At 38.6% G+C, this 144,179-nt stretch overlaps 5 protein-coding genes across 6 annotated transcripts; 4 read left to right on the forward strand and 1 right to left on the reverse strand.

The window, feature by feature from the left end:
• Positions 1-5,814: 5,814 nt before the first annotated feature.
• LOC140230184 (adenosine receptor A2b-like) lies at positions 5,815-6,780 on the reverse strand. The gene has a single exon (XM_072310368.1). The coding sequence runs from the start codon at positions 6,778-6,780 to the stop codon at positions 5,815-5,817; it is 966 nt and encodes a 321-aa protein (XP_072166469.1).
• A 27,773-nt stretch (positions 6,781-34,553) lies between these two features.
• On the forward strand, positions 34,554-42,330 carry LOC140229917 (anaphase-promoting complex subunit 13-like). Of its 2 annotated transcripts, none has more exons than XM_072310115.1 (2): positions 34,554-34,849; positions 41,177-42,330. In XM_072310115.1, exons 1-2 carry the CDS (start codon positions 34,642-34,644, stop codon positions 41,425-41,427), a joined length of 459 nt encoding a protein of 152 aa, XP_072166216.1. In that variant the 5' UTR covers positions 34,554-34,641; the 3' UTR covers positions 41,428-42,330. The 2 variants fall into 2 exon arrangements, with proteins under 2 accessions (XP_072166216.1, XP_072166217.1); XM_072310116.1 differs by lacking the exon at positions 34,554-34,849 and adding an exon at positions 39,546-39,567 and having other exon boundaries at positions 41,177-42,328.
• A 7,858-nt stretch (positions 42,331-50,188) lies between these two features.
• LOC140230186 (histone H4 transcription factor-like) lies at positions 50,189-83,658 on the forward strand. The gene is made up of 11 exons (XM_072310369.1): positions 50,189-50,369; positions 52,331-52,554; positions 54,498-54,594; positions 69,845-69,997; positions 73,567-73,644; positions 76,980-77,100; positions 78,361-78,499; positions 81,042-81,166; positions 81,832-81,917; positions 81,984-82,108; positions 82,752-83,658. Exons 1-11 carry the CDS (start codon positions 50,189-50,191, stop codon positions 83,379-83,381), a joined length of 1,959 nt encoding a protein of 652 aa, XP_072166470.1. The 3' UTR covers positions 83,382-83,658.
• LOC140229918 (uncharacterized) lies at positions 55,931-63,891 on the forward strand. The gene is made up of 4 exons (XM_072310117.1): positions 55,931-56,308; positions 59,103-59,200; positions 60,807-60,882; positions 63,590-63,891. Exons 1-4 carry the CDS (start codon positions 56,169-56,171, stop codon positions 63,645-63,647), a joined length of 372 nt encoding a protein of 123 aa, XP_072166218.1. The 5' UTR covers positions 55,931-56,168; the 3' UTR covers positions 63,648-63,891.
• An 11,997-nt stretch (positions 83,659-95,655) lies between the features above and the next one.
• On the forward strand, positions 95,656-99,079 carry LOC140229919 (protein BTG1-like). The gene is made up of 2 exons (XM_072310119.1): positions 95,656-96,379; positions 97,962-99,079. The coding sequence occupies exons 1-2, from the start codon at positions 96,069-96,071 to the stop codon at positions 98,398-98,400; spliced, it is 750 nt and encodes a 249-aa protein (XP_072166220.1). The 5' UTR covers positions 95,656-96,068; the 3' UTR covers positions 98,401-99,079.
• The last annotated feature ends 45,100 nt before the right edge of the window (positions 99,080-144,179 follow it).

The following is a 144,179-nucleotide window of genomic DNA, read 5'->3' on the forward strand; positions in this document are numbered from 1 at the left end:
TTTTCTCTGTCAAGACAGAAAATCTTTACGGTTGCAATAAAATATTTATCAAGCAAAGTGTTATACATGTTTGTTTTTTTCGTCTCGATGTACACACACATTATTGTTTTAATATCGACTTAGTTGTTCAATCAGACATACCTTTTAAACAATATGTATTTAGTAGGCCCTATATTAGTTTAGGTAAAGTTTGTTCTTACACCTATATTCCAGTATTCATTTAATTGTTTTTACCGAGCATATAAGATATCATGATTATAAACGAACAAGTTTATACAACATGCTTACGAGATGACACAAACGCAAATGTTATGCGTTGACATTCCTCTTCGTCATGCATTGTGATTGCTGTACCCTTCAGTTACACAACTGAGTTGTTCGGTCACACATGCGTTTTAAACGATACATGTGTATTCATGATATTGACGCTATAATTTATAAAGTTTAGTCGTATACCTTTTTTTCCCCAGTATGTATTCATTTAATTGATCTGACCGATCATATAAGATGCATACAAATACGACCTATACATGGTATACCGTTGATGTACGTTTATGAAATGATACAAACAAAAAAACCTGTATAGAAGTACGATATAATGTATATGGTTATCCATCTTTATCATATACCATCGTGATTGCATTATGATTGCATTAGTTGCAATGATCTTTTTAGCCATGGAATGTCTGTGACTTTATCATAACACGCGTTCAGTTTGTATATTAATGAACAAAATGGTTTTTACACAACTATAATATACGGACAATTTTAATTACCGTCGATTGTTCTTGGACAGTTATGTTAATTCATAAGTAAAGTGACGAAGGGTGACTATAGTCCTTTAATTACATATAAATAATTTGTGTATCAAATAGAAAGCAAATTAGAGAAAGGACATTTTGAGTAAAAGTGACAGAAAGGTGTGATAATGTGAGTAAAGCTATCACCTGATCACTGTCTTTCTCATGATTGTTATCATTATCGGTAATAGGCTTTACCAGTGGCGGATCCAGAGGGGGGCGCAACAGGCGCACGCCCCCCCCCTTTATTTTTCATAAAAAACAAAAGAAATAAAAAGAAAAACAATGAAATGAAACCCGGAAGTGGCACCAGAAATATTAGTCACGCCCCCCCCCCCCCCCTTTACAGAATTCCTGGATCCGCCCCTGTTCACTGTAAGGTTATTACCCAGTAGTGAGCTGGGATTTTAGGTCCAGTGATTTAATGTGTTTGTGTGTATTTGGAAGTACGCCAGAATACACTGAGCAGATTAACCTTGATATTGCTTGACATCTGTTTATGAAATCAAATCATGTAAACGAGAAAAATTCTCTCCGCTAGATCTAGCTGATGAAAGCTCTTTCTGATTTTTGCTTATCAGTCGAGAATAAAAATATCCATGGTTGACCTAAAAGCAAATCAAGCAATCAATCTATCAATCAATAAGAAAATGTGGAACATCTTGAATATAAAAATTATGACAGCTTTAAAAGAATTCCTTGTTATGCAAGAAGTAAGGTATCGCTTAAAAGGCATTATTTTGCTCTTTCGGATGATGGACTACCTTTCTAGCTAGCGATCAAAATCTTCAAATACTACAATTATAAAAGTGCATTCAACATCCTGATTGAGTTTAAATAAAAAATAGTAGAGTAACATCAGACAAAGACTAAATTTAAAGTATCAGTAAAGTTGATCGACAACAAAGAAAGTTGTATGAATTTAAATTTGAAAAACATATTTTCATTCTAAAGTTGATATTGAGCGAACGCACATCAGCAACGCAAACTTGAACTGAGCTGAACTGTATGCTCGCATGAGGTGTGTGTATGGTATCTATGATCGCAAACTTGATACTCTTCGAACGAGGCTTGCGACAACCTGATTTGAACAATCCTTGTGTTTACGCATTCACCGTCAGCATCGCGTAAGGTCAGAATCGCACAGAAACCCTCTAAGAGCTTTATAGATATTTACATAGCGATAATTAAAATTGTCTACCTTGTTTTGTTTTTTTGTGGGGGATCATTATTTTCAAGGCGATGTGTTCTGAAGAGGAGGGGCAAACCTATTCACTTTGTACAGGAAAGAGAGAGAGAGAGGGAGAGAGAGGGAGAGGGGGAGGGAGAGAGACGCACCGAACCGTGCCGCGACGGAATTGGTTCATGACTGTGCAAATCCCGCTTTTCCGCGCTGGATACTCCATGATGTCGGAAAAGCAGCAGCAGTTGGTGCGCCTCACTAATCATAGATTTACAATTCAACAGCAATTCACTTTAGTAGATGAAAGCAAAACGCATAATAGGCTCGTTCAGTCAACAGAGAATCAGTCTAGAGCAGGTCAGGTTCGTTTTTCTCGGGTGCAAATTGTTTCTTCGTGAATTCATGTTCTTCTTGAATTCAATGAGTTTTCACATCACAGAACATGAACAGGGAGGTGATTATGGCACTGTATGAAGAACCCGTATCAATAGTCGGAACTCGTGGTAGAAGAGTATGATATCTGGTGTATTGCTTCTGCCACTTGTGTGATATCATTTTACTTCACTTTTAATCAATTTCTCATCAACTTTCTCTTCACTTTTTAACCTCATTATGTTTTAATGAGGCGTATTTATCCCCACATTTCCAGTGACCAATCTTATGTTAATTAAACCGTCGATTGTGATTAGAAAATCATGTGTTGTTATCCAATCTTTCTATACGATTATCAATATTTTCATTCGTTTTCCCCTTTCCCGTGGTAGCGGCAAGAAAATTATACATGAATACAATAGTGCATTATAATGGGAGAAAATACTTACAAAATAATACCTCGTAATGGACCGCAATGATCAAGTTTTTTTTTTCTCTCTCTCTCTTTTGTCTTTCAAAGGAAATACTATTCTATTGAAAATACATTGTTTGTTTTTTTCATCTCAATGTGGGCTATCGTGGATGTTGTTCTTACATCAACTAAGTTGTTCGATCAGACATGCGTTTAGAACGATTTAAGTGAACAGAATAAGGACACTGTCTTGTCAAAGTTTTTTTTTTCCATAATACAGTGATGCCGTTATAACGAACACGTACTGTAGTATAAACATCTCTTTACCATACGGTAAAAATGAAGGTCTCAAAACAATGTCATCTATGTATGCCTTACTGTTCGGCCTTTTTAATAGTGAAATTTCGACATAACGAAAGAGAACTACCGGACCTGAGAACTTCGTTATGAGATTCCCCTGCAAATTAACCGTTATTCCTTTTGTTTTGACACAGAAGGAAAATTATAAAAGAACAACAATCTGACATATTTGATATACCGTTCACCTGATTACGAGATGATACAAACTGACAAACTCAAACGTGCACACAAGTAGGATATACAATGCATATGACTAGGCCCATCTGTCTTTGTGTATGTCAAGCATTGTGATTACCAAAAGTGCTGTGATCCATAATATAACTGTGGAAGGCCAATGACTTTATCCTTTAAAAGCGCATTCATGATAATTCTCCTGAAAACCGAATGCTCTTAATACAAAGAATGTTTTATTTACTGATTTTTGTTAATGTAATATTGATTTACAATAAGGTTTTATACTATTGTAGGCGTAGTGGCATTTGAATAATTGTGTACGTGACATCTTGAGTGAAAGTGACAGCAAAATGCAGTCCCTGATAAGAAAAGATCATAACTGTTTTTATCACGATTCCTATCATTATCTAAACATCGCTAAAATGGGCCTGCTGTAACATTATTATTCTCAAACAAGGCACTTTCAGTGCATGTTTGTAATGTGTTTGTGTGTATTTGAATGTACTTTTTATGTATAAAATTATTTTGTTATACGGTAATATCCAATGTACCAAGAATTCACATCGTGTTAACAATGTAAAATAATCAATCAATCGATCAATCAATCAATCAATCAATCAATCAATCAATCAATTTATTAGTTAATCACTCAATCTTAAGTCAATTAAAAGAAACAAACCAAGCAAATTTACAGTAACACGTAATACCCTGATACAGTGGGCAGATCATTAAAATGATTATATCAGTCAATCGATCAATCAATCAATCAATCAATCAATCAATCAATCAATCAACTAATAAATAAATCAATAACATTAGCCAATCAATCAATCAATTAAATTTTCAATGAAAAGAGAAACTAACCTAGCAAATTTACAGCAATACAACAATCCACTGAGCAAATAATCAAAATGAGTGAATATAGATGAACTCGCGAGGATATACCCGTTGGAAAAGTGTTGAGAAAGTAACCGTGTTGTAGTGTTGAATATGGCAGAGCTATCGAGACCGTTGACTTGCGTGAAATCGCGTGATTTCAGTTTACGAGTAAAGGCCCTGTTACACCACCTTTCCGGCAGATCCGGGTAAGCTACGCGGGCTTGTTGCGAGTAAGGATAACACATTTCCAACATGGAGGAGAATTTTCTTCGGGCGGACAAGGATGTTGGCGAGTTCTGTACTTGCGTTTTACTGCTAGACGCGTGCTATCTACCTGCTACCTGCGTGTATTCCGTGTGACCTGCGTGAGAGCATGGAAACCAATCCATTTTCAGTTACGAGCGACATACGGAACCTGCGTTACAGCTGCCAAGAACCTTCGAGGGAGTTGCCTGCGAGGTAAGGGTCTCCTACAGGTGTTCTGCGTGTTCCTCTTCGGGCAAGCCCCTGCGATTCACCCGGAACGAGTTTTGAGCATGCTCAAGGCCTTGTCACACCGTGTCTGGAGAAGCCTTCCGGGATGACTCGCTGGGAAACATTTTAGCTACCCGGATCTCCCAGCGGTTGGTCCGCACGTGACAGTACCTTGCGCGTATCTCGCCCGTACTTGCCCGAAGATGCGCACGCGAGTCCGATTTACCGGCAGCCAAGTTTTGAGCTTGACCACAACTTTTTTTTTCCCGGGTGAGTCGCGGGGATTGTCTGCAGCGGTCCACGCTGAACGCCAGTTGGAGGCTCTCAGTGGCAGCACCTCGCAGGCAACTCCCACGCAAGGTACTTCGCAGCTGTAACGCAGGTACTTCGCAGTCCCCGTATGCGGCCAAGATAATGACCATCTGTTGGACTTCGCATTCCTTCAGAGGGACTCCTTCACCGAGTTGTCACCCTTCACTCGCCATCGATGCGCTTGACACGCGGGTCACACCGAAGTAGAACGTAAATAGCACGGGTCCAGCAGGTAAGACGCATGCGAAACCTGCCCAAATCCTTGTCTGCCTGCAAAAATTGTCCTGGGTGTTGGAAAAGCCCCAAACGCAACAAGCAACAGGGCCTAAACTTGGTTGGGGTTAAATGGGACTTGCGTGAGCAACTCCGGGAAATCACGGGTGAGGTACGTGCTACGTACTGTCGTGTGCGGGTCATCTGCGGGGACCTCCGGGAAGTAAAAATTGGTTTGCCCAGAAACGGCCTGAATACGACTGTATTGCGAGTTTAGCACGAGTTGTGGGGAGCTGCAAAGAGTAACCAAACTTTTTTTTTGTTGAAGCATACATGTTTAAACATTAAGGACATGCATGAGACTTCAAAAAGATTTATAACTATACACGCCGTTCTACGTTGAGTTATCGCGAGTTTTCCCGAGTTACATAAAGAGGGTTACGGGAGTTATCGCCTGTGCCTTTTTCAGGAAACTCACTTTAATTCGCATTTATGACTCGCCGCTACAAATTGGCTAAGTTATCTCTGCTTAGCTTGAATCCCTTTGTTTACGTGAGGTCTCCCTCCCTCAACAAGCCCCCCCCCCCCCCAAAAAAAAAAAAAAAAATCGCTGTTACACTTTTTTTCAAGCTGAATTAATGGAGATTATGATTATTCTGCTCCAGATCGACTTTTATTTTGTTTCCATCGAGCCACTTGAAAAAGACTGGGAACATCTTCCTAAACGCCTTCCGGAAGAAGGGATTTTTAGTGCTGTAGATGAAGGGGTTCGCTGCTGAACTGATGTTTTGGAGGAAAAAGCTGATGTCCCATGCGAGATAACTCACGTCAGAGAAATATTCGACTGCGAACAAAATCCATGATGGAAGTAAGCCGACGCAGAAGATGACTACGAGAAGTAGAATAGCGCGTATTGCTTTCACCTCTTGCTTGAACTTTGGTCCCGGAGGAGGGATGCCTATGGGGTGGTCATGAGCCGCCCTCTGGATTCGCCGCACCTGGGATTTGGCGATTATGAGGATGCGGAGGTTGCAACTGCAGATGACGACGAGGCATATCATGACAATGACACCGGTGATGATTTGGAGGACGGCGACAAATTTGCGGAATTGGTCCCCTCTGAACGGAAGGGCTAACATGAAACCGCGCATCAAATTAACCACCCACACAGCAACAATCACCATGACCACCCGTCTAGAGGTAACCATTGAGACGTATCGCAAGGGTCGACTTATGGCGACATATCTGTCTACATTCACCAGTACGATGACCACATAAGATACCCCGGAGAAGATGAGGGACCAAATTGTAAAATATTCTGCAGTTTCCCAAGTGCACGTAACGTGACTTCGAACAATTTTTAGAGGTATGGCAACTAGACCCGCCAAGAGATCCGCTAGGGCCAGACAAGCCAGGAGAAGGTGGCTTGGTTCCCTCAGCGTCGGTTCCCTCCGTACAGCGAGCATGACGAGAGCGTTGCCGATAACGATGACAATAGCGAGAGGTGCGAATGCGGCAATCATCAGAGGCCGATTGAGGGGAGTTTCTATAAAGACGAAATCTATCTGCTGTAGTAAGCTTGAGTTGTTAGAAAACTCCATTTTGTGTTGTCTTGTAGGTACCAGTAAACACAACGACTATTTGCTATCTATCACTCTGCCTCAAGTTCCTTTGGAGGAGGCGTACATAGTAGGGCCTATACTGGAAAAATATTCGCGCTGTTCAGGCCTCATACAATTGGTGTCTTTTTTTTAATCAGATTTTCCGGTTTCTGCTCTTGCCATCTGCTTGCATATTCATGATATTGCTAATCCAATCTTTTATTTTGTAACACTTAACAGCGAAGATATCATACCCGACATCATAAGAACAGTTATTGTTTGTGAAGGTGGCCTATAGTTCTACCTCGTGGTTCTCATGCAGCACATTATGACTTTTTAGCAGTGTACACCATCTGGCAAACAAGAAAGCGAACAGCATCTTTGCTTTCAAGAGTTGTCTTGTTGGATCCTAGACATCCAAGAATCACAAGAATCGTTGAAATAGGCTCATCCGATTACGAATATGATTCCTCTGAATAATACATCTGCGAGTCATTCCACTTACTCCACTGATAGAGCAAAAACAAACGGAAAAGGCAGTCAAACGAAAACTTATCACAGAGGTCCAAAGCCACGTATATCAAAGAATCTCTCGTACTGATTGGTTCTCGCAATTTAACAGTAAATATATCAGTTTGCTCGCGACGTCGGGATCAAAAGAGTATGCTGCCATTGCTTGCCATAATACAAAAGTGATCCAGTAGTTTGAAAGCCGTTTGGAAGAATTACTGGATCTCTCACACCAAGATTGTTTCCATGAAATTTATTCTGGCGAAGCCTCTGATGGTAAAACCTCTGCATGGCGAAACCAACTGATCAGTCGTCTTTGCACGATGACATAGTTGCACTCCGACAAGAATAATCGTCTAGCTAGTGAAATTAAAATCCTGGAGCTGGCGAGACCATGGAGCATATGTAATGAAAGGACTCTGTTCACTGAAGGGCATTCATAAGGTAACGAAAAGGGGTTGATTAGATTGCTCGAATAGAATAAACCAATCAGAATACCTCCTGACAGAACGCTGAATATTCATTTCCTTGAACTCGTCAAGCATTATAAAAACCACAGGCAGAGCATGTAAATAGATCTGTTCGGTTTGGGTGATTTTTACTTTACTTTGTAACCATTGTTGGACTATAAATGCACCCTCAACCTTGTCTGAAATAGACATTGAGATTTGCTTATCTTATTTCAATTTACATTTCAGACAAAATTTCGGCTCCAGTAGGGTCCTATAATTGATATGCCAACAATTGTTGATTAATTAATTCATTTGCTGAAATTTTTCTTCAAGTATACCAGTAGTAGTTGATAATGATAATGATAATAATTATGATACTACTAATAAAAATAATGATTATCATTATCATTGTTATCGTTATGATAGTGATAATAATATAATGGAGACATTAACGCGGTACCCATCCACTTATGGGTGCTCAAGGCGCTCGCAGTTAATGTTAAGAAAAACCACAATTTGTCAGTAGGCCTATGCATAGGCCTACAGCTGCGTCATGTTCGTCTTTAAGAAAAAAAAAGAAGGCAAGCACAATAAGTTTGCTGTTTTACAACGGTAACCTGACGTATACATACAGATAGAAATGACACGTAGTAACATGATACATGTGTATACACAAATACAAAACAACATAATAAACAAGAGACTTGCATACAAACATCGATGGTAAAACAGAATTGGAGAAGTTTAGAGTGACTATTAAATGCATGATGAAACAGAAACCCAGCGTCAGTGCTTTAAAAAAGTTCTAAAATGTGGGCTAGGTAAAGAAACAAGCAATGCAAAAATTTGAATCTGTGTAATTGATGTTATGTGTTGTCAAATACACAAAATGTGAACAATAGTTATAATAAGAATGTTTCCAGACTATAAACCGTCTACAGTTACGGTCTATTGAGAAAAAAAAAACACTGATATTTCCTTATACTTAATATATGACCTTTACAGGGTGGCCCAAAAAGAACGGAACACCTAAGATCTTTAATTACTGCAATATTGTTGCATATATGTCATTATTTTGCATACTATTGGAAAGGTCTTTTTTTCCAATATGACACCACGTTCTGTAATTTTGGTTAATGCGTTATTATTTAAGGACTATTTTTATAAACCCTTGCAATTTTCAAAATGTGATCATTTTGTCCTCTCAGAGATACCGAAATCAGCGATAATTCGGCTTGCCATAGAACCAGTAGCGTTCACAATGTGTGGAATGTGGACAACAGCTCTTTACTGTGAGTGGAAGAGCGAGTGGGCGGGGCGGACGGTATGATTGTCATTGGGCCGAATGCATAAACGCTAGCAATTGCTTGTGCTAGCCTTTTACTCGAATCCATATGCATAAAAACAAGCAATTCGATTTCGATTTCGATTTATTTTCATATTTCTCGATGAAAAATACATCAAATGTAACAAAATTAAATGAAGTACATGATATCAAGCTGGAGACATACATAAAATATTGCAAATATATAAAACATATAGTGGTCGATCTATGACGTTTTGAATCTGTGAATGGATGCTAAAGAAATATGAAGGAACCTACTTAAAAGCGAGCTTGTTGAGCGTAGGTCCCAGTTAAAATCGAGTTAAAGATTAAGATGGGGAGCACGGGTACAACAATGACCGAAACATAGAGAAAAAAAAAGTACATTTATACAGTTATATAGCAAATTCTTCTCTAATGCAGATTTGGGGTCGGATAAGCCACATGCTGTAGGCGGATGAACCATTGTCGTTCTGGCGATAATAACAATATGACTCAGTATATGATAACAATAATACGGTTAAAAAATATTAAAGATTTATACATTGCGTGTATTAAGGAGGGAACACATGCACCTGCAAATCCCCCCTCCCAAAAAAGAAGAAGACATTCAACAACCAGTTACAGTGCAGAAGGAATTAAAATACCAGCTGTTACCTCGCCCCAAATGTCTTAGAGAAGGAAGAAAATGCAATAGGTCATAGACACAGTGACAGAATTTGAGGGCACAAATAGCTGGTTTTAACATAACAACAACCCTGGAGTATGGTACAGCGGGATAGTCCTGTACAGCACAAAACAGATTTCAGTGAGCTGAATTAATGTAATTATTCAATAAGTAGTGTCTTAATTTGCATTTAAAGGATGACAGTAATAAACAACCTGTGAGTTCAGAGGGGAGATCGTTCCAGTATTTCGGTTCCGCATACATAATTGTTTTCATCGCGAAAATTGTTCGAGTACGTGGAAGGTGATAAGCGTCCCGTTGGCGGGTGGGATAATTGTGAACTGAGTAGTTTCTTTTGAACATGTGAAGAAAAACATCAGGAAGATCATTTGTGGAGTATTTATACATGAAAATACCTAGGTTGTAATCAAACAATTCAGGCAATTTCAAAATTTTATTCTTGTGAAAAAATTCATTTGCATGAGATAGATATCCAGCGTTATTGATAATTCTGATGGCGCGTTTTTGGAGGAGGAAAAGCGAATCAAGCAAAAATCTGGACGAATTACCCCATGCAAGAATTCCATAGTTGAGGTAAGGGGAAATCATTGTTGAGTATATAATTTGTAATATATGTATGGGAAAAAAATATTTCAGCTTATTCAAAATTCCTATGTTTCTGGACAAAATTTTACTTAAATAGTTAATATGGGTTTTCCAGGATAGATCACTATCAATGTAAAGTCCTAGAAACTTAATACTATCTACCTGGTTTAAATTGATACCATTGATCTTAACATAATCAGAAACATCTTAACATAATCAGAAACATCAGATCTTAACATAATCAATTGCTTGCGAGCAGAAGCTTTTGCTGGCAAGAACAAGCAATTGCTTGCTGCCCGCAATCATTTGCTTAGAGACCAAGCGTTTGCTTAAAAACGTATGCATAAAACATACCAGTACCTTTTGCTTGTTCTTGCTAGCAATTGCTTACGATTTTCCAAGCTCTGTAAAATGAACTTGAGCTTTTGCTTAACTTGGACGTTCCCTTTTAAAGGAGCATTTTCACATTCATACGAGAAAGATTACACTTGTGCAGGAGTGGTATAAATCTACAAGAAATTACTCCATAGCAGTGTTAGAAACTTTTTCATTTCAACAACGGGAATGTCCAGTGGTCAGCACGAAAAACAGTTATAATGTCTGACTTCGGTGGAGAGCAAGGAGACCTCTCTCCACGTGAGATCTGGTAGATCCGGGCTATCACTATAAGCAGTGATGGGAATCAGCCAGAACGTGTGTGTGTATAGATGTGTGTGTGCGTCTGTGTGCGCATTTTATGAGTGCCATTTCATAGCTCTATTGCTACAGGAAATGTTTCGCACACACACCCCTTTCAAATACAGTGTACATGCTGTCACACTCGCCTTTGTTCTTGTGTGCGCACAGGCGTGACGTTCCTTTTGTTGAAAACGCAGGCAATAGGCCGGTTTACTAATGCAGGCCCGTAGCCAGGGGGGTGCGTCGGGTGCGTACGCACCCCCCCCCCCCCCCCAAATTCTGAAAGGTCCACTTTTTCATAATAACGGTTTTTAGCAATTCTCAAGATAACAATCCAAATAAATATAAAGACACATTATATGCTACGTAAATGTGGAAGAGTACGTTTAACAATGTTAAAAATGATTGTACGAAACCCTTTTGTTGTATGAACCATCGGATCGCCCCCATGCACACAAACACAAATGTTATGTGTCAATTTGTGCGAGCTATTACATATTGAAAACTTTCGGTCATCTGCGAAGCCGCGCTTCCGCGCGAACGCTACAACACGTAAAACGGGTCAAAAATCGACGCATTTTTCCACAAAATCTGCTATAACTTTTAAACTGTTTAAGAAGCAAACTTGGGGCGCCCGGATTCTGGAAGTGGACACTTTAGGGATTATTTATGTGTATATATCTTTATTGTAACATTTGTAGCAGTGACGCAAATTAGATCAGAAAAGTACCTTATGAGTAGAATTGTCTATGGCGAACAGTCCAAATTTGACAAATTTGAGCATATTTTGCCGTCTTGCAATTCTTCCAGACGGGATATCTCGAGAACGGAAGATCGCATAAACTTGGGGCGCACGGTTTCAGAATGTAGAGGTTCTGCCCATTTTTGTGACATAAGAATCTTGTCCATTGGTTGAGCAGTCCTGACGCAAATTTGCAGTAAAGCTAGACTACCCATTCACAATTGCTGTCATAGGGAACGTGTACAATACATACAGAACTATCACGTGACGACACTACCAACGAAAATTTGAGCCGTTGACCTTCACTGTCCGCCGTTGTCAGCAGTGTGACAGTTCTATTGGTTCTCATTTTAAAGTGAGCCAAAACCTAAGAACGTTCTCACTTATAATTTCCAAAGAGTATTATGCAGGCACGCAAACTCATTTTTAGTTGTATTTCATTTAAATGTAATGGGTAAGAGGGTATGAGAGAGAATGGAAAGTGCTGAGCTATGAAGTAAAATGGTAAAGTAAAAAGTTTGTCAGATGATATTACAAAAGCCTGAATATTGCAAGAGCTCCGGAGTAAAAACAGTCAGTGAAAAACCCTATGTATGATAGCATTGTGAGAGCGTTAGACTGCATTGTGACGCGTCGTTATCTAATTTACATTCTTTATTGATATATTTTCATAAATATCTCAGGTAATGAGTCGGATTGGATTACAATTCTCACTTACAGCTTTGTACAAGTCTGAGTCAACAGTATCACACAGTACTTCAAGACGTATTATAGTACAAACGATTTCTTGAGCCTGCACCGTTTCAGGCTCTGTTCTGGAGACGGCGGTAGAAACTCATTCTTTTTTGTTGTTTATTTTATCATTATTTACTAATCTCTTTTCTAACTTACAGGTAGCGGATTTCTTTGCAGGCCAAATTCGGAAATGTAGTGTTGATTATTACTTATACATTTTCTCATGTTGTGACAGTTCTATTGGTTCTCATTTTAAAGTGAGCCAAAACCTAAGAACATTTTCACTTATAATTTCCAAAGAGTATTATGCAGGCACGCAAACTCATTTTAGTTGTATTTCATTTAAATGTAATGGGTAAGAGGGTATGAGAGAGAATGGAAAGTGCTGAGCTATGAAGTAAAATGGTAAAGTAAAAAGTTTGTCAGATAGTATTACAAAAGAAACTCATTCTTTTTTGTTTGTTTATTTTATCATCATTTACTTATCTCTCTTCTAACTTAAAGGCAGTGGATCTCTTTGCAGCCCAAATTCGAAAATGCCAAGAGACAGCTAGTAACCAAATATGCTACTATAATTTAATAAATAAGAAATAACCATTCCAGTATGTATCTTAGTGTGCACAGTAAGACAGATCAAATCAAATAGGAAAACATCTGAGCACTAAGCCTGAGGTCTGAATTTGCACTCAACTTCTTCCAATGGCTAACGGATGTTTAATTTTTGAATTTCACTGACCTCCAAATTTCACAAAGAAAACCTTCTTAGCATGATGGTTAATATGACATTTGACTGATATTGGAGATGTTTGCGAATCAGATCTACTACCTTTAATATTATTAAATCTAAAATGATTATTTGAAAGTTCGGAAATGCTGGAAATATCCTATCACAAGGAGGCAAAATATAAATGGTTCACATTTACAATTCATTTTGCTTTAAAAATTTTCTTATTTATTTTCGTTTTTGACAAACTCGCATACCAACGCCTGATAAACTGTATAGTAAAGTGAATGTTTCATCTTCCAAACAGCATCCAATGGGATGGAAAACTCCAACTGAAAGGTGGACACCGTGACCATACTCGCTAAAGAAAACGCGTAATAGGGGTCGTTTTTTCTCATGGATTAGATGGAAAGTGTGATGTACGAGCGTATATAATCAAAGGGTATCAAAAAGGCCGAAATTGGGAAAATGGTATATTGTTCAATCATGATGAAGTACTTCTTTAGGGTGCAGGAAACATTTAAGGAATACTTGTTTTTAAGGCCCGAAAAAATCATATGATCATTACTCGTTTAGGGGCCATTTTGAAAGTCCATGTATGAGCATGGTGTCCACCTTTTAATTGTCGCTACCCCTCCCGGGACAGTATCAAAGGACCGTTTTGTTAATTAACGCAATCCCCCCTTCCTTTAAAAATCTTAGCTTCAGGCCTGCTAACGCGGGTATACAATAGGAAAAATAAAAGTTAAAACAACACCAGGAAAATCACTATTCTCAATTTTGCGGCGCGCTACGCGCGCAGAGTCTCGAACACAATTAAACTTTGCAACTTCCTGGCAAAATGAGTTTTTACTATTTCCTAGATGAAATACCGTAACGCGATTGCATGCAACAGACAAAAATACAAATTTCCTCGAGACTTTAAAACGTCATTAAAACAGTCAAAATTCACAATTTGCGGCGCGCTTCGCGCGCAAATTCTTATACAACTTTTGTAGTTCGGACGTCCAAAGAATATATATATATATATATATATATATATATATATATATATATAATTGTGTGTGTGTGTGTGTGTGTGTGTGTGCGTCATCATTGGTATTGGTACCGAAGGTCCGTTTTTTTAGTGACCGCACCCCCCCCCCCCCCTTGAAAAATCCTGGCTACGGGCCTGCTAATGTATGCACAGATCTTTAATTTTGCACACGGCCGCAACCTCGGGCAAACGAAAGGATGCGAGCCTGCAACGTCGGCTGCTGCAGCCGTCCCCGACACGTCCCTTACGTGTATGCTGTGTACATGTGTGCGATGCATCAACTTCGACTTTACCTCCCGGCATTTCGTGTGGCTCTAAATCAATTCCCAACCTTGGATGAGGGAAGAGTCTGCTGTGATCAAACGCAATTTGGACTGTAGTTTCGATTTTATTGAATTTTGGCTTCGATTTTGTCTTCAGTAGTTCTGAAAATGGGTGGAAAACAACAGTATGACCGCATCACTTCAAACTTCAATGATTTTAAGCATTATGATTGATTGTGAAATCTAAACTAGACAACGAATCTCTCATAATCGATATGTTTTCAAGGATTTTTTTTTTTTTAAAGTTAGACTCAGACTGATTAGACTTCATGAAATAGAATGACGATTTTGACCTATTTTTCTATTAACAATAACAGTTAGGGGGCCTAGCCCTACACTGTTAGAAAAAAATCAACAAGGTTGTTTAAAATTTTAAACAACCACAAGTTAACCGGTGAATCGCTCAACTGTTGTTTAAAAATTAAACAACACGTAGTTGTTTAAACTTTTAACCCTTTGTTGTTTAAAAATTCTAAACAACTGTTGTTTAAAAGAAATTTAAACAACTGGGTTGTTTAAAAAAGTTGTTTAAAAATTTAAACAACTGTTGTTTAAAAGTCATTTTATACAACTGGGTTGTTTAAAAAAAAGTTGTTTAAAAGTCTAAACAACTGTTGTTTAAATGTAATTTTATACAACTCAGTTGTTTAAAAAAAGTTGTTTAAAACTCTAAACAACTGTTGTTTTAAAGTCATGTTATACAACCGGGTTGTTTAAAAGTAATTTTATACAACTGGGTTGTTTAAAGCCAATATTAAATATTCATGTTTAGAATTTAAACAGTTCTTAATCCCATATTACTGTACAACTCACTTGTATATAAGCACAATAACACAAATGTTTATTTTTTTGGCCAATTATATATTTCAGCACATTTTCACTGTCTATATCACTGACAGCGTATCATTAGAAAACCTTCAATCGGTCAATCTGTCCATCAATGTGCAAACTTATTACAAATAACAAATTGAGCCAATCAAGAATTGTCTCATCCATTTTCAGAATATATACAGAGTAACAATTCTTCTTATACAGTTAACCTTTGATAAGTCAAAGTTCTCGAGAACCGAGAAAAATGTGTCGACTTGCGCGGATTTAGTAAAAATATGCAGTTTGACTGCAGAGGAAAAATCACGAGCTTTTGTTATGCTTGAGTTAAGTGATTTCCCAGCTGAATTGACCTCGACTCATCTAAAGCTTAGTGTATTGTCAAATGTACATTTTGATTCCACTTACATACAAATGGGGCACTTAACGCCGTAAAAATCACATTTCACAATATTTCAACTAAACTGCAATGGCAAATTGAATTTGAAACATGCAATAATTAAAGAATTAATTATTATGCATAACATGGATGTGTTCAGCTTGAGATTATCTATATCTGTGCCACATTGAATATTTTGTTGCTTCATTTCTCATATTGTGTGGGTGCATGGTGACCATCAGTTGCCCTCAGATGGGTCCAAAAGGGCTAACTGAATGAACAGTACACAGCGCCTAATTTTTCAGAATGCTTTTACAGTCCAATGCACACCTTACAGACACATTATCCAGTTTTATAGTGATCATACAATTTGTACCTTGACAAGACAAGATAAATCTTGAATGAGTCATATTTCCTGGAATAATTTTCTGATTTTCTTAGAACCACTGACTTTGTTCTTGAAGTGTTTGTCACTATTAAATGCGCTTGGAAATCTCATAAGCGAAGCATAAGGGAATGGTCCTCTAAGGATTTGCTTTTCTGTCCCAATACTGTTGCCCCACTAAGAAAATATTACTGAAGGTATTGCACTACACAGCTTCTCTATTAACTAGGTCATTCCGTGCTTTTTAACAATGTTCAATTTGATGTAACAACATTTTGAATCATTTCAGTTGCAATGCTTTTGGGGAACATCTGCAATAGTAAGTCAGGGGTTATTAGATTATATTTCCTTGACAGTACAATGATGACTGTAAATATACTGCAGATGGAGAAACCATTCACATTAAGAAATAAGTTTATCTCTTGTGAAAATTCTACTCCATACCTATATTCAGCATATCTGAACAGACCAAATAACACATACAGTACATTGTAATTATAATTAAACTTACCCCTGTTTACTGGTGTAATTTGAGAAGTCATACCTGCTACCAACACATACAGTTTTTTTTTTTTTTTTTTTTGCTGTTGTTTCATAACTGGGATGTGCCAAGTACAGCACATCTGTCCAGCAAAGATCATCTCTGTCACTCCTGTGATAGAGATGGCAGTAATGAAGATTACTCTATATACAATGAAATAAATTCATAATGGAAATATACATTCTACGAAACAGTTCATCTTGAATTTTATGAAGGCCACATTCAGTACAGAGTGTCACCTCCATTATGCTCAACAGATATGAGGTTTTAATTTCACAATTGCTATATTTCTGAAAATTGACTGTCATGCTTCAGTATAAACCTATGAAGATCTTGCCCAATACATGTATTTCATTAGGTCACCACTATGCAAAATACCCTTTTTCATTCATTTCTAGCCCATCTTTATCACAAGTTTTCAAGGGCCAACATTACCCACTAATAGAACAATCTTCTCATAACCTTTGATCTTTCCATGTGACATGTATCCATTACTTATTGAGTTATAAACAAATAAAACATAGATACCAAACCTTTGCTTTGACGAATGACCTAAAAGTCAACTTTGACAATTAAACTTCTGATGACCATGAAAATCTCATTCTACGCATCTAATCTTCCTGATTTGAAGAGTTCAGGTATGTCCTGATCTCTCTCACAGAATTGGATGTCACTTTACCAGGCATTTTGTACACAACTGTCTCCAAGAACCGCCAGGCAGCAAAACATTGAGCCTGGTGCTCTACATCTAGGACATAATGCACTTTGAATGCACAGTCCACAGCCTTTGTCAAAGTTGGAAACAAGAATCCCTGTCTCTCTACAATAGGGAGTTTTCGCAAGCACAACGCGGCCGGGAGTTAAGCGTGTCGTGTGCGAAATTTGCTTCTGCACATGATCAAATCCGAGGAACGTCCCGTCTGGAGGAAAACGAGTACGGTACTTGGCCAAAATAGCGTTCGGTCCCGATGCCGGGCAGGAGTGAGCCAGCCAGTCAGCCAACCAATCAGCGATCTTGCCCCACGCCTCCGTCCTGTACAGGAAAGCGAAACTGCATAGATATGGGGACGGGAGTCAGAGTACGGGGACTGTCACAAGTGATCGCTTCCTCGTATTCTCGGTCTTCGCGTCGTGTAGCGAAAACTTCCTAATGACAAAGGTTTGCAGTGGCTTCTTCCAGGATCCTCCCATCAGCAAGATGAAGGGTTGTGGTCTCTGCTTCCTGTCAATTTGTCCAATGTAGAAAGCCAGGTCTGTGCCCTCCTGTAAAATGAAATGGAAGTGGAAAAGAAACATGCATATACATCTCGATAAAATCTTGAAATAATCTACGCAGAAGTGTTGGGTTGAGGCATTGGTATAATGAAGTCCATCAGAACAGATATATTTCCCACACCTCCCCAATGTTCAAGGTAGAGTTCATAATAAAGTGCCTGGCCAAATTCTGAAACATTTCATTTGCAAACATATACCCTAAATTGGGTATTGTATGTAGTATATAACATCCATGTATTACATTTTCTATTCTTGCAAGGGCTAACCATGACCTGGCTGAATGAATTTTCAACTGTGTGGCCTATGGGAACTTCTGAAAGGCAATTAATTTTATTGCTGGCAAGCCCAGGCAAAAAGTATTATCAAACAAAAACTACTTCTAAATTGCATTTCATTATTTTGGGTAAGTTACTCTTTCCAATACTAGTAGTATAACAATTTTGTCCACTTACATTGTAAATGAACATTAAGGAGTATGCGAGGTTTTTTTTTCTTTTTGGTATGGGGGGGGGGGGGTGGAGACACCCTGTATATCATTGGATGTATATGAGCGGTATGTGATATATTTCCAGCATCTTGCTGAATATAATGATACCATATGTCAAGTGCAATATTTGTTGATGAATGGAATATTCCTTATTGGCGACATTTGGGACCAATTTTGCATTTCATGCGAATTTTTTCCCCTTTTTATCAAAATGAAAAGGACATATTGATATTGGACAAGTGTGTGAATGAGCAGTCAGGCACAAAATAAAGTAAATATGTATGTTGACTATGTAATATAAGATTTTTCTTTATTAAAGAAAAAATTATTGTGATTCACAGCATACATTAGCAAAATATTAAATTTGCATAAATATGTAGAATCCATGGACTAAACTAACAAATGAAACAGCATAAACTGGGAATTTCTGTAACTATGGACCACAGCTTGATGATTTTTATATTTTGTATTGCAATGTCAAAGTCCACCTAAGAGGGCAACACATCACTTGTATTAGAAGATTAGCCTCTGAACAGTCAGGTACTTACAGGTTGAAAGTCGTAGAATAACTCCAATGACTCCTGAAAGGAGCACTTGCCCCACACCCTCACAGTCCAGCCTCGGCAAACTAGCGACAGCATGCTGAATGCAAGCATCTCTTTTTCCTCTGTGGAGCAAAATGTATGACACAGGGGGAGTATTTTGAATGATAAGTACAAATATACCCTTTAAAAATATTAACACAATCAAGGCTGATAAAGAGAAATGCTGACAAGTATCAGCTCATATTAAGATGCTAGCTTATGTACTTATATTGTACTTGATAGCAACCAGGATTACTAACTGTGGGGGGGGGGGGGGCTGTTTTTAAGCTGTTTGGAGGGTATTGTAGAAAATGCTACACATTTTGAATGAGGGACTGATTCTGGCAACGGTATTTACTACCAAGACGGGCAAGTAATTGTGGATGAGTAGAGCCAAACTTGTAATGCCAAGCATTAGAATTATAATGCTGTAATAATCATCATGCTATTCTACAAAGCAGCAATCAGAGTTTAATAACATGAACTTGGATGAAATAAAGTTGAATGGTGTTGACAGCCAGTGCCTTAATAAGAATGATCTTGCACTACTGTTAAGTGCTTAACAAAGACTATTGCAATATGAATGACATTTGGGCTTTTGCAGGAGGTTCATGTCATATTCTGGCATTGCATAAAGCAAGATCAGTTAATATGCATGTATCTTAATTAGATTAGCAAGAGCAAGGGATGTTCAAGGTCCAGTGATTTTTATTCCAAGTAGTAGGAAAAAGAATGCAAAAACTTTAATAGTTCATAAAAGACTGCTCTGTTAATGTTATCCTATAATGACAAAAGCTTGATTATCATGTGAGTTGATCAGGCAGTGGAGAAGAAAAGGGGAATGGTAGATGACGGAGGCAAGGACAAACCGTCCAGAAGTTTCAGTGTACATGAACTGTGTGGCCGTGGGGTGCTATAATGTGAGAGAGGGGCAGGAGACAGCCTCTCCCAAATAATTGTCCAAGCTGTAGTTACAGTCATTAAAGCTGCACTACCGCATGTGATACAAGGAGCGAAAGAAGCTTGTAATGAGCACAATTAAAGATGTTCTGAATCCACATGTCATATCTTGAGGATTCAGTTCCAGCAGGACGAGGTCCAACATGAGCTAAGGAGGGACAATCTCTGCCTGACTGGCCTGCCAGAGGGGGCTGAGGAGACAGAGGAAGAGCTTACTGAGGGCGAGTCAAATGTTACCAAGGAAGTTGGCTTAGACATTTGGAAAGAGGACATCTCATCTTCATGATCTTGTCATCATCTTGAGGAAAAGGCAAGAAGGAAAGAGCAGGCAGATCAAAGTCCACTTTATTGCAAACAAAAGGAACAAACTGTATTCTGGGCATTCTAGTCTGAAAGGAAAAGAGAACATGAAAAGTGTGTACATCAATGAAGATCTAAAGGCATGCAATGTGTCACTCGCAATTATTATCGCGATTATTATCTATTACCCTAATTAGCATATTCAGCAAAATAGTACAATGTTTAATATGTAGTTAAATTAAATGCAGGAAGTGTAAAAGAAAAAAAAAATCAAGGTTTTTAAATGAAGAGGAATTCATTATTACATCGGTTTTCACATACAATGTATTTGCAAATGGCTGAAGTGTCTTAAATATCGTAATTTGGATAATTGTTTGCATATTTCCGATAGTCCATTTTATGATACCAGATACCGTTTTATGTGACCTTGAGATGTTGTTAGATATGTATATGTTGTCATGAATATGCATTTGTACAAAGTGAGTGTGGCCTGTTCGGCCCACGTATGAAAAAAGATAGATCGAGACTGGGACGATGCCGCTTGAGGCGAGGGAAGAATAAAGTTTTTGTTTCTTTAAGTCTGATATCATTGGTGGCGGTGATTTGTTTTGTTGTCAGAATGTGTGACATGTTGTGCCACCAGTATTTCCCTCCCTTCGGGAATAATATGTATATATTTTCATCATACAACAATGAAAAACTATATTTTGTTTTATAGGGGGATGTCCTTGCCCTCCCATCCTAGCCATCGCCCATAAAAGCTGGCGTCACAAATGGATTCCTTTTCATAGAAAACCTTTGAAAATGTGTAATTTTTTTCAAGTTTTCTTTATTATAAAGCGTAAACAGCATATTCTATTGTCAACCTAATTAAATCTTTATGCTATTAAGCTACTAAACTGTAATTGCCTGATGTTGCCAAAGTGGCAACGAAGTAATTTATCCTTAAATACAAATCTCAAAACCTCAAAAAGTCATATCTTATGAGTATTCGGATTCCTGGATTAAGATTAGCAACATACTCATTGCATATTCTAATTAGCTAACATCATGCTAATTAGCCTAATCAAAGATAACTACCCAAGGTTGAGAGAGTGGCAATCAAGTTTAACTAGTTTACTGCATTGTTAGTTCCCATCTAACAAATCCAAAAACCTCAATCTACAAAGACCTTGTACATACCAACTTTTCCAGGTTATATACAGTACATGGCATATGACACCATTTGCTGGACTATTGTACACTGTACATACATAATATGCTAATTATGTTATTATGCTAATTATGATATCTAAGACAGTTACATAGTTTGGAAGTACAAACCAGTGTTACAGATGAATTCCTGGTCTTAAAAAAAAACCATTGAAAATCGTATTATACGTGTGTTTTCGGGCTTTCTGCAGTGAAATTAAGAACATATGACATATTGCTCTAATTAGCTGAATATGCTAATAAGACCTATCTTAAGAATGAATCAACAACAACACCAACAAAACCTGGGCTTAACAGCATTTTCAGGTCATATCAATGGCGTTACCATATACTTCACTATATTATGCATATGTAAATACGCTCATTATGCTAATTATGGTATTCAAGGCACTTACATTATTTGAAATTGAAAATTAATGTTATGAATGGGTTCCTCGATATAGAAAACCCTCACAAAGTTTTATTTCCCATGTTTTCTGGTTCTCTGTATCAAAATTAGTAAAATATTACATATTTTATATATGGTAATCACGTAATTATGCTAATTAGGCTAATAAAACAAGTTGCCCGAGGTTGCCCAGGTGGCAACCAAGATAAATTTACTCCAATACCCTTCTAGAACACGAATCAACAAGAAAACCTTGTACTTAAAAACTTTTCCAGGTCTAAAAAGTTTCTACTCGACTACGTTGTCCACATTCCACACATTGGGCCGAATGCATAAACGCAAGCAATTGCTTGTTCTAGCCTTTTACTCGAATCCGTATGCATAAAAACAAGCAATTGCTTGCGAGCAGAAGCTTTTGCTAGCAAGCACAAGCAATTGCTTGCTGGCCGCAAGCAATTGCTTAGAGACCAAGCATTTGCTTAAAAACGTATGCATAAAACATACCTTTTGCTAGTTCTTGCTAGCAATTGCTTACGATTTTCCAAGCTCTGTAAAATGAGCTTGAGCTTTTGCTTAACCGGAACGTGCCCTTTTAAGTATCCTTTTCATATTTATGAAAGAAAGACCACACTTGTGAAGGAGTGGTATAAATCTACAAGAAATTACTCATAAGTAGTGTAAGAAACTTTTTCATTTCAACAACAGAAATTTCAAGTGGTTAGCACGCAAAATGTGATGAAAAACAGGTAGGATGTCTGACTTCGGTGCACTAAGCTGCAGTGATGGGAATCAGCCAGTAATACGTGTGTGTGTATAGATGTGTGTGTATGTGTCTGTGTGTGCATTTCATAGCTCTTCTGCTATGCCAGGAAATGTTTCCACACAGACATGCCCTTTCAAATGCATGCTGCCACACTCGCCTTTGTTAAAGCGTTATATTTCTACAACATGACGTAAATTACGTACAACCATGGAATATAACAGCATTTCGATCTTGACCGGGGTGGCGTAATAGAGAACCAATAGACCAATCGTAATTCCACTTTGTGCATGAGCAGGAAAAGGTCATTTGTACCAGCAAGCATTTTGGTTTTTAAATTCATTAAGATAAGCATCTGTGATGCGATGATTATTCATGTGATCCTTATCTAAATGGCGCTTGCCACCGCATCCACCTGATAGCAAAAATGGTATTTCGCAATAAGGAAATAGGCTGTTGCTGCTTTCAATACAAAACAAAGAGATGGATGCCTGCTATTGTCAGCAGATGGGGTACTCTGGTATGACTTGATCTAAACGCAAGTTCATTCCTTTTTTTTTTTTTTTTTTTTGAACATGAATTCCATAAATTGTTACGTCGGGCAAGCATTATATGCATTATACCGCTTTGAAAACGAGTGAAGTGCGTAAACAACTGAGAAAAAAGAAAGGTCATTTGTACCAATGCGTACATGAGCTAATTACGAGCTGGCTTGCATACACAGAGCTACCACGTAGAGACGCTTTGCACACACTATCGTGACCAGTCGACCACGCACCACAGTTTAACCATGTAACAGCGTGCTAGCTAGCGGTAACCGCGGTATGAGCACATCGCAAACAGTCATGACACACGCCAAGGTTACACAAGCGCGAATTACGAAATTGAAACAGATGGCAGCTTTGATGATAAGCTGCGCTTCGCAGTCGCTTGAGAGAGAAAGAATTGGAGGACGTCCTGGAAGAGAGCCTACCACGTTAGACAGTCGTGACAGGAAAGCCAAAGGAATTAATTCCTGTTACATTACCATGCAGTGCCTGAACCGAGTAAGTTTATGTCTATGTAACTGCGACAGCCGTTCGCATCAAGATCGAGGAGTTGTACAAAACGGTGCCGTTTCGGCGCTATATTTCCTCAATTTTTCAACAAAAACTACTAGGAATACTTACATGGGTCGATTAAACCGAAATGATAAATTTCGATGACTGTTTGATGTACCGGTATTTCATTGCTTATGATGCAGAAAATACAGTGCACTCCCGTTACAACGAACACGGTTATAACGAAATTTCGTTATAAGGAAGTAGATCTTCTGGTCCCAAAATTGTCACCATTAAAGTCTATGGTACAAAATTCGCTTAAAACGAACACGGCTATAGCGAAATTTCCGTTATAACGAAGTCTTTTCTGAGCCCCACAGACAAAGAAAAACAAAAGAAATGTGCTCCGTTATAACGAAATGCGCATTGCTTTCGAAAATACGTAGTGGAACAAGCATTTATAACGTCCCTGCATGGGTGTTCGCTCCTTGTGTCACGCACAGTTTCTGAGGGGAACTTGTTATTGTGATACTGTCACAGTTATCCCATCACATTTCACATATAGCTTTTCAGTGTATGATGAGTATTCAGCAAACATATACAGACATCTATACGTGGTTCCCTGTTTTCGTAATATATTTTTTTGTTCGGTTATAACGAAATTTCGTTATAACGATAGAAAACTGCTGGTCCCGAGCATTTCGTTATAACGGGAGTGCACTGTACTGTCTTATAAGGCGAATATCTCCAGCTCACCGATGCTCACTATTTAAAAACTCACAATCACTTGCGCATGCGCACAGCATGCATGCAGTGCATATTCATTTCACCTTAAGGGGGTTTCACACCGAGCTTTACGTAGAGTTACGTATAGTTGCGTAGCGTTGCGTAGTGACTACGCAACACTACGCATCTGTATGCTGTAAGTACGCAACTCTACGAAAGAGTACGCCGAGGGACGGAAAATACGTACGCGAGATGTACGCAAAAAATTAAACATGTTTAATTTTTTCGCGTACCCTCCGCGTAGAGCACTGATACGCAGGTTTTACGCAAGTATACGCAACACTACGCAACTGTGCGCCATTCATACGCAACAGTACGCCATCAAACCGTGTTCACACGAAGGAACTTTTTCGGCCTGCGTATGACATGGCGTAGTGTTGCGTACTGTTACGTACTGTTACGTAGACATTTGCGGAGACTTGCGTAGACCTGGCGTACATTTACGTAGTGTTGCTTACAATTGCGTAGACTATTATTATTGGTGAAGATTTGGCAGTCCAAAGTGATCCATGTTTGAAAACTGTATGATATCATTCACCCCACTGGACTCTGAATCGCTGGTGAATGTCATCATGTGCTCTTCTACTCTTCATTATATCTTTTGTGGGCCTAATAACTGCAAAAGGCCGAAAAGGCCGAATACATTAAAAAAAAAAGAAGAAGAGCAAATTGCTGTGGCTGGTGCAAAAATTCTTCTCCTGCTCATTTTACATGCCTCTACTGATCAAGATGCAGGCGATTTGCCAGAACTGTGTGAACTAATCTGGCAATGAAGCTCCAGTGGGAATTAAGTTCCCTAAATCACCGAGGTAGAGGAAACAAAAATGTGCTCTCAGCCTTGTTAGTTTTAACTGACCAAGAAAGGGTACACGTTGTAATGGAGTTGGTTCAATTGCACCCAATGCTCTGTGATAAGGCTCGTGAAGACTATAACAAGAAGGCTAAGAAGCTGCTGTATCAGCCATAAAAGAGAAGAATTAGATTGGGGTGGAAGGTAGGCTACAGTTTACTATGTTTTTAGTGATCAACCAGGATAGCGCACGAAGACATGAGTGCAAACGCAACGAGTATGTGGCACGCTAGTGAAGAATTCTGGAGAAGCATAAGGGAAATCGGTATAAAGACATGTTGTCTCCTATTGTTATTGATGGGTTGGATGCCCATAAGGTAGAAGAACCTACTGCCATTTCAGGTGCCATTTAGTCACACTGATCTAAATGATGGGTATCTCATCTTCCCATCTATGGCACCATGAGGTATAGTTCATTTGCTCATTTTCTGCTCTGCTTGTGTTGCCACGCTACAGTTGTTCCATGTCTGGCAGGTGGGCATTGCACGCGTTTCCATGAAACTTGAAGTTACTTCATAAGCTGCTGGTCATCTTTATCAAATGAAGGTTAGAGCAAGTTTGAAATAGGTTCTAAAGAACTCATGAAATTGATATCTTATTATGTAATTCTCGGTGCATTTCGTGTCAAGAGTTCATTGAACGCATGGGCTCCATTCCCGTGAAATTGATAAATGAACAAACATCGGCAGCATGCAGTTTTTTCATCAGTTGTTAATACTGCCCCTTGGTCTCCGCTGGATCCGAGATTTGACCTATACACTTCTATATTGTTAATTTTCTGATTCTTGCAACGTCTCATTTTCTTCTCTTTTCTAATTTTTGCTAAATATTCGTTTTTATGCGAATATTGTTTCTAGGACAGCTGAATGATGGAGAACTGACGATATCAGCAAAGATTTTAACCTCCTCACCATAATTATGTTTGAACAGCAGGTAATTAGTGGAATAAGAAACAGAGAGCAATGCTGAAATAGCTCTGCAGCTTCAATAATTTGTGCATACGAACGCGGTACGCAACTTCACGCAACTGTAAGCAACTCTACGCGGCCTGTACGCCCGACCTACGTTTATGTACGCAACTCTACGCCCGCTACACGCTGATTAAGCTACGCTGATACGCGCTTCCTACGCAACCGTACGTAACCCTACGCTTGGACTACGCCGATCCTGCGCGGATCATCACAACTATTTTTCATGAGTACGCAGCCGATTTCGGCGTAGTCGCTACGCAACTCTACGCAACTCTACGTAAAGCTTGGTGTGAAACCCCCTTTATATGCACCGCGCGATGGTGCATTATTCATATCCTTGAGCGTCCGTAACGTTGACGTCTTTGTTCACGCATGCGTAGATGCGCACTTATGGCAATGGCAGCAAGTCTCTCCACTACTGACGAGGGCAGGCCGCTTATTACTCCTAAAAAATGTGGAAAAAAGTTTGCAGTTTCCAGATATATGGGTGAAAAGAACCAAGTCGAAAAGATAATGTATATTTCATTTTTTATTGTCACTGTGATTTATGATTGAAATTTAGCCGTTCTTCAATTTGTGAAGTCGCCGTGAATGTGGCAATGGAGTTATTCGTGATTTTTGCTCCCACTCAGTAGCGAGGTAGCCGTCAGGACCGCGCCTTGCGGCGCGGTCTCCGGGGCTAATGTCTACGCTGCTTGTACTAGCGCAGGACCTGGACCAGGGCCAGGTCCGTAGTCTACAACTCTTGTACCAGTGACCGCAGACAGAAGAGGTTAGGCCCTACATTGTCAGAAAGTTCAAATTCTCATACATCACCACAAACAAATGTTATCTCAACAAACTTGTTTTAGAGCAAAAGCGGCAGTTGTAGACTCTACTAGATCTATCATAAACAGTCTAGAGTCTATATAGTCTTCTACAATTTTTACAACTGTCATTACAAAATCTAGCTATAACCGTAGTTACCGCTACGAAACTAGGCCCTAGGCCCTACGTGCGATTGAATAGCGATCTGTTATAGGAATGTGCAGGCGATGATGATATCGCACTTTTTGCAGCTGCGGTCGTGCTCCTTAACGGAAGAACGAATTACCGGTAGGTAAGCCATCGTGTTTAGTAGATTATCTACATAATCATGGCTCGATTGATATACAAATGATGCACAGGATAGAGTGCGTTAGTGAAAGCGTATAGCGCACTCTCATTGTGAAACATGCACGAGGCGAAACCGAGTGCATGTTGCACTACATTGTAAATACCCGAGAGTGAGCTATACGCCTCCACTAACGCCACGAAATAATCCTGTGCATCATTTGTTTTATAAAATGGGTCGAAAATTCGAAAACTAACTGCATTTTTCAGCGTTTTTCACGTACCTTTGTGGGTCAAGACGTCAGAAAAACATTTACGCACGTCGCACTCGGAAATCCCGCACATGATGGGGGGTTGGGTTTCCGGACACTTAAGTTCCCGCATGAAAACTTACTTATTTTACATAGAATATGCACCCTTTACCTTAAACTAGACTTGATATAGACTCCTCATATAGGCCTACTAGACAACATACTTTGAAAACGGCGTGAGAATTAACCTGCTAAATCGTTGGATTTGCCCTTCAAAGTGACTCCATGTACGCGTCCGGTCCCACAACGCTTGGTCTACTGTACTGGAAGAGTATACGTACGCCACACTATGTTATGCACATAAGGGAAGAAAGGCCGGCCGGCCGTCAGCCCGAACTAGAAGTTGTTTACAGGATTGACAGCGCGTATGCATGCAATTCAAAGGAGCCGCCGCGCGCACAGACGATCGGCAATAGGATTTAACACGCAGTGCAATGGGACTAGAATAACCAAAGCACACGTGACTCATTTCAGCGCTTCTTATTGGCTACATTCTTGAACCCATTTTATAAATACCACTAGCGCACTCATTGTCACGTGGTACGCGCGTTCATAAATTTGAGAAAGGAGAAGTCGTTTTGCTTTATACAGCAGTTTATTTCTTGTACTGTGGGTCATATAATAATATAACAGATATTGACTTTCTCCTTCGGTAGGAATATAACATTTAATTTCCATTGGGAAGTTATATTTTTGTCTCGGAATACTATATTTCTCCTCTGCGCTACGCGCTTCAGAAGAATATAATAATCCTCGACAAAAATGTAACTTCCCGCGAGGATCTCAAATGTTATATTCCACCACTGGTAAGTCAATATCTGTATAATATTTCAGGCTTTATTGTTCATAATTATGGTAGGATGTTTTGTGACACAACAGACCTACATATATGTATCAAATCTGATATCTTGAACATGTTTTGAATTCATTGCGCCCAAAGGTAAACAGGATCTTTAAGGAGTACGTCTGAGGAGTGTGACAATGAAAAGTGAAAAATTTTTAGGCCTAACTGTTGGATTTAGGCAGAAAAAGGAATTACGCAAGCGGATAAATCATAAACAATCTTCTCTTAATATTACACATTACCGGTATCCAGAGTCGAAGCCATCTCTGACTATGCATTTACCGCAAAGCACAGGGGTTTTTTGAAAACATTTCAAAAACGTCAATGGACGTTACAAAACGTTTTTATTATGTCTGCTACATCTTCGTCCTTTATAAACGTCCACAAAACGTTTTCATTAGGTCTGCTACATCATCTTCGTCTTAAATGAATGTTTAAAAAACGTTTGCATTTGGTCCGCAAATAAGATATAAGATTTGTGTGTAATCTAATTTTAGTAACCATGTCTTCATATACCTTACAAAATTTTGCTGGTATATAATAGAACGTAATACAGATTCATCAGTAGGGAATAGGATGCAATATAGGTATAGGTGATAGGACATTAGGGACAGATTAGGATAGGATTATATAGGATTAGGAATAGGGTACGTAATCCCAGATTGTGCCAGTATCTCATAACTATAATTTTGTTAAATACATAATAAAAATAAACATAAGACGTTCTTTAAAAAATTTCTGGTCGTTCTAGACGGATATGAAAGGTTCTCTAAACGTTCTTTTAAGACATTCTTAATTAAACGTTTTTTGAACGTTCTAGACGGGTTTTAAAGGTTTTCTGGACGTCCGCAGGACGTACACGGAACGTTTTGAATATCCTTACGTGTCTAACGTTCAAAGGTTTTCTGCAGGTCCGTAAAAACTCCGAAAGTTTTTTTAAATTATTTTTTAACGTTTAAAAACCATTTTAACAGTTTAACGTTTGTGAATTTTCTTTTTAAACACTGCACACAAAGTATTGCGGTGTACTCTTCCTCTCCATCTCTCTCCATCTCTCTCTCTCTCTCTCCTCTCACTCCCTGTCTCTTCCTCTTTCTCTTTCCTTCTCTATCCCCATCTCTCTTTCTTGCTTTCTCACCCCTCTCCCCTCACTTCTTTCTGTACCGCCTGTAACATTGTGAGACTCTTTGATAGAGAATACTTAGAATACCTGGAAGATTTACAGCAATGCAATATTTTTGTTATGTTGAGAATGATTAATACATAACTATTTTTTTGGTAATTCTGTAATATATGTATACATTTTTATTGGTAATGTTTTCTTTTCTCTCTTATCACTTACCCAGGCAGCCACGATTTTCTTTTAGCTTAGTAATATCTTATGAATATTACTTTACTTGGAAAACATACAACCTTTCAACAGGTTTTCGCACCCATTTTTTTTCTTTTTTCATTGGTAACTGTTGATAATCTAAATTTGTTTATTTGATGCTGTTTTTAATTCCCGGAGATATATTATGAGAGTGTATGAGGGTATAGTATGTTTATTAGGCATATTTTGTAATATCACACCACATCAGATTATCTTATGATACAGAATATATTTTTGTTGTACTCCCATTAATATTTGGAAACAATCATTGCATTGTGCACTTGACTGTTTGTAAACATTATGTGATCAAAATGCAGTTTAAGCGTGAAGAATGCACAGTTATAATCAGTGATGCCGTGTGGTGGGAGAATTTGTAGTCTCTGTATGTGTTTATGTGCTTGTGTGTGAGAGTCACTTATTGGATGTGATGAAGAGATGATTGTGTGCATGTTTTTGTGAATGTACCTGTGTAAGTGCGTGTGTGTTGGTGAGAGAGAAGGAGGGGGAAGATGTGAATAGAATGTGAGGAAAGGAAGTAACCGCATGGGTCCCTTTTATTCAGATTATGTTTATGTCGTCACGTACAGTGTGTTGAATGTAGTGAATGTAATATATTTAATAATTAATAATGTTGTAAATGATGTCAACTGTTATCTTTTCTAATAGTGATGAATGATTTGAAAATTGTAAATACTTTCTTTTTTTAATCAAATTTGTATTGTAGTAATATGTCTTTGTGAACAAATGTTGCAATTCAGCGTTTTGGCTGCGAGAACATTTTATCTAATAAACCATACCATACCATCTAATAAACCATACCACATTTTTATAACGTCCATTTGAAACGTTTTAAAAACGTCTAAAACCTTCCACAAAAGACGTTCTGAAAAATTCTTGACAAAACGTCCAAATAATGAACGTTGAACGTTTCAAAAACCGTCGGAAAACGTCCATGTGTTAGGTGGGTGGTCTGAGCTGATTTCACTGATTGGTTCCTGCATTACACACACGCGCATTATATGGACAGTATACGTACACACATTGTTATTTGGTACCAGGTCATTATAAACATATAGGGGGCCTACGTTGATTAAAAGTACTTGTGTCTCCACAGGTTTTACAATGTGTGACAAAATGTTTCAGCGATACAAGTACTACAACTTAAACGTAGCTTGATTTGTTTGCAGCCCTTGATAGAAAAAAAAATAGTAAGGAGGGATGGCTTTCGTATAATAGGGATAGGATAGAATAAAGGAGAAGGAAAAGGAGAGGTCTGTCTGCTTTCATCAAGGTTTACACAAAGTTAGATCACCTGGAACACTGACCATCGAAATTTGATTCTTTTTTAAGACTTTGATTTTTTTTCCTTAAACAGAGTGTCGTCAAATTAATGTTCCAAGCGAAGAACCATGGGGTGTATTAATAACAACCAAGAAGCAGCACTAATCCAGGCACACTTGTGCTGCATCCTTTGAATCTTTTGCATGTTGGATAATAGGAGAGCAAAGTAAAAATTGATCAAGACGGTGTTTTATTTTTGAGTGATCTGTTAATATGGCGAATTTAACGTTCGATTGCTCGAGATATCTTATACAACGTGTATATGATTGTTCTTCAGTGGTTGTGACTAACATTATGACACCAAGGGTATTTAACACTATCAGTACTTTCTAATATATCATTGTGCATTATCATTGATACGTTTTTTTACATTTTACGTTTTCGACCTAAACATTACCTTAGTGTACTCAGAATACAAAAACACACCATAACTTTTTAACCATGCATCTTTTAATCACATCAAAATGACTGGCGATTTCATTGGATTTATAGGTAGATAGCAGGCAAACAAAATGAATTGCAAAATCACGTCTGGCAAATCGCACGTAAAGCTTTTAAGTTCTCTCTCTCTCCCTCTCTCTCTCTCTCTCTCTCTTAATTTTCGTCATTTTTCTGTCTTTCAAGAGAAAATTATCATCATTACGGATGCAATAACATATTCATCGAGCAAAATGTATTTGTTTTTTATCTAGATATACACACAAATTACGTCAACGTCTAAATTGTTTTAATATCAACTAAGTTGTTCAATCAGACATGCCTTTTGAACAATGTGTATTCAGTAGGCCCTATATTAGTATAGGTAAAGTTTGTTCTTATACTTATATTCCAGTATTCACTTTTGACCGAGTTTTGACCGAGCATAATAAGATTTCATCATTACAAACGAACAAGTTTATACAACATGTTTACGAAATGATACAGACGCAAATGTTATGCATGGTTATTCATCTTTGTCGTGTATTGTTACTGTTATACTTGCAGTAACACAACTAAGTTGTTCAGTCAGATATGTGTTTAAAACAATACATGTGTATTTATGATATTGACGCTATATAAAGTTAATTCTTATACTTATTTTCGAGTATGTATTCATTTACTGGTAATTGCTCTGACCGAGCATATAAGATATAAAGAAACACGAACCTATACATAGTATACCGTTGATGTATGTTTATGAAATGATACAAACACAAACCTGTAAGTAAGTAGGATATAATGCATGGTTATAATCTTTATCATGCATTGTGATTTCATAAGCTGCAATGATCTTATTAGCCATGGAATGTCTATGACTTTATCATTAACAAGCTTTCAGTTTGTATATTAAAGGGAAGATAAACCCCAACAGCAATGTGGATTGAGTGAAAGCAGCAGCATTAGTAGAACACATCAGTGAAAGTTTGAGGGAAATCGGACAATCGATGCAAAAGTTATGCATTTTTTAAGTTTTGGTGTTGGAACCACTGGATGAGGAGACTACTAGAGGTTATGATGTATGAGTGGACAACAATACCAAGAAAATATAAAGAAAATACTACAAAAATCCATTTTTCATGAACATTACAAATTCCATCAAGTTGATATTTACATATGTTAAGGGTAGCAATTATTCCCCTGCTTTCTGAAGCGGTTGGTCCATTGCTTTTTCATAATTCTAGAAAAGTGAATTTTTGTTGAATTTCCTTTATATTTTCTTTGTATTGTTGTCCACTCATACGTCATATCCTCTAGTAGTCTCCTCATCCAGCGGTTCCAACACTAAAACTTTAAAAATTCATAACTTTTGCATCGATTGTCCGATTTTCCTCAAACTTTCACTGATGTGTTCTACTAATTTTGCTGCTTTCACTCAATCCACATTGCTCTGGGTTTGCCTTCCCTTTAATGAACAAAATTTTTTTACCTAACTGTCATATACAAACAATTTTAATTACCGTTGATTGGTTTTCTGCAGTTATGTTACTTCATAAGTAAAGTGACGAAGGCTGTAGGCGTATAATTACAAATGAATAATTTGTGTATCAAATGGAAAGCAAATTTCGGAAAGGACAACTTGAGTAAAAGCGACAGAAAGGTGTAATAATGTGAGAAAAGCTATCACTGCGTTTATCATGATTTTTATCATTATCGGTAAAAGGCTTATGACTGTAAGATTATTGTCCAGTTATGAACTGGGATTTTTAGTTCCAGTGTGTTTACTGTTTTTGTGTGTATTTGACTGCATTTTATGTATATAATCATGTTGTCTATACGTTAAAATATCTACGCCATGATACACTGAGCAGATAATCAAAATGATTAAAACCCCAATCAATTAATCAATTAATAAATCAGTCAATCAAAAGAGAAACAAACCAAGCCAATTTACAGCAGCACCATGACCCGCTCAACAGACAAGCAAAATGACATAATGCACTCATGAAGATAATAATATCCGAAACAAATACTAAATATTTATGTGACTTCAAACCCTTTGTGGCAGAGAGGTCCCCCCCCCCCCCACCCCATCTCTTAATGGTGCTGACACATCACAATGTTCTTCAAGCTCAGTCAACGTAGATTGTGATTATTCTCCTCTAGATCGACATTGACTTTCTTACCAGCGAGCCACTTGAAAAAGGAGGGGAACATCTTCCTAAACGCCTTCCGGAAGAAAGGATTTTTAGTGCTGTAGATCAAGGGGTTCGCTGCTGAACTGATGTTCAGGAAGAAAAAGCTGATGTCGTTTGTGAGTACGAAAGCAAGACGACTTACGTCAAAGAAATATTCGACGGTGAACCAAACGCATGTTGGAAATAAGCTGACGCAAAAGATGATCACCAGGAGTAGGATAGCGCGTATTGCTTTCACCTCTTGCTTGATCTTTGGTCCCGGAGGAGGGATGCCCATGGGCGGGCGAGGAGCCGCCATCTTGATGCGCCGCCATCTTGATGCGCCGCGCCTGGGATTTGGCGATGGAGAGAATCCGGAGGTTGCTGGCGATGACGACGAGGCTAAACACGACGATGAAAGCGCTTGTGAAGAGGCGGTGAACTTTTCTTGACGACCTCCTGTTCGGCTCTGCGGCGCAATACTCAACAACGGATTGGTCCTCGCTGGCGCCATAAGCAAACATGAAACCATACGTCAAACAACCCACCCACATCCAAACAATTACATTGACCACCCGTCTGGTTGTAACCATGGAGACGTATCGCAGAGGTCGAGTTATAGCGACATATCTATGTTCACCAGTACGATGACCCCAGAAGATACCCCGGTGAAGACGTAGGGCCACATTGTGAAATATACTACCGTTGCCTGAGTGCACGTAGCGTGACTTATTCGAACAAGTCTTCTGAAGACTTCTACAGGTATGGCAACCAGACCAGTCAGGAAATCTGCGATGGAAAGACAAGCTATGAGGAGGTTGCCTGGTTCCCTCAGCGTCGGTTCCCTCCGTATGGCGTTCATGACTAGAGCGTTACCGATCACAATGACGATGGCGAGAGGTGTGAAAGCGACAGTCATCAGTGACCGATGGAGGGGAGTTCCTATTAGGGTGGAATCTACGTGCTCATCAGGTAAGCTTGTGGCGTTAAATTCCATACTGTGTTATACTGCCAGTAAACAAAATTACTATTTGCAATCCACGACTCGATTTGTCTCAAGGGTCCTTTGGAGTATGCTGAAAAATATCTGCGCTATTTAGCCCTTATAGAATTTCTGGCTTTTTTTTTGTCTTATCAGATTTCCCGGTTTCTGCTTTTGCCATCCGCTTGCATTTTGCTAATCCAAACTTTTTTTTTTTTTTGTAACAGTTAAGAGTGAAGATGTGATACCAGACATCAAGAACAATCGTTTGGGAAGGTGATTGATAGTCCTATACCTCGTGATTCTTACGCAGCACATACATGTACATCAAGACTTTCTACCAGTGTAGGCCCTACACCCTCTCATGGCAAACAAGAAAGCGAGCAACACATACTCTCAATGGATGTCTTCTTAGGTCCTGGACATCCATCAGTCACAAGATATTGTTGATATTTCGTCTTATCCGATTACCAAAACGGTTCTGAAGAAATGTGGTTTTTTTTTTCAAATTAAGTCACCTAATATCCCGAGTGGAGCAAAACGGAACTGAAGATACTATGTTGCGAACGAAATCTTTCACTGAGATCCGAAGCCACGCGCACTGAAGAAAACCGCCTGCTCATTGATTCTCTGAATATATCAACAGTTTGTTCGCACAGTCGGGGTCAAGAGTATATGTATACCGTATTTTACCATTGTTTGCCGTGATTTTTTTTTCATGGAATAATCTGAGGAAGCCTCTGATGAAGCCAATTAATCAGTTTCTGGTTAACTGTTGTGGTTGTAGTTTAAAAGAAATCATTGTCTCCAAGCGAATGAAGTCAATATCTAACAGATGAAGGGATTCACGGTCAAGGTATCATATACAGTGGTAACGAAAAGAGATTTGATTAGATTGCTGGAATTTTGTGAACCAATCAGAAAGTGCCGCACACCTTTTTGACAAAACACTAAATAATAAATGCATCATTATTTCTTGAACACGTCCCGCATATTATGTCAAGTACAACTCAGAGCGTGACTGCATAGTGTTGTTTGGTTTTGGTGATTTTTTTTAATTATTAAAACGTGTATTTCAGACATGGCGGAAGGGGCTTCAGTATTATGCCGACAGAATGATTCATGCACTGGCACGCCACTTCTGAATGATTGCCTAACCCTCTGAATCATCTGTTCCAGTGGAGGATCCAAAAGGGGGGGGGGGAGGGATGGGCCCATGTCCCCTCTTAATTTAAAAAAAAACAAACAAAAGAGATAAAGAGAAAAACTGGGGGAGGGGGTTCTTGCGCCCCTTTAATTTTGTAAACCTAAGGCGCCTCCTCTTTGTGGACTCGTATCCTGGATCCGCCCCTGTATTCTTATTATTTGGAAATCCCCTCCATTATGGCCGATATAAGTCACAATGTTTAAAAATGTATGTATATAGGTCAAAGTTGTCAGTGATCATTTTGGTGTGAACAGGGAGGTCCTATTTATAGGCGAGCCATTTCTAGCATATTCAGTGTGTTTAATCAATGCAAATTATTACCGTTGCATTACATGACGGCGCCACAGTGGGGGGGGGGGGGGGGGGGGGCTTCAGACTTTGGTGCCACTTCCGGGTCTCATCAGCTGACAATTAAGCAAAAGAAAAATTAGCGCAAAAACAAAGCCCCCCCCCCCCCCCCCCATGCCCCCGTTTCGCCGGCCCCTGCATTAGTGAACAACATATAAGGCGAATTCGAGTAAGAAAAAATGACATACGTTGCAGCACAGAAAAAAAAAAAAAACATTCTTGCATCCGTGTATAATCATTATTATAAAAAAAAACAAACAAACAAAAACAGCGTCGGCTGTGTGTGCCGATAACATGCTTAGTTGAATATAAGAAGAAGAAAAAAAAAATCAGGTCCTGAATTTCGTTTGTATTCAGAGTGTGAGTTGAAAATACACCAATTCTGTTTTGTTAATCAACCTCTCTGAGCTCCCTGTTGTTCATGCATTTTTATTTTTTTTTAATAGCAATGTCATTGTTTTATTTTGTTAAAACTGAGTACATCTTTTCTGGTTCTCAAAAGTGCAAAAATGAGTAATATCAAGTTCATTGTTTCACGGTTGCAATAAAATAATTTGTTTATAATATCAATTATATATCAATATCAATTATCATATACCATGATAAATGCATGATTTCTGTTTATTCTGATAATGCATTTTGGTTTAACACAATATCTTCATCTCTCTTTCATAGTCTATCAATCTTTGTGTGTGTGGAATCTCATCATTTTACTGAATAAGCAACTATAGCAACAATGTTTTATGCCTACATTCATGAGTAGAGTTCCAAGTGAAGAAGAAATACAAAAACGAAAGCCCAGAAGAAGAGAATAAAAAAGTATAAAGAAGAAAAGAAGAAGAAAAGAGAAGAAGAGGAAGAACCAAGAATGAGAAAAAGAGAAAGAAGAAAAAGAAAAAGAAAGAAGGAGTAGAAAGTAGAAGTGATGATTCTTTGCAAAACATCAGTGCCGCGCTCATGAAACGACAGGTGACCATGCAAGACTGGACCCTTTGCAGAGAAGGGGTACACGGAAGGCGCCACTGCACCGACCGGCATCCTCTCTCCGGTCGTCGTCGTCGGTTGAAGCCAAAGCTGAAGAGCGTAGCTATTATCGTCGAGCGCAAGCCGGCCCTGTTAAACCCACAAATGTAAAAACGCCCACAAATGTAAAAACGCCCACAAATGTAAAAATACATCGCCCACAAATGTAGAAAATCGACCACAAATGTAAAAATTTAACATCGCCCACAAATGTAGAAAACGCCCACTAATGTAGAAATGATTTCAAACTTCGCCCACAAATGTAAAAACGACAAGTACTACAGTACGTTGATATAAATAGACTCACTTCTCTAGGATAGCAGTGCACTTCTTGTAAAATAATATGTACATGTACGGAGACAAGTGCGTGTGTGTATAGTAGTGGAGAGTTCGGCGGGGGAGATGTGTGTGCGTGTGTCTGTCTGTGTGTTACCAGGGAGGTGGGAGCCTCCCTGGTGTTACGGTGTGCTGCGTGTCACACCTTTCCGGCGGGCAGCTGCGCCTCCGGGCAAGTTACGCGGGCTTGTTGCGAGTACGAGCAGTACAATTTCTGCGGGTGGACATAAAAGATGTTAAAGAGTTCCGTACTTTCGTTTTACCTGCTAGACGCGTGCCACTTACCTGCTATTTGCATGCCGACCTGCCATGGAGTATCGTTGCATGTACTACTGTGATAACATGCTTGTCTTCGTGTGTGTGTGTGTGTGTGTGTGTGTGTGTATGTTGTTTTCCTGCAAGTTTCTGTTTCTGGGCAGCGGGTGAGGACTGACTTATCTGCAAAGGAATCCCTCTGAAGTAATTTGAAATGGCAGAAAGTCATACAGAATGTCTATATACTCTCAACTATAACCAGCAGAGAGGCAGTAACTGACCCTCAACATGCACGCAGATGACCAGCGACACTGGCAAATCAGACTTGCGTGCGCATCTCCGGGTTTAGTGCGGGCCAACACCACTGCAGGCAGGAGCTCCGGAGGAAAAAATAAAAAAATAAAAAACTCCCCGCAAGTCAACCCTCAGGCTTCCCCAGACACGATGTGACAAGGCCTTAGTTTTAGAGCTGCAGTCCCCGTATGTTGCTCGTGCTAAAAACGGATCGGCTTCGACAGGTCACAGTACACGGAATACATGCAATTAAGTAGCGCGCGTCTAGTAGCAGGTAAGACGCACAAAATAAGGGTCTAATGTTACACAAACGCCCACTTAGTAGAAATACATCAACCACAAATGTAAATTTTTTTTACATTTGTGCTTGATGTTTGAATTTTTTACTACATTAGTGGGCGTTTCTTACATTTGTGGGCGCTGTCGTTTTTACATTTGTGGTTGAAATTTTTTACATTTGTGGGCGGTGTTTTTTACATTTGTAGGCGATTTTTACATTTGTGGGCGATGTATTTTTACATTTGTGGGTGTTTTTACATTTGTGGGCATTTTTACATTTGTGGGTTCAACAAGGAGAGGGGGTGCCGATCGCAAGGTTCCCTTTTTAGCTGCGCGAAGAAAACGGAACGCACGCACTAAAATTGCGCTATTTTAAAACGGAGATTCATAATCAACGAGACGGTCACGACATTCAAAACTGCAGTATTTATGGCATATTTGAGGTAAGGATTAGGCGGATTTGTATTATATTTTTAGAATAAACAAGCTACAGATCCTTAGGGTGTCGATACGTGGTACCCCCAACCCTACCTCGTGTGTATACAGCGTCTTCCACGCCACGGGGCGGCGCGGCAACTACCCAGTACCAGTGTATATGTCATGATTGAAGGTACCACCTCTCGCCGCCCTAAGGATCTCTACTCTAGATCATCTAGCTCGTTCATTTGCAAAGTGTAAAACAAGTTCGTCTATATAGTATAGTCTAGTTTTGCCTCAAATATGGCTAAATACTAATAATATCATATGCCATACAGTTTCGAATCTCGTAACCGTCTTGTTCACTCCGAATCTCTATCGGTGATATAACGCCATTTTAGTGTGTGCAGTTTTCTTCATGCAGCTTAAAAGTGTACAGTGAGATCAGCACCCCCTCCCTCTGGGTAGTAGTTCAGCGCTGCCAGCATTGGAAACTAGTTGAGAGTGAGACTCCCATAAGCCAATGCCATAATTTAGGAGTCAAAATGAGTGAGATCAATAGAAATGCATGCAAATGAAATAAAGTGAGAAAGGACCAAAATGAGTGAGTCTCACTCTCAATGAGTGAGAGTTGGCAGCCCTGAGTAGTTACACATGAATTTCACGGTTATGTATCTTGTCGTTTTCGTAGCTGATGTGTAATTGAACCGCGTTTAACTTAAGTTTGTTACTCCAATGTTGTTGTTGTTTATGAATTTCTTTTTTGTTCTTGTTCATAGCTTGTATGGTGCTTAATCCCACGCATACAGCTGTACCTGTCCGTTCTATACGCTAACACAGCCATGATACGCAGGGTGGGTGCTATATGTGGTGCCCATTATACCATACCACGTCTACTGTATGGGTATGAAAGCACTGTGTGGTTAGTGCTAGGAAATTGCAATGCACTGTATACCAGCAAACACCAAGCTTTCTGGTCATGGCCAGAGCATTCAACGAAAAGAGTAAAAAGGAGAATTTTCGAGGAATTCAAAGTTTATTTGATGGCCAAAAGATTAGTTTTGAATTTTGAAATGGCTGAGTATGTATGTGACCGCGCACCACAAAACAAACAAAAAGTCGCACACACTGATTTTGTGTGGAGACTGAAAATAGGTGAAATGGGTCAACCTAACCCATCTTGTCTTCTTCTACATTATGTTTTATTAGCTATTTGGGAATATAAAATGGACAGGAAAGTGTGTTTTTGAGCAGTTTATCTTGAACTTTTTAGGTAGAATAGTGTGATTACGCCATAACATTGGTGTGTTTTTAGAGTCCCCTTTTCATCTCTTAAAAACCTTGAACACACTCTTCACTTTAAACTCAAATAACTTTTGAAAGGTTTATCTTGCACTTTTTTGGTCGAATACATGTAGTGTGATTAGGTGTGTTTTTAGAGTCCTCTTTTCATTTCTTAAAAACCTTGAACACACTCTTCACTTTAAACTCAAATAACTTTTGAAAGGATGATGTTACTGCTTTGGAAGTTGGCATCAATTATGAACAGAATGTGTTCATACGGCTCTCTCAATTTCAGTTTAATCTGATAATCGCTTCATTGTTGTTACTCTGGTGATTTACATCCTGTTTTTTTTTTTTGTCCGATTCGTTGCACAGCCAGCACGGCTTGGTACAGATTTAGCGCTCAAATAGACACTGCACTTCAGAGCCTCTTTTCTCAGTTCACACTTTTCCTGAGTGTGTGTTTTCTTTCCCATATTTAGATAAGTTAGGAGAGTCTGTTTGATTTGAGTTATATGTACATCATTGTAAAGCTTAAAGTCTGCTCTTTTAGAATATATGCTCTTAACTAAAATTTCATGTCTGGCGACTTTCTGTGCGTTTTGTGATGCAGGGTCACATATAATAGAACAAAGTAAAACCTAGTGGTCCTAATAAAAGGTTGGTCTCAGCTTTTCTTGGGACCTCTTTGTTTTTGGATTTCTCTTTTTTTTCATCTCCTTTGTCATTTTCAGGTGAAATTTGTTTTAACATAAAGAGGGCAGACAAACAGATGAGGGTGACTGCCTTTAATGGTGAGGACAGACTTAGTATGTATGTACAGTGTACTCTAAATTTCTGTCTTTTTTTTTATTTGCTGTAATACAACATGCAGAGATCCAGGAAGACTGCTCATTCGACATCATGGATTCAGAAGTGATGCGGGAAGGCCGTCTGCTCGACATCGTCGACGACCAGTGGCGGACGGACAAGCTGCCCAATGACGACATCGAAATCCCGCAGAACCACATGCCCAGCGAGGCGGAAGGGGCCAAGGAAGAGGGGGAGAAGGATATGGAAGACCGATGGACGGACCTGGCCCTGCACAACCTCAACACTTCGCAGAGTTCAAATCAAGGAAACTGAACCACTCGTGGCACAGTGTGCGGGTCTTTCATCGTGCATCAATTTCCAAGACCTCCCTCTGTGGGAATGATAATTCCTTGAGTTCTTCCGTGCTTGCTCATCATGGATATTCTACTTGAGACATGTAAAAATTTGCAGAAATTGGGGCTGAGACTGAGGGTTAAAAGGACCGATGGACGGACCTGGCCCTGCACAACCTCAACACCTTACAGAGTTCAAATCAAGGAAACTGAACCACACGTGGCGAGGTGTTGGTCTTTCATCGTGCCTCAATATCCATGACCTCCCTCCATGTGGACAATAATTCTGCCGTGCATTGCCTTTGTGGATATTTCACGTGATACATATACACGTATGTGCAGGATTTGGGGACAAGACTGAGGCTTAGAAGATTCAATGGATGGTCCTGTCACTGCACAATGTCATCACTTTGCAAAGATCAAAACTGATCCACATGTGGAGAGGTTTGCCAATCATTCAACGAGCATCAATTTCCATGACCTCCTTCCGTTTGGACAATGATTCCTGAACATCTGCCTTGCTTGAGCATTGCGGATAGTTCTGTTGATGTTTGCTGAATTTTGAGACAAGACATGGGATAATGGATGATGGCAAACGCGAGGCTGACCGCATTGTAAATGTTTTCCTCTTAGTTATCATGCTTTCCTGCAGTGCAAAATATGCAAGCTGTAACCTCAGCTGTTTTTCATGTTTTGTTGTATGACATTCTTTTTTTATATTATTTTCATGTGTATATCTGTCATAATCATGTTGTACACTAAACAGTAAAAACAAAAACAGAAATGAAGAGGTTCGTCTCTCATTTTTAATGAGTGTCTTTTTTCTGTGTAAGTTTGCTCTTGTCGAAACCATTGGTGCTGTCAAAGGTTATGTGCTCTCTGAATGGTTATACAGTGGGAAACTCTATAGGTAAAGAGTTCTCTAAACACATCCAGAAGTTGTATTTACCTGTGACAGTTTTGACAACGGGCTGTCATCTTTCACAAATGATGGCTAATCGGCAACTGATGATACGGCGCCAATCAGCAATCACCCAGGAGTGACATCTTAGTGATAGTGCCATCGTAAATGTTGGTATGCATTGCACCCCCATCCCAGTTCATGTTGTGGGGGCCGGGGTTCTTTTACTCCAAATGGCCTCCCTGATGCGTCTGTTCAGGTCCTGGCTCTCTCTCGCTACTAACTGCGACCCCTCCCAGTTGATGACGTGATTTTCCCTCCCAGCATGGTCAGTTATATGGCAGGCTTGTTGTATGTTGGGCTTTCGGATGCACTTTGTGCTCGTGTGTATGATTGTCCATCCAATTTTTGGATTTTGCATACCAACTGTCTGACATTTACGATGGCGCTATCTCTCGGATGTCACACCTGGGTGATTGCTGATTGGCGCCATATTATCAGTTACCAATCAGCCATTGTTTGAGAAAGATGACAGCCTGTCGTCGAAACTGTCACAGGTAAATACAACTTTTGGATGTGTTTAGAGAACTCTTTGCCTATATTTATCAACAATCCTTATGAACTTATTTCGCAATTTACAGTGGAAACTTGATATAAAGAGATCTAATATAACAAAATACCTGATATAACAAACTAATTTCTCCCGTCCCAGTGAACTTACTTCCTTTGTTTTGTATTGTTTATTGAATACTGATATAACAAAATTTCTGACATACAGAACAAAGTGTCTTGGTTCCAATGATCTCGTTATAGTGTATTTTCACTGTAACTAGTAAACAACAAGCAATGGAAAAGGGATTTAACAATGTACTGATACATGTACAGTGTATGTGTGTGTGTGTGCGTACGTGTGTATGTATGTGTGTGTGTGTGTGTGTGTGTGCGTGTGTGTGTGTTTATGTGTGAGTGTGTTACATGTGTCATAATGGGTGCATTCTAATCTTACCACACATATTGTACTTGTCAGTTGACATAGTTGCATAATTAAATCTGAACAGTTTCACTTAAGTCACATGATGAGGTGAATTCATTTTGCATTATAGAAGTAAGAAATAAGGATAAACACATAAAGATGTGTAACCAATCTTATACAACCCACCCTCCCCCTCGAAACAAAATAAGAAGAAATAAACAGAAATAAACAACATTCTTATCCTTTTTGGGTAGTCCTAAGAATTCTCTCATACACAAGGACCTAAGATATGTTGTTATAATAGATTTATCACTGTATATCCGGGTGCAAAAATAACAAGAGATACAAAGAGTTGGTACGTGTCAGCAAAATCATCTTTAAACTAAAGAGGGTTTTTTTTTTATGTATCTATATATATATGAAGGGTTTGTTTGCAAAAACTGATAAGTCCATTTTTGAAGATTTTGAAGTACGATCTCTGTCATAAAGTACAAAATAATACCTTTTAAATGATATATTGGTCACTACATATGAAGGTATATTTTTGAAGTTATGGTCAAAAGAAGCAAACATTTTCTTATTATTCTCTTTATTTTTCTTGACGTTTAATCGTAAATATCTCCATTTGGCAAATATGGACTTATCGGTTTTTGCAAACAAACTTCATATATATATATATATATATATATATATATATATATATATATATACACATCGTCGCTGGGATGACAAGACCTCGTATCTACAAAATGTCAAATGTTCAGGAGAGCCAAAAAACATGGCGGCCAAAGCAATGTAGCGAATGGGAAAGCCTTTCCTTTGACATGCCGTGGTGGCTTCATTTTTGGAGTAAGACAGTTGGGATTTGGACAGGACTGGACCATTAATCAAAAAAAGTCATTTTCACCGAAATTGCAGATACAAGGTCTTGTCACCCCAGCGACGATATATATATATATATATATATATATATATATATATATATATATATATATATATATATATACACTGTAGTACTGAGTACCTGATCTCTTCATAACAAAGTTCCACTGTTTGACAATGTGCTTGCTTAGCACGTTTCAGTAGTGAGAATTAATCATACAGCAAGACATTATGCCAGGATCTTTATACAGGTACATGTATATAAATACAAATAAAAACAATCTAGAATCATGTTGAAAAGCATGACATATGAACATCTACTTCTCTGTGAAGAATAACCTAGAAAAACAAACAGACCTAAAAACAAACAAAAATCACCATAATGCAAGGAGTTCTTGAAACCCACCATGGAACACAAAATCACTGCATATCCCCTATGGATCTACGACTTCTCTTCTTGCTATCTGCTCGTCCATTTCACCCGGCCATTTTCTCAACATTTTACCTAAAAACCCTGGCACTACACCCGCACTACAGGCTTACAGCACAAATTTTCCCCAAATATAATAGATTAATACTATTTTTTTTGCTTCATACATTCTACCTCATACGAGTACACAAAATCAAAATACGGTACAGAGTCAAATTGCCAGATAGAAGCAAAGGCATTGGTTACCACTGGGAGCAGTGATTTAAAAAAAAAAATATATATATATATATATATATATGTTTGAGTCATCACATTTGATGCAATTTCATGTGTAGGTCGGTTGTTTCACAAAACATCATACCATATGACATTTTTCAATTAAGTCTTAAATATAAGGAGCTATCACTTTTTCTCCATAACCATAACTCTAGACTGTTTAGTCTGGAAACAATTTTATTATCACTATTGTTCACATTTTGTCTGTTTATTAATACTTGACATTCAATATAATTATCAAACAGTTCATATTGGTTGTTTCTATGCCTAACTCACATTTCAGAACTATTTTGAAGCACTAAGGCTGGGTTTTTGTTTGCAAATGGTAAAGTATTCCTTTAAGGTTTGATTGTCCTGGGTCAAGTTGTTTTGTAGTCGAGTTGCCAAAGCTCTCCCCGACACGCGGTACGTGTAGTGTAGTGTTTAGCACGCAGACCTCGGTTCAGCACGCACTACACCGACTAAACTCGTCCCTCGATTTTGAGCGGTCTATTTGAGTGTACGGCTGTGTGCTCTGGCTGCGCTGTATGTACCAGCCATGTTCGAGTTCGTGTACACACTACCGGTATACACCATTCATGCGGGGATTCTGAGATGGGGTGCTGAACTGGGTAGAGGCTCGTTTCACAAAAGGTTCAAACGTAAGTACACGGTTTGTAAGATGTGTGAAAATCGGATATTTTTAACATCCGCCATGAACTGCAAACTCGGAGGGCAAGCAAAATACTAAGGACGAAAGTTATTAATGATTTCTAGGGCTATCAAATGTTAGAATCAGGACAGTAGGCCCTATTCAATGCAGCAATTCGCTCAGCTCATCAGTGCTGTCAAATCTGCGGGCCGGCAGGCGCGGCGGGAGTGTCATCGACATTACAGTAGTCAACCTAACCATGCTAACGTTAGGGTTATTTACCTACATCGTGGACTGTCAACGGGGCGGGGGTAGGCCCAAGAGAATATCATCTACGGGTATGGGATATGTGTAACCGTTAGGCTGAGTATAGTCCAGAGACTCCAACCCAAAGCACCTTCAGATCTGGAGATTCTCCCGCCTGAAACCCAACCCCTAGCAAACGGGAGACTCCAACTTGATGTGTAGGGTTCTACTTTGATGCTCTCTTGTGCTATCTAACTAGGGCTCAGGCTTATTTTTTCAACACACGATAGAAATAGGCAGTGTATACAACCACACGCGTGTGTCTTTACCATCCAGCCACACGAGTGTGGTTGTAGCCATGGCCCTGGTTGCTGGATACAGCCACACTCGCGTGTATAATGTACTGTACTATGTACATATCCACAAACGCGTAGCGGGAATGTGTGTGTGGCCGGCCACATCAACACGCGATCATGCACCACTGCAAAGCAATGAACATGAACCTGCCTCCTAGATTAATCCTTTTTAATATTATCACACCATCTAGACAAATTTACTTTTTTTTTTCATTTTTAACTTTATTCTCATTTTCTTGATTTGATGAGGTAAATTTAAAGTTATAATTGATCTTGATGCATCGTGTCGTTATTGAGACTTCGCCTTCGTGTCGTTCGTTCGGGTACTCGCAAATCGCGCATCCACGATCCAGCGTACACAGGCAGCCGGCGCGCGAGTCCGGGTCCCTCCTGGGGCAGGCGGCACAACTGCGCTGGCTAGGCTGCAGCTGCACTGAGCGATCGCTAGCACACCACCAGCAGTTTGGCGATGTCAATCCAAAGTCCCCCAATTTAGTGGCAGTTGTAACTTTGCTATTAATTCTAAACCCATCATATCAAGCAAACAAGATGAGAATGGAGCGAAAAATATATTTGTAAAATAACAATATTAAAAGGTATGAAAATGAGGTTACTTTCATCACTTTGTGAGCAAGCTGATTGTGTGGCGTTTACGTGTTTGACATGCACGCACGGCGATCATCTTCTCCGTACCGTGTGTGTACATTGTATCCCTATGTACATAAGGTACATTACACACAAGTGTGGCTGTATCCTGCGACTCGGGCCATGGCTACAACCACACTCGTGTGGCTGGATGGTAAAGACACACGCGTGTGGTTGTATACACTGCCATAGAAATAAGTAAGGAATCCTTTCCAACGGGAGACAAAGAGCCAGGGCAGGAGAAATTAAATCTCAAACGGGAGAACGGGAGATTTTGCAAAAATGGGTTTTCGGCGGGAGATCTCCCGTCGAAAACGGGAGAGTTGGAGTCTCTGATAGTCGAGTAGCTAGGCCTAAGTTGTTGTTGTTGGTGTTTTTTTTTTTTTTGTCAATAGATAGTATTATTAGTAATTACACAATTTGTCTTGAGTTTTACTCACATGTGGAGAAAATATCTAGGCCTAGAATCTAGTCCAAACTGGAAAGCGCCAGCTTCGAATGCGTGGGGTGTAACTTTACAAACTGTTATTTTCCCGCACTAGCCACTATTTATTAGGCACTAACGTTAGTTAAATTTACACTATACTAGTTCCAGCTAGTTGCTCAGCTATCTAATTTCTTCTGCCTCCGCCAAGGGACGAGGTTATGTTTTCTTCGGTGCGGCGTTGCCGTACTGTATTCTGTACGTTGGTTTGTTTGTTTGTTTAATGTTTATTATATTTAGTCTGTTTGTTTATCTGTGTGCAAAATAACTAAAAAAGTTGAGTACGGATTTGGATGAAACGTGCAGGAAGGGTTGAGAATGACACAGGGAACATATGATTACATTTTGGTAGTGATCCAGAAATCTTTATGCATTTTATGAAGGATTTTCGATATTTTGGCAGGTACAACAGTACATTTAGGGTCAATGAACTTGGGAGTTCAAGCTGTGCATTTTTGAGGTTTACATGCACACACTTGTAAAAAGTGCAGGTTCTGGTTTCTGCTAGAGTGAGGCATGCTGCGCCACGCAGCTGAGAGTATGTAACAAAGCCTTCTATATTGGGAAATTGGGTGATTTTTCAGCATGCATACCTACATACAGTAGTACATCAGAACAAATCATGGAAGAGCAAGATCATTGATGGAAAGTAGCTGCTTGGCGGAGGTCTGTGCTCTCAGCCCAGAGTGCTTTTCTAGTTACATACCATTGATACAGCACTGCCTAAAAGTGGCTACTACGTACGGTACTTCTCCGTTCTGGAACGGTTTGAAACCGATGCCGACACCGGTAGGCTACCGGTACCCTCTATTGCCAATACGTGTGAAGTGCACGTCTGTACAAGCGTATTAAATGCTTTTCCAACATGTAAATTTATCATTTTGTTTTTTTCAGTAATATTTGGATAGTAATTTATATTTAAATCCTCAGTGAAGAATAAAAAAACAATTGTGTATAATTTCATGCATGCATTTTTGTTCTTGATGCATAATGCTGTAAATAAAGGGGTGTTGGTGTCAATGTACAGTGCATATAGTAATTGAGCGTTGATGTGTTGGACACTTACCTACCACGGTACCTTGGCCCTTAACCAACGCAATCAACCAACCATATGTGACCCTGCGCCACAAAACCAACAAAAAGTCGCCAGACATGGATTTTTAGTTAAGAGCAGATTCTGAAAGAGCAGACTCTAAGCTTTAAAATGATGTATAACTCAATTCAAATGGAATTCCCTAACTAACTAAATACTGGAAAAAAAGCACACACTCTAGATTTCAAGAAATGAAAGGAGGCCTCTACGACATAGCTGATCATTCTACTCCCCCCCCCCCCCCCAAAAAAAAGGATTGTAGAAAAACTGTTCAAAACACACTTTCCCATCCATGTTGTGAGCCCAAATTTAAGAATAGTGTAGAAGAAGGAAAGCTCTTTCAGAAAATATGAAAAACTCAAAATTGATTCTGTTGACCCATTTCACCTTTTTTGATTTCTCATGTTAAATCAATTAGGGATGCAACTTTTTGTTCGTTTTGTGATGCACGGTCACATGGTAGGCTTATACAGTCAAACCTGTCTATAGCGGCCACCCAAGGGAGACGAAAAAAGTGGCTGTTATAGACAGGTGTCCGCTACAGACGGGTAATCCAACTTTGTGTGCGTTGCCTACATGTACGTACAGTGTATGTATCATCGTTTAATATCATACTTGCCAACTCTACTGCATTTGGCGGTAGACTACCGCTTCTGAAAGATTTTATTAGCATTCGAAAGCTAGCGCTGCTCACATAGGCATCCTGGATTCTACCGCTTTCTCAAATGAAAATGTTGGCAAGTATGTAATATACATCTATAAATACTTAACATGTACATGTATGTGTGTACGTAGGTGTATGCACACGTGTGTTTCATGCATTGAACAATGACTGTGTTTATGAAATTGTTGCACAATAGCATGTGTACAGTCCTGAAGAAAGCTTAACACTAGTGCATTATTGTGACTGAATAAGTGATGAATGCAGCGGTGGCGATCACTGAACATTGCCCAGGAATGACTGGCACGGCTACAAAGCAGAAAAACACGCTGAATTATCGGCTCGGCTACGGCTCCATCGGGTTTTTGGCCGCTTTAGACAGGTTAATCTACCAAAGGAAACAAAATTTGTGGCCACTGGCCGCATTAGACAGATGACTGCTATGCACAGGGTCTTTAACAGGGCTATTCTCTCGGGGGTATTTTTCAGTGGCCGCTATAGACAGGTCACCGCTAAGGCAGGTTTGACTGTATATAAACAAAATGAAAACATATTTGCAAGTTCTTGAATTCGGGTTGAACAATTGTCAACCCATTCAAAACGTGTAGAGAAAATAGTGAACACATTTTTGAGGGTTTTAGAATTCGCACTAGCCAAAATGTAAAATACACGAAAGTTCCTGCATTAACTGTACCAGTATAATGCCAGTAAATCACATCAATTACTTCTGAACACACAACACACTGCTGCTGAGACCTTTGCGGCGAAAGAATCAAATTTGGGTGTCATCGCACCACAATGCTGTAGGCCTAGTCTAATTCAGGTCATTCTGCTGCAGTTGCACAGACGAGCAAGTATCTACAATTGTAAAAACCTCCTGGTGCACCGTCCACTCAAGTAGGCCCTACAGTGTACATGACTGTTAGGTGCATGTCAAGTTTTATTCACCCGTAGAGGATGAGTCCCGAGTATACTCGGGCAGTTGTCTATGGGAAATGTGTATGGTAGCAAAATCAGTCCATCCTCAATGGGTTAACTAGATTCGTGGATTTTTTTTTTTTTTTTCCCCTGTGCTGTTAGTGTGAGCTTGACTCCTGGGGACCAAATTTGACAAATGACATTCATCAGTTCTTGGAACATTAAAAAAAAAAGGAGAGAAAAAAATGGCTCCCGTTCCGATGAAGGATCGCAAGAAGATGGAGCTGCAGTGTGAGTGGGGCAGCTGCCGGGAGAAGTTTGGATCCAGCCAAGCCTTCACAGACCACCTCATCAAGCATGCAGAGGAGTTCATCGCGGGGCGGCTGTCCATCGAGAACTGTCTGTCCGATACGGCGGATGATTCAGGTGAGGCGCAGCGGAGGTTTCCTTTTGAGAGGGTCTGTTAGCAAAATACCTCTGTCCTGTTGCATGTGATGTTCCCTATAATGTACAGGTTATGTACATAATAAATGATGTGTTTGTAATTTGTTTGTATGCCCATACATGTACCATAAAACATAAGTTTGGCAGGAAGCAGGCGTATATCGGTAAATGCACATGGTGCTAGGTGATGAAAATGGGTCCACCAGTTAAGATCATTATGTGCAATGTGAGGTACGGTATAATCAGTGTGGTGAGTTGTTCAGCAGTTTGCATTTAATGTTGCTTTAATGAAGATTTTAGGTGTGGTTGCAGATGTGAAGATGTAAGATGGGTAAGTTTGTAGTAGGCATTTCTCTTTTGTCTGTGCTTGTTTGTTTGATGGGAGTGGGTTGGGGGGTAGGGCAATATGATACAGTGAGTTTAGTAGGCTTAAGATATCTTTATGAATGGATCCGTGTGAATGCATGAGTGCCCTTTCTGACAACTTTGTCCATTGCTGTACTCCATGATGGCGAATTCAACCCCTCCTGAAATTGTCTAGAAGTCCAGATTCACAAAAAATTAGGCTCACTTAATAATATACATGTATGTTGTTTGAAGGTTTGCATGGTGAAGTTAATGAGGGAGAAAGATTTGCGGTGACACCATGTGTATGTAGTCCTTAACCGGATCGTTGTTTGGCAGAAGAGCCTAGAAAGAGGAGAAACGAAGAGGGAAGCGACATATGAGGGTTGTGAGGAGGGCAAAAAGTGAAGAGTGGGGGACAGTAATGGGCTAGAAGTTGAAGTTGCACTAGTGGAGACGGTAGAGAAAGGAACACAGAGAGTGGTAAGGAAGAATAGTGTGAGAATCAAGTAAGATGTTTGGACATCGTTAGAAGGGGAAAGATGAAATAGAAGGGAAGAGGAAGAGGAAGGAGTTGAATGTTGGAGAATCATGGAGATAGGGGAGAGCAGTGAAGATTCATGAAACCAAGAGGAGAACGAAATCGGCGAACAGTGTGGCTATGGAATGCGAATCAATGGAGAAAGGACGAATAATCCCTCGAAGGAGGGGTAAGTAGAGGAGAGATGAGAATATGTCGAGAGAAGGGAGAGAGAGAGAGAGGGGGGGGGGCAATGAAAAGAAAAAGAAAAGAACAAATTGAAATTCAAGACGTAAATTAGAGGGAGCTAGTGTGGATCCTAGAATTAAATGCTGCGGAGGAGAAGAAAAAATGGAGAGGAAAATTGATGACAGTTAAATCCTGAAATGGTTCCTGTGGGAGAAATGCAAAAATAAGAAATTAAAATAAGGTTAAAGTGTAGACCTGAGGAGAGAAGACAAGAGAAATAACCTGTAAAGAAATGTGTAAATTAATGCTAGTGGTCCTGAAAAGGACCATTGGGTTGTATGGAAGGAAGAAATCAAAAGAAAAAGAAGAAAGAAGAGAACAGAAAAGAAAAGAAAAGAAAAGATAAGTAGTGTAGAAACAGACAAAAGTGTAAGAGAGAGAGAGAGAGGAAAGAGAAATGAAACACTGAGTAAAGGTGCTAGTGAAAGTAGAGCAAGAAGTCTAGTTATAAGAATAACTAGGAGAACCGAGGAACTTGACGTTTCGGGCAGGTTGACTGTCCTTCGCCAGAAGTGAAGCGTGATCTGAGAAGAGGCGGGCTATATATGGAGAATGCGGACCTAGATGGAAGTGGTCGGTCGAGGCGGGCTCGCAGGCGGGCTGAGCGTCGGCTGTTGGTGGAGTGTTGCGGTCGTTGATGCGTTCTATTGTTCTTGGAGTGTGTTGATGGCGGAGTACATCTGTGAGGGCTAACTTGGCTGTTAGTAGGTCGTGGCCGGAGATTGGAGTCTGGGTTAGTAGATGGGGTGGACGCCGGTGGTGTGGATGATATATAAATAAATATACATGTACATGGTGTATACAGTATGCCGTTACTGGTTTGTCCTAGAGGAGTACCAGTGTGAGTGGGCGGACTGTGGCCATGTGACGGAGGAAGGGTCCCCCGCCCTGCTGCGACACCTGCTCTTCCACGGCTACCACACACGCATCAAGTGGCAGGGCACGGTGGAGCGTGAGCGCTGCAAGGTGGAGCCCTGCCAGCTGGAGGCCCACAGCCGCAACATCATCCCCGAGGTGCCCAACTCCTTCCGGTGCGGCTGGTGTGACTGCTCGGTGAGTTCTCGTGGTGCGGTCTGCGCCTCACATGGGAGGGGTGGACGAGTGGACAGTGTTTCCCCTGTGCAGTTAAGAAGTGTTTGTACGAATGCATACATGTGCGTTCTTCAAAAGGTAGCAATTGACAGTTTGCAAAGATGTAACACTTTAAACCATCATGCTACTTGCAAACTGCTATTATAGCCAAGTCCGTGGAACCAGCAGTTTTCGTTCATTGTAGTGACGTTTCGTGAAAGGAGAACAAATAAAGTATATAAAGATAGATAGATATTTATATTGGGACTTGAATTTCTACTTAGCTGTGAGTAAATTTTGTTGCAACAGAATTCATTGTAACAGTACTGGTTAGTGTTTAGGAGAGTTTCAATAACGATTTTCCCTTTAAAAAAAAACAACAACAAAACAAGCAGAACCAAAAAAAAAAAAACCAAGCTGAACAAAACAAATGAACAAACAAGCAAGACAACAAAAGAGAACATTGAAGGGACTGTACATTTCTGGTTTAGGTGGGGATTCATCTTTTGAACATTCCTAATTGAGATAATGACAAACCTCTTATGAAATATGAAAGAGCATGTAATTTTAAGAAAGATTCAACGTTTATTTGATGAAAATTGGTGGTTTTCAAATGGCCGAGATATCAAAAAAAAAATGACAATAATAAAAGGCGACAGGCCACGCCTTTTACAAGGATCTCTTTGTTTTACCTTGATTTTTGATATCTCAGCCATTTCAAAAACGATTTTCAGCAAATAACTTTTGATACCCCTTAGAATTGAATGCTCTCTGACATCTCATGGAGTGGTTTCTGAATATCTCTCAAAAAGTTAAAAGCTAAATCCTCACCTCGACCAGAACTGTACACACCCTTCAAGAATAACTGTACATGCTTAAACAAATAGAATATTCAAATTCATGAAATTCTTCCATCGAGGTGTTTTCATTGCAACTGATTGACAAATTGCCCTACATCGACGTAAATAAGCACTGAATTGATCAGTGTTTTAGAAGTAGCCATGATAAAAAATCATGGGCGTACATACTCGCGCAGGATTCGAACCTACGACCTGATCACCGGACAGGCGTCATCTCCACTAGACCACCGAGCTTTCGCCCGACGGCAAGTGTTGGTTCTAATCCTTATCGCATGCAGCGGGTACTGCGTAATTATTCAAATTCATGAAATTCATTCCAGTGATCAGGAGGTCATAGGTTTGAATCCTGCTCGAATATGTACGCCCATGATTTTTTATCATGGCTACTACTAACACACTGATCAATTCAGCGCTTATTTACGTCGATGTTGGGCAAATGGAATATGGTTTCTCTTGATATCTGTGGTTACTTGTTAGATATAATGCAATATGGGGTTTTTGAGGTGGTTTTACTGAGAGGGTTGATGGATGAGTGGGCTGCCACTTCTCAATGACAATAAGCACATTATGTGAGCCCTCAATGAATGAATTAATGTCAAAACTTGGGTTTCACTTTCATGATAGCATCTTTCAGATCTAGTTTCACTTTCTCCTCTGCTACATTCCGTTGAGGATTGTTCAGTGTAGATAATATGTACCTTTATATTAAAGCTCCAGTTGCTCAAACGTGTGGAAGGGTTTCCATAAACCTCCAAATGTAATTCACTTTATTTAAGTGTCTTTCTTGCTATCATATATCGTCGCTGGGGTGACAAAACCTCGTATCTCAAAATTGTCAAATGTTCAGGAGAGCGAAAAAACATGGCGGCCAAAGCACTATAGTGAATGGGAAAGCCTTCTCTTTGACATGTCATGGTGGCTTCATTTTTTGGAGTAAGACAGTTAGGATTTGGCCAAGACATCACTTGACCCATTATTTGACCATTAAGCTAAAAAAAAAAATTTTGACGTTTTTGAGATACGAGGTCTGCAACGATATTTTTCATCCAACCTTCTGCGATCCAGTTTATCTCCAACAATCCGGACTACTTCTACTGCCATGTGGAGATGCACGGCAAAATGGCGGAAAGCAGCAAGGGCATTTACGCATGCCAGTGGACAGGTATTGTAGAAGTATTTCGTTGCATCATGTAATTGGCCATTACATTCTGTAGATCTCATGTGGTATCCCAAGTCACTGGAAGTTGATTGCTGATGTTTAGGGAGTATTTAAAACAAATCAAAAAAGTGAAATGTACCTCAGATGAAAGGTGAGGTTCTGCAGCATTTGTGGGATAGTATCTCAAACATGGCTGCAGTATACTTTTGGAATTGATTTGTTCCAGCTCTGCTAAGTCCTGTTTAACAGGTTTTATAGTACAGATATTATACAGTGCATCGTGGCTTGCAATGCATTTGCTCTATACAATTCTCTCAGAGAATTAATGCTTGTATACTTATCTTTACATGTATGGGAATTATTAAAAGAATGTATATGTGCATGTTTATCTAACACACAAATGATGACATAAATGGTATCCCGGTGTACCAAATAAAAATCAGCCATTTTGTTGAATTATTTATTTTTTTAAAAAGGTTGTACCCTGGGTGCCAAAAAGAGGAAATTATTTTGGTGCTGGAGCTAGCGCGCGCTAGCCAGTGCACTGCACTGCACTAAAGCCCACACTAGTGGTATCACAGTGTGCCATGCATGCATAGTATAACATGCATTGCCATGGGAATGACTATGTACACGCACACACAGTGCATGCATTTTTCTCTGGCTGTCCTCTAGTGGCTGTGAGGTGGCGCTACACAACGCGGTAACCCGGGGTACTACGGTACCCCGGGGTAACGCGTGATGCATCAAATAGTGAATAGTCATGAGTGCAAAGTCTTGTTCCATTGCTCGAGTAAAGACAATACACTATTTGTTTTGTTTGTGGTCCACACTGATTGTTGAATATATAGTACAGAATGGCAACAAAATTTATGTGTAAGGAGAATGGTTGTACAATTTTATTTTGGCACAGTGTTTGCAAAAGTGATCAGTTGAAATAACTATGGGATAGTCATGATCCTAACACAGTATGCAATGTAAATCAGTGACTTTAGCCATGCAATGTACAAAATTACCTTTACAGTATGTCCCCCAAAACATTACAACGGATTTCCTCATTGATAACTTTTAAAGTGCGTCTGCACTGGCAAGAAACATGTCTAGCGCCATCATAAGGCTCATTTTTCTCTGTGGTGCCCAGCATTTCCCCCATAATGCCAAGCGGCGTGCAGCAATTAACCCCTTCCACACTGAATTCTGAAATCCCCATAGACTTAACACACAGACCACCAGGTTCCCGTAGGGGATGGCCTTGCAGCGCAGCGGCTTGCTTCGATCCCGCATTATGCGCAGTCCAGTGCATAGTATGTATACCATGATCGATGGTACATCCCATGGTTATGCGTACGTTGTCACGTAAATCACTTCGCGATCTGTTCGGTGCTTTCAAACACTGTCTTCAACACTCAGATCGTTTATTCTGATCTTTGTGTCGAACTTCAATCTGCGTGCCATTATGTCGCGGATACGACTTGGTAAATGCTGGATCCAGTGGGAGGAGGTGCGAGCTGTTTATCGGCAAGAAATGAACAAGATAAACGTTGCCCTTCACGGCCCATCAAGCCATTCAACACAGGATGACTTTGCTGGTCATCTGCTGGATGTCCACCACTCGCACTGGGCATCAGCACTGTGTGCCAGGATTATTGCGGGATCAACCCGTTGTGAAAGTTTCTACATGCACTCAGACTGAGTCAGAAGCCTCTGATAAGCCAAGGTGGGTGAAACTCAACTTGTATGATATATAATTGTACCTATTTTTTATTCAGTTGCAAATGACATTCACTGAACGCTGAATTTATAACCTTCCAAATCCATGTAACGATAACGTTACCGTTACTTGAATTACCGGTACAGTTGTACCGCAGCGTTGATCATGCAACTATCGCGATGAACGATGACACAATTTAAAACAGCCTTATTCACATTTTTTTAAAAAATGATTATCACAATAAATACTGACGTCCAACTTACGACAAAAAGTACTATGATGACTCAATGACTAGACCTAGGCCTGATTAAGTCAATTAGTGAACGTGTACGGTCACAGTAGTAGACCCAGCCATACATGTAAATTATCACTAGCCGTATATGAACGTTTTCATTTTTAGCTTATTGTTCCTCACTAACCCAGCCTCAACAAATTGTCAAAATTTCTAGGAAGGGAAATCATGATCAATTCAAGATATGTTATCTGTTTTCCAATTGCAATCTCGAGATTGGTGTCATTTCTCACATGTGTGGTAATATTCAGGGGGACAGCACATCAGCTGTACATAGAAAGTCTATACTTGTAGGCCTAGATCTACAGTAGGACTAGGAACCGCGTGTACATTTGCTCTGGTACTACTAGTCACTACTAGACTACTAGTGCTGACTGTAGTACTAACGTTAGATCTGTAACTCTTACCGTCTAGTTATCTTAGTACTAGCAAAGATTTATGTGCGAGAGATAACGCATCTGGAGCTTTCATCACTCATTGTGTTGGACTTCATGAAAACTCAATAAAGAGCATGAAATTTGAAGGAATATTTTTCTGCACATCGTGTAGTATATCTAAATCAGCTATTGAAAATAATTTTTGGTCGTACAAAACCTTATGGTGATAAAATGCTTGACTACATGTACAGTTGTAGCGACAGTCTTATACAGGGCAGCTTGCATGCAACGTTGCAGACAACTGGGTGCAATTGAACTCACATGGTGACCGGCAATAGATTGCGCAGACCTGCAGCCTGTGCCTCCATGGGATATGGGTTACCACTTATCGCACAATCCTGCAGGCAACACCTCCACTGGTTACAAAAATAAGATTTGGTATTCAAACCCTTGGACTGACTGGAGGCCCTGGCTGCAGGATTGCACAATCTATCGTTGGTCAGATTTTGTGAGCTCACTTGCACCTAGTTGCCAGCGCCGTTGCATTGCGAGCTGGACTGTATGAAAGACGTAGACATAATTCATTATGCCTTTCATACATGTACGTACCTGTACTGTACTTTTTCAAGTATGGTTACAGTTGTAGTTCCCTGTTTCGGTAGGTTGTATAATATAACAACTAAGGACAGTTGGGGCTCAGTAACTGGACACCAATTTTACTAAGATTTAAAATGAGAAAATTTGGGTGTTTTTTACGTCAAATGGCCAAGGTCAAAGAGAGCATATCAGAATAAATTGATTTGATTTGTGGGCATTATTGGAAATACAAGGCCAGAACAAAAGGAAGGTACAGGCACATTTGTACAATGTATAATTGTCACACATGCAAAACTGCTATTTCATACATTTACACTGTACAGACCCTACACGCCAATGTACACTCCCATCAAATTCAGCACCTTTTCTTTGCCATCATAATATCAATATACAGTGTAGTAGAAATACTGATTTCTTGATGTCAAGATAGCTTTGTAGCGGAGTAATTGGCTGTCCTTGAGTGGTATACCTGATCAATTATGTGAAGCCAGATGAATATTGCACAATGGACGAGTGTAATATTCGTCAAGCTGAATGCAATATGTCTGGTATACCATGAAAGGGTAGCCAATATTATGATTATTATGTAGATCTGCCCCCAAAGATGCGTGAACAGTGGTTTGGAATTCATGGAAATCGCTTAAATTGAAATTGCATTTTACACTAGTTTATGAAATGAAAGAATTCCATGTCTCATCCACCTTTACTGGTACGAAAGCACAGTCGCACGCTACTCTAGCGCACTGTCATACCATCTCAGTAGGCTACCGGGCCATGCAGTATGGTGTATTGTTTCACAGAAATCTTTTACAGTAACCTATTGGGATTTTCATCTTTCTTCAACATGGTCATTGCTGCATGATTGGTAATAAAGGGGACAGACTACATGTTTTTAGTGTGCTGCTGAAACCTCTCATATAATATTCACTAATGTGATATGAAAAGTCTGGGGTACAGTACATTTGTATGCATGGTATCCAACTAACATTATGTTTTATGCTGTACTGCTCTTGCCTTGATTTACCTTGATGTTGGGCATAAAGTATACACGATGTATAAACTTATTTGCCCCTGTGCATCTTCTTTGTGTTAGTTCTCGGTCATCAGAATAATCTGACTTACTTGTAGCCTCTGCAGCTGATAGCACAACATCACAGACAGAAACCATCTCCACCTCTGCAGTTGCTGACAAACATTGTACAGCATTGTCTTCTTTGAGGTTGTGCTCCTCTGAAATATGTAGTGCATTGTCAATCACCTCAGAATCCATAATGTCCACTGGACGATTTTGATTGCATGGAAACCTTACTCTTTGCATGCTCTGCAGGTTGATTAAAAAGGTATTTTACACACAGAGGTCAGCTACAGTGTCTAACAGAGCCCTAAGGCGATGTCAATGTTTCAAGGCACTCTTGGAATTTTGTGCCAATGGAAATACATTGTGTGGAATAACAATGAGATTTAATTTTTCTTCAAAGTTAGATGTCTTTGGTTATATTGTGTAGTACAAGCTGTCAGTTCATATGTTTTTCAGAGCAACTACTGCTGAAGATCTACCTGCAGGAAGCTCTGTCCAGATACGTCTCGAACTCCCAAGGACTCAAGAATTGGGCCAGCCGGTAGATACTTCAAGTGAGATTTCTTGAAGCGTACATTGTAGTATTGATAGGGTCCGAAATTTATTTTGTGATCATTGTTTGTTCTTACAGCATAATCCTGTCGGGATGGATAACAAAAATATCCTATAAACCCAGAGATGCCGACTATTCTGGAATATTCATTAAGCCTGTCAATAGCCCTCCCCCATACAGTTTGTTTTTCCTGAGTGGCTAATAGTAGATGGTTGCCTCTGAAGACACAGTACATGAATAGTGTAATGTATTCATACACAAACCTCCTTATCATCTGTTCGGTGATACGAAAAAAAAAAAAAAAGGTGACTTACAGTTACTAAGTAAGTTCAAACTCAAGACCTTCATTGGTCAACTAAAGCAGTCATGACATTGGGATGAGTTATTTTGATTTGGATAGATATACTGATATCTAACACCAAACATGGAAAATAGCTCATGACTGGCCAATTTCTGGATACCTTGTAACGAACAGTGCTGGGAATTCATCTGACTTCTTGAGTCTTTTGCTGATTTTACCCATAAAATAGCATGCAGTATTTAGGATGTATCCTGCTGGAAACATCAAGTTATATACCGGTATTCATTGTTCCTGTTATTTCTTTCCAGAAATGTTCTGCTGAAGTGGAAGTTTACCATCAGCAAAATTAGTGTTATTTTAAGTTCTGCAGCCCAAGATATCTTCGGCCTCGTATCTCAGAGGAAAAATGCCAGCTGAAATAACTTGTGCATTGGAAGCAATGTTCTGAATAAGGAATGAAAGAATGCAAATGGCCATCCAACTGATCCAAATGTTCCTCTCAGAGAAAACATTAAAAAAAAACATGTTTTCTTTGGTCAGAATACTGCCTTTAGTATACCAGACGATGTTTAGTTTGTGAGTTATTCAGAAAAAATGTTTTTATTTCGTATACCGGTATACAAATCAATTGATTTTATTAAAACTCTTAAAACCATTGCTTTGATAAGAGTGTGATCCCTCAGCTTCATTGTAAAGGAACAATACATGTGTACTCTATACTCTACACAGTGTGTCCTACAGTGTATACCCATTGACCAATTACCATTCAATTTTAGGAGTTTGTTGTGAAAGAATGTTTGTAACCTTTACTTTTTGAGAAGTACACTGTATTATACTCAAGATCATTGCTGCTGTTTGCCACACATCAACTTTTCATGGTAAATGCACTGTACAATGATTGCCTTTTCAATATGTTATTCCCATCCATATTAAAAAGACAATATCGTGATCACAAATTGTGTGTAAAAGAGCATTTGCAACACCCTATATCTGCACTTTTTTTCAGCCAATTAGCATATAAATATTTTTGGGTACATTTTTTTTTCACGTATCCCTGAGAATTTTCTTGACCATAATACATACTGATGTGTTCTTTCTAGGAGTGTTGTGCTACCTTGCTCGTTGATAACTAGGACTCTAAAAATCTAGGATCAAACTGTAAAATTTTGTACTCGACTCGACATGAAAATGTCATTTACTGACACTCATTCGGAAAATATATGTCATTAGTATAATTGAAAGTAATTATCACTTTGTTTCATTACATGTATGTGGTTAATTAAGTATGCTTTGTTTGTGTTTACAGCTCCTAGGAGAGCTCCTCTGCGCAGAGGAGTGTTGTTTTCACCGATCAACTCTAAGACCCTCCTGAACCAAGTCAGGTGAGTATCAAACTAAAAATTATCATTGTTATGCACAGGCTTATTGACAATAAAATGCCCACAAATTTGACCATGAATCCTTTTTATTCCTCTGTCCGATGGGTGCTTGAGGCATGATATTTTTGGGTTGTAGGTCTGTCTGTCTACTTTAGTATACGCGATAACTTGAGTAATACTGAGCGGAATTTGACCAAACATAGTCCGACTATGAAGTATGATTGGGCAATCACTTGATTAGAAATTGGTCGTAGGTCAAAAGTGAAGGTCATCTAAAACAGTTTATGCAATAACTCAAGACTGTATTGAGCAAATTTCAGCAAACTTGGCACAAGGGTAAAATATGATAGGGCACTAACTTGATAACATTTTGTGTAAAATTGGCAAGAGTCAAAGGTCAAGGTCAAATTCTTTAAAATTCACTGTGTGATATTAAAACTCAAGACTGGATCAAGCAAATTTCACTAAACTTTGCACAAGGGTGAAGCAAGGTGGGATAATCACTTGATTAGACTTAGGGTAAAATTGGGTAAAACTTCAAGGGTGGATGTAGCAAATCTCAATAAACTAGAGCAATGTACAATGTACATATACCTCAAACAAACATAATGAATGTTCGATATTCTGAAGGTTCATTATTCCGAAGGTTCGTTACTCCGAAACACACATATTCCCAATACCTAGAGGTTCGTTAATCCGAAAATGAAAAAGGTTCATCAATCTGAACATTTGTGGCGTTATTCCAAAGATTTGTTAATCTGAAATGATATTTGGAAAAACAAATCTTCGGAATAACGAATCTGCGGACTGAAGAGCCTTCGGAATGACAAACCTTTGGAATAACGAGCTGTAACCCTATTGGGTACCATGTTACCAGGTCTAATAATTGGGGTCTGTGACAAGACTATACTCTTGGCGCTGTTCCCAGGCCATGACCAGGTGCCAGTTGTAATACGATCTCACGAAAGAATGCTTGTGCGCGCCGTGTTCCTTTGTCGGTAGCCCTTCCCAGGCCCCAACCCTGTCTAGCACTTCTGTCTCTTTACTAGTAGTTGGTGTTTTTGTTTTTCTGATGGTAGTGGTCTCTGTCTTGGGTCTGTGTGTGTTTTGCATCTTTCATGTGCGAGGGGAAAAAAAAGAGACAGAAAAGAACTTCAAGAATTTGAGGAAGTCTTGCGGATTTTCTTTCTCGTCATTCACGCTAGGGGAAAAAGGAGGGGGGGGTATTTTTTTCTGAATTGTTCATGGCAGGGGAAAGAGGAGACAGGGAGAGAAGCGTTTGTTGCTCTTTTTTCTCTTCAATCCTGTTTACATACATTTAGTTACACTGAAGCATTGATAAAGATTTGCTGCTGTGAAGTCAATAGGACATTAAAATAAGAAGCCTCCCATTTACTTCTGTTCATCGAATCTTCACCTAACTACTGTACCTTTAGAGTATGGTAACAGGAATAGCAGAAATAGTTCTGGTTACCTTGACATGTGTTTGCAAGGAAATCGTGGATGCACTTGAAAAATAGTAGACTTTTTGAAGCTTGAAGTTTGTTATGAAGCCACATATACAGTGTACAAGTTTTGTACATGTAGGGCTCATCAGTTGTTCGATTTCGGTATGAATTTGGAAAGGTTGCAACACAGTTTAGTTAGCACAATTTCGTCAATTCCAAATCAAATTTAGGAGACAGAATCAATTTTCTAAGCCAAGTATCGGAAATCCCAATCAGAGCTGCATATGATAAATTGATATGTCGTGTTACATTGTATCTTGTAGTTTAGTAATGACCAAAGATTCAGGGTTACCTCAAGAAAATCTGATGCATTGCTAAATGAATTACAATATGGAAGATATATTGGTACAATGAAAGATTTTCTACATGATTTGACTCACAAATATTGATTAAGTTGACTGACAAACTTATGTACCTGAACCCATATACTCAACATAAAATATTTTAGAAACGTATTTGCCATAAAACCATCATACTAATGTGACGCCTAGAGCATATAAGTCCAAAGACAATGTTTTATAGTGGTAATTTAATCGCCTGTGGCTTGTGGGGTTTGATAAGACGGGGTTTGGTTTTCCCACAGACCGTATTGAATTTGGAGGAGAAACTTGCAATCTGCTCCATAAACCATTTTCGTACTGTATCCAGATTTACACAATTATACTTGTTTCCTTCCATGCGCTCATTGACAACAATTCGAAGAACTTGTCACAGACAGTCAGAATATATAATCTTCCTTGTTCACGACGCTGTTACAAACTTCACATGAGCGCGGACAAAGTTTGTTGGGTTGTCATTATTTGCTTACAAAAATACAATCTGAATACATGAGAAACCCGTTCATTAGCATTGACAACAATTCTAGAACCTGCAACAAACAATACTGGACACAAGAGACACAATATGGTTTTATGCTCCTACTTGCTCCCGAAGCTCGGACAAGCATCGCATGAGCTCGAACAAGCTTTTAGGGTCGCCATATGGGCATCCTTTATTGCAGCAACAAGTCTTAATACATGATAATATCATCTATTACCATTGAATGTTATGATGTCTAGTCAACCAACATGCAAACAAAAACAAACAATCAACAGTCAATGAATTAATGCATGCACATTTTGTGTTACAGTACTTTTGATGTACAGCTGTAGGCAGAATTTGTTTCATTATTTTTCTTATTTATTTCTGTCTCTCATGTGTAGGCCAAGGTGGAGGCGCTCACCAGGGATCAAGTCAATGAGCTGGCCATCACGAACTTGAAAAGGACAGCTGGACTATTCGAAGATTTCTTCGAGCAGTTTGTTCATCCACCGCCACAGCCGCCACGAGAGCCAGAGCCAGAAGCCGTGCCTCCATGGTGCAAATGTGGGCGGTGCAGGGAGATGGCGCATGACGTAGAGAAAAAATGCTGCAGAAAAGCTAACATGCAGTGTCACTCGCTCTCTGCACGATTCCGTTGCCTCTGTTTGGACCCAGCTGTACTCGACATCGTTCGCCACAACCTGGACAACCAGCACGCCTGGGCCGCAGACAGGGGCAACAGATCATACCGTCGCGCGTCATATCGCACATACATTGTACGTCCATTGGCAGCACGACAAATTGGGCGCTGGCAATCGAAGAGTGGTTCCCTCCTGTTCTGTCTGGGCCATTAGAACCTAGTACAGTACTCATCTGCTAACGGGCACTATGTAGGTTATCAGGAGGTCAAAGGGTACCGAGATGGTTATAGGGTCGAACTTTATACTCCTTCCACAACCATTTTCCTTGTATCTTGGATCTTGCAACATACTTTCAATAGACAACACTGGTTGCTCTTAGTTTGGTTAGGTCTTACGATTATTCTATGAGATGTGTGCTCATAGTACATATAACATAGTGAAGTATCCCTTTGTTGTAGGCCTACTATCTATTACGCATGAGTGATTCTTTATGCACTTATATGCAGGTATCAATTACTGTATGAGACATTATGTTCATTTCAAGACACTAGTGATATTGTAAAATGCTGAATAGGTGAGTAAATCTAACAGAACACGCCAGAGATGACGAACTTCCTTTGTGGCTGATACATGTATAAAACTACATGTGGAAAAAAAAATTGTACAAGACATTTTACCGATATGTGTATACAAGTATGTATTGGATGGAGATATTTCTAAACATTTTCTTTGTATTTTTATTGTCTGCAAAGGCTGCAGATATTTCTAAACATTTTCTTTGTATTTTTATTGTCTGCAAAGCTACTTATTATGCCTCCATCTTGCGGTAACTAGTTATTTAGACTTTGTTTCACCCCATCCCTATGCTAAAACGTTTGTATGCACATTCTGCCAGCAAAACATATATGAATATGATATGCACATCCTCATTGACAGAACAGGGTTTATAGTTCGTGAGGTGGGATGCTTCTCTATATCAACACATGGCGGTCTATCTCCTACCTCCATGATAAACTGTTGGTTTGATGTAGACTGTGAAGTTCGCAACTCGACATCATCATGGATTTGAAGGTTGAAAATGGCAAAGCCTCTTATCCCCCAAAATATACAAGACAGAATATGTGCAAGATTTACATGCAAACGGGATGTGCTCACCCTTGTCAAAATCCCTGTGCAGTGGATGGTGAAAGAAATATATAATGTAAGTTGGTGTGTTGTCATTATGCCTACACATACATTAACTGTGGTAGTGAGTGTTTGGTGTATTTCCTACAGATCTCGTTTTGATAATATATTTTTCTCTGTGGTTGGTTTTCACATTAGCACAAGCTAATCCTATCCCTTTAGCATTTGTACATGATAACCATGGTACTATACATGTGTATTGAAACAGTTTTGCAATAAACACAAAGAGCAAAGAAGGAAACAATCACTCGTTTCTTTTTCTGTCCTAGGTGTCCTGAGATTTATGCAACTAACTCTGGTAAAGAAGGAAACGCGACTTCGTTTCTGAGTCCGACATCAATACTCACAAATCTTGTGTTCCACTTTGTTCCACTCACCTGCATAGCGTACTAGACCAGTTTTGTAGTGAATTTCAAGTTATATTTTCGTCCCTGCTTAGTGGCAGAAACAGCTCAGAGAACCTGTCAAAAATAGTTGGATTCAGAGTTCTGACTGAAATTCCTCCTGAATGTTGGAATAAACACCTTATGAGCTGGAACAAGCTCTCGAATTGGTCTAGAAATCATTGGAAGTATGCATGAAATTTGAACACTAAGCCATGTCTTGCTCGACTATTTCAGTTACCACACTAAGGTCAGAATTCCTAATCACAAGTAGCCCGCATTTCATGTAGAAACATTGCGAACAACATCCGACTATACAGGTCACAAAAAGATACATTTATCGATACGATATGACCACTTTATTTTTATTTTGAGGTTATTGAGAATTTGCTAATTGATCTGTAGAGGGAATTTAGGCGTTTTATTTGCCAACCCGCACGACAGCAGAGCATTTTGTAACGTACAGTTGTATTCGAACAGACCATTTCCATAATGTATTCAAATTTATGAACATTTCCTTACCTGCACCGTGACAGAGACTATTCAACCTGTGCCAAAAACATTTGGATCCAAAAGATAGAATACAGGGTTAGAATTGGTTGCTTGCAAAGGGTTGCTATGGAGATCCTTTGTTGCAGAAGTTTGCATACAATATGCAGTACACTAATAACATGGTATACATTCCGAAATTTATCCTGTCACAAGCAGTAGACAATTTTAGTTGTGTACACGTATTAAAATTCATGGACATTTTTTCTTCCCCGAGTGATGACAGTTCATGTGACTTTTTGCTAAGACGATTACTGTCTTGAAAATCAGCGCAGATTGTATTTGCTGAAAAGGGTCGGACATTTCGGTCAAAGTTTCGGACAAAGTAGAGATCCTTTGTTCAAGAATACACAAAACCTATAATATCAGGAAAGCACTGTATGTCGTATACATATTGTATTAGATTGTGTGTATCATGCATCTGTCCACATGACAAATATTCCTTGTGATGATATTCCAGCAGAATTACACCTGTTGTTTACTGAACATCATTACTGGCGTCATGTGGGGTGTACATGCCTTTTGGTTATTTGTTAGTAATGACAAAACCTTAGTGACGGCTCAATAAACGTTCGTATTGAGTTCACTTCTACAATCATGGATTCCCTAGCAACCCTAAAGCTATAGACAGGGCTCATGTAATGTTTGTCTGAGCTTCGGGATAAACCAAGTTATAACCCTGCACCTGCATGTGCATGGATTCCGTCTTTTGAATCAAATTTTCTGCAACATTATCTTTGGATGGTACTATAAGTAGTCAGTGTGCAAAGGGACGAAATTATAAAGTTGAATTCATTACGAATCATTAGTGCTCACGGATGAAAAGTTTTGCAAGGGTACAAATTCAGAATTGGCAATATGCACCTGCCTACTGGCCTAACTAAGTCCTTTGTGGTCTGATCCTTCTGGAGATGTGTGTTTGGCAAAAGATAAAGAGTAATACACCTGAATCTCCTATATCTCGGTATAAAAATACCTAAAATGTTGTTCATTGGTGCGATGCTTTCATAAGTTATTCAGCTGAAAACATTTTCTGTGTAAACCTTCAATTTCGCTGGATATACAATGTACTGTAATTTCATGGTCCCAAGGACTCCTTCATAATGAGTTTCTATGCAAGCCTTTCACTTGCTTCTTTTGGACAATTTCTATATTATTTGGTAGCCTTTGCTGCGCAAATTTCAAGAGGTTTGTTTTTAACAGGGAGATGGAATCCACCGAGGCCTGGTTTTATGTATGTTGCAGAGTTGCCATTTCTGAAATACTTGTCCATTAGATTTGTTATTCTGTGACAAGACTGATTAAGAGTATTTTGCAGATTGGATTTCAACACTTCATGAAGTAATTTATCATTATTATTATTACTGTATCATTATTATTATTGTCACTACTATACTACTACTGCTTCTGCTGATACATTACTTGTACTACTAATACTACTACTATTCTTATTCTTATTATTATCACCATTATCATCCTCATTGTTACTATCATCATTATTATAAGGACCTAGCTACTATCTTCAACCACCTACTATCGACCATCTTCAGTAACATTCATGGACACGGGTTTTAGTCGTCCTTCTCGATCTTTACTGTTTTGATTCCTGGACTGTTTATTTTTTTTTTTATTTATTGACATATTCATATTTATGCATGCGATTCATGTTTTACAAGCATTTGTACAGTTGTAGCCGTAGGGCCTTGACATTGATTATGATATACAACTGTACATGTAATGAAAAAATAAACAACACAAAATCAACTATGCAAAACGTACGGGAAAGTGAGGTATAGCGAAACCGTTATCGGTGTATCGCCTACACAGGGAGATAGGATACCGCGGAGATCGAGGTGGGTGATAAATTTTCGTGGAAATGTGATTGATCGTTGGTACAATACGTGTTCATGCTGTGCTACGTTTATTTACGAGCTGGAATTGACAACCAACAAACTAAATGCGATCACTAATCACATGTCATCATAATTGACCAACCCATAATCAGGCGAATAATTATAGTTCAGAAGTTACAAATCCCAGCTCGCTGGCCCGACGAAGAAACCGACGGCCACATTACAGTACTAGTAATTCACCGCCCAGCGATGTTTTTCTGCTCGCTACGCTGGTGAGTAGGTCATTGGGCTGAGTGAGTGGATTGTCGTGGATCTCTCTCGCGACAAGTAACCCGTTCCCTCGCGATCGGCCGAAAGATCGAGGCCGCGCCGGGCGGGCCGGGCTGGGCTCTCGGTACCCCACCATAATATGCACTGCTTGTGTGTGTTTTCTCGGCTCTGCGTATGCGCACAAGCTGCTGTGAGATCGTGCGCTGACCGGCAGGCGGCGATCAGCGCAGCCACAGTATAAAATAACGATGTAACCACAGAACTAGAGTTTTGACTAGAGTTCCGTGGATGTAACCCGGCCACAGGAAGTTTTGATAGATGGCGCTCTTTACAAAAAAAGTTCTGGCATCAAAATAATGACTAGTGCAGACGGGCTTTAATGTGATTAAATTTTATGAATGCTATTGCAGGGTCTAAGAATATACCATCTCACCTGTATTTGCAGGAAACCCCATTCAATTTGTTTAAGTGGTCACAGAGAAATGTGGATCTTTATAAAGCATGTCATGGGTCTGTTTCTCCAAGTTTAGCACTTGGATGCTCTTGGAACTGCACATTAAAGTGAGAACACAACGGACAGAACTTGGACGGAAGGGATTCGTGACGTGCTTTATAAAGATCCTCATTTATCTTTGACCACCGAAGCAAATCGAATGTGGTTTTCTGTAAGATGTGAGCAATGAGTTATAGTTTCATATCCTGAAATTGTATACCCCCCCCCCCCCCATGACTCACTATTTCTGAAGTTGTCGTTGCGGAGGTTACTGTTGTAATCTTTTTATTTTTTTATTCTTTATTCTTTATTTTGGACATACGGTACAAATTGCACAGCTTAACAGTGACAGCATGCAATGATGCTTTTATTTGATCACGTGACGGACAAGTGACTAGTTGGATGGCCAGAATCATTTTAGGGATTGTATCATCATGCATACTATAGTGGACTCCCATTATAACGAAGTCCTCGGGACCGGCAGTTTCTTTCGTTACATCCAAATTTTGTTAGAACCAAACAAATAAACAGTAGAAAACAAAGAACATGTAATGTTGCCGCCTGAATTTTTATTTCGTTGCAACCGGAATTTCGTTATACTGTTGAATGGATATTTTCAAGCGAGTAATTTTTCACGCTCAGCCGGGTAAGATGGATTTTGCATGTTTTTAATTCCGCGGAATCAGGACATTAACTACTGGAACATATGGCATGCAAAAATATTCATGTGCTTTCATTTTCGCGCTAGCGTCTAGTTGTGCGAAATGCGCGAAAATTTCCACACCGCGAAAATTTCCTCTTTTACAGTAACCGTGTTCGTTATTACGGGAGTGCACTCTATTACCTCTGCCAAGGAAGGAGGTTGTGTTTTTATCGGTGTTGGTTCGTTTGTCTATTTGTAAAATAGCTCAAAAATTTGTCAACAAATTTGAATGAAACTTGCAAGAAAAGGTGATAATGACACAAGGAACAGATGATTAGATTTTTGTTGTGATCTTTGAATTTTTATGAACTTTTGACAGATTTTTTATCTTTTGTCACATAGGGTCAATGAACTTGGAGCTCAGACTGCACATTCTAATTTTTCCATTCGCTACACTACAGTGTGTGCTCTGTTCCAGAGAAGCGCTGTGCTGCTGGAAACTGATGATGCAAACAAAAGGATTCTACTGGGAAAATTTGACATTTTCAGCATGCGTGTATGGGTGGAAATGAGCTGTTCAGTGGAAGTCTGCTCTCTGAGTGCTTTTCGAGTTTTGTTTGTGTTATGTTTGTCTTCCAGATTGCCACTCGAAGACGAAAAACATATACAAGCTGAGGGAACACCTTCGTTGCCACTCCCAGGAAAAGCGCTTCGGGTGCTCCCAGTGCGGCGGGCTCTTCAGCAACAGGACCAAGTTCTTCGACCACATCCGACGGCAGGGCATCCTTGACGGTAAAGTGGGCGGGGACAGTTAGACAGTGGGCGGGGACAGCGGGTGGGGCAATGATTGGGCATGGAAGTGGGCTGGGCAATGAGTGGGCGTGGTTATGGGCAGGGCAGGCTGCAGTTGGTATTTTCGCATACAGATATTTTCGCGAATGAGGAGGTCACAGACATTTTTGCGAATTGACACCAAAGTTATCATAAGTGCACCATTACCCTAACACATGGCGACATTTTTGCGTGTTTAAATCGCATTCCAACAGCAATTGGTGAAATTTGCGAAAATTAAACCCTTTGCAAAAATAACAGCTTTCATATTCAATAGTGTTGACTGTGGGCCATCATGCCAACTTTGTAGTATGTGACTGTGTATGACTTGCATATCTCCCAACCATTCTGAATTTGGAGGGAAGAATCTGAAATTTTACCATTCCCAGCTGTTGGTAATTTTGCTGCACACTCATTTGGGAGTTGCTCATCCTTTGCTTCTTTTGGGCCAGATCATCCCTATTGTTAAAGGACAAGTTCACCTTCATAAACATAAGGATTGAGAGAATGCAGCAATATTAGCAGAACACATAAGTGAAAGTTTGAGGAAAATTGGACAATCGATGCAAAAGTTATGAATTTCTAAAATTTTTGTGTTGGAACCGCTGGATGAGGAGACTGCTAAGGCTTGTGATGTCATATGAGTACAACAGTATAAAGAAAATGTAAAGAAAATTCAACATACAGTTAAACTCGCCTAAGTCGACGTCGCATATGTCGAATTATCGCGTAAGTCGATGATTTTAAAAAGTCCCGATTTTTCCCCATTGACGTACGTGTATTAATTCACTCACAAGTTGAATTTTGTAAGTCGAATACTCGCCTAAGTCGATGAAATTCCAAGAACACTTTCACGGAAAAACCATTGAATTCACTGTGCCTAAGTCAAATAAGATTTTATTGTGTAATAAATCACTGTCATTTATTATTCATTATTTATGACTCATCATTATTTTGTTTGTCAGATGAGTTTGAGGTGACAAAAAAAAATGATCTAAAATCAAAATTCAAAGCGATCTCACGGGATCGTTTAACTCTCTTCGTATTTGGAGGTCCGCTGGTACAGCCCTGTCAGCTGTCGCGCTACGTACGTACAGCGTTCGTACAGTACACATGCGTTCATTTACATGTACAGCATTGAGCTTGCAGTGTACATATGTAGCTTGGCATTTGCAGCGCTGTGCAGTGGAGTGGTATAATGGATGAAGCTGCTGAGTTTTCAACGCGGAAAGTAGGGGGAAAGTTACGGGCACGGGTAAATCAGAATTGCACCTCTACACGCATTTCAAGCCACGGTATGGTAAACTGGAATCAATCACTGCTCAAATATCGTTCATATTCACTTCCCCAAGGTTTAACAAGGGTGTAAAGTAAACCTGTGCCAATACTAATGCACTGCCCATGCAAAGTTAGCCACGGCCCTGCTGGGCGACCCGTGCTGCGGCACACCGCTCCAGCTCTCGGCTCCAGAGTAGACAACATACATGTACATTATACATACATGTATGTACCTGTGGTGAAACTGTAAGTCGATTTTTTTTCGACTTACGCACAAGTCGAAAATCGCCTAAGTCGATGTGTTTTGCTCAGTCCCGAGAAGATCGACTTATGCGAGTTTAACTGTATTTCCACTTTCTTCACATAATAAAAGAGCACTTGACTTGCCTCTTTGTAAAGGCAATGGGAATAATATTACCCATAACATATGTCAGTAACGAGTCAAGGGAATGTGTACTTTTTTCAAAAGATGAAATTTTGTGAAATTCTCATTATAATGATATTCCTTATATTCTTGTACGCATGTGACATCATACATTGCAGTAGTCTTCTCATCCAGCAGTGACTGCACAAAAACTTCAAAAATTCATAACTTTTGAACGGATTGTCCGATTTTCCTCAAACTTTCAATGATGTGTTCTACTAATATTGCTACATTCTTTCAATCCTTATGTTAATGAAGGTGAACTTGTCCTTTAACTAGTTGAGGACGGACTGATTTTGTTATAACACGCATTCTCGTGAGTATTCTCGTGACTCGTCTTCAACGAGTTCAGTCAGACAGGTTGGGAGGTCTGCGGCTTGTATTCATATTCCCCGAGTTTGATATTAGGGAGCTTTAGATTTTGACGCGTGGACATTTGAGACGACGAGTGCGCTGGACGTTCTTCTCTCCCCTGCGTCGCGTTGAAAAGTAGCTTTCGATTACGCTGGGACACAACGTATAAAAATCGCGCCCCCATATGATCGGTGCATGAAGTAGCTCTCTACGTTGCAAACTGTGCGGACGTAAAAACAGCCCAGTACGTGTAGTGAAAACCTCAGGCGACGCAAGCTAAAAATAGATCGACTTGATGCGCGCTTCTGCGCACGCTCAGAACATGTTTTTTCCCTCTGAACGTCCGCGCGTCTAAAATCTAAAGCTCCCTATTTCATGACTTGAAACCTAAGAGACGATGGAATTTTGTGATTTGAGAATCGCAGTGACAGATTGAGAAATGTAATATTAAATCTTTTTGTGAGAAAACTAAGTTACATCTTACCATGTGCAGATTGTATGGTGCATTTGTTGTGTTAAAAATAAATGAAATTTGATGGTTCATTTTGTGAATGTCAGTCAACCCGTCAGATCATTAAGATAAAAACACTGTTTATTTCTCCAATTGGGTTGTGTTACTGACACTAGTTTGCCTGGATTGTTTTCATAGGCAAAAGAGTTCACTTACTTTAAAGGACAACTTCACCTTCATAGACATGTGGATTGACTTGATGCAGCGATATTTGTACAACACATCAGTGAAAGTTTGGGGAAAATTGGACAATCTGTTCAATCCACATGTATACGAAGGTGGACTTGTCCTCTATAGGGCCCCAATTTTTCTCTCTCTCTTCTTTCTTTCTTTAAAACAACAACAACATTGTCCTCTAAAACTGTAATTTAGTAATCTAAATGGATTAAAGAAAGTTGCAAATATGCAAAAGAAAACAACAACAAAGATGTCATTTCATTCAAAAAAAATGTTTGTTGAAAGTCTGACAAAGAATGCATATTATATTTCAGATATTAAAAGTGCCCTTTATTTCATCATGTTATATACATGATGTGACTATTGCTCCGATCTTATTTTCTCCAGGGACTTACGGATAGGATTGTGGTTTTGATACGCTGTAGGGTTTTAGGTGTATTGTAGTTTGATGTGAGGATTAGGATTAGGGTAAGGGTTACATTTATGTGTGGAAGTGAGATGTGGCCTAGCATGCAGATATTTCATGGGAACAATTGTTGCAGGAGCAAATGTCATTGAATCTTTTATTCTATTTTGTGAGTTTCCGCAAGAACTCACAGTGAGAGCCCGCTCAACACGCTCGCAGTCATGTCGCTTCTTTGTACCTCAGCGAGGAACAAAGTTCCCTCAATGCAGTCTCCCCTCAAAAAGGTTCCCCCTATGCAGTCTCCCAACAAAACTCCCAAGATACCAATGTCTGTCATTTGTGATTTTGAGTGTGTATGTCTCCCTCTCTTGGTATCACAGAGCCCAACTACCAGTGCTCGCATTGCTCCAAAGTCTTTGCCTCGGAGAGGCTCCTCAGGGATCATATGAGGCATCACGGTGAGTGTTATATGTGCACTATTTGTTTTATAACAATATTTACCTCCAAGGTTGTGTTTTTCACTGCGCTGGTTTGTCTGTCTGTCTGTTTGTAGAATAGCTTAAAAAGTTGTGAATGGATTTGAATGAAATTCGCAGGAAAGGAATAGATGATTACATTTTAGTAGTGATCCCCATGACCATCTGGATCCAAGATGCCTTCATAAAAAAAAATTTTTAAAAATGTACAGGTGTATATATATATATATATATATATATATTCTGCAGTTGTTAATGATAATACTAATGTTAAATATTGAATAATAATAATTATAATAACAATAGACCAATGATAATAATTAATGATTAACCTGTCTAACAACAATCATATTCATACATACAGATGGGCATTGGTAAACATTTGTGACCGGCGACAACGGTTTCAGGCAAAAGTCGGGCATTTGAAAATTCATTTTTTCATGGAATCACATTGCCCATTTCCTAAGCTTTGCATTGATATAAAACACTTGCATTCTTTGGCACCATAAGTGAGCATGGAAAGCGAAATAAAATGCACTTTTTAAGTTGTTAGCCTGACAAAATTGCGAGAAAACGGGCTTTGAAGATTCACCTCTTTCTCAAAGCAATGTCCGAGCGGCGATGCGAGGTGAGAATCACCCATCCGTACGATGGTGCCAATCGATGTTAAGCTCCGCCTCTAGCAACCACATCGCCTTCTGATTGGCTCACTGAGAGAGTCAAATTTCCCGGTCACCCTTCCTAGGAGCTCAGCGTATGGAGCCGAAAAACAATGCGGTTCGCTCGGGTTTGTTTTACCATTACGTCTTTCAATGTATGGCGGATACGATAATTGCACGTATGGTGTACATGTGTATGGGCGCACGCATTACGCAATGGCATCCACACGCCATGACCATGTGCATGTAACAGGAGCGGGTGGCGAATCCACACATTTACAAATCGCGTTTTCATTGTTGTTGATTTGACTTTATCATTGGCGACCCTTTTGTAGGCAGAAAAATGCCAGCGCTGGCAAAGGTCACGCTTCCCGTGTGTTTTGCTTTTACAAGCCGTGCATATGTTGCCTTGTTCGGTGGTGTTAATTATACACTCGTGACTCGTTAGTTTCGTGCGATCTTGATGTGTAGTATTTGAATATAACTGGTTTCATGTGACCTCTCCTTTCCTCTCATCTACCTTCCCTTGAGTCAGTCTGCTGTAATAATTTTTACTACATGTACAAGTAGACTATCGTTTTTTCTTTTCACACGATTATGTCGTGCTAAATGATATTTGTTTCACTTCCGTTGTCAAACATTGCGGTAGAATAGTTTGGATAGAAAGCCAAACGAAGAGCACGCACTACAGAGCGAGAACAATGGAGCATGTAATCATGCATGCGTGGACAAAGCATTCCCCATAAGCTGCAACTGGTGTCTCCGAAAGCCGAATTATGTAAATGTGTGTGACGCACCAGCCAATCGCATGCGAGACCTTGCGCTGTAGCAACGCTGGGGATATTGGCGCGGCGTTCGAAAGAAGCTCGAAACTGACGAGTGCGATCCAACATAGGGTGCTTAAAATTCCATTTTCGATAGGAAAAACGTAGTCTTATGCTATGAAATTTAGTGTAGATGTAGAAAATATATCAAAGATTCGATTTCTGCAAAAAACCCGAATCGACAAAAATAATGGTAAAGATCTTTGTACCCCACCTAGGAGGAAATTTGCTCTTGCGACTTTTGCCTGAAACCGTTGCCGCGGGTCACATTTGTACTTCAAAATCAAAACCCAACATCTTCTTCATCAAATTAAACTCAAGACAAGATTGAATTACTTGGAATTTGCCAATTTAAACTTGGACTTTGTCTAACTGTTACATGTAATGTCAAAATTTAAAGATCTGAATTTGAAAAGTGAAACATACATTATCATAAAGTTTTCTTTAGACCTGATGTTAGAAAGTCTATTTAGTAACTGGTTAGAACTATTGGAAGTGTTAGTGTTATACTAGTGTTAAGGTGGTTTGAAAGAGAAAAAAAAATACTTTACAAGTACTGAACAACCGGCTGACAACGAAAACTTATTTTGGAAGCGATCATTGTGGAAATCAATTAAATTCTATGGGCAAAAACGGCAGAGTAGTGAAGTAATTAGTAATTAGCACAACACGTAGTAGCAGGCCCTTCACTTGTAACGGTTACACGTATATCGTATAGAGTCTATGCTTGAAAAACGTAAGGTGGCCTTAAATACAAACCTACGTCATCACCTCCGAAACCGTGATTCTGCGTTCCGAAAGGTGCCCGAGAGATCTCCCGACACTGGCTTGCTTATCCTTGTTGCGACAAAATGCGACAGGTTTTTACTGTAAATGCAAGTGGTTTCTAGTTTAAAAACATCCACAAAAATCAAATAAAGACCGGTTTTTTTTTTTCAAACCCTTGAGATTTTGCCATAAAAAACAGAGTCCAAAGTCACAAAATTGATGCCTCTTTATCCAAACTTCACCAAAATACAGGATTTTTATGGGGAAAACGAACTGCTCGTCGAGTTCTGACTGGTCATTTCGCATGTGCAACATGTGGAGATGTACCGACTTAAATATCTCTACACACCTACGTCATATAACCAGGCAAGAGAGAAAAAAACAACCCGGAAGCAGAAATAATTTGGGGTCACTTTATTCAAGATGGCTACTTGCATGATGTACTTCGTGTAATGTGGAGCTCCACGATAATGTCATCGAATGCAAGTTTCCTGATAATTTTGGTGATCCAAATTAAACTTTTTGTTTTTAGTAATTTATAGTGCATTTTATTGATATTTCTTAAAAGAATTAAAGCTGTATATATAGCCACAGTGCTTTGATGAAAATTGACCTTTTAACACGTCGGCAGAATAGGAAATGTGTTAAATGTGACCCCGCTGACATCGCTACTCGGTGTTGTGTCAGTGATCTTGCCCATTGTAGTAATGGCAGTTAATGCTCCTTGTGTTCACAAAAATTTTGTATGTCGCCCTCTATAGGTAGTGAGCAGGTAATGTCTGGTTACAGTGCTCCTTATTGAGTCATACATCATTTTTAAGCCTACAGTCTGCTCTTGCATAATCTGCACTGAACTAAAAATTCATGTCTGGCGACTTTTTGTTGGTTTTGTGATGCAGGGTCGCATATGGACTCTTCTCCGTGCTTGTGAATGCAAGGCACTAAATTCAGAAATGGAAAGACTACTTTGTCTATATCAGTCTGTAATGCCTTTGGCTTTTTTACTGGAAAGCACCATTTTATCTATACATGTCATTCCTTAATTTGTTTATCTTCTTCAACACAGTCAATCACTACAAGTGCCCATTCTGCGACATGACGTGTCCGGCGCCCTCTGTGTTGAAGAAGCACATCCAGTGGAGGCACTCAGCTGACCGGCCTTTTTCTTGTGAGCTCTGCCCACACAGGTAAGAGTCTAAGCCGTACCCACCTATTTCTGATTGGCATAGCCCAAGAGTAACAGTGTAATGCATGTTGAAAGTTGGTCTGTTCCATTGAAAATTGGATGTGTTTGTCATGACACCTTCAGGTATACACCCTCCTCCTCCCCCCAAAAAAATAATAATAATAAAATAATAATAATTATAAATAAAAAGATTTTAGAAGAAATGTATATACAAACCCCCCCCCCCCAAAAAAAAAAAAAAAAAAAAAAAAACGTCAGTCTCTGCCTTTACCTCAAGTTTGATAGGTATATTGGGAGAAGCAATGCGTAAAGTTTTGGTTTTAATATAAACTATTTCATTGATATACAAATATTCCCATCATGGTTTCAGTTGCTATTGAAAAATTGATATAGAGGTTGATACATAAATGTATACCTCTTCAAAAACAAACAAAAAAAAGAAGATAATGATAGATAAGGTAGTGCTGATTGATGCAGTATAATGCATGATCCATAACTATTTATGTGCCATGGTGTAAACCCCCTTTGTGCCACATTATTCTGAGATAGCAACATAGTCATGCTTTGGGAAAATGTTCTGTTTTTAAAATCTGTGTAACTTTTCTAGATTTCACTTACCCTGGACATATAATGAGCAAAGTTGACAAACTGCCCTACATTGACGTAAATAAATAAGCACTGAATTGATCAGTGTTTAGTCGTAGCCATGATAAAAAATCATGGGCGTACATACTCAAGCAGGATTCGAACGACTACGACCTCGTGATTCGTAGGTTTGAATCCTGCTTGAGTATGTACGCCCATGATTTTTTATCATGACTACTACTAAACACTGATCAATTCAGTGCTTATTTATTTACGTCAATGTAGGGCAGTTTGTCAATCAGTTGTAATGAAAACATCTCAACGGAAGAATTTCATGAATTTGAATGAGCAAAGTTGTAGAAATGTCAAGCTTTGCTTTTATGTAAATTGGATGATAAATCTTATGATTGTTTTTCTTTCAAATTACCTGTAGCTACAACATTATTGTTTAAGAGGGATGACTTGCACACAAAACAGTGACAAAAGCTTACAATGTACTGGCAATTCCAGTCAGGAACATCTCTTGATGGTCAATCACCACATAAATGCAAGCTACATGTGGCAGGAATATGCGAAGTTGGCACGCCGTTGACTGAGTTGGGTGTGCGAACGTGGCACATAAAGAGTTAAATAATGCCACCGAGTGCCTTACTTGCTGTGTTCAACTTCTTTTCAGAGCAAAGACGCGGACCGACATGCGGCGCCATTTAGAGAGCCACAACGCAGAGGACGCCTACCAGTGTGATGTCGAAGACTGCCAGTTCGTCACAAAGTCGCTGAGTGCCTTGAGGGCGCACTTCAGACTTCGCCACGCGGTGAGGAGTCACCACACCACTGTAAAAGTGGAAATTTTCATGCATTTCGCGCAACTAGAAACTGGTGCAAAAATAAGTACCCGAGTATTTTTGCTTGCCATACGTTTCAGGAGTTGATGTCTTGATTCCGCGGAATTGAAACCATGCAAAATTCTTCTTACATGGCCGAGCGTGAAAAATTAGTCCCATGAAAATATCCACTTTTAAAATACTCCTTTTCTTCTTCTTCTTTTTTTTTTTTTTGGGGGGGGGGGAACCCCTCAAAATTATTATGCAAGATTTACATAGCCTGTAATACAGAAGTTTTAGGTGAGTAAGTAAATCGAATTACAGATATGTAAAAAAATAATAATAATTTTAGAAAACCAAATGTCCAAGCCCCCTTATCTTAATACCATTGTGTACACTTTGCGTACAATTAAAATGCGGCTGAAGAGGTCAGAAGTAGTCAGATAGTGGTAATAAGAGATCATGAAATTTCATCTGTTTTGGCAGAATGTAAATGTCTGTGAAGTTGTATTGTCAGATACATGTGTAACTCTTCCATTAGAGAGTCACAGGTCAGCCAGTGCAGTCTTTGTGTATGTTTTGAATTTGCCTGTACAAATGTGACCATACATCACAAAACCAACAAAAAGTCACATGCACTGATTTTGTGTTAGGACTGAAAATAGATGAAATTGGTCAACACAGTCAATTTTGAGTTGTTCATATTTTCTGAAAGAGCAAGTCTTCTACATTATGCTAAAGTTTGGGATCATAAAATGAAAAGGAAATTGTGCTTTTAGCAGTTTTTCTGGAACACTTTTTAGTAGAATAGTGTGATAAGGTGTATCTCATAGAGTCATCTGTTAATTTCTTAAAAACCCTTTCCATACTCCTCACTTCCAACTCCAATAACTTTAGAAAGAATGATGTTGGCATTGGTCATTCACAGAATATGTTGATAAAGCATGCTCAATTTCAGCTTAATCTGATAATCCTTTCTTTTTTTTTTTTGCTCTAGTGGTCAACAGCCTGTTTTTTGTTTCATTTATCGTAATCGTACAGCTAGCACGGCTTGGTAAAGCTAAAGCGCTTGAATAGACACTATACTTCTCTGTCCCTTTTCTCAGTTCACATTTTCCAGAGTGTGTGCTTTCTTTCCAGTATTAGGATACGTTACGAGAGTCCATTTGAATTGAGTTATACTTCATTTTAAAACTTAAAATCCACTCTTTCAGAATCTGCTCTTAACTAAAAATCCATGTCTGGCGACTTTGTGTTGGTTTTGTGATGCAGGGTCACATATGATGTTTCGTTTGAATCGACCCTGTTTGCTAGCCTGTCATTTTTAACCCATTGAGGACGAGTCCCGAGTATACTCAAGCAGGTGTCTATGGGAAATGCGTGTTGTGGCAAAATCATTCCGTCCTCAATGATTTAAAATTGTCATGATATCTCAATGTGAGATTGTCTTTGAAAATAAGTGAGTCAACGTTCAATGATACCTAGCCGCTTCCCGATGAGTATATTGAAAGTTCCTTGAATTGTGTTTGACATTTATATACTCATCTACTCTCAAATTGGTAGAATGGTAAAGTGTGCTCGCTCCTCTTCTGGTGCAAAAGAAATGCGAACATGGTCATAATACAAATGTGACCATGCATCACAAAACCAACAAAAAGTCGCACCCCTTGGATTTTACATGAGGACTCAAGAAAGGTGAAACGGGTAAACCCAGTCAATTTACATATTTTATGAAAGAGCTATTCATCTACATTATTCTTGAGTTTAGGATCATAAAAATGAATGGGAAAGTGGATTTTCAGCAGTTTTTCTACAACCCCCTTTTTTGGTAGAGTAGTGTGATCAGGTGTGTCTTAGAGGCCCCTTTTCATTTCTTGAAAATCCTTTGCACACTCTTTACTTTCAATTCTAATAACTTTTGAAAGGATAGCACTACTTCTTTGAAAGCTTACATTGATCATAGGCAGAATGTATTAAATAGAGCATGCTCAATTTCAGCTCAATCTGATAATCCCTTCATTGTTAATGCTACCGTGGTTTACATCCTGTCTTTTGTCTCTTTCATCACACAGATTGCACAGCTGGGGCTTGAATAGACCTTGTACTTCAGAGCCTCTTTTCTCAGTTCACACATTTCCAGAGTGTGTATTTTCTTTCCAGTATTTAGATAGGATAGGAGAGTCCATTTGAAACGAGTTATACATCAATTTAAAGCTTAGAGTCTGCTTTTCCAAAAAGTTGTTCTTAATTGAAAATCCATGTCTGGCAACTTCTTGTTGGTTTTGTGGTGCAGGGTCACTAATGATCAATTTTCTGTTCATCAAAATGTCCTTGTTTTACTGTAGTGACTACTTCTTTTTCTAGTATTTGAAGAAAAAAAGAAAACTTAACTGTCATAGACAGAACAGGAAAACAGATTTCTTTTTATAGCTATATTTTGCAAACAATCTCAATTTGACACGCACTCCTTTACTCAAAGTTTGCAGCGTGCTTGTAGTGTGATCTTTGACCTCTGACCTCTGACCCATCACAGGAGATGGAGGTGCAGCGCTACATGTGCCACGTCTGTGACAAGAAGTTTGCGCGAGGGAACAACCTGACCAAGCACCTCAAGGACAAGCACCGCTTCAAGTGGCCCTCGGGTCATGTGCGATTCAGGTCTGTTTACAAGCACAGCAGTACCTGCACTCAGCTGGCCAAGGGATCCAACACAGAAACACACTTGTGGGACTGAAGCCATTAACTTGAGATAGAATTGTTCTTTGCTGCTCTACTGTTGAGATTTTGGAGCCACTATGTCCAATCTGTGTTTTTAATGTTATCATTATATCTTCTTTTAGTGTGTTTCTGCACCCTCCCACCTCCCCCCCCCCCAAAAAAAAGTACAACAACCAAGCAAAGATAACCAAACAAGAATCTGCTCACAACCTATAATTTTTAATGCGAGTACATCTTATTTTTTTTAATGAATAATGAATAGTTTGTACAGTGATGGATATGAAGATTATGAAAAACAAATTATTAAAAGTCGTTGATTTATGGACCACTGAGGCATGTATTAACAATGATTATTTTCTGTCATTGTTTATGTTTTTATCTGATGGCGGAAACCTGGACAAATCGTCAATGTCCTATGGTGTGCCTGTGTTCAAAGTTGAGGGATGACTTGATCCAATCAAGTCTTTTACAAAGAATTCATGGAAATCAAAGTTTGCTAGGGAAGATAGTGAAAAGTCACCAAATGTCACTGTGGAAAAATGATTCTATGTGTGTAAATCTTGTTGATTTTGAATTCACCCCTCCTGCCTGACTGCTTCCATCAGATACAAGGAACATGAGGATGGCTACCTTCGGCTCCAGACGGTGCGCTATGAGAGCATCGAGCTCACCCAGCAGATACTGCAGGAGAACCCCAACTCTCCCCAGCAGCTCCCCACAGTGCCAGAGGAGGATAGGGGTGGTGCAACACAGCAACAGCAGCAGCAACAGCAGCAACAACAACAGCAGCAACAACAGCAGCAGCAGCAGCAGCAGCAGCAAGCAAAGGGGGCAGAGTCATCCACTGAGATTGACAAGCAGGGGCTCGATCAACCTTCAAAGGTAATACTTGTGTGGGACATGTAGTATACTAAGTGTTTTTTAACCCGTTGAGGACAGGCTGATTTTGCTACAATGCGCATTTCCCGTAGATCCCTTGCCGAGTATACTCGGGGACTCCTCCTCAACGGGTTATTTAAAGGACCTGGTAAGGTGGGGATGCGTGGGTGACCACACTGCATCGATCTTCATCCATTGCCCACCAGGGTTTGTTAAAAAACCACAAGTCGTGAATTGGAGTGTATGCTCATCAGTATCAGTCTAATCCTGTCGAGATTCTTTGGCCGTGTGTGTACTTACATAGAGATTAGTGATGAGGCTGTACACAGTTCATTACAGGGATTCATGAATGTATCCAAGCCGGGCCAGCCTTGCCACTCTATGGTATCCTTCTATCATTACAGGGTGTAGTAATATCTTACCTCATTATAGTGAAGTTATCATTGAATCATGATTAATGGGTATTATTGTTTGATATTGTTGTGGATAATGCTACGGTGGTAATTGTTTTCATTTCACTTTTGATGCAATTATTGCAGATGCTATTGCCAAAATGTTTGTTCCCATAAAAATCATCAGTTTATCAAGATTTGATTTTGGAAGTGAAGATTTTTATGTTATTGTGCCACGCCTTTCATTATTCCAGTTGACTGCTGAAGATTCTACCACCCCATCAGTGCCAAACTCGGACAATGTGCCATACGAACTTCAGTATCTACAGGACGAACAGGGGCGCATCTATGTCGTCAACTGCACCGGTAACGTCCGACACAAGAGACTCGAGCGTGGCGTCGAAGGACAGGATGGCGTGCTGCCAATGGAAGAGGTATACGAGATTGTGTACATGAACAAAGAGAGAAGCTCGCAAGCCATCCCACCAAGCCATGTGGACAGTGCGGTAGCTGGGGGCACGACAGTTGACGATAATGCTGTCGCGAACAGTCCGGGTTACCAAACCGGAACAGTTGTTTTAGAAAGTGGCGGTCAGCCCATCTCCCACAGACATGCCCAAGAAGAGGCCCACGACACATCTCCAGAAATGGCGCCAGTCCGCGCATTCCCGATCGAGCAGATGCAGAGCATTGACGAAGTGTCGGACCGTGAAAGCGGCGGGGAGCCAACCCCAAAGAAGGCGCGCTTCGAGTCTGAGAATGTTCTCCCGACGATCAGTGAGGACGAGCGACTAAGGAATCTCTTTCCTAGTCTGGAGGATGACCGAATGGCGATGGCAGTAGAGGCCATGACAAACTTGTCGAGAGGCTTCACAGCTCTCTGAAAGTCTGCCAACAGAGGGCTCTCTATCCCCAGTGTTTCTTGCCATCCTTCCAACAACATATATCTTGTGCAGCACGAGTTGTTCCAGGGAAAATCGGTCGCAAATTCCAGTTGGGTTGTCATGCACAGTCAAATATTGCTCTTCTGCAACCAAACATATCTTCCAAAAAAGGCAGAAGCCTCTTTTCACAATGTGCGTCTTGTAATATTCCCATGACATTGATGAAGTTGGAAAGCAATGCAATCTCTCCTCTGTGAAGAAATCAGTGCATGCGGCATTTTTATATTGATGTCTGTATTAAAGGGGAACATTGTATTCAGGGGGATACAATGTAATCTTGATACAATGTAATCTGTGGCATATTGATAAGCAGGTACTGTATACGCTATATATTTAGCGAGCCCAAGTCTTTCACGAATTAGGACTTTATGAGTAAAGTTCTTTGTTTGATTATGTGAGTGAAATTCACAATTGAGGAGTACTGTTATATCACCCCCTTGTTCATGTACTGTACACTATAAAATACAAGTACAAGTGCGCATCTCATTCATCCCGAGATCAGAATTAATCTCTTTGCGTGTTGTTGTCCCCGCCGAACGAGTTCGAGCAGGGGACTATGAAACGGGCTCCGTACGTGTGTGTGTCCGTCCGTGCGTCCGTCCGTGCGTCCGTCCGTGCGTCCGTCCGTGCGTCCGTCCGTGTGTGCGTCCGTGTGTGATCAAAATGTTCAAAATGCTACTCCTTCGCCATTTCTAACCCGATTTTGATTCTGTTTGCTTTATATGATAGCACTACATGGGAGCTTTGAAACTTGTACACAGAATTTCAATTGTGACCTTTAACCTTGACCTTTGACCTATATTGTACATTTTGCTTCAAAATGCTACTCCTTCGCCATTTCTTACCCGATTTTGATTCCGTTTGCTTTATATGATGGCACTAGGTGAGGGCTTCAAAATTTCTACACAGAATTTCGACCTGTGACTTCTTTGACCTTTGACCTTGATTTTTGACCTATATTGTACATTTTGCTTCAAAATGCTACTCCTTCGCCATTTGTAACCCGATTTCAATTCCGTTTGCTTTAAGTGATGGCACTAGGTGAGGGCTTCAAAACTTCTACACAGAACTTTGACCTTTGACTTCTTTGACCTTTGACCTTGATTTTTGACCTATATTGTACATTGCCTACAAAATGCTACTCCTTCGCCATTTCTAACCCGATTTTGATTCCGTTTGCTTTATATGATGGCACTAGGTGAGGGCTTCAAAACTTCTACACAGAATTTTGACCTTTGACTTCTTTGACCTTTGACCTTGATTTTTGACCTATATTGTACATTTTGCTACAAAATGCTACTCCTTTGCCATTTGTAACCCGATTTCAATTCCGTTTGCTTTAAGTGATGGCACTAGGTGAGGGCTTCAAAACTTCTACACAGAATTTTGACCTTTGACTTCTTTGACCTTTGACCTTGATTTTTTTTACCTATATTGTACATTGGCTACAAAATGCTACTCCTTCGCCATTTCTAACCCAATTTCGATTCCGTTTGCTTTATGTGATGGCACTAGGTGAGGGCTTCAAAACTTCTACATAGAATTTTGACCTTTGACTTCTTTGACCTTTGACCTTCATCTTTTTACCTATATTGTACATTTTGCTACTAAATGCTACTTCCGGCGGGGACATATATTACGCACCGCGTAATTTCTACTTTTCCTTGTTAAATTTGCAAATAGCGTTGTAAACAAGTACTGTATACGCCGAATATTTCGCGAGGTTTTTATTTTCACGAATTTTGCGAGTCGGATGCTATTCGCGAAATTAAAATATTGACTCTCATCCCGATGTGAATGTGACGTACGCTTGTGCATTTCTCCGTTCAGTACAGGACTCCAAAATCACGAATTTAACCACTTGCGAAATCGTCAGGAATTCCCAATATGCGAAAATTTAGACTCGCGAAATATATGGCGTATATAGTAGTTTTTGAAAGGAAAAACCCTGCAAAATATACGGCAAATACAGTATAGTGATAAACATAATGATGGGGTTTATCATGATGGTAATGATGATAATAATGATTGTGACACAATAAAACCAATCGCAACGTTTAAGAACAAAACAAGACAAAACAATGGTGAGTGCAGTGAGGGCAGACCAAAATAGACTTTTGGAAAACAGCCTTTGCAGGAACCACCTGTTTCATTCGTTGATGTGTGTTCATGTTCAGTACCAGTGCCGTTCTAAGTGGATAGTCGGGTCTAATTGAATGCATTGTTGGTCCCCCAAATATTTGTTTATGTAACGTTCAAAAATATGGTGCTTGATTGGTAGGATTGATAATTCCGCATCGAGTGTCTGAAGGTTTGCTTGGATCCCAGGTGTTGTTTTGAGAAGTGTGATGAGTGCCAATCCTTACGTTGTGCCAAAATGATGGAGAAGATCATGTGGTACTAATATAGCAAATAATATAGGGGGCTGGGGGTCCGAGGCCCCCGCCCCTCGAAATTCCGTGAGATGTTTCACCATCGCAAAAAGCTATTGCCGTGATGTTTCATGACTGTTTCCTTTCGAGTCTCCTGCATCTTTTGACACCAAATTTGAGATAACGTGGAGCGCGGTTCCAAAGTTACGCATAAATATGTTCATGTATGTCAGACCAAGGAGGTTTTATACATGGAGTTCCAACTGGCTGTAATTTATTCAAACAGTTGTCAGATTTCTGTTGATGTACAAAAAATTCCACAGGTGCACTTGTGCCTTTGATGATCGATGTTCCAATCCGCCGTCTTGCTCGGCAATCTGAAGATTCATTTTGAACGTTATGATAATGTTGGCCATATTTTGCTTATCTATTTATTAAATGAAATGAAATTTCACTTAGTAATAAAGCATGTAAAACAAAAGTCAATTCCGTTCAGAAATTTGCTCAAAAGTGTAAATCAGAGCTGTATTATGTGAAAATGTTTAAAACTGTACCATCCTGGAAAGCTGGTTTTATCACTTTTCGACTTAATTTGCCCAAATGAAACTAACATGTAATAATCTTCAAGTATAATTCTTTATTGATAGATATATCAGATTAGTGCCCGCATATGCCCAGTCGAGTAATTTTCATTTTCATTTCAGCATTTTTTCCTCAATTTCTGTTCGCGCATCCTAATGTCTGTACCACCTAGCTTTTATAAGAAGGGATAGCGAAAAGTGGCTGGTGATTATGCAATGAGACACGAGTCAATTGTCTTCATATCGGCACGGAAGATCCTGTTTGGCACATGCTTCAAATATTTTTGAGCGGCGGCTTCGAACATAGATCAAAGGGAATAACTCTGTTGTTACTCCATCTCTGCAACCTCCTTGGTCAGACCAAAAATTGCTCAAAAACGTGAATTCATGAACAGTTTCAGTGCAAACCGTGCTTACAGGCAAATTTCATAAAGGCTTGATTATTTTGGGGTTTTATTAATCAAAATCAATAACATATGTGACCGGCGACAACGGTTTGAGGCAAAAGTCGGGAATTTTGAAAATTCATTTTTTCACTGAATCACATTGCCCATTTCCTAAGCTTTGCATTGATATAAAACACTTGTATTCTTAGGCACCATAAGTGGGCATAGCAAGAGAAATAAAATGCACTTTTTAAGTTGTTAGCCTGACAAAATTGCGAGAAAACAGGCTTTGAAGATTCACCTCTTTCTCAAAGACTATGTCCGAGCGTCGATGCGAGGGGAGAATCACCCATCCGTACGATGGTGCCAATCGATGTTAAGCTCCGCCTCTAGCAACCACATCGCCTTCTGATTGGCTCACTGAGAGAGTCAAATTTCCCGGGCACTTTCCTCGGAGCTCAGCGCATGGAGCCGAAAAACAATGCGTTTCGCTCGGGTTTGTTTACAGTGCGTCTTTCAAGATGTCGAATACGATAATTGCACGTATGGCGTACATGTGTGTGGTGCACGCATTACGCAATGGCATCCACACGCCATGACCGTGTGCATGTAACAGGAGCGGTGGCGAATCCACGCATTTACAAATCGCGTTTTCATTGTGGTTGATTTGTCTATCATTGGCAACCCTTTTGAAGGCAGAAAATTGCTTGTGCTGGCAAGGGTCACGCTTCCTGTTTGTGTTGTTTTTACAAGACACGCATATGTTGCTTTGTTCGGTGGTGCTAATTAAATCAAAACAAACAAACAAACAAACAAACTCGACTCGTTAGTTTGGTGCGATCTTGACGTGTAGTATTTGAATATAATTAGTCACATGTGACCGCTCCTTTCCTCTCATCTACTCCAGTACCTTCATGCTGTCATAATTTCTACTACTTGTACAAGTAGACAAGTTTGAGAATATCTAGTTTTCTTTTCACACGGTTATGTCATGCTACATGATTTTTGTTTCACTTCCGTTGTAGAACATTGCGGTAGAATAGTTTGGATAGAAAGCCAAACGAAGAGCACGCACTACAGAGCGAGCGTATATAAACCACTATAGCAAGAACAATGGAGCATGTAATCGTGCACGCGAGGACAAAGCATTCCCCAAATGCTGCAACTGGTGTCTCAAAAGCCGAATTATGTAAATGTATGCGACGCACCAGCCAATCGCATGCGAGACCCCGCGCCGTAGCAACGCTGGGGATATTGGCGCGGAGTTCGAAAGAAGCTCGAAACTGACGAGTGCGATCCAACATAGGGTGTTTAAAATTCTATTTTCGATAGGAAAAACTTAGTCTTATGCTATGAAATTTAGTGTAGATGTAGAAAACATATCAAAGATTTGATTTCTGCAAAAAACAAAAATCGACAAAAATAATTGTCAAAATCTTTGTACCCCGCCTAGGAGGGAATTTCCTCTTGCGACTTTTGCCTGAAACCGTTGTCGCGGGTCACATATTTTTATGTTTGGAAGGATGTCACGGACAAATTTCATCGAAAAAAACAATGAAGAACATTAAGGCAAAAAGCAAAGAAATACATAAGAAATTAAAAAAAACAATAAAATAAATCTGATGGCACATTTTTTTCTCTTTCATTTGCTAAGGACACTAAAAAGAATATTTACACAAAAAATGTGAACGTTTTGAGCGTTATTTAGTGATTTATACCGAATAGTCTGATTTCATGTATCATTATGCATAAATTAGCATAATGTAACATAAATGATAACGTTTTTGATAAATCAACTTCACAATATTGTAGATTACATAACAGACAATGTGTGTGCCAATTTTTGTCATGATCGCGTGGTTGACGGCCGAGATCCCCCCCCCCCCCCCCCCCCAGCTCTATCATCTACATTGTACCTAGATAGCCCGGCCTAGCTATTATGATCGCTTTGTTTTACTTTGTTTTTCGATGTTTCAGTCATTCCAAATCCGATTTTCATCAAATAAACTTTGAATTCCTCTTAGAATGGTATGCTCTGTACTATATCATAAGTATTTTCTTGGTATCTCACAAAAAGTTAAAAGCCTCATCTCCACCAATACTGTACCATCCCTGGGTTAAAGAGTTTGTATAGTCTTGGTTGAGACGTAATTTCAGGTTTCTAACATTTTTTTTTTGTGAGATAATAAGAAACCTCTTCTGAAATATGAAAGAGCATGTAATTCTATGAGGAATTCAATGTTTATTTGATGAAAATTGTTTTTCAAATGGCTGAGATATCCGAAAAGAGCAATTCTAATCAAGTGTGGGACCCACATTTTATTATGATCGCTTTGTTTTACTTTGTTTTTGGATGTTTCAGTCATTCCAAACCTGATTTTCATCCAATAAACTTTGAATTCCTCCTAGAATGGTATGCTCTGTACTATATCATAAGTATTTTCGTGGTATCTCGCAAAAAGTTGAAAGCCCAATTCTCATCTCACCAATACTGTACCATTCCTGTAACTTACGGTTAATAAGGTGACACATTTTCTCCTTATATTTCCTATGTCTTGTACCCTGATATGATGAGAAACCTGATATAGCAAGGTAATTATCATGGTCTTTAGTTTTCATTATAACAAGGTTCCTCTGTATTCATTCCATTCAGGTTTCACTCAAACTGATTGCTCTAAAATTTGTGACCTATAAACACGTTACTCAGATCAAGTCACAAAATGTAAGTTTGGAAAGCTACTGAAGATGGTGCTTTGAAAGATAGCAAACATGATGTTTATTTTTTTTTTTTTAAAGTGAAAGTTTGGGTTGTATCTGATAATTAGTACCTGTGCTAATTGCAAGGTCTTTGGATTATTTGATGCTGAATATTGCCAGGATTTTTAATGACATACCGTATTTAGCAATGGTGCTTGAACTGCCCCATAGTGCTTACAGTATATGCCTAATCACTGTACTGCCTGTAAACATTTTAGGTTGATTTTCTGTAATGTGTCTGACTAGTGGCCAGGTTTTTCAGTTTCTGTGCAAGTAAATCATAAAGAACTTTGGGGAAAATGATCATAAACATCAAGATCATACATCAAAAGCAGGGAGTAAGGGAATTCAAGCATATCAAACTAAGACAACCAATGTGCCACAGCTTCATTAGGCCTTCGAGGTGAAGGGTCATATTTAGTGAAAATCAAGTTACTGGCCTGTTTTGTTTTTTAGATCCAAGCTTATCATTATGGGCAAATTTTTCGCAAATCATATTTTCTTTGAGATCATCCTCAACAACTCTGTGTGACTTTTTGTACTATGTGTAATTTGTTTGCATGCTGTAGTGTGTCCTGATATCTTTTTGTTCCTTATCATGTTGTTTTCATGGTGATTTTTGTTAGTGGAAAATGTCTGACTCAAAACTTAGTTTTAATGACTGACGTTACATTTGTAAAATCAGTCTGAAATAATTACTTTAGTGTAAATCATGCACGTTGTAGGCCTATATGTCACCCTCCATCACAAAACCACCAAAAAGCCGCAAGACATGAATTTTTAGTGAAAGGCAGATTGTGGAAGAGCAGCCTCCATTTAAAGATAAAAACTGAATGTACACTGTATATCCCAATATAAAGAGGACTTTCCTAACCTACCCAAATAATGGAAGGAAAGTACACTTTTTGGAAAAGTGTGCACTGAGAAAAGAGGCTCTGAAGTTTAGGGTCAATTCAAGCGCTTAACCTATTGAGGACAGGCTGAATTTGCTACAACATGCATTTCACATAGACACATGCCCGAGTATACTTGGGACTCGTCCTCAACGGGTTAATCTCACTATGCTGTGCTGTGTGCAATTAATGGGACAAAAGACAGGATGTGAACTCTTGCAGCAACCACAATGCAGGGATCATCAGATTAAGCTGACATTTTCTTCACTTACTAGGCAAATTATTTCCATAACTAGTACATTTACTACCTTTGAATGCACTAGCACCATCTTTTCAAAATTTGATAGAGTTGAAAGTGAGGAGTGTGTAGAGGGCTTTTTAAAAAATGAAAAGAGGCCTCTATAAAGACATTCCTAATTGTACTGTTCTACCAAAAAGTGTTGTAGAAACTGCAACATGCACACCCACACAATTTTCCATGTGTTTCTTGATCCCAAACTTTTCAATCTTATAGAAGAATTGCTTTTTCAGAAAAAAAAAGAAAAAAACGGAGATCGACTACTAGGTTGACCCATTTCACCTATTCTGAGTCCTCGCATAAAATCAGGGCATGCAACTTTTTATTGGTTTTGTGATGCATGTTCACATGATTATGCTGTTAAAGCACAATGCCCCTTCATGTTCAAAGTTACTTTGCTGAATGCATGGCCGGCGGAACTGTGGGGGCTGTGGGGGCTCGGGGCCCCCACACTTTTGTTAACCCGGAAGTACAATAAGTGGCACTAAAAGAAATAGATAGAGACCGTGGAAGTGTGAGCGCGGTTTTTCCACTAAGGACCTTTTTTTTTTTCTTCTTTTTTTTTTTTTTTTTTTTTTGCTTGTCAGCTGAAGAAGCCTGGAAATGGGAGGGGGGAGAGATGAGCTGAGGACCCTTTTTTTTTTTTTGCTTGTTAGCTCATGAAGCCCGAAGTGGGCCCCCACACTTTTGAAAATGCTCCACCGGCCCTGGAATGGGGGTAAACCCAAACAAACAAAGGATGAGAGGACACAGCTTGCTTGAGCCCCCTTTCTATGTGTGACAGTTTACTGAATAAGAACATGTTAAGGCTGAAATGTTTTGAGACTGCCAGTGACAAAGATACTTGCCTCATTTTCAGTGTAGCCCAATCTACCTGCAGGTACAATTCCCAGCATCTTTTAGTCAATGTTGTTAGTTAAAGGGGTATCTCACTGAGCGACGAATGTTTGCTAACGTAGCTAATTTTGAGTTTTGTCAGGGTTCGTAAAACAGATGCAATCGAGTTCGCAAACAGTTTTCATCGTCGCAACAGTTTTTCTTGTCGCAAAGAAACTTTGAAAGTGTCACTCAGTGACACTGCTTTCGACATTGGTGTGTGTTGGTGTGGCATAATTTTATGCTACAGTATTATATGAATTTGTCATTATTTATTGAATCTCAATCTTTGATGCATGACTGATATGGTGATTGTAGATGTGTTTAAAAGTGAGAAATTGTTTATTAACAAATTATGTCATGTGGAAATAAAGATCGCAATATCATTTTTTGAGAAACTACAAGTGTAATGTGTCAAGCTGTCTTGTCTGTAAACCTATTGTTCCAGTGAGGTGTGTGTATTCTGTAGGGCATGGCTTCAAATCCTCAATCCGTCTGCGTTTTTTGTTGTTGTTGTTTTTTCTCCTGACTTTTTTTTTCTTTCTTTTTTAGGAGCTGTAGGGTTCATGTTTGTGGGTTAATGAAAGAGGGCAGAGACCCACATACTGTATATGCTGAATATTATGCGAGATTTTTATTTTCACGAATTTTGCGAGTCGGCTGCTATTCGTGAAATTAAAGACACACAAAAATATTGACTCTAATGCCGATATGAATGTGACGTGCGCGTATTTCTCCGTTCAGTACGGGACTCCACGATCGCGAATTTAACCACTCACGAAATTGTTGGGAAGTCATACTTGCCAACTAATAAGATTTTATCAGATTCAGTAAGATTTTTTTACATTAAAAATAGCAAAATAAGATTTTCTCTCAGAGAAATAAGATTTTTTTTTTTAATATTTAGATACCGGTATACCTTTTATGTGTATTTTCTGAAGATTTGACTGAAAGTAAGATTTTTAACTTCAGTTTGCATATAAAATAAGATTTTTTGCAATCCACGATGCTCGTAAGATATTTCATCTTGAAATGTTGGCAGGTATGGGAAGTCCTGATTTGCGAAAATTTAGACTCGCAAATATATATGGCGTATGTAGTAATGTTCAAATGACACTGTGTGGGGCCTGCTCATTATAATCTTCATTAAATCCACAGGGTTACGGTTTGTTAAAGTTTTATTTCCTATGCTCAGTAAGAAATATCAGCAAAAAAAAAAAAAAAAAGAGAGAAGAAAAGAAAGGCTAAACTGACACAAAATGGGATGATCAAATAGCCAGGGCATCAATGTCCAATCAGCTTCTAATATTGCTTCTGTTATTATTGTCCAATATTCGAGCTCCCTTCCCCCCCCCCCCCCAAAAAAATAATAATAATAGAGGAAGAAAATTAAAATTCAAATGCTGTGAGGATTGTAAGCAGCCTGCTAATGTGTATGTATGTGTGTATGTAGGTTTGTATGTATGTAGATATGTATGTTCATATGTAGGCACCCTATGTGTATGGACGTATGTGTATTAATTTCTCTTTGGATTATGTGGGTAACCAAGAATATGCTTGAAGTTATGATCAAAATTGTATTCCCCGCGAGTACTCCATATTATTTTTACTTGTTAATAATTATTCACTTTGGTTTTTAGCATATGTTTAATGGCAAACATTCCAAATTGCCAAGAATGTAGTTACCTCGTTTTGCGACCAAGCTCTTCATATTGCGTCAATCACAGCACAATGGCAGCACTAGTCGCGAGTTTTACCACCTCCCTCATCCAACATCCGCCCACTCTGAAACCTCGTTGAGTAGGCCTATTCATGTACAATATCACTCTGGCTGCTTTACGTTTATGTGTTTAACGCCCTCTTGTGTCGTTCGTATCATGTTTCTATTCCCCGCTGACGTATAACAGGCCTTGTGTATTATCGTAGGAAATAGATTGGTTGTGCGTGTTAAAAATTGCTGAGGGAAGACATCAAAACGGTATTGCCCCCCCCCCCCACCCCCCCATCATGATGAATCTTGAACATTGCACTGACGTGCACAATAAATTATACGACCTATTTTACTTATACGCATGAGTGCATAACTTTCGCAACAAACACGGAATTAGAATGAGTAAACTGAAACGGTGTGCTTGGAATGCGATGCAATGTGACGGTTTGCACACACCACGAACAATCGAGTAATTTAGCTCAATATGGTGGAATATTGGATTGTTCCAGACATTTTCAGAATGTTCTGCATTGCTATCAAACAAAAACCACGGTGTAGTTTACTCCTCTCTTTTTTTTTCTTTTTTTTCTTTTTTGTTGAAAAAAGGGTTACCAGTATATGAAAGCCTTTCAAGACTACTCCTATTTTATTGATTTCTAGGGCGCAGGAAAGCAGCGCCCAACAACTCACCTTTTTATGGAATTTGTCACATGAATATCATACTTTGAAATGGATATAATTATTATACTTTTGCTGCAATAGATTCTGCTTACGTTTGTTAGGTGTCAGTACAGAACGTCAGAAATGAAACAGCGATGGGCCTGAAGGTTATCTTGGGCATGAACAGTAGGTCTACTGTCATATTCCCTTCCCCGAAAATTGCTTGCAGACATCTATGTGTGACTTCCACGGGGGCGGATCCAAGAATCCGGGGGGGGGGGGGGGGGGGGGTAAACAATATTTCTGGTGATACTTCGGGTTTCATGTCATTTTTTCTTTTTATTTCTTTTGTTTTAACAACAAATAAAGAGGAGGCGGGCACCCAATGCGCCCCCTCTGGATCCGCCACTGCTTCCATGTTGGGCATCAGCTTTATAATTACTCTTGTTCTTTCTACAATATCTCATTCTTCCCTAGGGGACTGTCTGGTTACATTTTGCATGCATTTGACTGTTTGGTGTGTATGATTCAAGCCATGTTTATTATTGACATAGAAAGACACTAGCCTGAGTAGCCATGCGTCAGATTTGTTTGGTTTGTTTGATCACCTATATTATATGAACACTTCACACTGAAAAAAAAAAAGAGGTGTGTGCTTGTATAGAGAGAGCGTGGTTTTTCATAGAATTGGAATTCATTATCGAAAGTTGATCATGCGTTGAAATACGCATCAATTTGTGAGGTGTATCAAATTACTACCAACAAGCTGGGTGTGTGTCTATCTTACTCATACAGAGCTAAAAACGTTAGCATTTGGACAATACTTTGATATTCTTCCGCAATGCGTAAGTGAAAACGAAGGGTCTTATCAATTTTGACAGTGATGGCGTTTTAATTATTTTTAACATGGCTTCATTCTTTCTTTCTTTTCAAAAAAAAAAAGGTTAACAAGGAATGAAAGTAAATTAGGACATACATTTTTTTTTAAATTTAGATTACATTTGACCCCCTGTTAGGTTTGTGAATACAGGTATATATCGACAGAGCACAATGGCATCAAATGAACGCTAAGTTCACTTGTACTACTTCCGGTACCTGTATGTCTACCATTAAATTAAGATCGGGAGTCACATGGAAATTGCTTCGTAATGTCTTCAGATGAAGATGGAAGAAATATAGATATGTCTTAGTCATCATGATGAATGTAGTTTCCACAGCCTCTTTAACTTTCATTAGAATACCTGGTACGTATCTATGTCCCTTCGACTAATTACCGGGGACAAAATTCCCGATTTCGACATTCTAACCAGACCAACGCCACGTTACGAAAGGGAAATCCCCTCCGTTGATGCGTATCTATATTTAGTAACAGACAGATAATCATATTCTGTATGTCTCCCCCTAGCGACTAGAATGCATCCAGCGTACACTAGCCTTGCATTCATTCGACATTGCCACAAATAGCTTGTTTACGTTCTGTGCATATTTGGGACGATTTGCATTCACCATGGAAGTTGTTTACCGAATGGCGTGGTTACGCCTCCTAAGTAGGCGCTGATTGGTGAACAAGCTGGTGACGTCATGATGAATACAATCAGCTGTGTGTACGTACGCGACGCACGCATCATAATACTACTCGCGAAATGCATGCATTGTTGAATTGTACGGATTCACTAGCCCATTGCTCTTTCTGCGAATATTGCTTACGAGTTGATGAATCACACAAGCTGCGTCGTCATAAACTCCTTGTTGGTGCTGGAAATCACGAGAACTAAAGATTTGTCAGACGCTGAGAACCGTGACTTCAGGTGACTGCACCTTCTTTTTTGCTGTTAAAATTTAGACGGCCCACAACAGCTACTAACTGCTAGTACTACTAGACAAGTTATAGCAGACATTTCATTCCAATCCAAAGAACAAAGGAAGCTACGCTACGGCTACGGCTTGCTGTTGACACTACACTGCTGGGTCTACGTGGAACTTACCTTTATCGGAAAGTAGCCAGTGCAAGTGTTTGCGCAAACACGAATCGTGGTCAGAATTGCGATTGTTTCAGAGTTATTTTTCACATCAATGAGTTATTTTTCTGAAACATGAAGGACGAAATTGCAGCAGCCGTTGTATTTCTCACCCGCATCGTGAGGAGAAATACGAACTTATCAACAGAACAGTTGGCGAAATTCTCCGAAACGTTAGCCCTCGCTTTGGTGGAACGATTCAGGAATCATTGGTATGAGGACAAGCCGTCGAAGGGCCAAGCGTATCGGTGCATCCGCCTCAGCCGGAACGAGCCGCGAGACAGCGTGATAGACAAGACGGCAAGGGACTGTGGTATTCACTACAATAACCTGAACTTGCCCGCAGAACTCACATTATGGGTGGACCCACGAGAAGTGAGCTGCAGGTAAGCTGGATTTTATAAAGGCCTTTTATAAAAACTGAAATGGTTCTAACATGGTTAGAGTTTCTCCTTCTACGAGACGTAGAAATTTTGTCACGCACGTTTTCTCTAAGCAGGTCTACGTGTCCCCAACAAGCAAGGCAAGCAAGGCAAAATTCACAAAAAAAGCAAAAGCCAAACAAAACTCCCCAAACCTGACCCGTGGCGAGCCGAGTGTGAGACCATGGCGTCCATGCATGACACGCCACACGGTGTTACGGTGTTAAATATGTTCCTGGATTGAATATCAGACACATACACCATCTACAGAATGGAAATTATTTCAGGAGAAACCAAAGTGCCAGTGACCATGAAGTGTGGATACAGGATAGTTGTCCACAACTACAAGTCTGTAGACCATTATCTCTTAGAAGTCGGTTCTTCCTGATGAAAATGAGTTTTTAAATCGGGTTTGTAGGAACCCCTCTCCCAGCAATAAAAAAAAAAGTAAATTTAAATGAGTCACTTTACTAAGCTGCAGTGTAAATTAACTCTACATAAACTTTATAAAGCTGAGGTTGGCTACTCCATATCAATATGTGATTAAATTATTTAGATTTCAAGACAGCATGCAGTGGCTGTAACATATTAATTTAAAGCCTTATGCACAGTAAAGATGTTCATACTGCACCAGGATTATAGTCTATAATAGTATAGACCCAAGGTCTGGCTTGAAAGCTTACCACGAGGCAAAGCCAGCTACCTGCATGGTTCAACATCTCGACCTTTGCCCGGGCAGTACCTGCATTATATTTATACACAAGTGTGAAGTGTGCAGACAAGACAAGACTTGCCCAATGAAGCATGGTCTTAAGAACAAAATTGCACCATGTGCTCACACCCAAATTACCTGCATCCTGTGTGTGTGTACAACATAGAATCTATGAGTAATGTCATTGTAATTTGACTGCTGGGTAGTATTCACTGTAATACAAATCTTGGCAGAGTCTAATAATATTAAAATAATGTGAAGGAAAGTAAATTGAACCAAAAAACAAGCAAATAAACCACTGCCTGCTGTAATGTGTGATATTAGCTGAACATACAAGTGTACATGTACGTATTGTTACATTTACATGACCCATTTGTTGATGTACTTTTATTACACAGTGTGTCACTATTCTGGTCAAATGGTGTGTATTTAAGTTTTTACATGCTTATTACAGTACACAATCTATGCATTTTAGTAGCTATGTGTACTTTGGTGTTGTGTACTACACTGCAAATCATGAAAATTTGTGAAAATGTTTGTACAGTACGTTGTACCTACGTACCCCCTTTTTTAAAACTTGTACAGGTATAATTTTTTTCAAGTTGCCATGAGGGCACTTTGTAAATCAGCAAGATGATAATTGTGGCTACATTGTATACCAATGTACGTTTTCTATAAGAAAGAACTTGTACAACTGTAGCTGTAAGTACTCTGAACATTTATTGTGTTACAGTGTACAGACTGTATGCTATTGTATCAAGGGTGTGCACCATCTTACAATACACAGATGCATCAGTGTAGGCTCTTAACTGTGTGCCTGTTTTTTGCTTTCAGGTTTGGAGAAAGGGGAACAGTGTGTGAGGTAGCAAATTTTGCTCATCACCATACTCAAACGGACAATGGAAACCGGCCACTGACACCAGCGCCCGCCAACAATGGGAACCTTGTGCACTGCGAGGACTCCCTCAGAGCGGACAATGAAAACAATTCCATTCCCAGCTTACACCACCTTCCGTCGCCCCCGCCGAGCCCGCGTCCCATCAACGACAACCTGCGACTGGTTGCCAAGCCATCGGTGCTCTCGTCATCCTACTCGACATCGCCGTCCCTACTGCAGCAGGCCTTCCCAAAGAACAGTTCGCAGGTCGTGTTCAATCGCAACGCGGCAAACATGCCCCGCATCGTGAGCCGACCCCAGAACCGAGTTTGGGTACGCCAAGCCAAGCCGGAGCAGTACCGTTGGGTCAGCAAATCCATTGCTGCACGAGCGTAGTGGCCTTGCAATCTAAAGGATGGTGCTATATTTTGATAACACGTCATCTTCCCGGAACTTAACACACAATTTCCCTATTTTAGACTTACATTTTTAGCTCTCTTTTTTTTTTTTTTTCATTTTCATTTTTTCTTAACCTGTCAAAAAGTGTGTGGTGTCTCAACTTGCAATTTTTATACCTGTTTATGGTCGAGTGGACTTGGTGCTCATTTACAATGTACACTTTTCTATGGACACTTCTTGTGCCGATACAAATCAACACTTTTTAAAGCAGTGATGTGGGACAGTCTGTTTTTTTTTTTCTGTTTTTTTTTTTTTTTTTAATATGGCTTGAATGTTTCGTATGCTTGTCTTTGGTTTTCACATCAAGTCTTCTATGGTTGTCTAGGAAATTTGTGTTCAGTATAGGTTTCTTGTTGTTGTTTTTTTCCGTGTATGGTCAATTTTCTTTATTTTTCAGTGACCAATAGGTATACATGAGTGATGATGCCAAAGTACTGAAATTGACTTGTTCTGTTTGTAAATGTCTTATTCTTGTTGGAGATCATGCCAAAACCAAATGGATATGTAGATTTGTAAAATAGTGAAAATGATCATGTCTGGAGAAATATTTATATGAACAAGAAAAAAACAAATAAAACACTCAAAACGGAATAATGAATTATTTGGTTGTTCAAACTGTGATTCTTACACACATATATTCTCTCTCCACAAACATTCCGGTGAAGTGTTGCTGTTAATGGCGCTGTGCTGCACCTACTATCATGTACATGACTATGAATCGAGTTTGACTTGTAGACTCTGCATGTTAGTAAGGATACAAACATAATACAGTACAGTATCTACATACTTTGTGACATACAGTGAAGTTCTATAGCAGTGTACATGTATTTTATCTTACCAATCAAGCAGATTTCAGGTACATACATTCTGAATGATCGTGATACATGTACATGTACGTGTACAGTAGCTACTACAGAACGTGTAATTCTACCTTTTCTTATACCGGTAGTCAAAATTTGATTTGGGAGTGATACTATGAGAAGGAAGCTGGATGGAATGTATGCATGCATGTTCTGCATTTACATGTACAGTCTGTATCGTAAAACGAGAAACATTCACACCATGAAACTTGCATGCATTGGAGCCGACGGCCTTTCTCATGGCATGAAACTTTTGTGAATTGCCGACCATGGAAAATAATGGGTATTTCTGCTTGTGTACACAAAACTTCTCCTTAAAGCTTGCGAATGTTGTCTTCTCGAGAAATTCATGAAAATTTCATTCATTTGCAGAATTTCGGGTTTATAGTATCGACAGCTGTAGTGTACTCAACAGGTAGACAGTGGAATTCACATGTATATGAATGACATTCATCACATTCTTCACATTTTTTTTTCTCTAACTCAAATCATCAGGCATATGCCACTTGTAACTCCTGACTGAATTTGCAGCTGTAAGCTACTTCCAAATGAGATCCCTATCAAAGCACAGAATGCATCAGTAGGCCAGTAGTGTAGACTGCTCATTTCCAACATTTTAGAAGTGCATGCTCAACCACAAAACTGAAACTTCTTTCCAAGTATAAAAGGAAGTAAGTCCAATCATACTGTTTGAGCACACATTCACAGTCACAAACACACACACAAAAAGATGTGCACTTCCCTGCTAGACGTGTGTGTGTGTCTGTGTGTCTGTCTGCGTGTCTTGCTCTGTGTGTGTGTGTGTGTGTACATACAGTATGTTTGTGTGTGTTTAGGAAGGATGTGTCACTCATTGGCACTTTCTTTGCACATCCCTCGACACACACCCACACAATGAGCCTATTTTTGAGTCAAAGCCCGATATGTGTCATGTTGACGGTGAATGTGCATTGCAGTGCTAACAGATGTTATTGGAAATGGATAGTCTCACAGTCACACGTCCAGACTTTGTAGATTGATTCCATTCTATCCACTGACTGCAATGAACTCCACACGAGTGGAGGGTGGAGTGGGGGGGGGGGGGGGGGGCAACAAATAAACACACAAGCGCACATTGATACATGGGAATTGTTCAAAACCAGAGAAAAAATCAAATACATGTATAGCATGGACATAGGATTGACAAATCAGTATGCATAATTTTGCCACCAAATCTCATGGGATCTCTCACAATGCATCATGTTTGGGTGCGTGTTTGTGTGTATGTTGTCGGTGTGGGTTTAGTACAAAGCTCTAATATTTTGGTAAAGTCTGTGGTTGTTGGGCTAAACCACTTCCGTGACCACTTTGGCCATTTTGGTACATAGAATGGAGATGATGTTTATCAATACTAAATGCTGTCATACCACATGGGGCCTACTCACGTCATCCCGAGCATGCAGGCCCTACACATTTTTATTTTTATTTTTTTTTAAAGACATGATTCCGTGCAACCAGAAAGGGGAGCTAGATTGAACAATGCTTTGCTCAACATAATACAATAATAATACATGCAAATCATTGTGGAAGATGATACGTCGTGTTCAGTATAGCAGAAAGTCACTTGACAAAGTTACAGTGTATATCTTTTAGTGCTTATATTATCTGACAGATATTAAAAGCGCTGAAAGATACATGTATTTCCCCGTCCTAAGCAGGCACTTAACAAAGAACAAAGAGAAATAATACAATGCATGAGGACATTAATCGCTTGCATGCATATTATAACGGCTGTTCAGTCTTGAACATTATCCCCCCCCCCCCCACCCGCCTATTTGTTTTCTTCCTCCAATGATAGATTATGAACATACGGCGCTGTCCTATGTGAACTGCACGAGCTGTAAATAGGAATGGTATAATTCGTCGAAAATTCTGTACAATTTATAGTCTTGCGGAAGTCTGACTGAAAAGATCGATTAGTGTTAGAGTTTACTGCCGATCAACGTAACATTTATTTTTTTCCCCGCTTTGAATAAATCCAACCTCTTTCGAAGTAAAAACTGTACAGACCAAGTAGATCTAAATATTGTACTGTGGAGTCCCTGAAAAAAAAAATCTTCTTTTTCTTCTTCTTATTTTTCTTCCCTTTCTTTCTTTCTTTCTTTCTCTTTCTATCTTTCTTCTTTTTTTTTCTTTTTTCTATTTTCTTTCTTTCTATCTTTCTTCTTTCTTTCTTTCTTTCTTTATTTCTTCCTTCCTTCCTTTTTTTTTTTCTAGATCTTTCTTTCCTTCTCACTGTATTTGTGTTGTTTTTCCACACCTTGGCAAGATCCCAAAACGACTGAGTGTATGTGACCGTACTGTTAACGACATCCGTCTTAAATTCAGCATCCGTTAAACATAACGAAGAAGACATAAGCGTTTATCCTGAATGTTCAGCCAAAACTGTCGCGAAACTTTTAAAAGTACCAGCTGGGAGCACCATTAAGGTGAGTGATGATCGGCGTGATCTTTCATCATGGAATAATGCGGGCATGTTCGCAGTGAAATGTGGTACACATGTTCACAATTACATGTATGTTCTAGCATCAGGCCTGTACTCCGTATAATTTTGATTTTTCTTCTCCCCCCCACCCTTTTTTTTTTAAGGGTTACTTCTTCCATTGATTATGTCGTAGGCCTACCGGTCTCTTCTTCCTTGTAAAACTCGTTTTACCATTGTGTAGTTTAACCTGATTTACTTCGCGGAAGGGGTAATGAATAATGATGGTGACAAGGTGACTGTACGAAAGCAAAGCGCATCATATACCTGCAGGTGGGGTTCAGTATTTTGTGTGTGTGTGTTTTTTTTTTTGTTTTTTTTTTGTTTTTTTTTTTTTGGGGGGGGGAGAGGGTGGGGGGGGGGGGGGGGTAGGATGCATTGTTTGCAGTTGGTGGAGTGAAAAAGGATCACCTTTCTTCAAGGCGTACCGTGTACGCCTTTGTGTCTGTGTGTTTGTGTCTGCTTTAAATTGTTGTTTTTGTTTGGGGGCTGGGAATGTGCATTTTTTTTTTAATGACTGATTACTCTTATTGTATTTTTTGTCCAAAAATTATGGCTTGACTTCACAAACGTAGTTTCATTCAATCATTGCAATTTCGTCTGTGGACATCGACAGGTATCGTGAATGTGACCCGGGAATGTGACGATTAATGTTATGATAATCATGTAATAGCGCAATGATGATGATGAGATGATGGTGATGATGATGATGATGATGATGATGATGATGATGATGATGATGATGATAATAATAATAATAATAATAATAATAATAATAATAATAATAATAATAATAATAATAATAATAATGATAATAATAATAATAATAATGATAATAATAATAACGTTCTTAGAAACGCATATTACCATAAAATTCTCTATGCATGTTTGATAACAATCGAAGGCACTCACATACTACTTGACACAGTTATAAAATGTATTGGCTCTGCGAAGACCCACATCATATTTTTAGAAGTTTCAAGACATATAGTGTACAGTAAAAAAGGAAAAACAAAACAAAACAGAAAGAATCGCGCAAACAATACGACCCGTCTAAAAAAGACAATTTAAGACACTTCAGTTTTACCGCTCACATGTTATTGCCCACTATAAAAACAACAACAATACCCCCCCCCCACACACACACACACACACACACACATGCACACACAATCAACATGCACAAACACAAACTATCAAGACAAGATAAATCATTATCTTATACAAGGTCAGGGATATTTCACAAAGTGATGAAATACTGTAATAACCAGATAGCATGTCGGACACCACACCTCTGATGTGTCATCCACTGGCAGTTGTCGAACCTAAGCTCGCCTGGTTGAATCGTTCTGGAATCTTCTTTAAATTTGACGGGCAGTAATACATCATTGATGTCGCAATACCCGTCTTTGATAACAAAATGCGGATGCCTCTGAATTAAACAGCATAAAATAAATGGCTGAAGTAGTAAAATAGGCTCGCGACCGAACTGCGTGATACAGTGTCTGTTAGTTAAGTACTGAGGTTATAATTATGACGTAATAAATGCGACATATTGGGCGAGTGCAGAGCTGAATACTTAGTACACTAACCATTATTGTCGTTTACCACATAGGTTGGGACAACAGCGTGTGATACCTTCTAAAACTTTGCTAGGGCCAGTATGTGTGAGAATTCGAGTATAATACACTGTCAATGCCTTGATCACTTCACTATAATCACTACATTGCGCCACACAGAATTCCAGGTTCCAGCCAGTCATACAAAATACGATTCATAATACTACTAGTAATACAATGCATTTTAAAGGGCCTAATTGATAATATATCTATCTGCCTACTTTTGAGTATAAGCAGGCGTATAATATCATTATGCTCGTTGTTTATTCTGGATAATGATGATAGGCCTACATGTGGAATTGTTTTTGTTTAGCTCCGTCTTTCAGTGTGTATGGTTGTGTTCAAAGTTTACGATGCAACTTCATGTACACTTTACAGGACACTTGGGTTTGCCCACGGGCACCCATGATACTTTGAACTATACTTATTTTAAAATTTAATCTAATCATTTACGGTTTTTATGCATGACACCTCATTTTCATGCCGTCATGTGATATCCACACCTTTACACACACATTAAAAAAAAAAAATACCAAACTGTATGACTATCGCTGCAAGGATTATTTCATTTGCTGCTGATTATTAAAACGGCTCTACTGAGTAAATGGACTTTTGGGTGAGTGCACGTGTTCGAGCAAACCTACGTTTTCTCGATATGACAGATAAAAAGATAAACGCTGACGTTTGAATTACCGACTTTAGTTTTGTTTTTACGTGGCTATACTACAAAGGGAACATGGTCAAACCAAAAGAAACGGGTGCAGTTGAAACTTACAGGCAAGAATGCTTGCTACGCACAATATTCTGTTTCTTGTTTTCGTACTGCCTGTCTGGTTGCACTTATGAAGCGAAACAATATTCTGATCTATATGGTTATAATATAGGTTGCATGCGCGGAGGAAAACACTTTCAATAACCCTACAAGATTTTGACTTTGATGCCCTCCACTGATGTCTGTTGTGCCAATCAAGTCTTGACAAGATAATCTATAAATTAAATGTAAACTTCAGGGCCTACACTGCACTTCTCTTTACATTGTCGTGCTGCTGTCTAATCTGCCGAAATGAGACTTTCAAGAGAATGGTGTAATTTCTATTTAAGCGCTTGAGCTTGTAAATTCCTAGGTATATAACATTATCTATTTTCAAAACGAAAGTCATTACAATTACACGCAATGGAGCGAGTGAGAAATACATTAATTGTTGGCATTTTGTTATGTTCCTGCTCATTGATACCTCCCTGGCCTAATTATTGATCATGGTGCATGGTACGAAAATTAATACACAATACATAAAACGCTAAATAAAATGGATTATTATGATAGAGCCCACACACAACACACACACTATCAGCCACTGATGCACATTGCAGCCACACAAAATGTGACATAAAATGCGTGGATTTGGCAATATTCTTTTGGGGAAAAGCAACGCGCTGCCCTTATCGTTCACTATGTAGTATTTGGCAAAAAGCCATTTTTCCCGACATGGTGGGTTCATTGCCAAAGTCAAAACACACAAAGCAACACAACAATAACACTGTACGTGCGAGTACGTTAGAACTACCATTGCAAGAAACACTCAATTATTGTTTGCTCCGTGGCGTACCTGCGTCCTTACGTTTAGGGAAAGAACCGCTTTGAAGCGATTGCGAAATTTTTTTTCTCCTAGTCTTCGTCAGGGTCGGAAAAATAGCATGAGGCAGTTTGCTATTCAATGTTTTCGAATCACAAATACCTCTTTATTTTTCTAGGAATCAATATACTACGTAATCAAACCTAGGTGCAATACACATCTACGCGGAAAATGTTCAAACGCGATTCACCTTCATTATCCTTATTGTTATTAACCTTTAATAAAGTGTTATTTCATATGCATTTTATATAGTTCACACTATGCGATGGAAACGGTAAATGTGATATTTCGAAGGTCTTGACGGAAGTCTATTCTCCTTTTTACTTTGATGACTGATGGGTGGGACCAGCAACACTTCGCGGCTTATTTTTATATCCGTGGCGTGATGCAAGAAAAGTCCCGAATTGCATGTTGTAAGAACCAGCAAAACTCGAATGCAGAACGGAAAAAACAAAACAAAACCTGCGTTGTTATAGTCTCACGTTTGTTTGTACGTGCGTGCTGTATGTGTATGTGTGTGTGTGTGTGTGTGTGTGTGTGTGTGTGTGTGTGTGTGTGTGTGTGTGTGTGTGTGTGTGTGTGTGTGTGTGTGTGTGTGTGTGTGTGTGTGTTTGTGGGTTGTAAATGATTGATCATGCAATTCTTTAGAAGGACGCAATGTGTGTTACACAATCATGTGTGCTATATTATGAGTTGTTGTTTAATGAAGCAGAAACTGAGTGATTTCTCATAATATTATCAATTTAGTATTTTGAATGTGTGTGTGTGTGTGTGTGTGTGTGTGTGTGTGTGTCTGAGTCTCACTATATCTGTCTGTCTGTACATCGTTGAGGGGGGGGGGCAGTGATGCTGAAAATGATTCGTTGCGCAATGCATTGTAGGCCTACTTATAATATCGTGAGGACGCAGAAAAGTCACATACTGTAGGTTACTCCCTTTTTACACGACCGTTGATTATTTACAGAATTATTTCATTCAATGGTTTTTAGCTGAGTGTGCTTTGTTGCGTTTGTGTGTTTTCATGCGTAGTGTTTGTGATGAGGATGTGTGTGTCTTTGACGGTATATTTGTGTAATTAAATTGGTCATTTATACGCAATTTTTTGGACGGACACCGTCGCATACCATTGCTCACGTTCTAAGTGTGGTCAAATTAAAAAGGAGAGAGAGAGAAAAAAAAAATCATAATCTCGCTGAGACTGTTTTAATTGTGGATGCTGACAATTAGTGCAGAATAGAAAATATTATGCAATTTTTCAGGTTGACAAAATAGACCTATATGTCTGAGATTCTGAGCAACAGTTTTCATGTCGTAATAGGATTGCGAGAATTTCCTCTTGCAGGTAGTGGTACACTGTATATATCTTTCTATACTTAATTTTTGTAATCAATTTCCGTTCTTACTCGTATATTTTGATGCATTATCTGTTATACTGATTGGAGAATAAAAACGAAGGTTATCCCCACTTTGGTTTGGCAATGTCGCGCCAAAGATGCAATTTGAATCAGGAAACCCCATCATGGTATACACAACCGTCTTTTATTTTCTATTTTTGATCTATAAATCATATTTTTTTCTAATGCCAGTTAAAGGCCTATACACAGATTATAGTTGACTGCATTATATCGCGAGAAGAATACCCCCACCAGCAGATATTATTACATAAAACAGAAATATAATGTGTCTTAGACAGCGCTTGCCTGAAATCTGGGAAGATGAAGTGCTGTCACTCCAAGTGTATTTCGAGAGGTATTAAAAGCAGGAAGACGACTCGAGCTGTTTCCGGAATATTCCTTCTAGAGTTTGATATTGAGGAAGATGTTATGATTCCAAGAAACACTAAACGGTACTTGTGCCGAAAGAGTGATTATGATGTTGCGATGTTTAGTCATGCGCTGTGTGGTTTAACATAAAGCTTGGAAGAAAAAAGAAAAAACCCAAGCATGATCCCTATCCCTCAATTCATTCTCTTTAATCATTGTTGGACGCCGCTAAATCGATGCATTAATTAGTCATTTTGATTATCAGAGACGAGATGAATAATTTCAGCTGAAATGTTCTTGATTGACGGCGTGATTATCACTTCTCAAAATAAGGCACCAATACTGATAATTACACATCAGCGCATCCACTTCCACCTTTATCCAATGTGTATAAGCACTTCTCAGGAGCTGTGACACGATGATTCCAGATTGGAGCTGGAAAAGAGAATGTTATTAGCCTACATTGCTCGTTAACACAGTATACTTAATTCTTCATCAGGACCGCACAAAACACAACAAGCACAATAGTCATATTCTTTTTCTTCTTATTTTTCAAACAATGTCGCTTGCATAGGCTCTTTGAATTTTGAAGCTATTAATTTAGCTATCATTAAAAATATATATATATTTAACATTTTATAATGCGGGATTTTAAACTAACGCGACTTAAATCATTACGTAATCGTCAGGTGATGCCCATCTGTTTAGCAGGAAAATGTGCTGGTTACTCCCCAAAAATAGCAATTTTAACAAACGTACATTATATATATATATATATATATATACCCACACACACTTTTTTTTTCTCTCTCTCTCCCTCTTTGGCTCAGCTCGTCAACCCCTTCTCATTCTCGTATGTCATTGCCAAAGCTCCGTACGGTCATTGTTTGTGGAAAAATAATCTCGTCACCCGTACAAAAGGCATGAAATTTGATCAATGAGCAGATGGTTGACGGCTTGGGTTGTGGCCAGTCCGTGCGTGAAATTTGCCAACACTGCATCATGCTATATAATGGCCCGAAACACGTCTTTATTTCATGAGACAAAAATGATAATATTATGCGAATTCATGATTTAGAGAAGAAAAAAAAAGCCAGAAGAGGGTTGGAGGAAGAGACTGGTGATGATAAACAGAAAGAAGAAGGTGATGATATTAGAATCAAGAAGGGGGAGAGAGGGGGGGGGGGGGGTGGGAGAGAAAGAAATACTAATTATTATGATAAAAAGATACGAAAAGTTTGTGCTGTTGTTATAGGTGGAGAAGATGAGGAGATGTAGGAAAAGGAGGAAGAGTAAAAGAATATGGGAAACAATAAGAAGGAAAATAAAAAATGAAAGAACAGATGAAAAGGAACAAAGGGAATATTGGAGAAGAGAAGAAGTAATCAATGTTTTTGCGTAGCAACATCAACTGTAACTACATGCAGTGTCGTCATGAACTTCAAGTTTATTTAGAGACTTCAGTTTAAACCCTCTTGTCTTGGGGAATCCGATTATGACTATAATGTGTGCTCATAATAACATAAACCGATTTTGTTTTGTTTTCTTTTGTTACGTCAATGACGGAATCACATTATACTACTTGAATAGCACTCAAGACATTGACCGTAGATTTTCTCGCTTTCGCTTCCTCGTTATAGATCAAACATCTTTCATAATCATACTGTCTTGGTGTAGTTGCTGTTTTCCTTCGTGCGTTTTCTCTGCCTCTCTTATACACTTCGTGTATATTATTATGATTATAATATGCTTCCCATCAATGATTATGAAAAGAGGAAATTTTGGAGGTTGAACCAACGATAAATACAGAATCAATCTTTTAATGTTACATTGAAAAGCTCGCACGCTATATGAAAATTAAGATGATAATTATAATATAATTGTATTGGACTTATCGGCTTTTGCAAACAAACTCTTAAAATATATTCCAAAACAATCATATTATGATTGTTTTGGTAGATTGCTTATTCAAGGAAAATATATGAAGGTGGGTGGGCGGCAAGTTCCGGTTTTGGAAGAGACTAGATAGGATATACATTATCTATCTATCATCTCATCAATAAAATCAGTTGTATAGGAGACATCTTATTTCAGTAATTATTGTGACATGACGAGGGCTTGCCTGCATGGATTTGTTGAATTGGAAGAAAAATCACCCCCATCGCTGTCATCTTCATTACCGTCATGTTTTCATCATCACCCTTTCATCACCACAATCATAATCTACCATATCTTTATTAGTATATATAAGCACTAGAATATAAAACCTAAATATTATATAATGTTTAGGCCTCTTTCCCCATTCAGCTAAACAAAATGTATATGTTCCTCAACCGCCCCGTTGCCCCCCCCCCCCCCCTTTAACGTAGTTTTCTTGGCTGCTGCCTGTTATAGTATGGCAGTCCTTCTTTTTCATAATTTCTTAATTCATTATTTTAAAATTTGATGATAAATTAGTAATGAAATTAATGTACACATTTATATTCTTTCTTCGATTCATATACATTGTAATCCGTATACTGTTTTTTTTTTAATATATTTCTGAAGAGAAATTTAATTCATTTATGAATTATGTTAAAGAAAATAAAATCGAACAAACAAAGAAACAAACAAAAGCACTGTTGGTAAATACTTCAGTATACACATCTACCAAATGGAAGATATGTGATGCAGTGACGTCGCCTAAAAATAAGTAGAAAGGATACTAATAGGAGGTGCATCCAACCTCCCTGGTATAATAGTAGTAGAGATTTGCAAAGAGAATTGTGACTGATATCAACTACATTGTGTATTTCAAAATTCAAGGCATATCGAATTTAGCATGCTGTAATTTTCTTGTTTAATGTTTGATTGATTCTAGTTGAAACTTCTATCTTTCTGATTAGTAGCACTTGTTCTTGTCATTAAAGTTCATTTGAAAAAGGGGGTGATTTTCGCTTTAAGGTTTTCTTTATACCATAGTGAGTGTGTAGATGAGCGATAATTACTGCGATTTGATATGCTTTTAATCCATTGCAGCTGTGTAATCAAGTACCATATCATGTTCGAAGTGTCAAAGATGATACCTCGTTGTTTGCATGCGGGTCTGTAGGTGACTCTTATTTCAGGCTTTTCAATGGATGGTTTTAATAATTCATCACGAGTAAGTAACATCAACAAAACAATTGGACGTATTTTCGACCACTATTTGGAATGTTCTTTTTACGAATCTCCATCTGCCCAGCGTGATGCATACTATACAGAAATCCCGTACATACTTAAAAAAAAAAAAAAACTCTGATAATATTTCTGATGTCAAGATTTTGTTCTTACGCTCGAATTGCATTCGTATAATGCTCATTATAATGCTGTATTATAGTGCTATTAATGACATGACAAAAATTGGTTCGGCGATCTGAGGAGCTCCATGGTCGAAGTTTGTACAAAAACACAACAACAACAACAACAACAACAACACAAACAACAACAACAACACATACACACACAAATAAAATAAACTTATTGTGGGATAATGAGTGACGCGATCTGCACGAAAATAATCCCGTGTGTAACGTAGCACCGTGTAGCTTTTAAGGAAATTTTCGGTTGAAAGATGTTAAAGTAAAATGGGGTGAGTGATGATTCTTGACACAGTCAAAATGCGTCTGGGGTTAAAACTTTTCTCCCTTATGTTACCCTGTCTGTTTGTCTTCTTGTTTATTTGTCGCTATCACTTCTCTATCTTTCTCTAATGATATCCACGCAATGAAGATGAATGATCAAAGAGAAATCGGCTAATCTCTGCTTCTGAGTAAGATTTGTGGCTGGAGTGTAAAAAGGTTTAACGTTATCCTGTCATTCAGAAGATCGGCAACATAAATCTTGCTTTTCTAACACGTGTTATCAGGATCATTCAGCAACGTCCATAAACTTGATAGAAAAAAACAATATTTTCTATCACTCCGATCATATTCCAGGATCGAGCTTCGGGTATGTACGTGGCGGAGGATGATACCGTCATTTGTGTTGAGACTGGGGGAGGAAATATAATTACAGCAGGCTACGTGCGTATGGAATCAAATTTCTGTCCTAAACTGTAAAAAAAAACAAAAAAACAAAAAAACAAAAAAAAAAACAAAAAAAAAACAGCAAAAACCAAACGCACAACCTACAAACTAAAGTTGCTTTCATCGTCATAAAAAAAAATCCCCAAATCAGCACACCCAGGGTAGCTATATCTCTCGGTATTTATGATTATTATATTCATCTACTTCTCTTGTCTGTTAGCCTTGGTAAAGGCGCTCTTACTCATTTTTATAGGGTCGACACATCCCTCGCGAACGAAGCGAGCCGCACGCGCAGCCCGTCCAGCCAGAGAGTCCCCCATGGTGGGGCTTGTTTCCCGCTGACGCAGCTTCTCCATCTGCTTCTCCATCTCTCCTGACAATCCTCCTATCACTTCGTGTGTAACTAGTGCAGCCAGACAGCATTTAACGAAGGCTAAGTGTTAGTGTTTCGATGTGAGAGTTCATGGGCAGACATCTTCCTTTGAGTTTGATAAAGGAGGAAATCCCATCAATTCAATAGCAGCGTTTATTGAAGTTTGAAAAAAAAAAGTGCAAGCTACTTTTTTTCCCTTATTTTTTGTGTGTATGGCACTCATTAAAAAAAAAAAAAACAAACGAAAAAGCAAGCACAGCCGAGAAGAAAATAGAATAACAGACATTAATGCTGTGGTGCCAGATGCCGCATCAAAAGTTGGATGCTGCATGTGCCTTGCCCTGCCTATTCAAGTCATCTGACATCATTATGAGTTTGATCCCCAAAAGAAAGTATAGCATATCAAATCATATTTATGCATGTGGCTTATTTGTGAGTGGTAATGTCCATACGCGGGAGTTACCTCAGAAATATCACAGAAAATGTATTAACTTTATTTTCTCCAACAATGATTATTTTTGAACTGTGCGAAAGGTTTTTTTTTTTTTTGTTCACAAACAATAGTTGAAATGTTTGCGCGTTTGTTAGTGTGTTTGCGTGCATTTGCGTGTAATTACTGGGGCTTTGTCATGTTTGTATGTTTGTATGTGTGGAAGTTTGTATGTATGAATGTGTGTGTATGTATTTGTGTGTAATTACCGGGCAGGAAGTCTGCTGATTAGGGCTAAAGTGTGAAGTAGAGATTTCCCAGGTACCCGTAAGCTGACTCAGTAACCGCTAGCCTCCACTCAAGGAAGTCGTGTCGTTTCAGTTAGGGGTGAATGCAAGACCTCCACATATCCCATTATTCCGTTGAGGACGAGTCCCGAGTATACTCGGGCAGGACTGGTGTATAAGCAGGGAGGTGGAAGAAGGTACATTTCTTCCACCTCCCTGGTATAAGTAACTTGAACTGCCCGAAACCGCCCGACCACTTTTTTGATACAGTTTTATGTTTTACCATTTTTATTGTTTTCATATAGACTATATGATTTTACGTAATTTGAAAAGGTCAAAGGTCGACAAAAGTATCTTAGAATTACTTCTGTGACACAACATTGTCTTGATAAAGTCTTACCAGGCTTTCAAATAAACGTAACTTATAATAAACAAAAATAAACATGTAGTGAGCTATTTTTACATAATTTAGAAACTGCAGAAATGATACTCTGTTGTAGTAATATTGCTGTACCTTCTAGGAAAGAAAAGGTCATTTTGTACGGAATCTTCAGTTGCTAAAGGGGTATTCTAGGTATTATATGCTTGGGTATATTTACAATTATTTTATAGCAGGATCCTTTGAGGTTGGAGACTAGTGCTTACTAATGAGTGAATAAGATCATCGTCTTCATTGTTATTATCAATGGAATTATGATGATGATGAAAATGATAAAGAGATGACTGTAATAATGATGATGATGATGCTAATAATGATAATAATAATGATAACAAAAATGATAGTAATGCTAATGCTAATACTAATATCAATACTAATACTAATATTCGATGTTAACGTAATCGACATTTTGTTATATGGGTCAAATCAATACGTCATTATGACAATATTTTTCAGGAGGACATTTACAATCTGTATAGTGAAGAACCAGACATGGAACTCTGAAATAGGAAAAAAAAAAACAACAACAACCGCAACAACTAATAACTAATGAATGTTTTTGTATGGGTAAAACTCCGAAACATCCGAGCAGCTTCCGTTTGGTAAGTATCTTTTTTTTTTAATATATATATAGTTATAAGACTGCACCGCGCGGAATATGAACCCATGACTTTCTGATTAAAAATCCTCGGCGCCATCCACTCTTCCACGGTGCCCCAGGTTTGTTTGTTTGTTTTCCAAAGTCGATGATACAATAAATCGAGGAAATTAACACAGACACATGATCTAAGATCTTTCCTTGAACTGCTTTTCCGAGAGCACCACCGGGTTTTTGAGGTCAGCAAAGTAGAATGCCCTTTTCCTGAAGGTATTTGGCGCGGTTTGGGGGAAATGACTCAAAATATTGAGGTCTTGATAGTTAAGGTCGTCAGGTCATCTTATAAGTCACTTACTGTGTTTGTTTTCTTGGCACGTGATCGTGGCAAGCACCAGGACAATCAAAGAAACTTAGTAGCTAATTGGTCCCTCCAAAGTTAACCCTCCGACTCCCAAGAACTCAACATGCCCCTGACATTCGCCTACAGAAAACTGACGTTTGATAGTGACAGAATTAATGCTAGTTGTTAAAATAGGAAAATCTTTTGCAAAAGAAACGTGTTTCATAATGGTACTATACTAATGTGTGGCAGTATTTCTGCTCAAATATTATTTTTGATAATGTTAAGTTGACTTAGGCCTACTTATTGCGCATCTGTTTCTCGTAAGTTTGTTTAAAGGGACATTCCGGACGATTTTCATAATTTCACATCATGCAGTACATAAATCAAAAGCTCCATGTATAGATTCGTGGAATTTGTTGTGGTCCTTGAGCAGAGAAACCAATAAATTGAAAATCTTAAACAAATTACACTGAACAGTGTTGATGACATCAGAGCCTCATATATTTCAGAAATGTAGCAGTGCAATTCCATTACAATACCACTTGCTCAACAAGTTCACCTGTGAAGAATCTATGTACGCCTCCTTCTTTTGTTCTGCTTCCGTGAGCCCCAACTCATGCATTCATATGGTGAGGCTGCCATGTCATCATCCTTGTTCATTGCAATTTGTTACAAATTTTGAAAACATTCTCATTCCTCATCCCAATCACTATCAATTCTGAAACTCTGTACTCAGTTTAACTGATGTATAGTTGTTCAAATGTAAAAGTCTGAAAATCATCCGGAGGTCTCCTTTAAGTATAATTTTCACGTCGCGTGTGACTTTCATGGAAAATAGAGAAATAAAGCGAAACTAAGACTGAAATTAATGACTGTAGTAATGAAAGTTATGATTTAGATGATAATGATAATGATAATGACAATGATATATTATGATACTAGTACTAATAATGATCGGAATAGAAGTCATGACGAAAATACCGCTGATGATAATTGTATGTATGTTATCAAAGTCCTAACATTATCTCAATGAAAATTGAATTTACAACTATGATCACATCAAGTACCAATAACGGACATGATAAAAAAATGTCAAAAATAATGACGTGCAAAGGCAAAACACTGACGTGCTGACATATTTATCTTTGGTTTTAACGTTAATAATGCAAAAAGAAAATCGCGGTTTTGTGCGCGTCTGTGTGTTTCGTATATTTTCATTCTTTGTACGGCGCATATTCATGTTGTTGAATTAATTCATTTCAACCAATTCACATTTATTTTCATTTTCTTCCACAGAACACAGCTTAATAATTCTATGGATGATCATGAATACAACTGCTTGTCTGTAAGATGAAAGCAGAGATAAATAACTATATTTAAAGCAAGTAGCCTACAGCTTCAATCCAAACATAATTGCATCATCTGCACTTTTGCCACTCGGTCCAGCAGCGTGCACATCCAGAGATCTATGTTCTGAAAATCAAACAAACAAACAAACAAGCGAGCAAACTGAGGGATGCACTAAAATCATGTATAGTGCTTTTATCCAGTGGACAACTCATGCAATCTTAACTAGCGTATCAACAACAACAGCAAAAGTGATACCAAAGTCGATTTACTCTATCATCACCCGCAAAAGCGTCTTGATTAAGACTAATGAATTCGAACAGCTGTTGACGAGAGCGCTAGCTTGTTTTCAACGTAAGGCTAATCCGACTTACCACGCAATACTACCCTCATGGATTAGGTATAGGCGATGATTTTAGGAACAAAGAATCTATCGAATGTTGTTTAATACAATACTTTGCTAATGATGTCTTTATTAAACTTATCTCTATATTTGCTTCTTTTTTTTGGTGGGGGGGGGGGGCTGCGGGGAAGGCAGGGCTGAATTTGGGTCTCTTATAGAGTTTGGAGCACAGAAAAAAAAGGGAGGATATTGTTACAAACATTACTGCCTAAACAGTAATAAGATTTTGTTGTTCTCTGGTGAAAACTCAAGTAGATAAAACTCGTTAGCACTTTGCATGAGTGAATCCGTCTATTCTTCTATATTATAGCACCAACCTAACAAGGTATAGATAGAGTGAGTGGTACGTAAAAGAAGATTCTCTAATTCCTATACACAGAATCCGTAATACAGGACATATAAATTATCGTATAGTCAGTATAGGTTAAAAGGGATGGCTAGTACCTGATCAGTGGGAATCAGTGATGGGTGTGCTGGGGGATGATTGTTCCAATCCTTGTGGATTCATAAGAGTACATTATGATATATCTCTTGTTGTGTGAAAATTATTTCCTTCAGAATGGTTTCATATTTAAGTAATGTGCAGTTCACTGTTTCCAGGTTAGCATGCCTGTGCAGTGGGTTACATCTCGTTATTCCGAAGGTTCGTTATTCCGAATGCTCTTTATTCGTTAAAGAGATTCGTTATTCCGAAGGTTCATTGTTCCGAATTTCATTTTCAGATTAACTATTCTTCGGAATAACGAACCTTCGGAATAACGCCACAAATTTTCGGATTAACGAACCCTTTTTCACTTTCGGATTAACGAACCTCTAAAGCCATAGGTATAGGGAATTGCGTGTTTCGGATTAACGACCCTTCGGAATAACGACCCTTCGGAATAGTGAACCTTCGGAATAACGAACAGCACCCGTGTAGTGTCGGGGCAATCGTTAACAGCCCGTTAACGATCACTATTTTCCCCACTCCCTGCCCCCCCCCCCCTCTCTTAAAGTTCTCATTTTGCTCCTTGTAGTTATTATCCATACATCCTGTTTTGCACTCTCATTATGTAACTGCACAACACGATCTCAAGGTGCTCCGTGCTTTTATACGGGGACATGCTCCGAACAGTTCGCCAAACATTTTAATCCTACAGGGTGCTATAAAATCATGTAAATTTCAGTTTAATCCATAGTGATCATCCTCTTATTTTTTTTTCCAGCTGTAAGACAATGTTCTATATGTGATATCCTCAATGTCAAACAATGTCAAAGCTTTGCAGACTTATATGTAGGAAGGTGTTGACAGCATGTATACAGGAAAAAAAAAAGACTCAAGCTAAACAGCGTACAGATGGTTATGAGAATTGTGTTTTCTATAATTTTAATGTCACGAGCACGCTAATAAAACCGTTTACAAATAATGTTTCATTTCTAACACGACCGTCTACGGAATATATTAAGTAAATACGTATCCCATATTTTGATTTGAATACAATAGATTTTCAATTCATTTATTTACATCAAAATTTATCAAGTTTGCACGAAAAAAAAAAAAGAGATACGTGATCAAGTATGATAATGGCAGATTCATGAGAAGCATATAAAATAATTATGCTTATTGAAATTTATGCTTGGACAATAAGGGCAATGATGTGTATAGCTGACTTTCGAAACACAACCCTTGCCGGCTAATTTAAGCATCATAATTAAACCCACTACAATATATTTATGTTAATTTATTTCTATCTCAGATCTCCAACTATGTATACAATGGTGTATATAGTCTTCATGGGAACTAGAACCAGACTCATGGTTTCCTCTTTCGTAACTGAGTATGTTGCTCCCTTAAACTTGGGGAAAATTTTATGGATTATTTTTAGCGTGTAACGCCTTGAAAGATTCAAGAGTGTGTGTTAGTGGTAGTATGTGTGTGTGTGTGTGTGTGTGTGTGTGTTTATTTCATATTGTTTTGTCATCAAACTTCAAAATGATAAATGTCGCTGGAATTCGTGGGAATGACTGTCATCGGTCTCACTATACTGGAATAGAATATCCTCTTCAGTTTATTACATCAACACGAGCTATATGATTCTAAATTCATCTGACGATTGTCTTTTTTTTTCCCGAAGTTGTTTCCTCGAGTTCTATTTTTCCTTGTTTCATCTTTATACTTTCGATGAGGATGAATGGCAGAATCATTGTTAACCCACTTACAGTGTCTTAAGAACACTACACACAGAAATACCATCGAAACTGTTGCTAGTAGTAACGATAAACTTAAGAAAACTCTTTTCATATACCATTTTTTTCGTCTGATGAGATTAATCATGTGGTCAATGATGATCTTAACTCTCGCGAGTTAATATTTTATTTGACGTTCTGTTTTGGTTTTGTTCATGAGTTTTCTGACATGGGAGAAACAATTGTATCCTCGTTAAGTATGCCGTCAAAATATCTCTGTAAATTTCGAGGATGAGTCATATTATTGTGATAGGCATTTATACTTTCACCACTTGTACATTTAGACAGTTACAAGCAAAATCACTGACGAAGCATACCAAACAAGCGATATCCGGGTTGGCAGTTAGAAAATACCAGCTTCCTTAATACTTGGAACTTCATCCACATCTTTTTTTTTCTCTATATACATTTGGCTTGCATACTTAGTTCTTTCTTTTTGTCTCTAATATGTGTATAACAGCAAAGGGCAAGTCCCCTCCATGTTCAAGATTGGATGTAAATAAATAGAGAAACATCATGCAAGGAAGATGGCACAAGTTTCCAGAAATGACCTGTAATATATATTCATTGTACTGTATATTTCATTATATATATATATATATATATATATATATATATATATATATTTATATTTATATTATATATATATATATATATATATATATATATATATATATATATATATATATATACAGAGAGAGAGAGAGAGAGAGAGAGAGAGAGAGAGCGGTAACACTAAAGCGCATACGATTCCAATAGTTAAAACTGACTAAGATATACGGAGGAATATCACACAATCAGGATGGTTGTATAGGCCCACAGAAATGTGATTCGCTTAAAACAAGGAAAAGTTAAGAATTTTGGAATATCTAAGATTCACATATCGACACCTAACAGTAATGTTGGTTGCATACATACCTTTAATACATACCTTCCCATCAAGAAGTCATACGCTTAGGCCTAACAATCTCCAACTAGTTTAATTAAAAAAAAAAAATGTTGACAGATTCATGTTTTTGGTTGATAGTAGTGATTAAACTGCTGTCAGTATACCATTCGTCCCTGGAAGTCATGACTGTTATAGGTTGGTATAACACACAAAAAATACAATTATTATTTTGATCCCGAAGATGCAGACTTTATTTTTCGTTTATTGGTTTATGTTCAATTACAAAAGAAGTGTATAAAAATTAAGAAAGAAACTTGTCGAGGAGAGAGAATGAACGTTACGTCATAATCAATGTTAAGTCTTCTTCATTAAAATATCGATTGTGATTGTTATCACTGTGGTGTCAAAACCTGTTAAACTGGAAAGTTCCTTATTATCATTTGCAAAGCAAACTTTGACGATCCCTCTGAACAGTTTGTTTAATTCCCATTTTAGCATAGCCAACCTGGAAAAGAATCACGTGCTAATGTGCATAAACATAATAATGTAGCAGATGAAACTCAATGACGTATCATAACCGAAAAAAATATAGAAAGGAAATTTAAAAAAAGGTAAAGGAAGAAAGAAAAAAAATTTCTATACGTGCATGAATTCCAAGAACACAGAATAGTATCGATCAACTCAAATTCAGTTCAATTCAAATCATTTCCCTTTTCCGACAAAACATACATTTCACTTTCTTTTGGAATAGAGAATCAAACAGCTTAACGTGAAATGAATAGAGTATACAACAATTTAATGGAACCTAATAGTACTTATACGTTGTCATGAAAGTAATTAAAATGAAGTAAAAACAATATGCAATGTGCGTAAAATTGAGGAACCAACCAACCTGATTAAACAGGCATGACGGGGAGATAGAATGATTATATATCAATATGCAACGCATTTTCATCAGATATGCAAGTCGAAAGTAAGACACATTAATAGTGAGAAAACAATATAAAATTTCTCAAGCTGGGGAGCTGCCAGAAAGGAAACATGTACTATTCCAAAACAAATCTGCATGACCTCACTGATATTTTTATACCAATAGCAGTATTTTTGGCATCTTGTCGAAGCAGTTTCTGGCAAATAGGGAAAGATACACGTTTAGTATCGAGAGTACTAAAGGTTAGATTTGTTATGCTTCCTGTGATAGTATTTTTGAAAACCATACAAAATAGTTTTGTCAAATCTAACGCTTTATTTTGTTGGATGAATGAGTCGATGAAGTGAGAGTAGATATGTTTTCAAGCAAAAAGAAGCAATAACAAGAAATCAGAACTGTTTATCACGAATTTTATAGCGTGTGTCTTTAACCTCAATTAAGACAACATGTAATAATGTATTAAATACATGCTACAGTATTGCATGAACTACATGATAGGGTATATAGAACAACGGATACTTAATATGTTCGAACAAGGAGCGAGATTTAGATATAAGTGGAATTGAGCGTGGAAGTCTGTCCCTTTCCGTTGCCTGCCCTAACCCCGCCCCATCCCCCGTAAACCCACCAAAAGCATAAACAAAACAACAAAAAAACCAAAACGAAACCATAAAAAAAACCGGATTGCATTAACAAAACACAAAATAGTGCTTACAAAATATCAACAAATCAACTGTGAGAAGAATACATTCTCCTATACAAGATGTAAAGAAATATTTTGTAAGCGACCTTTCGCAAAATCGTCACTCATATCTCACCTCCTTTTATCACATTTCATTGCTTTTCTTTGCCACAGTGCAATATTGTTGTTGTTGTTTTGCTAAATTTGCCGCCATCAACCCCTCGTCAAACATCACTTCATTTTCTTCTTTTTGTCCCTTAAAGGGATGGTATAGTTTGGTTGAGATGGGGATTCAGGTTTAACTTTTTGCGAGATAATCTATATTAAAAACCACTCATATGAAATATCAAAGACCACTAAATATTCTCAGAGGAATTAAAAGTTTGCTTGATGGAAATTGGTTTTGATATTTTGTATATGCTTTTTAATATTTCAGGGAAATGGTTTCCAATTATCTCGCAGAAGTTAAATTTGAATCTCCATCTCAACCAAAACTATACCATCCCTTTAAGACCAATCTTCCTTCTCTGTTCTGGGCAAATTTGTTTGTTTTGTTATTTTGCTTTTAATCTATAAGAGAATATCTCTCATGTAATTTGTTACATTACGTGCGGGGAAAATGTACCTTACAAGCATTGCTTTTTAGCATTCCTCCCCATTTCCAGCATTTTCGTATGTTCTCAAAATATTTTGCAAACTTATAAATTTCGTTTGTTTTACATTGTAATGGATTTTATTCACTCTGTTTCTGTTTAAAAAAAAATGTATATAAGCTGCTGTTGGAAATGGAAAAATGAATGAATGAAATTTGAATTAAACTATGATATTGATGACTATACGAAAGAGAAAATCAACAAATTGCACTTCAAAGAAAAAAAAATAACTATAGAAGTAGATGCAATGATGCATTTCATGGGCAAATAGTGCATGACCGGGCATTATTTGCTCTGCTTATTACCTTGAATATTCTTGTTTTGACAGCTGTATTGCTGATATTGTGGGAATATGTCGCGCTAGATCAATTTCACGAAACCTGCATGGTGTGCTGTGAAAACAATGCTTTTGAGTGCGCTTCATGTTTACACAATTGTATTCGTATCCCATGTTTTCATGATTACAGTAAGTACTCTGTAAATCATATCTAACTATTCCGCCACCTGCAAGTTTCATTTCCTGTTGTTTGCTTTATTAGTGACAACACTGGCCTCACAGTAAACCGATAATCTTCGTTGTAATGTCAATTCTTAGACGTTTGTTATTGTTGTCTTTTCATTTATCAATATTCCGTACGCATAGTGCTTTATTTCCGTCCAACAGAAGTAATACAAACATAACGGAGGCATTTAATAAATGACATAATGATTATGTAACAGTTTATAAGAAGCACAATAATTATTTACCACAAAGTGTGTGAACGGGGGAACGTTCATACAATGCGATATTTTGTAGTTGTGACAAAAAGTAAATGCAGCGATGGAAAAGAATGATTGACTGAAAAGCAAAGCTTGCAAAACGTGGATTACTCGAAAAAATGCTGATATTAGATACTTGTATAACCAAATTTATCTATTTTTTTTATAGTTAAAGCATAAATATGTAACATGTTGCAGGTGATATGAAAATATATTATATTGTATATTATTATAGAACTTGTTTAAAAGTATAAGGTTTGTTTCCCCATCAGAACATAAAGAAATCACAAGTTTGCTTTTTTACCCAACGGTCGTTCAAAAATCAATAAAGAAAAAAGAAACGAAATTCAGAACTAAAATGTACATCGAAATATCGAGCTGATTGGACCATTAGTGTGACCTTACCTTCCATGTGAATACAGGCGTTGGGCCAGCTTTTGGTTTCACTTAACTGGCATTTCAAATGCCATAATTATACAATCAATATTTTTTTCTTTTTTTTTTATTACCATGCGGTCGCATTTTTGCCCCGAAACTTAATCTTGTCATCAAATGTTATGGCCATTTCCAAGTTTTACAGGAAAATCCTGGAGCTGAAGGAGAATTACACAAAGCAGAGTACCATGTTTTTTCCCCCTTTCCAGGGTTACTTCTGTTTTTCTGTAAGCCGACAGGATGCAGTGAACATTCAATGCTACAAAAATAATTCTCTGATGAGAGAACAGTCAGGAGACGAAGTTCCTGTTCGCTTAAATTTAATCTCCAGAGTTTTGATTACGATACCGTAGACGATCAATTATAGATATGTATATCAAAGATTCCGCGCAGACAATTATCTTTCTACCAATACTATACAGAGTGTACAAATCAGTCAGGTCAGTTGATGCCAATTTTCCACGTTCAGAGCTAACACACTCTAAAATGAAATAGAAAATCCAACACATTACGTGTTTTCACTTCTCAAACCTTTTGTAAATGTTAAATTTAGCTCTCAAAATGCAAAGCAAAATCTAGCACTAAAATTGTTGGATATAACATTTCATTTTTATCCAAAAGAAGAAGAAGAAGAAGAAGAAATGAAATGGTAAATCCAACATTTTGATTGCATTGAGTGTTATTATGAACATTTACAAAATGTTTGAGGAGGAACAATATATTAATAAAATGTTGGATTTGCCATTTCACTTTAAGCTCTCCTTTCTTAAGGTCCGACACAACATAACAATGCATAAACTTGCTTCATTTTTGTAATTTTTTACAAAACAATATTATTTACATGTCCCCACGAGGAGTTTGTGTTATATGTGAATGTTTTGTGGAATAAATTGAATTAAATTAATATTCAACTCATAAAGCTCACTTTTCCATGTTTTAATGATTACCACCTTCTCCCATTAAAGTGCATTCCGCGGGTGTGGCATTAATCTCTTAGGACTTATTAAGTGTTGACATGCTCAGTTTTTCTCCACTGTATCAGATTTTTGAGATGTATGCGGTGATGACAAGACTTAGAGTGTAACTCAGAACGTCCTCATACATAAATCATCACATGGCTTTCAAGCTTTACTCTGATATTATTGTTCTAGGCTGGTAAACGTCTGATACGGATCAGGTAGGTAGTTTACACGTGACATTGACTCAAACATCAGGCATTGGAATGAACATTTTCTTTCGAACCCCCGAGGAAAGCGCAGAGCGGAAGCGGGGGTTTGGGAAATGGAAGGAGGAGGGACGGGGCGCTGGCCCAGGGGGAAGGGGAGGGGGAGGGGAGTCTGGAGATGGAGGGGAGACATCTTACTCATCTTGTTGATTTGCATCGCCTAAACGGAGCAGTTTCATTATTCGACACAGCTATAATAACTAAAGACCTGCAATGTTTGGCTTGTTAGAGATATTTGGTTCCATGATTCCCTATCATTTTTTTTCCAAGTCAGTTTTCATTTTTTTTTTCCGTCCAGCAAGGAGTGAAACAAAATCGCCGGTATGATATAAAGCATGCGTAAAACAATCACATTGTTTGATTTATTTCAATCAAGGAAAAAAGAAATACAAAACGAACTAGAAATGTCGCTTTGGCGACTGGTATGCCTCCGCCATAATGCATGATTTTCCCAATAGGTCTAGATAGTACATGTGGACAATGTGTGATTACATTTTCACAAAATTGGCAAAATATTGAAATGACAAGTTTGTCACAAATGTGTTGAATGTTCACCTTCCTTGACCTAGGTTTAATTGGATGAATAGGAGAGCATGTATCTAGGGATTTAAGGACTTTAACTTGACTTTGACCCATTCATACATTTAGGCTTGAGTAATTTTCAAGGTACAGGTGTGGAGAAAAAGTGCAATTTCTGAATTGAATAGTAAATTGTTACCATTTTCATCTGGCCCTTGACCCTAAAATTCATAAGATAATCACTTTCAGGTAGAACATGCATAATATGTACCAAGTTTCAAGATAACTTGAGCCACTTCGAGATATGGAGGTAAAAGTTAGTTCAGCACTTTCACTTGATCTTTGACCTTTTGACCTTTGAGGCAAAAAAAGAAGAAAAAAAAAAACTTTCCAGAGAATTTCTATTAGGTTACACATGCGTACACTAAGTGTAAAAAAATAATAACCCTGCTGGCATTGCATAAATATGAGGGAAATAGTAAAATTTTGAAGTGTTGCACTTGACCTTTGACCCCTGACCTTTGACCCCATTAACCCTACATTCTCTAGATAATCACTTCCAGTCAGTACATGTATATACTATGTTCCATGAAGATACCTTGAACAATTTTCCAAGGCACGGAGAAAAAAAAGACGTTTGATATTTTTACTTGACCTTTTGACCTTTGACCTCACGACCCAAAATTTCACCAGAGAATCTTAATTGGGTAATACATGTATACACTAAGTTTCAAGAAAATATCTTCAGGCATTCAATAGATATGGCGAAAATAGTGAAATTTCATGTATTTGACCCTGACCTTTTGACCTTTGACCTTTGACCTCATGACGCAAACTTTCACCAGAGAATCTTAATTGGGTAATACATGTATACACTAAGTTTCAAGAAAATATCTTCAGGCATTCAATAGATATGGTGGAAAAAGTGAAATCTTATGTATTTGACCTTGACCTTTTGACCTTTGACCTTGAGCATGTGCACCCAAAAGTTGATAGGCACAACTTCACCCCCTAATACACATACATGCCAAGTTTCATTAGGATACCTCAACAGGTTTTGATAGTTACCTTGTCCACAAAATTCATTACGGACGGACGGAAGGACGGACGGACGGACGGACGGACAACCCGAAAACATAATGCCTCCGGCACCACTTCGTGGCGGAGGCATAAAAATGAATCGCAAAGTATGTAATAAGATAATGATATAAGGGTTACAGCTCGTTATTCCGAAGGTTCGTTATTCCGAAGGCTCTTCAGTCCGAAGATTCGTTATTCCGAAGGTTCGTTTTTACGAATTTTATATTCGGATTAACAAATCTTGGAATAACGAACCTTGGGAATAACGCCACAAATGTTTGGATTAACGAACCCTTTTTCAATTTCGGATTAACGAACCTCTAGGTATAGGGAATTTGTGTGTTTCGGATTAACGAACCTTTGGAATAACGAACCTTCGGAATATCGAACCTTCGGAATAACGAACAGCACCAGATATCATAAGTGGTATAAGTAAGAACACCTATGCATGCTTTGAATGATAACAATAGAATAGGTATATGGCTGTATGGAAATAGAGTGGTCTACTAAAAAGCTATGCTTTTAATACGCATGGATCACTCAAAACATGATGTACACATCATCATTATTCAAACCGTAATTATTTTGAAGTACAGAAAATACAATTTCAGGCAAATCTAACAATGTTCAATTAAAGTTGCAAACACTATTAGATGTACCGTGTGTACCCAACGGAAGAATGGTGAAAAAAAAAATGAATGTCATCCACTCCTTTGCCGTCATCATCATCGTCGTCGTCGTTGTCGCTGTCATCGTCTCCTGCGTTATTCTCGTGGACGACAAAAGTACACGCCACCACGTTTTTCGGGATGATATGGGTATTAGCGTCAATTCGTAACAATGTTAATGAGTAATGTCTGTTTGTGTTAGACCCACTCTGAACATGGAAAGCCGTTTATTACAGGAATGTCACACTGTTGACTGGGAAAGGAGGGTAGGTATGCACGTCACATCCCATCATGCCCCTGAGCGGAAGTGGTAACACGGATCCAACACCATGTGACGATTTCTCCTGTTTCCGTCTTCTGTCGAACCTGACTGCAATGTCATCGATAATCTGTACAGGAAACTTTCGATGAGGAGGAATCACACGAAATGGAAGAAAATTTAGTGTTATTGTCCCAACCAACAACAGTCGCCGCAGTTATATTCCCCAGCCCGCACGTACACCAAATTTATGTTGGCACCAAGACAAGGAAATCAAAGTCTCACTGAAGTCACTATACGTTTACTGGTAGACATTACGGAGAAATGATATTTCATTTATAGGGGTAGCTGTCCTCATTTTGCAATATCAAAACACGGAATGGTTTGGAAGGAAACGGCTAACCACAACTTTAAATGCCATTTTGCGCTATTATATAGACAAATAGTCGCACCATTTTCCTACCCTTACATTATCCTATCACTTTAATGCTTTCTTGAACAATATTCTATATAGCTAGAGTTTCCAGCAGCATGGTTCTGAACAGGATAAGTTCTGGATGGGATATTCGAACAAGTGGGTTCGTTGTTGTTGTTGTTGTTGTTGTTGTTGTTGTTGTTGTTGTTGTTGCAGTAAATCTTCCTCTCTCAATTTCTTTGCCTCTTTATCTGTATGTCTGTCTGTCTGTCTGTCTGTCGGTCTCTCTGCCTGTCTGTCTGTTTGTCTGTCTCTTCCCCTTCCTCCCTCCTTCCTTAAAGGCATAATTCACCCTCTGCAGATGAAACAAAAACCCAACATTAGTGCTTTAAATTATAGTTCTAAAATATGAGTTAGGGATAGAAAGAACCACTATAAAAACTTGAGTCCATATAATAAATTTTAAGTATTGTTAAATACACAAAATGTGAACAAAAGTTATGATAACAATGTTTCCAGACTAAACTGTCATACAGTTACGGTTTATTGAGAAAAATACTGATATCTCCTTATACTTAAGGCTTTATGTCATAAATTTCATATGATAGGATGTTTTGTGATACAACAGACCTACACATATACATCAAATGTGATATTTTGCACATTTTTTAAATCACTTTTCCCAAAGGTAAACAGGACCTTCCCATCCTTCCTCCCTTAATACCTCCCTCCTCCCCTCCATTCCCCCTCTCTCCTTCCCTCCCTTCCCCCTCGCTCTCCCTCCCGTTTCTCTATCGCTCCCACACTTCGGGAAGCCGCATTGATTTGTCCCGAAACACGAAAGGAACATTTTCATCCGGACACGAACTTTAGATTTCGATACGACACAGTATGCCCTCTTGTATCTAGCTACATATCAAAACTTGCCAAGAGGAAACAAAACACGCTCTGAGCCAAAACTAAAGACTAAAGTCTTGTCTCATGCAGAGAGTGTTGAGGTCCTCTTGAACAGTTTTGATAGCTGTCATGTGCACAGTCAGATGATAAGTGGGGATGCAAGGAAATATCACTTTCTCTCAGTTCAATAGGTTCTAATAAGTTAAGAACACACACAATATTTGTTATTATACATGATATATTTTGTTGGTCATTATCATTTGTGTTAACACTGTTATTGATGTCACCATTAATTTGTTTTTCTTCTCCTGTTTCGTCTTCTATACAATTACTATCATAATTGTTATCATCATTATTATCACTATCATCAGATGATCATTATCATTATCTATCTTCATGACTATTACCGTCATTATCATAATGACGACTAGTGTAGTAGTAATACATTTGTAATTTTATAATTTTTTGATCTATTCTTGTTGTATCACGTACGTCCTATCAAGGGTTACAGTTCGATATTCCGAAGGTTCGTTGATCCGAAAATGAAACAAACAAAAAATCTTTTGTTGATCTGAAAATGGAAAAAAAAAAAGTTCGTTATTCGGAAGGCTCGAAACGTAATAAATGTGTGCACTTTCTTTTCATTTTCTGATTACGGTGACTGTTCACCGAGAGTTTCCCTGTATAATCCTGCCAAACACAACCATGGATGCGTTCGATACCATCTCCTCGCTATTGAGGCTCTATTATAGTTTCCTCGATCTAGTGATTCGATATCAGTCTGCTTGTTTGTTTCTTTGTTGCGTGTTTTTAATCTGAGAACATGGCTGGGTAGTAGCCCATATTCAGCTGCAGTAAAGCTGGTCCTCCGTAGGGTCCAGTACAGGTATAGCTGTCCAGTTGGTTATGAGGCCCAGGCCCACTTCACCAGGTTGTGCACCCATCTCTTTGCAATGAATGAAAGAAATGGGCCTGAGTTGTGGCTCTCTCACACAGGAGACCTCCATTTTATGTCCTATTCAATTAGAGATATAGTGTTATGCCTCGTACTATATAGGGACGGTATGAATACATGCACATTGCTCATTTTAATAGACTAACAGTGAATCGAACTCGAGTTGGTGTACGGCACTGATACAGCGCGAAAAAAAATATATATATATCAGCATTACGACACTATGACGTAAGTAATATAAGAGTCACATGAAAGCAGACACTACAGAAAGATCAAAAAGTTCGTGGCACTGTTTTCTTCTCAGATCAGGTTTATTTGGTCTTATTTACACAGGACAGCCTCTTCTTTCTCCCAAGGGAGCGAGTGAGAGAGGATGACAAGGATACACTTCTGTAAATGAAGTGGTTAGGCAGATAGATGGGTCGATAGATAAACAAGAAAATGAAATATATAGATAGATACATGGAGATATGCATAGATGAACAGAGAGATTGTATGGTAAGAGAGAGAGAGAGGGAGAGAGAGAGGGAGAGATAGAGAGAGATAGATACATATCCCTAGCTATAGATATAAAACAGATAGATAGCTCGAGAGGGAAGCCGGAGAGAAGATCGTGTAACGTTCTGTGAGGAGAGAAATAAGTACGATTTCAACTGACTACGGAACACGTATGACATCTATCTCATAGAAACAGCAGCAATGCGGGGGGGGGGGGGAGGCGTGGTGTGGAACACAATGAAAATTCTTAAAATCAAATGAGCATTCGGTGTGTGAGTGCACAACAGTTTGGTATGTTCAACATGTAATCGACTATAAGACGTATCAACTGCATGCAGATGGATCCAAGTGGGGCCCTACCCAGGAGATAACGCACCTCCACGGCAAAACACGGCGGTGAGAACGAGTCGTGAACTCCCGAAACTTCCCGCGTTGAAAACAATTGAACAGAGCCGTGTTGTGACGCGGCAGTGCTCCAATTTATTCTATATCATTAGATAACAGCAATGGTTGTTTGTGGGTCGTTTACGATTGTATGCTAATAACCTAATCTGTTTTTGGCTGACGCTGATTGGTTTGTATCTGGTAAACATGATTAACAGCCATCCGGTATGGCCATATAGGTCTGATAACTCTTGTTATTGGACCAAAGCCAAAGAGAGTTATCTTTCGTAGTAGTATCCATCGCTGTCGAAACAACAGCAACAAACAAATTGAAATTACAAACTAAAAATCAAAACAAGAAACATCGATCGGATACGACATCAACATTCAATAGATCAACAAAAGAGAAAGAAAAGCATGATTTGTCTTCACAAGGACGTGCATTTAACAAGGCATTGAAATCTATATATTGCTGTAGTCAATATACGATAGAGGAAAATAAAATAGGCATCTTTCGATTGAGATTATCAGAAACACTCGTGAAATGTAGTTGTGTATGGAAGACAAGATGTTTCTACTCATAAATTTTCAGTCATAATTTGCAAAGCTTTAATAATACGCTCTCTCGTTTGCCATTTTAATTTTAATCGCACGAAGCTACTATATAGTTCTGGAGGTGTATTGAATCAGTACCAGCATTCTTGTAAAGACTGATGTTTGGTCTATCTTTTCAGGAGAATGAAAAAGTGAGCATTATAAGGCGTGCATTTTATCACCCCCCCCCCCCCCTTCCGAAAGACAAAAAAAAAAAAAGAAGCTAAGTGGTACAAAAGACGTCATAGATGCGCATCAGTGTGTACTCCTCAACAAGGAAATGTACATCAATCAGAAACTCTGAGTTGGAATATATTGTCTTATACTTACATCATTATTTCGTTTGTCTTCATAAGAGTGTGTTGCGAGTTGGTTCTTTCCCTCTGTTTTTCTGTCTGTCTTTCTGTCTTTCTTTCATTTTTTCCTCTCTGTCTTTAATAGGGCACAGACTATCTAAATGGAGAATACCCGTGTTTCACTGATTCACATCTGCAGGAGATCAACCGGAGAAAAAGTGTGCGTGGGTGAATATAGACCAAGGGCATCGAACTATCAATTGTATAATAACGCAGAATAGCTTGTCCTTGTTGGGTTTTTATTTGACATTCCCCTTTTGGAAAACAATGAATAACCCAGTGGAAAACAGGATTTTGCTTCTTACACATTCTTTATTTTTTTATTATTATTTTTTTTTACAAGAACAGACACAATATCACTTTCAATTTGAAAGTTTCAGTACCATATTGTCCGGACGAGGCTATCGGTATATTTGTTTGTAATGAGTCTATTGTACAGGAAAAAGATTCACGTATTCAGGGGAAGTATGTGCGTGTGTGTTTGTGTGTAAGTATGTGCATTTATATGTCTGTGAATGCATCTGTGTGTATTACTATGTGCCTGCTTTTTCGGGAGGGATATTTCATTTTCACACAGTCAATCGCCTATAGGTAGATTGAACTATGATTTAACGCTCTGTTCCCATACCATAGTGCACAGCTTGACGAGAAAAGATAAGAAAACATTATGTACTGATGTGATATTGCATAACCAGTTCGTTCAAACTGGAGTTGAAATAACCATTGAAATGTATTGAGTAAAAACAGGTGGATGTGGGGAGGTCGTTCCTGGTAGAATACCCCTGTGCTGCACTTAGTGTACCCCGGCTGTAATATAGGGCCTGTAACTTTGTGCCACTCTCTGGCCATTGATAGAGCTACGGCATGCTCTGGTTAGATTTATTGTCCACCACATACTATAGAGATATAGAGTAGTCACGAGTGTATTCACATACAGTATCTGTATGCTCTACAACAGCTGCACAGACGTAAACCGCCCTCTTTGGTTTATGCTCAGCTGATGATAAGTCTATACGAGCGTGCTTATTCCGGAAAACAGACGCACGTTGTGACGAATGCAAACTGTATTAGCTATCGCTGCACGGTCAAGTAAAGTTTGTAAAAACACTTTAGTGAGCAAACGACTGTCATCACAAAGAGACTAGTAGACAATTTTGACACACAGACACACGCACACACAGACACACACAGGTCTATTATATATCTATTACAATAAACTTTTTGTTTTTTTAAGGGTTGGGGATGTGGGCCGTATATGTGTGTGTGTGTGGGGGGGGGGGGTTAAGGGTTAACTAATTCATTGTGATCTCGTTAATTGACTGAGGTGATAATTCCTGTGACGTAGTTTTATAATTTTCATAACTATTTTGATTATATTTCATAATGTTCATAACTCATTATTTCATAATGTTCATAACTCATAAGTCTATCAGCGTTTGAACTCGCCTTCCCCTAACGTCACATGTCATTTCCTGGTCGTTTCAGTTCAAAGTTCATGTTCGTGAGTGTATTCACTATAGAGTTCCATGCAGTCGAATCTCATTCAGTTCAGTCTAGTTCAATTAATTTTGTTCTACATTGTAGTTCAATTCAGTGCCGTTGAATTCAACAGAACTCGGTTTGTTTTCCAGTTCACTTAAGTTCAATATATTTCAGTTCACTCGTGTTCAGATCATTTCACTTTGGTTCATTGTAGGTCAGTTCAATTTAGTTCAGTCTATTCTATAACAACTCAATTCAATTTAGTTTGATTCAGCTGATTACACTTCATTTCAATTAAGTGCTGTTCAATTCACTTGAATCGGTTCATTTTCTACTTCAATTTAGTTCAATTTTCTTTAATTCACTTCTAGTCATAACATTTCGATATGGTTTATCTTACGTCAGTTCAATTTAGTTCAGTCTATTCTATTACAAATCAATTCAATAACTTCAATGCAGCTAAGTTCACTTCAGTTGAATTCTGTTCATTTTCCAATTCAAGTAAGTTCAACATAAGTTCAACATTATCATTTCAGTTCACTTCTGTTCAATTCAAGTTACTTTGGTTCCCTCTGCATAGGTCAGTTCAATTGCAGTTCAGCCGTTTCAATTACAATTTAGTTCATTTCAATGTAATTCAATTAATACAGTTTTGTTTAATTCAGTGCAGTTTAATTTATAGTTCAGTTCATTTAATTTCAATTTAGGTCGGTTTAATTTAACCCAATATCAGTAAGCTCATACTGCCGTATACGTTCATATCAAAGAGTTATTGGGCTACACGGAGCAAACTCAAACTAAAAGCAGAGAAGGTACAGAACATATATGGGACATTACCATGTCGTCCACTCCTTCTGAAAGGGCTCATAACAAGACGTTGCCGTTTTTGATATGACTGATTCGTTATACTAATGTTCTCCCACAATAACAAGGTCGTCCTAGAAGAAGAACCATAAAGAGCTGCAGACCTATACATTATCGAGGTGATGTTTACAAATTCTTTATATTATTCTACCCTTCGTTTTGTGGATTTAAGATTCAAACGGAAGTTGGCAGGAAGACGATCATCGGTGATTGGTTGAGAACAGGTCGTACGAGCAGCTTCCTTTGTTTGTCTGTGGTTTAGTTGGGCATTGTTCTCCTATGGTCACGTGGGCGGTTGGGTGTCACATGGTAGTGAAGAAAAAGTTCATTGACCGAAAAGTATGACGGGGATTCGGTCGTCATCATAACAATTTAACCGTCCTGTCGCCTGATACAACCAGGTAAGGGTTCATCATGATATGCTTATCTATACCATTTGTGAATATAACATATATTATTGAGTTGTTGATCTTCTCTGGACAGTTTCAGGAATTGGAAACGGAAATTCAATCTGAAGTATATGAAAAATACTAATGCAATTACAAGCTGCGCCCGACGAGTTATTTTTGTTGCATATCATTATACAACTGCTCATGCATATATATCTATATATATATATATATAATATATTTATTCATTTATTTATTTTATTTTATTTATTTATTTTTTTTTTTGTCAAGGGCAGGAAAACATCCATAAAACAGACGAGGGCGTGATCGAGTACCACCATCAGACTATCATCAGACTATTTAGCTCATTAAAGTTTATTTGTCCCTTTTGCCTTTTGCAACCCTGGAAATCAGATTCCTTTCATAAGCTGGTATACGTTGCAGAGGTATAGGTTAATTCAGACCTTTCCTCATAATAATAAAACTAGAAACTTCTTTACGGTGCAGGGGCAAACAATAATATTATGTTACAATCATTTCCAGTGAAATTGTTCGGACCCGAAAAAAATACTCCAGTTAAGATACATTCTCGGTACAAAAGGGGAGCGTATCTCGACTGACATTGGAACAGTTTTTGTCGAGCCCACCGGAGGTGCGGGGAGACTGAGGAATCGCCTGCGGCGTCTGTCCGTCCGTCGTCCGTCCGTCCGTCCGTCGTCTGTCCGTAACGCTACAAAAACTTAAATAACTCTTTACTCTGGGCTTCAATTTCAATCAAACTTCGAGGGAAGAGGGGTCATACAAAGTTTCACATTTTACCATACATGAAGGTCACCTCAAGGTCAAAGCTCACAGGCAGGGGTCAATGAACTTTAGGGCCCAATGTTAAGTTTTTATGGCGCGTTTCTGTCATGGGTCATAACTTTTGATCCATAACTCTATTTGTGACCAAACTTGGATGGTAGATGTCCCTTGGGGAGTGGATGGTTACCACAAGGTCAAAGGTCACAAGCATGGGTCAACAAACTTTTAGAGCCCAATGTTAAGTTTTTATGGCGCATTTCTATTATGGGTCATAACTTTTGATCCATAGGTCCGTTTGTTACCAAATTTGGATGGTAGATGTCCCTTGGGGAGTGGATGATCACCACAATGTCAAAGGTCACAAGCAGGGGTCAACGAACTTTTAGAGCCCAATGTTAAGTTTTTTTTTTATGGCGCGTTTCTATTATGGGTCATAACTTTTGATCCAAAGGTCCGTTTGTTACCAAACTTGGATGGTAGATGTCTCTTGGGGAGTGGATGGTCACCACAAGGTCAAAGATCACATGCAGGGGTCAACGAACTTTAAAGGCTCAATGTTAAGTTTTTATGGCACGTTTCTTTTTTGCCATAAATTTTTACTCTTTTATATCTCTTTTTATCTGATATATCTCTTTTTTTATCTGTTATATCCCATTCGCGTACAATTTCTTGTACGCGAATGGGAGAGACACATTGTGTATGACACTTGCCTTGTTCTTTTTTTAACTCTTGGGGTGTTATTATCTTGAGATTTCTGAATGTTGGGAGACACTTCAACTGAACTGAATTGAATTCTTCAACTGTACCAAATTTTGTGACGTCAGCAAAAGGGATATCCGACCTTTAAATCTGATTTTGACACCTTGCAACCTAGCTGCGTAGATGTTTATGGTAGCGAATATGAGCTGTGCCTTGAGATTGTGATCATGAAATAAAACTATTTCTGATCAAAACCTCACTTCAACTGAATATCCCGCGGTGACTATAATTATGAATTGCTTTGCCCCGATTTGTTTTCCAACCATAATTTTCACATGCCGTATGAGAATTCTTTCGAGGAATCGTGTATACGCCAAAAAACCTCGAAAATTATTTTGAGCTAATGACTTGTTATCCCTTTGTGTTGGTTAAAAAGGCATAGCCATAATTATCAACACAAAACCAATGACGGGAAGTCAAATCAACAATAATGAGCGAATCGAGAAATATGAAAGAAGAGAAAGCAACGAAAGAGACAGAAACAACTCCAAACATAATTACTACTACTACAAAAAATACAAATCCAAAATTTAATGGCACCTAGTCACCAGATTTCAAAATAGCATTATCAACCATTAATGCTCCATCATTTATTTAGCACTTTATGTGGATTCTGGACTGACCTAGTTTTCTTATTGTGTGCACAGATAAGTTGGTCGCAAGTGAAACAAGCCTACAAACAGATATAATTATTTCCGCCACTATACGAATTCAAACAACAAACAGTCATTGCACTTTTATGTTTTGATTTTCACATCACAGTAGTCCTTTAACCATCTGTGTGCCACGTTTATTTCCTGGTCATCGGAATGTGTGTGAAATGCGAGCACGTTTGACTCATTTGCAGAGAAGGGGTTAATCAAGAATACAAACAGAAACAAGATAGCCAAGAATAACATTACCAACAATAATAAGAAAAGCGATAACAGCAACAACAAAACCCCACTTCCCTCGCCTCGTTAATCAGATAAGCATCGCTTGAGATTAACAAAATGTTCATTTGAAACTGCGAAAAGGCGTGAAATTACGCTTGTTTACGGCATATGCACGCTACGAGGACTATATTTGTAAGGGCAAAGTCATAGCAGTTACTAATGCTGTGGGAAATGGTCAGAGTTGTATACTGTCAGACTATAGGCCTATAATTCTGCCGTTGATACGTGTCATTTCCCTGATCATTATGTCTTATGGAAGATGGTCGCAAACCATTGGATCTATGTACATTTATTATTATTGCTCATGTGACAATTATAAATACGGATGAATACATTTTTCTGTAGAAGTCCCTATCCATGTTAATAGATTTTTACAGACAAAAGTATTAAAAGAGAACAGTGAAGTTTTCATAAGAGTCACAAAGTATTCGCTTAAAAGTGGTGGTGATAACCGTCGCCTGCAATCTCAAATGAATTAAAAAAAAATAATATGTCGCTGATGATGTTCTTGCTTGTCCTGTTGCCTCTCATAATTCTTACATATAAGTTCCAGGTTTTAGACTGATCGTGAAATGAAGAGAGTGCTGTCCTTTATCAGCTTATTATACAGTCACGATTACGAAAAGCGTTTGTTCATTTATTTGTGCGTTTAATAAGGCCCCAATATTATGCTCGGCTTATCATCCTTATTGGGGATCCTCCTGTATGGTACTTTGATTTCATTTTCCTTTATGAAATCTCTATTCTCTCTCACAATGATTTCCTTACCTTTCATGTGCAAAATCAGCCATGGATAAGAATGAACCATTTGTATTTTATTCTTCGAAAGTGATTTCGTTTATTACTTGTACCCTGCAGAAACAATAAAATGAAATAAAATAAAATAAAATGATATGAAACTTTACGAATGTCGTTGTTGGAGATCTGTAGCGCTACAACATTAACCAGATATAAATGTAAAAGCTTGCGTTTGACGTCAAAAACAATGGGAGATTAAATGGTAAATTACTCATTGTCGTACAGGTTAGATATTTTGGTGGTATCAATATTATAGACACACAAAGTGACTTGATTTGAAGCAAAATAATTTTGCTTGAAGATTATTGGTGTTCACCATACCTACGCCATTTTACCACCCTTCCTCGATCTCCAAATAGACTTTGATCATTTAAATGACCTATTATCGGTGAAGCATGAAGCGTTCACGGGGTAAAAACGACCCAAGGCTTCCTGTTTACGCCAGTGAAACTCCACGTCTCAGGTTCAACATGAAGGCAATGCGCTACGTCAGGCTGCGCGCCGTCCAAAGATAACAATTACTATATCGTCACTTCCGGTGTGCCGAGTATTAAAGAACCAGAACGATTAATCTTTGACGTCGACAATGGCGAGGTCATGCCGGTCACATGACCACAGCGGACCACAGGGTTGATGCTGTGACTGCATCGACACCACATGGACAGACATGGTATGATGTCACGATGACGGCTGACTAGCCTATAGGAAATACTATGTCTCAAAGTTCATACAGCTACGTCACTCTTGGTACAGTATACCGGAAATGACATTTTAAAAAGGGCAGATGATGGTGATGATTTAAATTGTGACTTTACGTGACCTCCGATCAGACACCGGAAGTAATACATGTAACCCGTGGTCATATAGGACTAGGTGTCATTTGACAGGTGTGATTGCGGTGAGCATGCGTTTGATTAACCAACAGCCTACGCAAACTTGTTTTGCCATGGAGTAAATCGCTGGGGAAATGTATTATAACGAACGGAACTTGTTCACTGCCTTTGAGTACCGGGTAATATAGAACTGCTCATTTTAAATACCATTAACATTGCATGGCCCAATATTAGTCAGAAGTAACTACAGGTGTGACAGTTTGTTTCAATTTATCATGTTGATTATTCCTCTACCATGTCCACGATTTTGTCCTCTTTTTTTTTTCTTGCCAAGCATCTCTTATACAAACATTACGAATCATTCGCGTTTTGTGTGTGTGTGTTTTTTTTTTTACATGACATTAATATTTTAAACAGGAGATGATTTGACATAGTATTTGTAATTTATTTTAAACAAGAAAAAAGGTTTAATTTGAACGAAAAGATCAGAACATCAGGCATTTAAATGGGCATTTTAAGTACGACAAAGTAATATACTTTTAATGTTCAACACAAATTGTCACGGGACAATTTATTGTGGTTTCAACCACATATGCCATTTATAGGAAATGATAAAGGGCATCGACTCAATGTATTTCCCATTGGCCTTTCACAAAACAAAATTAACTGTAACATTCTCTTTGAATGTTAATGAATACCCTGATAAAACTTTTAGGTTACTTTCTTTAAAAAAGAAATATATGTGCTGTCAACGCATCATATACAAGCAACAATTTCATGGCACTGATTTTCTTTTGAATGAAAACAATAATAAACACAAGCAACATCAACGTTAACAAAAAGAACAACAATTCCAACAACTACACCAATAACAACAGCAGCAGCAACAACAACAACGACAACATTTGTTTATTCTTCTTTCGCACTGCCAGGTAAGCAGTCGGGAGCACAATATTTCATCACCTGTCACAGGGACCGGTGCCGACATGCCGGTGACTTTTGGTGGGATAATAGTCTCATGTGGATGTTTGGCAGGAATAGTCTCGGAAGTGATTAATGCGAACGTTCCAGACGAAACATTAAAGGAGCATGGGGAAGACAGTGAAGAGAAGGTCAATTTCAAAACTTCAATCTGCAAAGTGATTACACTGTGATGTCACATTTACTAACATACTGAAGAATCCTGGAAATATATTCTATTCTGTAATATCTATTCCATTTTCTGAACAATTGCCGAAGGCAAAACTGCAGTGTTGCGAACAAAATTTTGAAATATCAAATCGCGCGAAATCTCAGATAAAATCCAATTAGAATAATATGCGCTATATCAAAAAAAAAAAATCTGAAGGTTAAATACACGCAATGTGTAATTAAATAAAACGTTGGCCACTGAAACTATTTGTGTGTGTGTGTGTGTGTGTGTGTGTGAAAAGAGATATGTGAAGACATTTGATTTCTATAACCTTTTATGATAAATAATATGTAATGTTACATTCACGCACATGTCGCTCTATTTTCCTCGACTGTGAAATCATTGTTAAGACAATGTGGGCCTGAAACTCCTCAATCGAATAAAATTGATTATTCTAGGATTTAAAATCATCAAAAGAAAAAAAAATGTAGATATACATAAATATAAATCTCATTGTATAAATCTCATCGGCTTTCATGAAATGCTATATTTCTTCTATGCATGTGTGAAAACTATATATGGATATGCGTATATATACATATATACATTTTAACAGGTGACTACGCATTGTTCTGAGCATAATGTTTTGGAGCTTTTTCCCCCCTCCTTACCTATTGACGTTCGTTCATCACCGTTTCCTGGTTTTACGCGGAAATTAATTTCATAATCATTATTCATTCTCTTTGTGGATTTGAAGTACAAGACTTATAACTTAGTGTATTGTTTCTCATGTTTATTTCACAAAAGGTATGAAAACATTTGTAACACTGCAGTAGGCACGCAATGTGAAAAAAAAAAGTAAGAGAAAATATAGATGTGAGAATATATCAAGCCAATTTGTGACATAAAAATTCCTAGTGGTATAACGAAACAAGCGAAGAAGCAAAAACAACATGCATGGTAGAACATTCGTGAAGTAAGCTTGTAGCTATGTTCAAGTATATGACTTCAAATTTAAGTACGGAGATCGAAAATAATATCACAGAGTAAAACAATTCACAGGGATGGAACGATTTGAAACTGATAGAAACTTGAATCATAAGACATTCAAAATTGCATAGACCTTCAGCTTCCCAAGGTAAGTTGGCAGATGGAAGCCATCGTAGGAATTTGATTGGTGAAGTTGGTAGCGTATAGGCCCTAATAGAACAGATCAATTCTGGCATCTTTGATTATAAAACGTCGTTATTCCCATGTCCTTTTCCATCACCTCATTGCATTACTAAAACTTTTGAAGCTTAAAGATCAAATCGTGGAACGAGGCTGCTCTTAACAACTCTTTGCAGTCTCCATTTTTCCACGTAAATAAGGTTTGTCAACGTCTGTGACTAACACTGATTTCTCACTAATCCTCTCTCCGGCAGACGACAGGGAACACCGCATTCAAGGTGACAACAACAGGCAGATTCTCTTCGAAGGGACATCAAATTAAAGACTTAACTGGAAAACGTCCGTCTTAAACTTTTTTGCCGCCTTCCCACGAGCTCTAAATGAAGGTCTCTTTACTCGGCACTGCCAGCAAATCATACCATCTAATTCTGATGCGAGGGCGCTTGCACAGGAGACGCTGACATTTAAAGGAGTCATGGTACAGTTAATGCAGTAGCCTCTATACCTGACTGTATACGATGCTTGCTTACAACCAATACCGAGCACATGGAAACGTCCAGGATGACTTGATATTGATGCAGTATTGGACTTATTATTTCCCGTCCGCTTTTATGTCGGTCGATTCAACGAAACCACATCTATAGGATTTTTATAGATGCTCTTTTTATTTCGCCATCAGCGGCATTGCACAGGCCTACTTTTGTGATTTAGATTATACATGAAATTTAGATTTTTTTTTTTCCATTTCTGGATAATGAAGAGTTTTGAACGAATTCCTTGAGGCAGTCGCAACACATCTGTACTGCAAGAGGACAAACAAAAATTGAAAATGATACACTTAGTGCGTTTACTTGGACACCTCATGATTAAAAAAACAAACAACGCATGACTTCTCCACATATCACGACAACATCGTAACTATTAGCCTGTCCATAGACCAGTTCGTAATTCCACTCTTCGCATGAGCAGAAAAAGGTCATTTGTACCAACATGGATTTTGGTTTATTAATTCACTAAGATAAGCATCTGTGATGTGATGATTATCCATGTGATCCTCATCTAAATAGTGCTTGCCAGCACATCCACCTGACAGCCAGCCTGGTATTTGGCAATATCAAAAGAAAAAGGTTGTTATTGCATTCAATAATGACTTCAATAATGAATTCAAACAATGAATTAGATGCCTGCTAAAGTGTCAACTGACGGATTATTCTGGTCACGTGGTCTAAACTCAATTTCATGTTTTGTTTGAACACGAATTCCATAAATTGCTTATGCATTATACCGCTTTGAAAGCGAGTGAAGTGCCTGACCAACTGAGAAAAAAAAAGAAAGGTCATTTGTACCAAGGTGTACATGAGCTAATTACAAACTGGCTTATTGGCTGCGATGGTGACGTTAAACCAGAAATCAGTCAGTATTCAACAATGACGACACTATTAAACAGCTTCTATTCTCATTATTTTCAATTTCAATGACAAGTGAAACAAACAATGAGAAAAATGAGCATAATCTGTTTACTCTGATGAAAAGTTTCTTCGTCAAATAATTCGGCAGAGTACTCAACGCAAATTACAGTGGTTGTTTCTTCGGGCCCTAGCTGTCAAGCACAGTAAGAAACAAACAAACAAACAAACAAACAAACAAACAAACAAACAAGCAAACAAAACATAAATATCAGAATTCAAATAAACCTCAAGGAATATTGCACAGTTATGTTTGCAGGACAACTCACTGTATATTTGGCTCTATAGTCTCTTACGTCAATACGTTATCTTCTGCGAAAATAAAAATATAAGTACTGATATATCCTAATTTTCCTTTACATCTTGGTGCTCGTCTTCGTGAAGATCCCAGTCATCATGACATCTTACATCTTATGCGGCATTTTTTTTTTGTTTTTTTTTTTCGCAAGAGAGAGAGAGAGAGAGAGAGAGAGAGATAGAGATCTAAGAAAACTTTGTTTTTCTCTCCTTTTAAAACTCAAGAAGGAAAGGGGGAGAGGTAGACAGGGATCAACTACTCCCTATCTTATAATTTTTGATAATATTTTTATCTGAGGCCCAATCGGCCAATCAGAGGCCTTTGGGAGCGATTCCCAGCAGATGGAAGACACCGCTAGTCCCGACTAAAAACTAGAGTTTCGTGACTAATGCACGTGAGGTAGGTATCTCACCGCATTTCTCGTGCATCTCGTTATAGTTTTGTCGTTTTTGTTGTAGGTGTTGTTTGTTGTTGTTTTACTTGTTGACTCCCGGAAAGCAATATGTGGTTAGAGGTGGGATGGTTATTTAAAGGGCTGGTATAGTTTTGGTTTAGATGGGGCTCCAGGTTTGAAATTTTCTTTTGTGAGATACAAAAAAAAAAAACTTTTTAAATATTAAAGAGCAGCAATTTTCTAGGAGGAATTCCAAGTTTATTTGACGACAATTGGTTTCTAAAAACAAGCAAACAAACAAAGAGGTCCTTACAAAACCAATTTTTCTTAAACAAACTTTGAATTCCTCTTAAAGAATTGTATGCTGTATTTCATCGTTGATTTTGACTCGCCAAAAAAAAAAGGAAAAAATTATGATAAAATCTGAATCCCTTTAAAAACATAAGTATTAGTTTCTGAAGGAAAATGACAGGTCCATTGGACCCAATGATTTGAGCACCAACAACGAAACCTGAAGTCAGCGTTTCTGTCATCTAAATTGAATACATTTGAGCTTTTGAAATAACTTAAGTATAATATATATATATATATATATATATATATATATATATATATATATATATATATATATTCATTTAAATGTAATAAGCGTACAAGATTCTTTTACACTGTTGTCACGGTTATTCCAAAGTTTGGGTCTTGAGAGGGTTGCAATACATTTCTGGGTCACAGCTACGCACAGTGTATTTTTTTTTTATTTCTTATTTCCAAGTAATGTGTATTCAACATAAAGCATCTTTATAAGTCCATTATCACCGTCGACTATATACTTCACAAAACGTTAATGTCATTAGAAGGAGGGTAAGTTTGGCAGTGCTAATTTCAGATTTTTCAAAACCCCAAACGCAGTCACAGGACAGCTCATCTTTTGAACCAGAGCCCGGCTTCCACTATTTTTTTTCTTTAAAGTCCTATTATTAGCATGATGATATTTTGAGACTTAATTATCTTTCTGTGTGTGGGTAGTAGATGAGCGAGTTCCCGGAAGCTTCTCTTTTTCCAATAAAGCGTTCTCCTGGATCCAGCAGGAGTGTCAGTATCCCTGACATGCTTCATGTCAAAATTTCGTGGTCAATCAAGATGATTAATGCTCTGGGGTTATCAAGTAGACTTAAAAAAAAAAGGAAAGAAGGGGTGGGGCTTGTTGCCTTCCTAAACATAAGTTCTGGATAGGAGAAAATGAGTGAACTAAAGCCCTTTTTACACTTGTGTTTCTTAACCCCGTACTTTCTCTGACCCAGGACTATCGTTAGTCCCGTACCAATTTTTTTCAGCTTTTTACACTCGCCAATAAGTCCCGTACTAAGCTCTTGTCCGGGGCTAAGGAGAAAATTGACCTTTTTACACTTGTATTTCTTAGTCCGGTACTTTCCAAACCACATGCATATTCATGATTACGCTGTGCACTGTACACGTACACACACGCACCGGCAGCACTTGATTATCTCGTTTCTGATTGGTCAGAGGGGGTCGGATTTCGTCTCCGTCGCTTAGCCCCGGATTATTTTTTCGTTCTGTTTACACTCGTTTGCTTGGCACCGCAATTGCGGGGTTAGCACCGCAATTGCGGTGTTAACCCTGCTATTTTGCAGGGCCAGATAGTACGGGACTATCGGTGGGGCCAGCCCACTTTGGCAAAAACGAGTGTAAACAGAAAGTGGGCTAAGGAAAGTCCGGTACCAACGGTGGGGCTAAGCCCCCCCCCCCCCCCCCCTAGCCCCACCGTTGGTACGGGACTAAGCAAAAATTTGCAAGTGTAAAAAGCCCTATAGTTGAGGAAGTCGCAGGTTTAGATAGGAAAACTAGATGTCTTCTGTTTGTTGTTTCATTTCAGAATGCTTTTCAATATATGTGTATGTATATAAATGAATATATCTACATAAATATAATTGCACTTAACTCAGAAATAATTGTCTTATTTGTAATTACCATTTTGTTGCAATATTCACTACAAGACATCGTAAACAAACAAGTCAATAGTTAAGAGTACCAATTAAAATCTCATAAAAGTAACCGTTCCAAAATTATCAAGTATTCATGAAATTTTTTAGTCTACAATCACAGGAAAAACAACGGTTTCCTTTTTGTGATATTTCAAATTTCAAATAATAATGACGATCAGATAGACATTGTCACAGTCTACCCATCTTTATTCTTAATGTTTGACAAGGTGTTTAACTAAATAAAAGGACGGCTACCGCCTTTAATGTTTGATCTGTAGGGAGCAGATGGGGGCTGTATGTTGATTAGGGTGCTTGATACCCCCTTTCCCCCTCTCAATGGGAGGGAGAGATTCGCTGCGAAGCTCTGTAAGGCTGAATCGTGTTTCCTTCCAACCATCATATCCTGGAGAATATCATCGCCGATACAACCATTTATTAAAGTTCAAAAGTTTCATCTTTGAGTTTCACTTGCATGTGTATTTTGGAGAAAATTATATGGAATTTGTTCAAGAAATTACTAACTGCACAATATACAAGATTTACTATCAGAATATTTGATCATGTACTGCAATTACATAAGCGTTATCTTTATTTTAAATGTGTTGAATCAGTCCCCATACGTCCCCATGTTAAAGAGACTTTCGAAAATTTTGCAAACAAAACAAAATTTACATGTTAGTAATATTTCACCATTCATGTCACCAGCTGGATGTCATTATCATTCTAATTTGTTATATTTGATTTGTTTTTCGTTAAGAAAATGAATTGATATGGAACAATTATGGAATGTAATTGTAATAATGAACGATAATGGTCTCAAATTAGAAACACAATTAATTTGAGAGTAGGTGATCCGCGATCAACTATGGTTACACACGGATCACCTAATAACATCGATAACTTATGGATCTGACCGTGTAGCATCAAACCACGTACTTGTGGTCTTTGGAACTTGAAGGGTTAATCCGTATTCGTACTCCATCCAACCAGGCTATTTTAGCAGCTCTCGTTCAATACGACATAATCCTAACTAAAAATCAATATCCGTCAAATAATATATCATTTCCTGACGGTTTCTCACCTTATCATTATTGTAAATATTACCTACAATTATACATTTTTTGTTTTGTTCATGTCGTCTCTTCTGTAAACATTTAAATAAGTTTTCTCGTTGCGTTGTGGCCACATGGATGGCTGGATGGTGTTTTGTACACCAGTCCTGATGCACTCGGCATGACGAATCTGAAGCTAATTGCCTAATTTCCTTGTCGGTTGCTATAAATGTTTTCCGCATCCCTGGG

The sequence above is a fragment of the Diadema setosum genome, chromosome 6 (genome assembly GCF_964275005.1).
Source record: "Diadema setosum chromosome 6, eeDiaSeto1, whole genome shotgun sequence".
In the NCBI taxonomy this organism is placed as follows: Eukaryota; Metazoa; Echinodermata; class Echinoidea; order Diadematoida; family Diadematidae; genus Diadema; species Diadema setosum.

What these genes read in the sequence shown, in the direction of transcription:
- LOC140229918 (XM_072310117.1), top strand. Translation starts at nt 56,169, where the DNA reads ATGACTTTGCTGGTCATCTGCTGGATGTCCACCACTCGCACTGGGCAT. An exon ending in CCAGCCGGTAGATACTTCAA is followed by an intron (nt 59,201 to 60,806) that starts GTGAGATTTCTT and finishes TTGTGTTTACAG; the next exon opens with CTCCTAGGAGAGCTCCTCTG. An exon ending in ACCCTCCTGAACCAAGTCAG is followed by an intron (nt 60,883 to 63,589) that starts GTGAGTATCAAA and finishes TCTCATGTGTAG; the next exon opens with GCCAAGGTGGAGGCGCTCAC.
- LOC140230184 (XM_072310368.1), bottom strand. Translation starts at nt 6,780, where the DNA reads ATGGAGTTTTCTAACAACTCAAGCTTACTACAGCAGATAGATTTCGTC.
- LOC140229917 (XM_072310115.1), top strand. Translation starts at nt 34,642, where the DNA reads ATGGCAACCAGACCAGTCAGGAAATCTGCGATGGAAAGACAAGCTATG. An exon ending in GGAATCTACGTGCTCATCAG is followed by an intron (nt 34,850 to 41,176) that starts GTAAGCTTGTGG and finishes TACAACATGCAG; the next exon opens with AGATCCAGGAAGACTGCTCA.
- LOC140229919 (XM_072310119.1), top strand. Translation starts at nt 96,069, where the DNA reads ATGAAGGACGAAATTGCAGCAGCCGTTGTATTTCTCACCCGCATCGTG. An exon ending in CCACGAGAAGTGAGCTGCAG is followed by an intron (nt 96,380 to 97,961) that starts GTAAGCTGGATT and finishes TTTTGCTTTCAG; the next exon opens with GTTTGGAGAAAGGGGAACAG.
- LOC140230186 (XM_072310369.1), top strand. Translation starts at nt 50,189, where the DNA reads ATGGCTCCCGTTCCGATGAAGGATCGCAAGAAGATGGAGCTGCAGTGT. An exon ending in CGATACGGCGGATGATTCAG is followed by an intron (nt 50,370 to 52,330) that starts GTGAGGCGCAGC and finishes GGTTTGTCCTAG; the next exon opens with AGGAGTACCAGTGTGAGTGG. An exon ending in CCAGCAGATACTGCAGGAGA is followed by an intron (nt 81,918 to 81,983) that starts ACCCCAACTCTC and finishes CAACACAGCAAC; the next exon opens with AGCAGCAGCAACAGCAGCAA.